Source organism: Cibotium barometz, chromosome 51 (genome assembly GCF_041138505.1).
Source record: "Cibotium barometz isolate CiBa-2024 chromosome 51, ASM4113850v1, whole genome shotgun sequence".
Taxonomy (NCBI): domain Eukaryota; kingdom Viridiplantae; phylum Streptophyta; class Polypodiopsida; order Cyatheales; family Cibotiaceae; genus Cibotium; species Cibotium barometz.
In genome coordinates this window covers 4,557,450-4,701,628 of record NC_141096.1, presented here as the reverse complement: position 1 = coordinate 4,701,628, position 144,179 = coordinate 4,557,450, and the positions used below count along the sequence as shown (strand labels likewise).

Below are 144,179 nucleotides of genomic sequence, written 5' to 3'. Positions count from 1 at the left end.
ATCCACATCCACATGCATACATCCACTATCACGTCCTCATTCATACATCCACATCCACATGCATACATCCACTATCACGTCCTCATTCATACATCCATATCCACATACATACATACATCCACATCCACATTCCCATTCACATCTATACATCCACATCTACATCCACATACATACATACATCCACATCCACATTCCACATCTATACATCTATACATCCACATCTACATCCATATACATACATACATCCACATCCACATTCCACATTCACATCTATACATCCACATCTACATCCACATTCACATATATCCACATCCACATTCCCATTCACATCTATACATACACATCTACATCCACATACATACATACATCCACATCCACGTTCCACATTCACATCTATACAACCACATCTACATCCACATTCACATACATCCACATCTACATTCACATTCACATCTATATCCACATCTATATTCCCATTCACATCTATACATCCACATCTACATCCACATACATACATACATCCATATCCACATTCCACATTCACTTCTATACAACCACGTCTACATCCACATTCACATCTATGCATATACATCTTCATGCATACATCCATTTTCACATGCATACATCCACACTCCCATCTCCACATCCACACATCCACATACATACATCCATTTTCACATTCCCATTCATATAACCCCATATGCCTTCATATCTAATCTTTTATATCACCTCCATTCTCACCCTATCACAACCCATATACATCTTATCTCATCTCATACACTTCTTATCTCATCCCATACACATCTTATCACATCTTAACTCATCTTATATGCATCTTATCATATCTTATCACTTCCCATATCTTTTATGCATACTTCTATGCATGAAATTCAATTATGCTAAAAGTAACACTTTTATAATAAAATAATCATCTCTTATGCATACCTCTATGCATGAAATTCAATTATGCTAAAAGTAACACTTTTATAATAAAATATTCATCTCTTATGCATACCTCTATGCATGAATTTTAATTATTGTAAAAGTAACACTTTTATAATAAAATATTCATCTCTTATGCATACCTCTATGCATGAAATTCAATTATGCTAAAAGTAACACTTTTGATATAAAGATTTATCCATTATGCATACTTCTATGCATGTAAATAAAAATGATAAAAGTAACACTTTTGATATAAAAATTTATCCATTATGCATACTTCTATGCATGTAAATAAAAATGATAAAAGTAACACTTTTGATATAAAAATTTATCCATTATGCATACTTCTATGCAAGTAAATAAAAATGATAAAAGTAACACTTTTGATATAAAAACTTATTCTTTATGCATAATATAAAAATTTAATTTCTCTATGATTATAATGAAATTCTTTCAATTAGTCTAGGATGATAGTTCCTAGAATATGGTAGGAAGTCCTCTTTTTATGCTTTGAATGAAATTATTTTATGCATAATTTTTATAAAAATTTTGCCATAGCTCCGCTGCTATGACTGATAAATCTCAATTTTTCTAAGGGATAAAGCTTATCATTAAGGAAATAATTAAAATGATCTCTAATTGGATCATTAATCCATAATGGATTGAATCATCAATATGCATAAACTAAAAGCATAGAAAAAAAAACCATTAATTTGGCCTCAAGCATAGCTTAATCTTGGATTAAGGAAAAGCTTTATGAAAAGCTTCTTTTGGATTGAGAATGGGTCATGAGTATGACCATTTCTTGAGTGAGAGAGAGAAATTACATAAAAACCATTAGAATTTAAACATAAATGAAAATTAACTTCAATAGCATTTATTAAATTATGTAACTCTTCACTACTATTCACCAATTAACTTCAATAGCATTTAAAAAACCATACCAATTAAGCTTCTCAAGCTTGAGAGGGGTTGAGAAGAGAGAAACATTGAGAAATTATAGAAAAGAGCAATATTCACTAATTACCTTACAAGTTGCTTGATTCTTTGTTCACGGTAGAGGCCCCCAACCAATCAATTGGTTAAGTATGTTGATGGAGCCACTAATGGGGATTGAAGAAAGAGGGAAGCTCCAAAAACTAGTGAATTATTAAATGAATTCACAGTTCTTGGCTTAGGTGGAGTAGAGTAACGATGCATAAACACTATATATTTTTCAACAAGGGGGAGGCTTCTATTTATAGGAAAAATTGAGCTCCTAACCAAACAAACTGATTCTAGAATTTTCCAATTCAGTTTGGTCAATTTTAGGTCAGTTAAGCTAATTTTTTGGAACTAGACTTGAATGAGGAGAGAGGAGAGATGAAATATCTCAATTTTTATGAGTTTAAAACTCATTCAAGCATGTGAAATATGCACCTCCTTTAAAGAACTCCCTTTCCTTACATATGTCATACTTTTAATATTGCTCATAATTTTTTACTAATAAACCTTGTACATTTTCAACTCTTCATCTTATGTGAAATATGCACCTCCTTTAAAGAACTCCCCTTCCTTACATATGTCATACTTTTAATATTGCTCATAATTTTTTACTAATAAACCTTGTACATTTTCAACTCTTCATCTTATGTGAAATATGCACCTCCTTTAAAGAACTCCCCTTCCTTACATATGTCATACTTTTAATATTGCTCATAATTTTTTACTAATAAACCTTGCACATTTTCAACTCTTTATCTTATGTGAAATATGCACCTCCTTTAAAGAACTCCCCTTCCTTACATATGTCATACTTTTAATATTGCTCATAATTTTTTTACTAATAAACCTTGTACATTTTCAACTCTTCATCTTATGTGAGCATTTACTCATTTTTGGGTATGTTCTTTTACAAATTGGATTTATCTCCTCCCTACACATGGATTGATGCTATTGGCCCATAGGAACCTTAATTGGACCATAATCCAAAAATTTCTGAAAATCTAGACCCTTAGACTAAGGTCCTTTATACACATTTCCAATTAATTCCAATTGCACATTGGAAAGTTCTTTTTGAATTTCTGTTTTAGGGGAACTTATTTTAATAAGATGAGATAATTTTCTATCCAAAAATATTAAAAATCTGAATATTCTCTCTCTAGAATATTTTCTCTCTCTAGGTTAAAACAGTTAGAAACAAGTCTTTTATATTTCTGAAGAGGGATTGATTATAGAAGAAGATACTAGACATCAAAAGGGGGTTTGGGGGAGGAATCTTACATTCTACCCTACTTAAAAAACGCGAGATGTCCTCATCTCGCAAACTGGGATAATTTCGCAAGATGCACGAATTATGAGACTTAGAGAAAAATTTAAATCAGGATTAACCACCAAGAAAAAGTCTCAAAGAGAGCAAGATTCAAGATAAGAACAAGATTTAAGCTTTATTCATTCTCAGAACTTATACAGTAAAGATAGAAGAACTCTTTACACTTCCATAAGCCCGTCCATCATATGATCACAAAAGCAGCACTCACAAGCTGCGCATGTATAAGGTAACTCATCTATGGGAATAATTCTATTGGTTATTGCTGCACCTATCTCAGTGGTATGAGGTGATCTAACAAAAGGGCCTCTGAGAGGCAAGCCAAAAACGGGGTAAAGGCATATCTTCTCATGAGGAAGAAAACACGCCAGTAAGAAGACTCGCTCAGAAAACCCAAGATGCCTCGATCTCATGACGCAGTAGTATCGGGGACCCAAACCCAAAGCTTCAATAACCATGGCCAAGCAGACATTATTACGAAAATGTTGCTGACCCCAGGGTGTTACCCTAGTTATGTCTTGATAGGTCCGCCATTTGGTCTGCGCTACAGAAGTTCCCAAGTGAGGGAAAAGTGAGCGCTCATACTGTTCTATAAAATCCTTCTTCACAGACTCACTTGCGTCTTGAAGGTGAGGAATCATTATGGATAAAACTAGTTCTTGTTGCCAAGCCATGAAGGAGATTAAGAAAGAGAGGAGATCGATGGAAGTAAGATTACTGCTGTGAGCGACAGGTAAAAAGTTACGACTTATATAAAGGAAGGAGTTAGCGTAACCTAGAAGCCAACGGTATCTTGTCACTGAAGTTTTATTGTCTTTCCTTGATTTGGGTTTGGCACATATTTCTATGAAATACATTAAGAACTTTGAGATGAGGAGGTAAAAGAAGCTTGTAGGCTAAGCCACCTACTTTCATTGAATTCAGATATAAGGCTCACCATATCTGGGGGATAAGTTCTTATACTCCCCAAGAGATAAAGAACTTCTTTTGGGCCGTACTCGAATGAAAACCAAAACCTTGGTATCCAAAACACCGATTTTCACTTCTGAACTCATTGTTCTAAATCCTTAAAACAGCGTGACTCCTGAGAAGTATTCTAGGAAAAGGGTCTTCCTTTTTTTTTAAACAGAATCTTTCTTTTATTTTAGAGAGGGACTAATTATAAGATCAAAAAGGGAGATTCTTACTCCTTTATACCTCGAAGGCTGGGGAGGAATCTTACATTAATCTTAATGTTTTCTTTAAGAAAATCTCTCTTTTTGAAAAGATTAGTCATTCTTATGGCTAAATCCTTGGTAGAAGGATGATTCTTATTCATAATCTCTTTATCTTAAGCCAAACTCTATGCTTGACAAGCTAGAGAAAGAGATTAGTTATTTTCATGATTTTTAATCTAGAAAAAAGAAAGATTAATTCTTTTAATCTTGTTTATGGTATGGAAAATCATCTAAATTCACCCTAAATTGAAAGGAGGCTATGCTAAAATTTTCAAAAATGAGGAATGATTATTTTAGTCTAATTTAGAGAATTAATCATAATTATGCTTATAATTATGATTATAATTATGCTATGTATGCATAAATCTAATTTTAGTTTAAAGAAGTTTCTATCATATTTTCATTACAAGTTTTCAATTCAATTTAGAAAATTGAACATTTCTAGTAATTACAGGCAGCGAAGCTTTGGTAAAATTTCCCAGAAAAGAGATAATTCTTATTTTTATGCATAATTTTAAATAATGCAAAAAGAGGAATTCCTATCATATTCTAGGCATAGATATTTTTATTCTAAAAGTGGAGTTTTGAGCATTATTCAATGGTCAAAAAAATAAAGAAGGTTATGCACAATTTTTATAAGATCATTCAATTTATGAGAATTATGGAAATGATTCATTTAGATAAATGGATTAGTGTTTATAATAAAGAGAAAATATGGGTATAATTGATTTTGTAAATCCCATAAATCTTTTATTCAAAAAGAAGAATATTGAGCGTAGTTTATTTTGAGAAATTTGAGAAAGAATGTGAAAATATTGAATGGATGTGAATGGATATAGGAATAATGTGAATGGATGTGAATGGATATAGGAATAATGTGAATGGATGTGAATGGATGTAAATGGATGTGATATGATTTGAATGGGTGTGGGAATAATGTGAATGGATGTGAATAGATGTAAGAATGATGTGAATGGATGTGATATGAAGTGAATGGATGAGAATGGATGTGAATGGATGTAGGAATGACATGAATGGATGTGAATGGATGTGAATGGATGTAGGAATGATGTGAATGGGTGTAGCAATGATGTGAATGGGTGTAGAAATGATGAGAATGGATGTGAATGGATGTAGAAATGATGTGGATGGATGTAGGAATGGATGTGAATAGATGTAGGAATGAAGTGACTAGATGTCAATGGATGTAGGAATGATGTGATTGGATGTGAATGATGTAGGAATGATGTGATTGGATGTGAGTTGATGTGGAAAGGATGTGATTGGATGTGAGTTGATATAGGAATGATGTGATTGGATGTGACTTAATGTAGAAAATGCAGGATAATGAGAAATGTGAGTTGATATAGGAATGATGTGATTGGATGTGAGTTGATATAGGAATCATGTGATTGGATGTGAGTTGATATAGGAATGATGTAATTGGATGTGACTTAATGTAGAAAATGCGGGATAATGAGAAATGCAGTGGAATAATGAGAATCTAATTTTAGTTTAAAAGAAGTTTCTATCATATTTTCATACAAGTTTTCAATTCAATTTAGAAAATTAAACATTTCCAATAATTGCAGTGAAGCTCTGGCAAAATTTTCCAAAAAAGAGATAATTTGTATTTTTATGCATAATTTTAAATAATGCAAAAAGAGGAATTCCTATCATATTCTAGGCATAGATATTTTTATGCTAACAGTGGAGTTTTGAGCATTATTCAATAGTCAGAAAAATAATTCTATGTTTAAATTCTATGAAGTAGGTGTGAATGAATGGATGGGTAGGTGTGAATGAATGGATGGATGGATGTAATGTGAATAGAGGTGAAGAGGTGTGAGGTGAATAGATGTGACGAGATGTGATGTGAATCACATAAATGTGAATGAATAGATGAGATGTGATGTAATGTGAATCAGGATGTAAATGAATGATATGGGATGTGAGTGGATGTATGTGAAAGAATGGATGTGAATGTATGTGAAAGAATGTGATGTGGATGTGTATGTGAAAGAATGTGATGTGATGTGACATGAATATATGTGGATGTGAAGTGATAGATATGAATGTATGAATAGATGTGGGTAGTCGTACATGTGAACGATTGGATGGATGTGTATGAATGAGATATGATGTGGATAGAAGTGATGTGATATAATGTGGATAGAATGTATGTGATGGGATGGTTATGAGAATGTATGTGGTGGGTATGAATGAACGAATGTGATGGATATGAATGAATGTGATGTGATGGGTATAAATGGATGTGATGTAAATGAATGTGATGGACGTGAATTGATGTGATGTGATGTGAATCGAGATGTGAATGAAGGAAATGTGATGTCATGTGAATCAGAATGTGAATGAATGAGATGTGATGTCATGTGAATCGGGATGTGAATGAATGAGATGTGATGTAAAATTGGATAGATGTGATATGTGATGTGAATGATTATGATGTGATGAGAATGGGAATACAGATGAAATAAATGAGGATTGCTATGGAACAATGTGGAATGACGAGAGTTTGCTATAGAAACTGTGTTTATGACCTGTTTTTAAAATGACTGTTTTATGTCAAGAATGCTGGGGACGCATTTTGACCGTCTTTTGAATGAGGTCGTGGAGACCGAATCTGAAAAAGTTGCAATAGATGACGGAGAGTCAATGGAGGACGTCTCGTGTAGCAAGGTCGGTCGAGGTCTTATCTAGCCTCGGTTTGATTAAAATGGTGAGCTTCCGGTATGGTGGTGGATGAGGGACCAAGGAAGTGGCCTATGAGTGAAGCGCTAGGTGACTTGCGAAGGATCCTAGAGGGTGTTGACCATACAGTGCTCGGGGGCTCTGGGCCACCAAAGATACCCACATGTGCGTTGTGGAAGATATTGGAACAAGGAATAAGAGTTGTTTTCTGAATTCGGGCATGGATCTGGTTGATTGACCTTGTTGGTCCTCAACGGATGAGTCCATGGTTCTTTTATATGGATCTGTTGGTTAATCTTGCTCATCTTCAATAGAGATTTCATTTTGTTATGTGAATATATTGCCGAGTACAATGAGCTAGGAACCATCGAAAAGGCCCCTGAGTGGACAGGTGGTGAGTGTTCTGGTTGCCAGTGATGCCATAGGTACACCGATGAAGGAATGTTTGGAAATAAGGATTCAACCGGAGATTTTGAGGATTATGATCAGTGACACTATGATTTCATTAGATGATTGTTTTAAAGATAGCTGAATCTGTGAAAAAGGCAATTTCATATTAGGTGTGTAAGTGGTGTGACTAGTTTTAAGTTTGCATGAATATCCGGCTAGGGGGCTTGGGAACTCTTTTCCCTAGTACCCATGACAAAACCTAACCAAATTCCTAATTGGATCCCATCACTACAGTGGCTGGGCGGTTGGCTAACCCATGGGTCTGGATGGGGTTAGGCTTGACTGATGGATCCCTAAATTGAGACTCAATTCTATTATGGTATGATAGATGAAGTAAATCCCAGACAAAAATTGTTATATGGAAAAGAATCAATGACTGTACCTCTTAATGAGGAAAAAAGCATTGGTCTCTATGATCCAAGTGCAGTCTTTCCCTTGATCTAACTATGGGACTTACAGGTTTGGTCAGATCAGTTCATTTAGTTAAGGCTTTTGACTACGTTAGAGAAAAATTATCCTTGAGGAATCGCCCGTGCTTTCCGGGCGAGGGAAGTTTTTCTGGGTTTGGTTTTGGAAGAACCGATGGATTAGTCTCTTGTCCAGATATCCGTGGGTGGGCGAGGCCCTGAGTGAGGGACCTTGTCCCGCACAAGAAGTGCTACTTCCGTCGCCAGCACCCTTGAATTTGTTGCGCAGTGGGGACAGGGATCTCTCAGTTGGTATCAGAGCAAAGTGGCTAATGTGGATCAACCGAGAAGCCACAAATGTCAAAATTTTATAAAGTAGCAGTAAAAGATTAAAATTTTGTGATAAAATTCATACAAATTGTTTTTCAGACTGAAATTCATAAATTGGTAATGGGGTCTTTAGATGGAAGTACTGCAATTATATGGAATCCCTGACTTGCTTTGAGGCCTAGACATGATGGTATTTACCTTATAATTCCAAGGACCGTGACTACCCGTACATATCGAGGGTATAACTGCAGCTCTTTACTGGCAGTATATATGAATAAATCTAAGACCTTGAAATTATAAGCATAAATGCTATCCAAATGATGAATTCAAATGTGGTTGATATGATTGTAAAATTCTGGTTAAGAACTGATGAGTTGATTTGGATTCTAATTGAAAAATGATGATTCCTGAATTTTGGTTGAAAAGCGATAAGCTCAGCAAAAACCACAATGAGGATGAATGGGATGAGTCCCTGTGATGATGTAACTGGAATGACGATAATGACTTTAGCAAATCACTATGAGATTAGTGGATTGTGCTGACAAATTGCTACTGTTAACACGACCCAGTGGATCAAGTTAAGGGATGACAAATTAAAAATCTGTATAATTAAAATCCCCATGGAGGAGATGGAAATTTTGGTCTAATGGACCATTATTGTGTTAAAGATATGAATGATATGTTCTGAATGAATTGTTATCTGATAATGAATTCTATATGAATATCTTTATCCCATGATTCTCTGAAGAGCTGGCCAATCTAAAGAATCCCAAAATCAATTGATCTAAAATCCGATTTGAATCATAAATAAAGGGACTTAACAAGCGATTTCGTATTGATAGGAGCATGGATCGAGGTCATAATGGTAGAAATGATAACCCCCAAATCGATGAGGAAGAGCTCGACTTGGATGTTCGTAAAACTCTTCATAGATTGCAGCCTATGAAAAGATGCAAGGGGGAAGAGAGCTTGAGCTCTTGCAAGCACACACACACACTCACAAAACCCTAATAGAGAACACACAAGGTGAGAGGCTGAAAATCTTCTTCTTCTCTACTCAACACTCAACCAATACATACACGGGTTCTCTATAGTGTGAACCCGACTAAATGAGCTGGCGCTATAACTATGCCAGTCTCTAGAATGGCTGTCACACAGCCTGTCATCCCACTGGCCGCATATCTCCCATGATCTCACCAACCATGCCAGTGGTGTAAGTGTGGGGCCTATCCCCCAGGCGGGTCATCAGTGGCCACCGCCTCACTAGACGAGCTCGATATCTCAACAGCCTACACCTTTCAAGGGTGAAGGGGAAAACTTGGGCGAGGCTGTAGAGAAGTGGATCGAAGTAATGGAAGAGTACTTCGATGTCACTGGGTATACAATGAGAAGAGGAAAATGGCTCTAGCAAGGTTGAAGATAGTAGAAACAACCAGAGTGGCATGGAAAAACCACTGCAAGACAAACCGTCTTTGTTTCGGAATACCCAGACATGGAATGATCTCAAAATTTACCTAAGGATGAGGTTCTGTCCTCTCGGCTTTTTGGAAACAAAGATGAACGAATTCTTCCAGGGGAGCAGAACTATTGAAATACATCACCAAGCGTTCGCTCTTCTCCTCAAATACGCGCCACCGCTAGATGAAGAATATGGCCAGGTTCATTCGGGGACTGAACGAACCTTTGAATGTCCTGGTGAAGAATGCCAAGCCAGTTTCCATGGCTGAAGTAGTGCGGATGGCGAAGGATTTTGCCAAGGCCTTTGATGTCAAAGTCCCGCTATCAAAGTCCCACCAAAGCTAGCACCATCACCTTTCAAAGGTTTTTAATTCCAGAAGGTGATTCCAACCTTCCACCGCCTAAAAGATATCAGGGTCAAGCCCAGGATATGGGAAGTTCCAAAATGGAAAAAATGTCCTTTTCCCAAAACTCAATCCCTTGGAATTCAACTTCAGAAGTTCTACCCTTGAAAAAGGGAGTGAAAATGCTATAACTGTCAAGGATTTGGACATCACAGTATGGATTGCCCAACTCCTTTTGGATCAAGGTTTTCGGGGCAGGGAAATGAGGAATCAAGATTCCAGACTCCAGCTCCTTCCTTCCAGAGTAATTAGAGTTCTTTTCGGAAAAATCAAGGAAATCCCAGAGGTAGACCCTCTAACCAACCCGTAGTCTCAATCCAAAGTAATGCAAGACCTCCGCCTCATAATAGGGGAAGTCAAAGAGAGATGTTCCCAAATCAGCCGTCCACTTCCAAGGCAGTAACACTGGAAGTGATTGAAGAAGAAGAAGAAGATGAAAGAGATCATACTCCACCTGCGAGATGAGGACATCTCGCATTTTTTAAGTGGGGTAGGATGTAAGATTCCTCCCCAGCCCCTCAAGATGTCCAGTTTCTCCCCGTGTAATCAATCCCCTTTTTAGAATAATAACAAATCTTGTTTCTATCTATTTTGGCTTGGATAGAGAAAATATCTAGAGGGAGGAAATTCAAAATTGAGATATTTTTTGATATAAAAATCCTCCTAGTGTCTAAAATGATTTCCCCTGAAACAAAAATTCAAAAAGAACTTTCCAATGTGAAATTGGAATTAATTAAAAATAGGTATAAAGGACCTCAGCCTAAGGGTCCAGATTTTTAGAAATTTTTAAATTATGCTCCAATTAAGGTTCCTATGGACCCATAAGATTAATCCAAATGTAGGGAGGACATAAATTGAAGAATAAAAGAAAATCCCCCAAAACTAAGTAAATGCTCACATAAGATGAAGAGTTGACTAAGGACAAGGTTTATTAGTTTTAAAAAAAGAGATATTTAGAAGCAATGATGCATTTTTGACACCTCAGTGTGGGGATCTCCCCTCATGAAGGAGGTGCCTATTTCACATGTGTGGAGGAGTTTTAAACTAAAAAATAATGAGATATTTTCATCTCTCCTGTTTCAACTAGATGCAAAAAGTAAGCTAAACTGACCCAAAAATGGTCAAAATTTGACCAAACTGATATGGAAAATTCTAGAATTAGTTTGCTTGGTTAGAGACTCACTTTTTCCTATAAATAGAAGCATCCCCCTTTGTAAAAGGTTAATAGTGTTTATGCACTGTTACTCTACTCCTATCCAGAGCCAATTACATTAAATTTTCTTGATAATTCAATTGTTTTTGGCTTAATCCTCTCCAAAGTAATTGGTGGCCACTCTTGCTTCAAACAAGAGTAGAACCCTCAATCCCTCAAGCCAAAGGAAAGCTTACAACTCCATGTAAGCTAAATTTTTCTTACTTTTTAATTTCAAATCTATGGTTTTCTTGATTTTCTTGTTTTATAGTTCATTAAAGCAAATTCTAATGCTATGCCTTGATGAAAAGGCCTCCCCCTTCTCTTCTTTACAATTCAGCCTTTCTTTATCCTATAATGTTTAACAAAAAGATTAATTAACCTTTTCTTATTGTTTACTCTCTTGGAAATTAAAAATTATGTAGATTAGAATCCTTTACATCTAATTGGGGTTAATTTAAATTGAAAATAGAATGTTAAAAATGAGAAATGGTCAGCCATACAAAGGAGGTTATGCCAAAATTTTCTAGAATTTTGTGGAAAAGAAAGTTCATTTTTATATTATTCCAAAAGAGTAATTCCCACCGTTTGTGCATTCTAAAAGAAGTATTCTAATTTACTCCATGTACATATTCACCTATGAATATGCATGGATATCACTGATATTAATTGTTAAAATTAATTTCTATGCATAGAAAGATGCATAATGGAAAATTTTTTAATATAAAAGTGTTATTTTTAGTGAATTTAATTTCTATGCATAATGGAAATTTTTATTCTAAAAGTGTTATTTTCATTGAATTTAATTTCTATGCATAGAAAGATGCATAATAGATATTTTTATTATAAAAGTGTTATTTTCATTAAAATTGGTTTTATGCATAGAAAGATGCATAAAGGATTTATTTTTATTTCAGAAGTGTTATTTTTATTAAAATTGGTTTTATGCATAGAAAGATGCATAAAGGATTTATTTTTATTTCAAAAGTGTTATTTTCATTAAAATTGGTTTTATGCATAGAAAGATGCATAAAGGATTTTTTTTTCAAAAGTATTATTTTTCTTAAATTTAAATTTATGCATAAATAGATGCATAAAAGGATTTTTATAAAAGTGTTATTCCCACTGAAGTTGATTTTTAGGCATAAATAGATGTGTAAAGAATATTTATATCAAAATTAGAATTCTCTTAAATTCTATGAAATAGGTGTGAATGGATGGATGGATGGATGTAATGTGAATAGAGGTGAAGAGATGTGAGGTGAGTAGATGTGATGTGAATCACATAAATGTGAATGAATAGATGAGATGTGATGTCATGTGAATCAAGATGTAAATGAATGATATGGGATGTGAGTGGATGTATGTGAAAGAATGGATGTGAATGTATGTGAAAGAATGTGATGTGGATGTGTATGCAAAAGAATGAGATGTGATGTGGATGTGTATGCGAAAGAATGTGATGTGATGTGGATGTGAAGTGATAGATATGAATGTATGAATAGATGTGGGTAGTCGTACAAGTGAACGATTGGATGGATGTGTATGAATGAGATGATGTGGATAGAAGTGATGTGATATAATGTGGATAGAATGTATGTGATGGGATGGTTATGAGAATGTATGTGGTGGGTATGAATGACCGAATGTGATGGATATGAATGAATGTGATGTGATGGGTATAAATGGATGTCATGTAAATGAATGTGATGGATGTGAATTGATGTGATGTGATGTGAATCGGGATGTGAATGAAGGAGATGTGATGTCATGTGAATCAAGATGTGAATGAATGAGATGTGATGTCATGTGAATCGGGATGTGAATGAACGAGATGTGATGTAAAATTGGATAGATGTGATATGTGATGTGAATGATTATGATGTGATGAGAATGGGAATACAGATGAAATAAATGAGGATTGCTATGGAACAATGTGGAATGACGAGAGTTCGCTATAGAAACTGTGTTTATGACCTGTTTTTAAAATGATTGTTTTTAAAATGACTGTTTTATGTCAAGAATAATGCTGGGGAAGCATTTTGACCGTCTTGTGAATGAGGTCGTGGAGACCTAATCTGAAAAAGTTACAATAGCTGATGGAGAGTCAATGGAGGATGTCTCGCGTAGCAAGGTCGGCCGAGGTCTTATCCAGCCTCGGTTCGATTAAAATGTGAGCTTCTGGTATGGTGGATGAGGGACCAAGGAAGCGGCCTATGAGTGAAGCGCTAGGTGACCTGCGAAGGATCCTAGAGGGTGCTAACCATACGGTGCTCGAGGGCTCTAGGCCACCGAAGATACCCACATGTGCATCGTGGAAGATATTGGAACAAGGAGTAAGAGTTGTTTTCTGAATTCAGGCATGGATCTGGTTGATTGACCTTGTTGGTCCTCAACGGATGAGTCCATGGTTCTTTTATATGGATCTGTTGGTTAATCTTTCTTATCTTCAACAGAGATTTCATTTTGTTATGTGAATATATTGCCGAGTACTATGAGCTAGGAACCATCGAAAAGGCCCCTGAGTGGACAGATGGTGAGTATTCTGGTTTGCCAGTGATGCCATAGGTACACCAATGAAGGAATATATTGCCGAGTACTATGAGCTAGGAACCATCGAAAAGGCCCCTGAGTGGACAGATGGTGAGTGTTCTGGTTTGCCAGTGATGCCATAGGTACACCAATGAAGGAATGTTTGGAAATAAGGATTCAACCGGAGATTTTGAGGATTATGATCAGTGACACTATGATTTCATTAGATGATTGTTTTAAAGATAGCTGAATCTGTGAAAAAGGCAATTTCATATTGGGTGTGTAAGTGGTGTGACTAGTTTTTAAGTTTGCATGAATATCCGACTAGGCTAGGGGGCTTGGGAACTCTTTTCCCTGGTACCCGGGACAAAACCTAACCAAATTCCTAATTGCATCCCATCACTACAGTGGTTGGGCGGTTGGCTAACCCATGGGACTGGATGGGGTTAGGCTGGACAGATGGATCCCTAAATTGAGACTCAATTCTGTTATGGTACGATAGATGAAGTAAATCTCGGACAAAAATTGAGACTCAGTTCTGTTATGGTACGATAGATGAAGTAAATCCCGGACAAAAATTGAGGAATACGGATATCCATGGACGAGGCCCCGAGTGAGGGACCCTGCCCTGCACAAGAAGTGCTACTTTTGCCCACTAGCACCCCTGAATTTGTTGCGCGGTAGGGACAAGGAACTCTCAGCTAGTATCAGAGCAAATTGGCTAATGTGGATCAAGTTGATTAAAGAAAATTCTAATGCTATGCCTTGATGAAAAGGCCTCCCCCTTCTCTTCTTTACAATTCAGCCTTTCTTTATCCTAGAATGTTTAACAAAAAGATTAATTAAACTTTTCTTATTGTTTACTCTCTTGGAAATTAAAAATTATGTAGATTAGAATCCTTTACATCTAATTGGGGTTAACTTAAATTGAAAATAGAATGTTAAAAATGAGAAATGGTCAGCCATACAAAGGAGGTTATGGCAAAGTTTTCTAGAATTTTGTGGAAAAGAAAGTTTATTTTTATACTATTCCAAAAGAGTAATTCCCACCGTTTGTGCATTCTAAAAGAAATATTCTAATTTACTCCATGTACATATTCACCTATGAATATGCACGGATATCACTGATATTAATTGTTAAAATTAATTTCTATGTATAGAAAGATGCATAATGGAAATTTTTATTATAAAAGTGTTGTTTTCATTGAATTTAATTTCTATGCATAGAAAGATACATAATGGAAATTTTTATTCTAAAAGTGTTGTTTTCATTGAATTTAATTTCTATGCATAGAAAGATGCATAATGGAAATTTTTATTATAAAAGTGTTATTTTCATTAAAATTGATTCTATGCATAAAATTGATTTTATGCATAGAAAGATGCATAAAGGATTTATTTTTATTTCAAAAGTGTTATTTTCATTAAAATTGCTTTTATGCATAGAAAGATCCATAAAGGATTTATTTCTATTTCAAAAGTGTTATTTTCATTAAAATTGATTTTATGAATAGAAAGATGCATAAAGGATTTATTTTTATTTCAAAAGTGTTATTTTCATTTAAATTGGTTTTATGCATAGAAAGATGCATAAAGGATTTATTTCTAAGTGTTATTTTTCTTAAATTTGCATAAATAGATGCATAAAAGGATTTTTATAAAAGTGTTATTCCCACTAAAGTTTATTTTTAGGCATAAATAGATGTGTCAAGAATCTTTATATCATAATTAAAATTCTCTTAAATTCTATGAAATAGATGTGAATGAATGGATGGATGGATATGATGTGAATAGAGGTGAAGAGATGTGAGGTGAATAGATGTGATGAGATGTGATGTGAATCACATAAATGTGAATGAATAGATGAGATGTGATGTCATGTCATGTGAATCAGGATGTAAATGAATGATATGGGATGTGAGTGGATGTATGTGAAAGAATGGATGTGAATGTATGTGAAAGAATGTGATGTGGATGTGTATGCAAAAGAATGTGATGTGATGATAAATAGACCCTCATTCTTTTGTATTCTCATCTGTGAACTAGACCATGCCAATATTACTCTAAAATAAGCATATTTTCTATTATCCTCTACAATTTGGAGAGATTGGAGCTTCTCTCTCTCTCTTCAACTTTCTTGGAGTCTTCTTCAACATACTAGACCAATTGATTGGTTGGGGGCCTCTCCTTAGACTAAAGAATCAAGAAAAATAAGAGGTAAAGTCTGACTTTATGATCTTTTTCTTAATCTCTAAATGTTTCTCACTTCTCAACCCCTCTCAAGCTTGAGAAGTATTCAATTGAATGGATCTTTAATGCAATTTAAGCTCTCTAATGAATTTTAGTGATTAAACACCTAAAGTTTCCATTTATGCTTAAATTAAAATGTTTTTTAAGCATATCTCTCTCTCCCCTGAAGAATTGTCATTCCTATGACCTATTCTATATTCAAAAGATGCTTCTCATGAAGCAATTCTCAAATCTAAAAGTAATTTCTATGCTTGTCAAATTAGGGGCCAAAGAAGTGGCTTTTTAATGCTTTTATGCTATTTAATTTATGAAAAACATAGGAGTCAAGTCCATAATTGGATATTTATCCAAATAATAGTTATTCTATCGTATGGTATTACTAAACTTTATACTTTCAAAATTATTAAAAATTATCAGTAATAGCAGCTGAGCTATGGTAAAAAAATTTAAAAAATTAACACATAAATCATTTTCATTCATAATATGAAAAGAGGACTTCCTACCATATTCTAGGATTAATCATCCTAGGTTAATTGAATAATTCTCATCATAACCATGAAAAATTTTGATTTTTATGTTTATACATAAATAGTTAATTAAGAAAAAGGAGAATTTCTAGTAATTTATTTTTATGATAAAAGAGAAATTCCCATGACAATAGAATTCCATGTATTCCAATGAGTAAAGAGAAAAATTTGGAATACTAAAATAATGGATATTTTATTAATTAGAGAAGAATTTTAGTTAAATTTATTTTTATGCATAGATAAATTTAAATGATGAAAGAGGAATTCCCACCATAATTGTAATTCAACCATTTAAATAAGAAAAATAGAATTTCTAGTGTAAAGGAATTAATGGAGATTTTTATCTAATTTTTAAGAGAAAATTTAGTTAAATTTATCTTTTTGCATTCAATCATTTGAATGAGAAGAGTGGAATTTCTAGCTTAATGGAATTAGTGGATATTTTTATGTAATTTTTAAGAAGAATTTTAGATATATTTAATTTATGGTAAAAGAGGAATTCCCATGATAATTGGATTGCACTCATTAAATGAGAAAAAGAGGGATTTTAAGTTTATTCAAAAAATAGGTATTGGTATTTAGTTAAAAGAGAAATTTTTATGATATTTAAGAAAAGATGGATTTGAATTAAATCTTAGTGTCAAAAGATGGATTTCCACCATAATTCTACCTAATGAATTAAGGTCAAGAAATTATGTGGCATAAGGAATATCTTTGGATATTTTAATTGAAAAAATCACTAAATTAATATTTACCCAAAACTAGATGTTCATCTGAAGGGAATCCTTGTTAAAACTAAATCGAATGAATTTGGTTAGACTACGAGAGGGACGAACAGTAACCCTACTTGTCCATCTCTCGATCTGAAACTTAGTGACCAATTCCAACTCCTAAATACAAAGAATAGTTTACCGGAACTAAACTAGTTTTTCCTTTGACCGAACTCACCACCGAACTCACCAAGAATCTAGTTGGACAAACAGACAAAATGATGGGTAGATTACTCTCATGAGAGATCAAGGATCCTCATTATGAAACCGGGAATTATGGAGAAAAGGGTTTTGTGAAACCAATCTCAAACTGGGAATTTTACTTGCATTGGAACCTCTTTTTTTCATTCAAAGGACTAATTTACACCAAAATGCTGGAGGAAGCATTTGGCATATGTTTTACTAAGAGGAGGTTCGTTGGAACAGTTGGCGGGGAGTCATCAAGGGACTTCGCTCGTGGCAAAGCCTATCGAGGTCTCTACCAGCCTCCATACGGTTAAAATGGTACGCTTCCCCGGTATGCTTCCGGTATGATGGGCGAGGACCGACGAAGCGGTCCCTGAGTGAAGTGCTAGGACACCTAAGGAGGATCCTAGAGGGTTCTGACCAAGCGATGCACGGGCTCGCGGTTGTTTGCTAGGACACCCATGCATATGTCGAGGAAGATTTCGGATGGACTAAAAGGAAGGAATTTTGGGAACCAAATTTTGATACTGGATCTCGTTGGTTGGCAAGCTAGTCTTCAACGGAGAGTCCAGAGGAGGACACATTTTGTAATACAATGTACTCAAAATTTTGGAAAAATGATGATCAGAAATATTATGATTTCTATTGAAGGATTGTTTTAAAGCTAGTCAAATCTGTTATAAATGGCAATTTCATATTGGTTGTGTACGTGGTATGCCTACCTTAATTTTTACATGAATTACCGGCTAGGGGGCCTGGGAACTCTTTTCCTTAGTACCTGGGCAAAAAAACACAACCAAATCTTTATAAAAAGGAATCCCACCAATACAGTGGTCGGGTGGTTGGCTAACCCATGGGCCGGATGGGGTTAGGTTGGATCGGAGGATTCTTGTGAAACAACTAGATATGATTAGTTACGTTAATTAAATTAAATCCTGTGAGAAGACCTTGTTCTGTGGGAGGGGATCAGCGGGGCGGCTGTGCCTCGTAAATGAGGAAAAAAGCGGTGATTCCATGGACCAAGTGCAAGTCTCTTCTTGATCTGACCATGTGACTTCAGGTTCAGTCAGATCAGTTTATCTAGTTAAGATTTTGGCTCGTTAGAGTAATTCCCCAAAAGATTTTTCCCTTCCAGGTGAGGGGAGTCTTTTCGGGTCTGGTTTCGGAGGAACCGACCAGGCTAGCCTTTCGTCCGGACATCCACGGGCAAGGCCCCAAGTGTGGATCCCCGCCCCGCGTGGGAGGCCGACGCCGCTTCTGCCGCCGCTGCCGGAGCCCCAGAGGGGGGATCTCACAGAGAGTAGACAAACAAGACCCATGCAAAAAAAGTTAAGGTTTTAAATGAGGAGCTAAATGCCAAGTCCTTGGATATGGAACAGATGTCCACTAGCCACAAATATAAAGTGGAATAGATGTCCAATATAAAGTGGAATAGATGTCCACTAGCCACAAATATAAAGTGGAATAGATCACTCAGCAACTCAAGGACAGCCAATTATTGGCAACAAAAAGGCTCAAGCGGATTGAAGAAGCTTAAGCTTTGGAAGCATCAGAAAAAGGACATAAGAAGCCGCCACAGGCAAATATAAGGAATTAGATGCGGATCGAATGGTTCATGAAATGGCCATCTCGTATCTTCTATTAGCCAAAGACTCAAGAATACAGGAATTGGAGTGCCAGCCAGCCATACGAGAAAGAGGTGAAAGACATGAGCCGCCGAACAAACTACAACTACTTCTTTAATGAGCCTCAAAGATAGGTTTGTTGCCAGCGACTCCTTGGGCCCCTCCTCAAACTCTCACTCTGTTTTTGTCTACACTAACACTTGCACTACTTCAGTATGAAATTAACTTGTTTGAAGACCTAAGACTAGGAGACTTAACACTAATTAAGTCTCCTACTCTGTTTTTGTCTACACTAACACTTGCACTACTTTAGTATGAAATTAACTTGTTTGAAGACCTAAGCCTAATTAAACAAAATACGGAAAGGGATATTGACCCGACTATTATCATGGGTGTTTTTTGGGGGGACTTAGTACTAATAGATCCTAGTGATATATTCTTCTACCCCCTTGCATTCAATTGTGTTAAACCTACGTAGTTAGTGTCGATTGTTGCAACAATCAGACATCTTGGACAATAGTGTCGACAAACTTGACTATTTGTACCAGATGATATCCATAATACACCGGCCAACTATGAGGTTGTAGCACAAAGTTATTAATGGATAATTAGCCATGGATGGTTAGAAATCTATAACATACACCAGCACTTAAATATAATTGAATCATCCCTTTATCACCCATATGGCATTCTAAAGCTTTATACATAAACACTTAGAAGCCATGATGATAACAATGATATATAATTTTGAAAAAATACATATTGAATATCCTAAAATAACTTCAAAAGATATCACAGAGCTTCAAGAATTTATGAAAATAAACAAGCCCACTCACCCACCCCCTAGTTCTATATAGGGCCAAGAGGAAACACAGAGTTCTTCCACTCTTACTACTTATCCTATGTTTTCTTCTATTGCTATCAAATTGTTACACCCTTATCTAGCTGTTAATCCTACTAACAAATCTGAAGCGAACTGCATCTTCCTTCTATACTTGTAGAATTTCCCAATAACACTCTCTCCCCCGAGGAGTTATCGGCACCCCACCCGTCTCCACCAAGGCCAATTCAAGAGGTACGTAAATTCAACCTAGAGATGACATTCAACCTTTATTGACGAACCTATTCTTGAGTCTTTATCCTGTGCATAGTATAAAGGTTTAATCAAAGCTAGTAGTCCATTGTTGAAGCCAAAGCTGATGTTCAAGGTGTTGATGCAAATCACACCATTTGAACCCACTAGATGCATAGTGCCAGAAGCTTACTCTGAAGTCACATCTACATAGCAAGAATATGTACCATATCCTCTCCGAGCACCCATGCTAGAATTGGAGGAGTTATTGCCAATGCCAAGAGAAGGAACTCTATGGGCTAATGTAGCAAAGCATACAAAGCTGGCAAACCCTCATTTAGCCGATCTGCTAGAAATCAGGATTGTGACATTTATGATCAGCGATTGTTATCGCCAGTGGAGAAAGGCACATCCGGTACATACAAGAGGGGGTTATACCACCATTGTCACATATGATGCAAATCTCAAAATTGAGAATTTTGGCATACAACTAGAGTAGCGGAAGGAGTACTTGACCATTCCCGAATATAGCCAACGGTACCAGTGTTCACTACCCACACAAACAGTAGATCCACTGTACATGCCAGTCAAGCGAAGGATGACACCACTAGAGTTCCAAGATTTAAAGCAGCAGGATTCTCATGTGTGCTACAATTTCCCATTATTTGTCCCAATAGATTTTTCAGATATACCACAACAAATATAGCAAATGCTAACCTAGATACATGCGTGGCGCCGTACTCCGGATCCAACTATCGTGGTTAATGTCAAATTCTTGAAGTTGATCATGGTGATGATTGACCAACCAAAAGAAAGGTATGATGGATTTGATGCATATCAACTCCTCTTTGACATGAACCAAGGACCAAGTGAACGAGGGATGATGTTGTACTACTATAGCCTCAGGTGTCTGCCAGGTTACATGCATGTAACATTTGAAGACATGGTTGACACTAGGTTTTGGACTTCCCACTCCGCATTCCAAAGAATCCTCAAAAAGCTTCATTCCCATAAAAACTTCTATCATCATGAGTTCGGAGGTCTTTAGACCTGGGTAATAGGTTGAGGACAGGACCTACATCAGGTAAGGGGAGATTTTGGATTAACAATTATGCTGCTCCATTTGAGCACATTAATAAGTGGCATGCAAAGGCACTATAAAAGTTGTAGAATTATGAGATGTTGGCCACCCAAGGCCTTAGTTAGTAAGTTTTGGGTGCCTAAGTGTAAATAAGGGCCAGTTGTATATAAGTCATTTTCTCATAATGAATGGACACAATTCCCTTTTGTGCTATGAGATCTCTTGCCTTGTCTTGTGAGAGAGAGAGAGAGAGTATAAGAACGTACTCTAGTGCATGTGACTTTTTTGTGTATTTATGTGTAGAAGAGTGAGAGAGAGAGAGAGTATAAGAACATACTCTAGTGCATGTGACTTTTCTGTGCATGTATGTGTAGAAGAGTGAGAGAGAAATTGCCTTGTGTGGTGGTGCAAGCAACTCTACGGTGACATCTTAGAGGTGGAGCTTGGAGGATTGGAGCTTTCATAAGCGAGTTTGGAGACCTCAAGGTACTTGAGCTTGGAAAATTGGTAAGTCCCCAATGATGGTTATTGTCTATTGCTTCATCCAATGGTGAATGTTAAAGTTCTCGCTTTGGAGGTGTGGTAGCCCATAACATTGGTTATGGCATTCGGATTGTGCAATGCGCTGGCAACATTTCAAGCTTTAATAAGCAAGATGCTTGGACCTTTCCTCTACAAATGGGTTCTTGTATTCTTTCATGATATCTTGATATATAGCAAAGGGGAGAAGGAGCACTTGATGCATGTAAGGGCTGCTTTAAGAGCCAACAATGTATATGCAAAGGAGAGCAAATGTGCCTTTATGGCACAAAAGGTTGAGTATCTTGGACACGTACATAAGGCATTATGGTGGACCCTAAGAAGGTTGAGTGTCTTGGACATGTACATAAGGCATTATGGTGGACCCTAAGAAGGTTGAGTGTGTTAAGAATTGGCCCACGTGAACAAATACCACTCAATTAAGGGGATTCTTGGGCTTGTCATCATCATTTTAATAGGAGGTTCATTAAGAGGTATGCTCATTGTGAGGTCCCTATCCCCACCGCGTAGCGAATTCAGGGGTTCTAGCAGCGGAAGTAGCACTTCTTGTGCGGGGCAGGGTCTCACACTCGGGGCCTCGCCCCACAGATATCCGAACAAGAGACTAATCCATCGGTTCTATCCGGAAAAAACTTCCCTTGCTCAGAAAGCACGGGCGATTCCTCCAGGATAACTTTTCTCTAACATAGCCAAGTAACCGTACATTAGTGGAGTACTTAATCAAATGGCAAGGGCTACCTAAGGAAGAAGCTTCTTGGAAACCCACCTTTACATTGGAAAGATTTGAAGGGTTGTTGGATGCATTTTTGAAGTCCAATGAGGATCATGAACAGTGAATTAACTTGTTGGAAATTACTATAAATTCACTATGGACAGCCCCATACCCTTGGGAATTGGATGCATAATGATTGGAACTATTCAAGGTTCTTATGCCATTATGGGAAACAAGTTATGGCTTACTTTGAGGGCTTATTAAGCAGTTTACAACCATATACATGTGATTTTGATATCCCATACATGGTGTGAGCATGAGCTTCAAGTTGATATGAGTCCATTAACATCAAATAGTCCATCCATCCATGAGAATTGTAATTGTACATATCAATGGTTTCGAGGGTGAAACCTTTTGTGGGTGGGTATGGTTTGTAACAAAGTGGAATGGTCTCATATGAATAATGGGCCAAAGGCCAATTAACCATGCCCATGGATAACACTTATGATAGTGTGAAAGGGGGGTCACGTATATAGGCCACATACACCATATTTTTGGTACCTTTTGATGATCAAGCATACACAAGTCTTTTGCTCTCTCTTATCTCTCTAAACCTAGGCTAATATTCCTAATCTAGGCTAATCCAAGGCTAATGAGGATATATCTAGGATAATCTAGTTGCCACTTTCTTTCATCTATTCCTCATGTGGATGTAAATTGACTTGAAATCTAGATACCATCAAGTTTGTATACATGCTTCTAATGTGTATAACACTACTTTCCACACACAAACAAGACTATAAATTTCTTGTAATGCCTTTCAGTCACACAAATGTTCCTGCTACATTTAATAGAATAATGAATCGCATATTCTTGAAATACCAACATGTGCATTTGTTTACTACTAATAAAAAAGGTAAAGGTGTAAGATTCCTCCCCCAGCCCTCATGATGTCCAGTATCTTCCCCTGTAATTCATTCCCCTCTTCAGAAATATAAAATATCTTGTTTCTACCTGTTTTTGTGAGATCCATGTTCCCACCGCGCAACGGGTTCGGATGCTGGTAGCGGAAGTAGCACATCTTGCGAGGGCAGGGTCCCACACTCAGGGCCTCGCCCACGGATATCCGGACAAGAAACTAATCCGTCGGTTTATCCAAAACCGAACCCGGAAAAACTTCCTTTACCCGGAAAGCACGGGTGATTCCTCCAGGATAACTTTTACTCTAACGTAGTCAAGACCATTTCCGATCAAGCTGATCCGACTGCATCTATAAAGATACTTGGTCAGATCAAGGAAGAAACTTGCACTTGGATCATTGGGATCAACGCTTTTTTCCCCATCAAGAGGCACAGCCGTTGATTCCTATCCATAGAATAGTTACTATCTGGGATCTACTTTATCTATCGTAGTAACAGAAATTGAGTCTCGGTTTACGGATCCATCAGTCCAGCCTAACCCCATCCGATCCCATGGGTTAGCCAACCGCCCAACCACTGTAGTGATGGGATCCAATTTGGAATTTGGTTAGGTTTTGTCTCGGGTACCAAGGAAAAGAGTTCCAAGGCCCCCTAGCCGGAAGTTCATGCAAACATAAAACTAGCCACACCACTTACACACCCAGTATGAAATTGCCTTTTTCTTAGCATCAACTAACTTTAAAACAATCCTTTAATGAAACCATAGTACCACTGATCACAATCTTCCAAATTATCCGGTTGATTCTTAATTTTCCATCATTCCTTCATCAGAGTATCTATGGCATCATTGGCAACTAGAACGCTTACCACCTGTCCACTCAGGGGCCTTTTCAATAGTTCCTAGCCCATAATACTCGGTAATATAATCACTTATAAAAATCAAGATGGACTCTCGTTGAAGATCAGCAAGATCAACCAACAGATCCATAAAAAGAGCCATGGACTCATCCATTGAAGACCAGCAAGGTCAATCAACCAGATCCATGCTCTGTTTCAGAAAACAACTCTTACTCCTTGTTCCAATATCTTCCTCGATGCACGCGTGGGTATCCTAGGCGACCCAGAGCCCGAGCACCGTATGGTCAGCACCCTCTAGGATCCTTCGCAGGTGACCTAGCGCTTCACTCATAGGCCGCTTCCTTGGTCCCTCATCCACTGTACCGGAAGCTCACCATTTTAATCGAACCGAGGCTGGTCAAGACCTCGGCCGACTTTGCTACGCGAGCAGGGATTTTATATTCACGTGATCACAAAATTTTTCTTGTTAATAACATGTGTGAACATGTTATTAACATGTTCACATGTTAACATGTTCACAAAAAAGCCGGTGGCAAGCGACCTGGTAACCGGGAAAAATCCCGCCGGGCTTTTGATATACCCCGACGGGCCCGCCGGGCTTCTGCTTTACCCGGCGGGTCCCGGCGGGGTCGTCACATATCCCGGCGGGGTACATTTTTCTATATATATGGGCCCGGGGGGCCCTTTGGGATTTCATTGCTGACAGCATACACAGGTAATAAAAACTTGTGTGTGTGTGTGTGTTTGTGTATGTGGGTGTGTTCGTGCGGGCAGCCGCCCACTGTCGCAATGCGCGGCAAGATGTGGGTGGTCCGCCACACGAGGGATGTGTGTGTGGGTGAGTTCGTGCGGGCAGCCGCCCATTGTCGCAATGCGCGGCAGGATTTGGGTGGCCCGCCACACGACTGGTGTGTGTGTGTAAGGCCATTCTTCGGAATGGTGCTTACCCTGGGGCACTTAGTCGGTAACGCGGCTAGTCTGTGTCCTATGGTAAGTATGGCACGCCGTAGCGGTACTAGTCGGTAACGCGGCAAGCATAGTATCGTTATGGCGATGTCACCTTCCCTTCCCTTCCCTTTGTCAAATGCGGACATATGGTCGGTAACGCGGCCAGTGTATGTTTGTATCCTATTGGTATTCCCATAGAATCGGGCGGCATTTTGTCGTTAACACGGCAAGTTGGTGTCGTCCGCTAGTGCATAAAATGTTTTTTGCATATTGCGGCATTTGATCGTTAACGCGATCGAAAAAGTGTCGTAAATTTGCTTGCGTATTTCGGCATATGATCGTTAACGCGATCGAATAAATGTCGTTAATTTGTTTGATTTGACTTGTATTGTTTTTATTGTGTTTGATCCATGCGATACTTGGTTGCTAACGCGGCATTAGTATTTCATGGATCAAAGTTTACATCATATTGTCTAACCATTTTATTTTATAATATCGTGATTCGTAACTCGAAAAATATGAATCTCTCTCTTCTTACCCCCCTCTCTCTCATGATACACTTCACAACTCTTTCTCTTTCTCTCTCATGATTCACTTCACAACACGATAGATGTGTAGATAATGATTTTTTTTCTTTCTCTTAAAATATACATAATTCTTAATAATTTCTTTTTTCTCCCTCTATTTACTTAAAAATTAAAACAATACATTATTTTTCTCTTTAGGAACTCCCAAAAACATTAAAAATGTGATTTAATGTTTCTTCTCTCTATCTGTCACAACTCTCTCTTCCTCTCCTCTCTCTCTCTCTCTCATGATACACTTCACAATTCTCTCTCTCTCTCGCAATGATACACTTCACAACTCTTTCTCTCTCTCTCTCATGATACACTTCACATCTCTCTCTATCACGATAGGTATGTAGATGAGGAGTGCTTTAGGATTACAAAACATTATTTTTCTCTCTTTAGGAACTCACAAAACTATAAAAAATATTATTTAATGTTTCCTCTCTCTATCTGTCACACCTCTCTCTCTTCCTCCCCCCCTCTCTCTCTCTCTCATTCGATAATGTATACACTTCGTAAGTAATAATGCGCTTGTTGCGGTTGTCTCACGTTCGATAATGTATTGCATGATGTTGAGTTCAGTAATGTTTGATATATTTTGTTTTTGTTTGATCATTGATAAGTAATGATACACTTATTGCTGTTTTCTCACGTTTGATGATGTATTGGATGATATTGAGTTCATTAAAATTATTTGATATTCCGTTTTTGTATGAACATTGACGATATTGATATACTTGTTGTTGTTCTCTCACGTCTGCTTGATGTTTATTTCAGTAATGTTTGATATTTTGTTTTTTTATGTTTAGTGTTATTTGCTAGATTTACGAAGACGATCAACATGCTTTCTCCCGAAGAGCGCAAAATTGTTCTGCGAGCAATTCGCGTTGAAGCGGTCATCACAGTATCACAATGTACTGATGATGTCGTCAAGAAGATCAACGAGTCTGAGATACTCATGCGAGATCTCATAGACCAAATATGGGAAAATGCACAGCGTCGGCTTCGAAGCGGAGGCAACGCTGAGCTGTTAGATAGACAGAAGATAGCAGATTTCAACCATCAGCACATAACACGAACCATTTTGGGGAGCATGCGAGTAGCGTGTAGTGATCTTCGAGATGCTGCCCCGCCTGAAGCCAACATGCAACGTCTACAGTTATGGGACGTTGTGTGGAGCGAGCAAAGGGCCAAGAGCAAGCGCATGAAGGCGTTGGATGCAGAGTCCCTCCCCAAGAGAGTGCGAATTGCCTAGGACGTCGCTGCAACGTCCAGTCAGGCAGATGCAAGTGGTACAGGTGTCATTAATCGTACCATCTACAATTCTATGTGCACACATCTTATTGGCATCCCGCACGAAGCTCTTCACGAAGGACGAACAATAGGCTCCGGTGTGTTTGGAACTGTAAAAGAGTATGCAATTAAAGGCATATCATTTTTACCGGAGCACATCACTTTTTGCGGAAAGCACTACAAAGGAGAAGGCAGCGCGAAGTTCGAGAGCTTCCAGGCAGAGCAGGGTATGCAAGTGCTACATCCATCGATTGTCCGATGCATTGCCTTTACAAAAGAGTCTCCTTGGATCACAATTTTCCCGTACTTTAATGGCGGCGCTCTTGGTGATACTCTACTGAAAGTTCCCTTCAGATTCAGTGAGTTCACCAGAGCCATTTTTCGTTTGGATCGAGGATGGAGACAACCACCGCCTGATAATATCCCTTTAGGTCATCTAGAACTTTCAAAAATAAAAGAGGTAGTAATAAACATGCCACATATTATGCATGCCCTGGTGGAAGGTGTAGCGGCAGCGCATATGGCAGGTATTGTACATACCGACCTACATCCTTTTAATGTAGTGTTGGATTATACAAAAGAGCTAAAGCCACGCATAGGTATTATCGATTGGGGATTGCTGCTGAGAGCGCCCAAAAAACGGGTGTCTCTCAATTTTGTTTATGAAGCAGACAAGAACCCCGAGAAGGTGGCACAGGCAGTCTCCCACGCAGACAGAGAGCGAAATAAACGGCCGTGGATAGCCCCAGAGCTTTATGATCCATTTTTGGCAGATGCATACACTCCTGCATCTGATGTTTTTGCCTTGGGATATTTATTACAAACTTTATATGACTTTTGGAAGAAAGTGCAAGAGTTGTGGATGGATAATAGTTCCCATGACAAAGTTACCATGGATACTATTATTCATAGAGTCAAAAATTGGATGTTTCTGCCTAATCGCGATGAGCGAAAATCAATTTTGCAAGTAGTTGACTTTTTTAGGTCACTAAATACTGACCCTACGAGGGCACAACGTCCTCTTGTAGAGCTATCGGTGGCATTCACCCCGACTTTGTAATGATACAGCATCAAGAGATGAAGTTTCAGGAATTTGAGAATTTGATGTGTCCAATGTTTCAAAATTTTGTTTCTCTTCAAAATTTGATGTGTCCAATGTTTCAAAATTTTGTTTCTCTCTTCATTGAGTCTTTGCAATATCTCTCTTCTCTTCTGGTGTTTAAGTTTATGTTTTCTCTTCAAAATTTGATGTGCGAGCATTGTTTGAAGTGTTTTTGGAGTCAAGTGGATATTTCTCATCGAGTCTTTGCAATACATATCTCCTCTCGTTGTGTTTGACTTCAAGATTTCGAGAGCAATGGTCAATTTATCTTACGTTGATCTTTACAGTTTATTAAAATCCTAAAGTCGTTTACGTTCATGCAGATATGGAGCAGGCGCAAGCGAACGAGCATCAGGAGTTAGCCAAGAAGGCATACGAGAGAATGAAGGCCCTTGCACATGGCCTGACAGCCCGCGAAGCTACAAGAACAGCGTGCAGATTATCAAAATGGACAAATCCAACATATGCCCAATGGAAAGACATAAACAAACGGGTAACCACAGAGATGATAAAGGCAATATGGCCATGTCCAGATGGCGAGATAAAGAAGGGAAGATGGAAGATTTCTCGTTGCACTCACGATGATATCAAAACTAATGCCGAGCGCATTTTCTTGGAGGTGTACGGCCGTCCTCTCCATAACGCCGACGCTCCACTGTATTTTGCTAAAATGCTATATGCTCACTTTATACTGGAAACTCCAGTGGACTTCGCCTCCAGAGAGGCCACTGTCAACACCCACGACATACGTGAAGAGACAGTTACATTCACAAGAGAAGAACTTGCCCTCATGGTGGAGGGCGCCGGACTGGAGTTAAACCAGGTCAAAGAAAGCTTAGGGGCACAGCTAGCAGAGAAGGAGAAAGAAGCTGACCGATTAACTCAAGCGTCAACTCCTCCCCCGGCCAATAGAGGAATTCAAGAGCAGCTAACAAAGATCAGCCAAGATGTGCAGAGCATCTCTTCACGTATTGCTCCTGTGCGCCAAGGAAACCACATCTCTCATTTTTTGATACATCCTGATCTTGTGGGAGTTTCTGCTGAGGCTACAAGTTCCTCCACGCGGCCAGTATATACTACCATGTGGACACTACTACCACTTAATATGTTTAGTGAGACAAATGCAAAATACTTCCACATGTGCATTGTGCAATGTCCCAATAAATCAAGGTATTTATACAGTGTTCGGCATGGCTAGCGAATATAAACCACCAGGACCTTTAGATGCAACTCCTAGTGCAATTCGCAATTTATTTCAAGATGAGAGCTAAGAAAAACAAATTCTACTTTTGTATTGATAATTTCTCCAAATATGATCATTTGTACAAGTACTTTTTATTAAATTAATGAAGTGACTTCTTCCTCTATGTCAGTATCTTGCTCCAAAATTCTTTCATCGTTTACTCTCTCGTCTGCTATATTAAGCTCATCTAATTCAATGTCTAAATTGTCTTCTATCTCAAGGGTGGTGCACAACGTACGTCCAACATCAAAGTTCTCGTCTACTACATCTTCACAATTGTACATCCATCTGGGCATATCTTCTTCATACTCTTCGCTTTCGATGTCTCGCAAGATCTTTTCATTGCAGTACATGTAAACAAGTTTATCTGCTCGATCTGCAAGAAGTCGATTGCGAATAGTACTATGAATATATTTATACATGCTCCAGTTTCTTTCTGAGCCTGAGTTTGAAGAGCACTGACTTAGAACCTTCATCGCAAGGTTGCGCAATAAAGCATAATGCTCACCACCATTCATCATCCACCACTTCCATGCAGGTTGCTCTTTAGCCATTTGTTGAACAAGGGAGTTGGAAAATAAACCCTCTTTCAACCGAAATGAGGTCATCTCCTTTATGCACTGTACACGATCATCATCATTATTATAGAAAGTGTTTACCACTTTATAAAAATCTTGCACCACCTCAACGTTGGACATCAAATCCATATTCCAATATTCAGGATCTAACATGTAAGCAGCACTGTGCAGTGGTGAATGCGCTCCAATCCATCTAGCATGAAAGTACTTCAACAGAACTTTTCTTTGTCTACTAGAGAATGGTACACGCCATTGCTTTTCCACCACTGAATGCTCTAATTTCTCAGGACACTCCAAACTCCGCTGGACAGTCCACCATTGCATCCATGCTTTTCCGAGATTAGGCGCTCTTTGATCAAGGCTTCGTACAGCATACATAACAGGCATCATTACATGGTATGCGTCCATCACACTGTTCCACCAACTTCTTCTCGTAAGCGCTGCCTTCAAGACTTTGATTTTCTCTTTCACTTTTTCAAGTTGAGTGTTCTCCCAGTCATGAAATGCCATGCATGTAAATGTTTCACAAACTGCATCTTTATTTCTAAGAAGAGACTCAAAAGTGTAAAAGTGAGTGCAAAACCTAGTCTCCGCTGGAAGCTTTAACATAACTGACATGCGAGGTCGAAACATATCCAAAACTCTCTGTCTCTTGAGCATGAATTTCACAAGCTGGCGAGCAGTGTCGACGATTGACGCAAACCATTTGGTATCATCAGATTTATACCAATCTTTTAATACAAGATTCAAACTATGAGTATTACAGCCTACCGAAAAAATATGTGGATATTGTCGCTGTAGGATTCTGGATGCATTTTTACAATTTTTTGCATTGTCCATGACGACTTGGACTACATTTTTGGCACCCACTTCCTCTATCACAGAGCTAATGACTTGAGCAATGTAAGCCCCAGTTTTGATTGAACCAGCTGAATCCACGGCACGGATGAAAGTCTCACCTCTAGGTGAAATAACCATTACATTAATTAATGGTTTTCTTTGCACATTAGACCATCCATCACTTACTATACTACATCCAGAAAGCTCTATATTGCTAAGAATTATTCTTTGTACACGTTCTTTTACCTGCGCATAACATTTCTCTAATAGATCATTTCGCATAGCATGGTACGTAGGCGGTGAAAACCCTGGTCCAAACTCACCAATTTTCTTCCATGCTCTCTTCCAATGCTCACTGTCCACCATCATCATAGCACTCCCAGAAAAGTAAATCGCTTCAGCAAGGACGAGTTGTGCATCATCGAGTCGACCTTGACGTAGGCTTTCTTGCAATGAAGTTTGACGCATGGGTATATTTCCTACGTCAAAGTTTTGCTTGCAAGAAGATGCACTGGGTAGATTACTTTCTGGTTGCATATTGCCGTTCGGGGTACAAGTAGGCGATGTAGCGGGAGTTTGATGATTAGAACAACAGTGTTCTTGCTGCCTTGATACATTAACGGTAGGAGTGTCATGTTTTCTTGAATCTTTCTTTTGAATTTCTTCTCTTATGCGTTTGGCCACTATAGGTGCAGAGGGGTGGGTACATGACTTTTTCTTCGGTCCGCCTAAAAAGTGTTCTCTTAGTCGAGGCGCCCCATCTGATTTTACTGCATGGCATAGCTTACACTCCCAATCTATGAATCGATCACCAACGTTAATTGCATATTGCCACTCTATCCCAGGTGCCTTTTTTTTCCTGCTATTTGAAATTTGGACTCTATTGGAGGTATCACTGGATCCAACATTGTCCTCCATCTCAACAAATAACCTATTCAACCAAGCATATAACAATGAATACACAAATGAAAAAACAACAAATCACTCACGTATAACAAAACATACATCTGCAGACAAAGTACTTCGAAACTATCTTGACAAATACAAAAGATCATCACATAACACAAAACTATTTCAAACTATCTTGCAAGGTCTTACTACAAAACTACTTCGAAACTATCATGCACATTGCACCCCCAATGAAGGATGCCTTTTGTACCCAATTAAGGATACTTTACACAATCAAAGATCTATGCTTGCCCAATACTCTAGTATAGGACAATAGACCTTCTCTAACATTCACAAAAAAAATCAAAGATCTATGCTTGCCCAATACTCTAGTATAGGACAATAGACCCTTGTCTACTCTAAACTATATCAAGTATCAAGAACCAATACAAGCCCCTAAGCAGGACTCTTGGCTCCATCAAACCATTCATAAAGCAGAATGAGGTAGATTACGTACGTGGCTCAAATGCAAAGCTGAATGACTCCAAATTTGTCCCTAAATCTCCGCAAGTATTAGCTACGAACCACACCCTGCCCCCAGTTCAAAGAACTAAGGACGAGTGGCCCAATAGCCTTAGGAGTGCCTACAAGGAAAGACGACAACCCCTAAAATAAGGACGTTCTTCCCAAGAGGACACTTCTAGCAACTCGAGAGCTCTACAAGTACTTTGAGGAGAGATATCACGCCCCCAAAACAAGGACTATCTTCCCAAAAGTTGTACGACGGGTGTCGGGCAGTGTTTATATACAGAATAATACCCCGCCGGTGTTTTTTGTTTTTCCCGGCGGGCCCGCCGGGCTTTTATCCTTTCCCGGCGGGCCCGCCGGGAAAACCTCATACCCCGGCGGGCCCGCCGGGAATGGTAGAAGCCCGGAGGTATTACTGGAATAGTGGGTTCCGGCAGGTCATTTCTCAGGTCATGTGAATATACAATGTGATCACAAGTTTTAATATGTTAACAATAGGTTTTGTTAACGTGATCACGAAATTGTGAAGACGTTAATGAAATCCCTGTACGCGAGACATCCTCCATTGACTCTCCGTCAGCAGTTGCAACTTTATCAGTTAGGTCTCCACGCGACCTTAATCACAAGACGGTCAAAATGCTTCCCCAGCATTCTTGACATAAAACAACCATTTACAAACAGCATTTACAAACAGTTTACAAATACAGTTTCTATATTGACTCTCATTTTTCCACATTATCCCTCATTAATCCGCATTACTTATTCCACATTCCATTTATATGTGTACTCATCCCATCACATCATTTTCCATCTCATCACTTCAGATTCCACATTCCATTTATATGTGTACTCATCCCATCACATCATTTTCCATCTCATCACTTCAGATTCCCTCACATCACATATCATATATTCACATCCATACATATATCCACATCCACATCCACATTCACATCCATACATCCACATCTACATCCATGCATCTATTTTCACATCCACATCTTCATGCACATTCATGCATCCTCATCCATACATCCACATCTTCATGCACGTTCATGTATACTCATCCATACATCCACATCTACATGCACATTTACATCCATACATCCACATCTATATGCGTACATTCACATCTACATGCATACATCCACATCCACATTCGTACATCCACATCTCCATGCATACATCCACATCCACATTCACATTCACATCCATACATCTACCTCTACATGCATACATCCACATCTACATCCATGCATCTACATCCACATCCTCATTCACATCCATACATCCACATTCACATTCACATCTACATGCATACATCCATACATACACATCCACATTTACATCCATGCATCCACATCCACATCCTCATTCACATCCATACATCCACATTCATGCATCCACATCTACATGCATACATCCATACATACCCATCCACATTCACATCCATATTCTCACCCTATCACAACCCATATACATCTTATCCCATCACATACACTTCTTACCTCATCCCATACACATCCTATCACTTCTTAACTCATCTTATCACATCCTAACTCATCTCATATGCATCTTATCACATCTTATCACTTCCCATATCTTTTATGCATACCTCTATGCATGAAATTCAATTATGCTAAAAGTAACACTTTTATAATAAAATAATCATCTTTTATGCATACCTCTATGCATGAAATTCAATTATGCTAAAAGTAACTCTTTTATAATAAAATATTCATCTCTTATGCATACCTCTATGCATGAAATTCAATTATGCTAAAAGTAACTCTTTTATAATAAAATATTCATCTCTTATGCATACCTCTATGCATGAAATTCAATTATGCTAAAAGTAACTCTTTTATAATAAAATATTCATCTCTTATGCATACCTCTATGCATGAAATTCAATTATGATAAAAGTCACACTTTTATAATAAAATAATCATCTTTTATGCATACCTCTATGCATGAAATTCAATTATGATAAAAGTCACACTTTTATAATAAAATAATCATCTTTTATGCATACCTCTATGCATGAAATTCAATTATGCTAAAAGTAACACTTTTATATTAAAATAATCATCTTTTATGTATACCTCTATGCATGAAATCTAATTATGATAAAAGTAACACTTTTATGTTAAAATAATAATCTTTTATGCATACCTCTATGCATGAAAATCAATTATGCATAATATAAAAATCAATTTCTCTAGGCTTGCAATGAATATCTTTCAATTAATCTAGAATGATAATTACTAGAATATGGTAGGAAGTCCTCTTTTCATGCTTTGAATGAAATTATTTTATGCGTAATTTTTATAAAAATTTTGCCATAGCTCCGCTGCTATGACTAATAAATCTCAATTTTTCTAAGGGATAAAGCTTATCATTAAGGAAATAATTAGAATGATCCCTAATTGGATCATTAATCCATAATGGATTGAATCATCAATATACATAAACTAAAAGCATAGAAAAAAACCATTAATTTGACCTCAAGTATAGATTAATCTTGGATTAAGGAAAAACTTTATGAAAAGCTTCATTTGGATTGAGAATGGGTCATGATGACCATTTCTTGAGTCTACCATTCATCAATTAACTTCAATAGCATTCAAAAACCATTCCAATTAAGCTTCTCAAGCTTGAGAGGGGTTGAGAAGAGAGAAACCTTGAGAAATTATAGAAAAGATCAAAATTCACCATTTACCTTACAAATTGCTTGATTCTTTGTTCACGGTAGAGGCCCCCAACCAATCAATTGGTTAAGTATGTTGATGGAGCCATCAATGGAGATTGAAGAAAGAGGGAAGCTCCAATTTCTTCAATTTGGAGAGAATTTTAGAGAATAGTAGAAACTAGCATTATTTCAGCATAACTCTAGTATAGTAAAATTCTTCTCCTTTTTTTCAAAGGACTCATGTTCTATTTATAGGAGAGGGAAGCTCTAACCAAAGCTAACTGAATTCTAGAATTTTCCAAATTCAGTTTGGTTAAATTTGGATTAGATTTGGACCTAGTTTGGTTACTTTTTGATTCGGTTTGGTTCCATTTTGATTTGGTTTGGTTCAAGAGAGAGGAGAGATAAAAATATCACATTATTTTTGAGTTTAAAACTCATTCAAGCATGTGAAATATGCACCTCCTTTAAAGAACTCCCCTTCCTTACATATGTGTCAAAATGGAATCATTATACCCAAAATATTTCATATTTTTAATATTGCTCATAGTTTTTTACTAATAAACCTTGTACATTTTCAACTCTTCATCTTGTGTGAGCATTTACTCATTTTTGGATACCCAAAATATCTCATATTTTTAATATTGCTCATAGTTTTTTACTAATAAACCTTGTACATTTTCAACTCTTCATCTTATGTGAGCATTTACTCATTTTTGGATACCCAAAATATCTCATATTTTTAATATTGCTCACCTTTCAACGTGCCATGAGATGGAGTCTTACCCTCCTTAGGTGTGTACGATGGGATTTTTGGGATGGATTCGCTCACACAAAATTGGGCTAATTTTCATTGTCCTAAATGGATCATTTCCTTCATGGATCTTCATGGGAACAAGGTGCATGGGATCGCAGAGATTGGAGCTCTCACCCTCTTACATCTTGTAAAGGTATCTAAGTTATTAAACGGAATTAGGTAAAGCAAGCAATTTATGTTGTTAAGCTCAATCCTATAAGCATAAAGTCAAATAAAGTCAGATAAAGCTCAATCCTATAAGCATAAAGTCAGATAAAAAGAAACTCAAATGATTGAGTATGCTAACACATTTCTCAAAGATTTGACTAACATGCCCTCAACTTGTGAGGTTGATTTATGAGATAGAGGTTGATCATGAGACAAAGTTGATCCCCGGAGCCCAACTAATTGTAAAAAAAAATTATAAGATGGTGCCCATTTCAAAAGTAATTAAGTGCAAATGACAAATAATTGAGACAACTTTTAGAGTAAGGTTGTGTTCTGCCCAATGTATCCTCTTAGGGTGCACTAGTTATTTACCAGAAGAAGAAGGATGTGACTCTCAAACTATGTATTGATTATTGAGAGTTGAATTAGATTACCTATAAGTGTTTATTGTCACATGAGCAAAGCAGTTTTTTCTCCATTCCTAGGTCTAACATTTCACAATGACACTCACTCTGACAAACCAACACAATTTCATCTTACTCCGAATTTCACTACAACTCTACACACGTCTCACACAACACTGTTGCACTTGCACCACTCTCAAAACACAGAATACAGAATGAAATGACTAGAAGAGATGAAGCACAAAATCTGTCAACTGTATTGTCATTACAGAATCCGCCATAGCTACACATAAAATCCACCAAGAACCATATTCGTGTACCACTAAACAAAACGGCTCCAACTATATAGACTTCCCACGACTCTCTACCTTCTAAGATCCCAAAGCTAACCAACTTCCAAAAATACTAAAAATCCATACATATAACTTAAAAAATAATCCGCCTAAGGTCTACCCCAAAAGCTCGGTGGCTTGAGCCAAAGGTTGACATCAGACCCACAATCCCTTGATCCGTAAACTAGACAAGCAAAGAATCTTGCAAAGATAAAACAAAATCAGTATAAATGCCATCAGAACATCCTCCTCTTTGAAATTTTGCATATCCGCTAACTTTCCATTTGAAACATAATGCTCTACTGATTTCTGACTAATCTGCTGCACTATTGACTTTTTGCTGATCTGACTTCCTATCCGTTCATTGAAATATTACTTTCTCCGCATTTTGAAAATCGAACCATACTCCCTTGTCAAGCTGAATGAAAGAAACTTGATTGGCAAATTAGACACTTCTGGAACACTTGAAAATTTCACCACATAATTCTGCCTTGAATCCGATCTAATCTTCCACACTTGTTGTGACATAGTCAGATTCGTAAAACTTGCTTCACATCCATCAAATATCTGCACTTGACATCCTCCAAGTTGAATGCTATCAAAACAACCTTTGTCAAATAAATCTGAACCCAAATCTGCCAAATAGTCAATTTGATCACCAACTTTCTTCACAATGAAAACATTTTTAAGATTAGATTGAACCTTTGATAGCAAAATCAGAGATTGAGACACTTCAAAACCAAAACTTTGACCCTCAACAACTTTTGCAACTTCCCATTGATGAATTTGACATTCCGCTTAAATCCTCCAACCATCAAAATCAGCCTCAATCAGCTCCTGTAGGTTTATTTGGCCATCTGCTATGAAAATGTGACACCAATATGCAAGAAACCTACTGAGATGTATACAAACCAAGTTTGCTCTGAAATCTAAAAATTCCATAAAAATCAGGAAAATAATCCTCATCTAAAACCTGTTTAGATGTGATCTGATCCACAAACCATAAAAACTGATCACTATGCATCCTATAATTCATTCTTCGTTGCCCAATCAGCAACTTCAAAGTATGCAACACATGAAAATCTGAATTCTGAATCCTCCTCCCTGCACTTCTTATAGTCTCTGATCTGAATCCTCCTTGACAGGAAGAAGTTTCTAAATACTTCCAAAACATGGGGTGGAATTTTTTGAACACCTGAACACTTGGCAGAATTTTTGTCGAATCATTTGGTAAAATCTTTTTCCGAAAATCCTCTTGAATCCGATTTAACACTTTTGCATGATCTAAGATTGGATTAGCAATCCTCAAACTATCCTCCACCTTTGAAATAGCATATTTCAGCTGTTTTGTCCTCTGCAAAACTAGGTACAAGTCTGCCTTGACAATCAAAAAATCCTCCAAGATCTGTTTTTTCTGTCTGAAATGATCTGACATTAGTTCTGAACTATACAAAGTGTCATCTACATATTTCACACCTTTGTGCAATTTTTTTGAACCTAATGGAATTTCCTCCTCAACATCCTTTGAAATTTGACTCTGAAACAGTGAAATCTGATTTGAAAACAGTGAATTTTGATCACATTACACCTTGTAATGCATTCTTTTAAACCCAACTTGCAACCACAAAATTGGAAACACATGAAAATCTGAATTTTGACAACCCGTCATCCACATCTGACAACCCATTCTGTAAGAATCCACTTCTATTGGCTCATCAGCTTTAAAACACACATCCTCTGACAAAAGTATGTTTGGGTTGACAACAACCTGCCCCACATCTCGTTCAGAATGCACATCCATCGAGCTAAAGCTTGAAATTGCATCATCTTGCATGTCAAACATCATATGTTGATCCTCCAAACTTGTCAAAACTGCTTTATACTCTTCAATGACTTGCTCTTAACAATCCCCCTGCTCAATCTGATTGATAAGACCTTTATCTGATTCAGCCCAATTCAGTCCAAAACAAAAAGCAATCCGCTTGTTCAAATTCTCTGCAATTGAAACATCTCCTTGTTGAATATCAACCTATGACATCAAAATATGTCCTTCAAAACATTCAAAATCAAAAGTCTGATTTTCGTGATCATCGGCAACATCAGACACAATGGTCTGACTTTTTGCTTGAATTCGCAAACCATCACAATAAGCATGTGTAAACTCCTGTAAGGTTTGTTCAGCACATTGAGTTTCTAAGTTCAAAATCTGTTTATGGGATTCATGTATCGATCCCGCAACATCTTCCAACTACAAATTCTCGTGTAGATATGTTTGACAGAAATTCCACAGTCACTGCATGAGCATACTCTAGTGGTAGATTAGGGGTATCTAAGGGCTCTTTGAGGCTCTCTTGGCCAAGCTCCTTTTGCACCTCCTTCTCCACCATCTTTGGTACTCCCACTTGATGACTTTCAAACTCCATGCCAATCCAAATGTCATCATCATCACTTGACTCCCCTTCAAACTCATCTGCATATGCATCTCTCAACTTCTCACATGCTTTTTGTAACTTCCCAATGCTTTTCCTACTGGAACATGACTTTCGCGTGTCTCCTTTGTGATCAGCTAACCATTCATATGCACTCTCCAAGACATCCTCAAAGTCATCTAACCTTCCCAATGCATTCTTCATTTCCTCCCAAGCTGATGCTGTATGCACTTTATGGATAATTTTATGAAACTTTGTGCATAGGTCAACCATACACCATTTCCTACATGCATCTCCCTTTGAGCACTCATCAATTGCACACGGACAATCCTCTACCTCATGCTTCCGACTCATGCAAACCTCACATTTTTTCTTCTTCTTCTTACCCCCCATGACACACTCACATAATTAAAATACAACAATCATATTTAGCCCTCAAGAAAGATGCACCACACCAATCCGAGACCCATTAAATTTGCTAAATGGAGAGCCACGGATGCTGTACCGGGATCCACAAAGTTCATTTAATTGGCTGCTTAAAATTGATTGAAATATTTTAAATTGATAATATTATGATTTCTCCTTGAAAAAATTGCCATAAAAAGTTACCTTCTATTTGCAAAGCAGATTCAGTCTCTGCAAATCAAATGTCATCTGTGATTCAGATATTGTTTTTGAATTTTGACTGCAGAACTGACTACTACAAATTCTGACTTCTGTCTGCAAATCAGATTTGTTGACCCCCTCTGACTCCAATTTCGTCACCTCATTCTTGATTCCAATCATCTTCTGCTTGCTGTGCAAACCTTGCCGCCTCATTGCCCACCTTGTGAAATACGAATGAAGAAATGGCTATGAATTCTCCAGCACGAACTACCATTTAGCATTTGACTTCCAAGAAAACATAACCACCTCTACAACCATCACTTCTACTGCTGCTCTGCATCTTCTTGGCACCCGTCCTTCTAACAGAAGAAAGTAAACTCGACCATGAACACCCATCATAAGCACCGTGATCGCCAGGGTTTATTGTTGCCTGAGCAAGGCAGTTTTTCTCCATTCCTAGGTCTGACATTTCACAATGACACTCACTCTGACAAACCAACACAGTTTCATCTTACTTCGAATTTCACTACAACTCTACACACATGTCTCACACAACACTGCTGCACTACTCTCAAAACACATAATACAGAATGAAAAGACTAGAAGAGATGAAGCACAAAATCTGTCAACTGTATTGTCATTACAAAATCCGCCATAGCTACACATAAAATCCACCAAGAACCATATTCATGTACCACTGAACAAAACGGCTCCAACTATATAGACTTCCCACAAGTCTCTACCTTCCAAGATCCCAAAGCTAACCAACTTCCAAAAATACCAAAAATCCATACATATAAGTTGAAAATAATCCGCCTAAGGTCTACCCCAAAAGGTCTATTCTAAATAGTGTGTTGAAATATACAAGTGAATAGGGTGTGTGCGGGAACAAGCCCTTGGCTAGAGGCTGTAAAAGAGAATCTGTAAATGTGAGAGAACCTGTGAAAAGGTGAGAAGAATCTACTGGGAGAGAATAAAGGGTAGCATGAGGAGATTTAGGAGGTGTGGAGATATTCTGGGAGAGGTGGAGAGAATCAAGCAAAAGAGGTGGAGTGAATCAAGGAGAAATCACTGGGATTAGATGCTTGGATGTAACTCTATAAATTGAGGCATTGGCCTAATGAGAAATTACTGGTTTTTGATTATCCATGCCTACATTAAGCTATTAGTTAATTACTTACTAATCACATCTTAATTATCATCTAATCACTTTGTTAAGAATGTTGATTCTAGCATTTGATCCACCATAGCTCATCACATTGCTGTAATTTTAACATGGTATCAGAGCCAAGCCTAGAATCCATCAATTTGTGAGCCCATAATCTTGCTAATCACTTGGCTAATTAGGATTAGTAGCTAATTAATATTTTTTCTCTTTTTCAAATACCCTTTGTACCCCCAGCTGGTGGAGGAGCTCTATCTCCTTACATACATCAAATTAGCCCAAATGCTTCTAGCCCAACATAGCTAACTCAGTGGTGCTTCAGTCCATCAAGACAGACTTACAAGCCGCCAACCCAAGCTGCAGAAAATCGTGAATTAGGAGACGTTGTTTTTCTAAGGTGAATTTGATATCTCTGCTGCTCCAAATCAAATGGGTCTAATTCCTCTTAGCCCCAGGGGTTTTCAACATGCTCTACAAGCTGGTGAAGTCATAATTTGATTTGATCAAGTCTGCAGAGCAGTGAGATCCAAGCTCTTCATCAAATCTACAGGTGACTTTGGTAAAACAGAGATTAAGCATTCAATGTTTGGTCAAATCTTGTGTTTCTTGGCTTAATCCTCTACTAGACTAATTGCTATTGATGGCCTTGAAAGGATTTGAGCTCATTTGAACTCTAAGGCCTCAGATCTAGGATCCCCGCATACTCTATTTTTTGCACACAAAATAGAGGATTAATTTGCTAATCAATGATGATTAATTAGTACTAATCACTATATTTTGGTACGATTGAGGGTTCAAATTAACCATTAGGTATTTGATACAGATCCCTATAACTTTATATTGTAATTCAGAGATGGTTTGATACTCCAACCATTCCGTACAAATTGGTTACCCTTGATTTAATGTAATTTCTGGTAAAATTATGCTGATAAATTTGTGGTAATCATCATTTTGGATTTAACCCTTGGTTAATGCCTGCAAATCACACTCAAATTCAAGATTATTCACAGCCAGAGTTGCATTTGGGAATGTGCATAAGAATGAATGCTATATGCATTATGTATTGGGCACATTACATCAGTGTAAAAATGGGATCAGACACTGCCCTTGTCCAGAATAAGGCAAGAGGTAAGACCTCCCACATAGATTTGGGTTTGCATTGCATAATGACACAAGATAAACATCAAAAGCCCAAAAGAACTGTTAACAAAATAATCAAACATGTTGCTCACATGGAGCAAGAAGAACTGACGGACAAGCTCATGGCCCCAGCCCATGAAAGAAGAAGAACATCTCTTTCCAAGAGGAGAATCCACACCAAGAAGAAAAGCTAAAGGAAGCATTGAAGGAAGACATGGACACGAGAAGAGAAGCTGCCACAACAAGAAGACTGAAAGAAGAGGAAGGCATGGACGCGTGAAGAGAAGCTGCCACGATAAGAAGACTGAAGACAAGAGAAGATGTGAGGCTCCAAGAAGTGAGGAGCCATGTGAAAATCTCACACACACAGAGAGAGAGAGAGAGAGAGAGAGAGAGAGAGAGAGAGAGAGAGAGAGAGAGAGAGAGAGAGAGAGAGAGACCCCACAACCCAATGTAACCTACCCCAACAGAGTAAAACCACCTCTGAGCCACCGATGATGTAGGCCATGTGGTAGATGTATGTGTGAGTACTTTAGTCAAGGTCGTGGGCACTTGTAGTAGCCTTGGACACATAGAGAGAGAGAGAGTGTCAAGGACTATGAGTTTAGGGACTTGAGGCACTGGTCGCGAACTATCAAGTAAGTTGGTATAGGGTCCAGGTGTGCTAGGAGTATTCACTTGAGGGGAGGTGTTGAAATATACAAGTGAATAGGGTGTGTGCGGGAACAAGCCCTTGGCTAGAGGCTATAAAAGAGAATCTATAAATGTGAGAGAACCTGTGAAAATTTGAGAAGAATCTATTGGGAGAGAATAAAGGGTAGCATGAGGAGATTTAGGAGGTGTGGAGATATTATGGGAGAGGTGGAGAGATCAAGCAAAAGAGGTGGAGTGAATCAAGGAGAAATCAGTGGGATTAGATGCTTGGATATAAACTCTATAAATTGAGGCATTGGCCTAATGAGAAATTGCTGGTTTTTGATTATCCATGCCTACATTAAGCTATTAGTTAATTACTCACTAATCTTAATTATCATCTGATCACTTTGTTAATGATGTTGATTCTAGCATTTGATCCACCATAGCTCATCACATTGCTGTAATTTTAACAAGGTGTTCCTCTAGAAGTAGTCCATCACACCATTCCAATTGTTGAGGGAGCCAGGCCGGTCAAACAACGAGCTTATCCGATGAACCCAAAATATTCCAAGATGGTCCGAGAAGATATCAATAGACTCACTGATGCCAGATTCATCTATGAAATCGAGCATACAGAATGGGTATCACCCATTGTGATAGTGCCCAAGAAGAACAGAAAATTCAGAGTGTGTAGACCTCAAAAAGGTCAATGCCACTACCATCAGGGATCACTATCCCTTCTTACCTTTGACAGAACATGCGCTAGAATGAGTAGCAGGAAAGGAGGCCTATAGCTTCCTCTTAACGGATTCTCTGGATACAATTAGGTGTTGATTGATTCCAAGGATCAGCACAAAATAGCCTTCACCACTGAGAATGGGGCACATATGCATACCGTGTTATGCCCTTCGGGCTGACCAATGCCCCCGGTGTACCAATGTCTACACGGCTTACAAGGAATATCTTTGGAAATTCCTAGGTCTTTATGGATGACCTTTGTGTCAACTCCTCCTGGAGGGTTCACCTTGACTGTTTGTGTAAAGTGTTAGAAAGGTGCAAGTTGTATCACATATTGTTGAGCCCACTTAAATGTCAATTTTGGGTTACACACAGTGATCTTGGGACACATTATCTCCAGGTAGGGAATCTCTATAGATGATAGTAAAGTGTGGCTCATCCTTGAGCTGCCCCACCCACCAACTTCAAGGGAGTCCATCGCTTCATGGGACACGTCAGCTACTATCCGTGATTCATTTTTATGTATGTTGATATCGCTCGACCTCTTTATGGACTCTTAGTCATCTTTAAGTGGACTAAAGAATGCCAACGGGCTTGCACAACACTCAAAAAATTCTTGCCAATTCTCAGGTCCCTCAATCGTCTCGGGACATTATCTTCCATGTCCACATTGACACCTCAGCATTTACTGTTGGGGGATGTGTGCTGGCCCACAACCGAGAAAACACAAGATGGATTTCCCCATCATCTTTGCGAGTTGCCAACTTAATGAAGCTAAGAGGAACTACTCCACAACCGAGAGAGAGAAGGATTAGCCATGGTCTACACCATCAAGAAGTTTCGCCATTATCTTAGCGACTAAGTTTGTTTTCTTTGTAGACCATCAAGATCTTATGTACCTGGAAAACAAACCCTGTATGACAGGAAGAATCACCAGGTGGCTGCTTATATTGCTTGAGTTTAACTTTAATATCATGGTAAGGAAAGGCTCTCAGCATGTTCTAGCAAACCACATGTCAAGAATCCCCAAGGTGAACTGCCGGTGTGGGAGTAGATGTTGATTTACCAGATACCCCTATTCCAATTATGCTTGATTCTTGAATGGGGCGAGGAGGTAGCACACTTCTTAGCCAACGGCTTACCAGTGGACCCCCCCCCTCCTCAACAAAGACCGTGCATGTCACACCTAATTGAATAGGCAGCCCCCTACCAACTCATTGCAGGCCAACTTTATAGGCAGGGGAAGGATAAATTCTACGACGTTGTGTCTGAGAAGATGAGTATGTCTTCCTTCTTGAACATGATCACTCTACCTATGCTGGGGGGCACTTTGCTCTGCAGATATCACTACTCGTAAGGTCCTCAGCTGAATTATGGTGGCCCACTCTAATGGCTGACGTAGAAGAATATATCAAGCGGTGTGACGAGTGTCAATGTGCAACAATTCCCTGCTTCAAGGACAGCATGTCCCTAAACCCAGTTGTGTCTTTGCAACCATTTAAGAAATGGGGCCTAGATTTCATTGGACCCATCAATCCAACAGCCAAATACACTCAAGCCTGATATATAATAGCTGCCACATTTAAGAAATGGGGCCTAGATTTCATTGGACCCATCAGTTCAGCAGCCAAATACACTCAAGCCTGATATATAATAGCTGCCACATTTAAGAAATGGGGCCTAGATTTTATTGGACCCATCAGTCCAGCAGCCAAATACACTCAAGCCTGATATATAATAGCTGCCACACATATTGCACTAAGTGGGTTGAAGCTTGGGCGACTCGTAAAGCTGATGCATGATCAACTACCAAATTCCTTTATGAGTCAGTCATCATGACACGCTTCGGTTGCCCCCTAGAGCTCATCAGTGAGACAATGGGACACATTTCATTAATGAGGTAAGCCAAATCCTCTTGCAAGAGTTCCTTATCACTCACAGAAAGTCCTCCCCCTATTACCCACAAGCGAATGGCCAAGCGGAAAGCACAAACAAAATCTTGTGTGCCATTCTAACTAAAACTATGGAGGCCAGCTACAATTGGGAAGAAAAGTTACCGGCAGCACTTTGGGCTTATAGAACATTCTAAAGGTAGCTACAAATGCCACCTCCTTCAGTTTAACTTATGATACTAAAGCAGTTATGCCTATGGAGTTCTTAGTCCCTAGTTTACACATCATAGTACAAGAGAAGATCACCAAAAATGTCTAAGGCTGTCACCTTTTTGAGCTTGAAAATCTCGATGAAACATGCCTTTTAGAAATATATAGCGTGATTGTTGAGAAGCTATGGTGCAAACAATGGTTCGACGAGATGACCAGCTTAAATAAAAACAAATGAATGAGGGTGGCATGGTCCTCTTATTCAGTACAAAGACACACAAAAAGAAGCTCAAGTTCAGAGGCTTAGGACCTTTCCTAGTCACTGAGATAACACCTGCAATGCGCATCGAGATACTTGATGGTGTAGAAATGGTAGGTTATTCCAATAGTAGCAAATTAAAACACTACTACGGCCCACTCATGGAAGCCACATTAAGAGCCACCCATGACAAGAACCAATGAAAAAAACACCACGAGGATATGAAACAAGCCGCCCAAAAAGAGGCCAAGACTAGGTAGGCCAAACTTTGCCAAAAACAAATCATGGTCAATATGGCCCAAGTGGTCGACCCTTGAAGAAGAAGAATGGGAGGTGAAACTTGCTCAGTTGTGGTTAGGAATGACCACCCTGACGAGCTTTGTCCAAAAATTAGCTCTTATCGATACAGGGGCTAGTTACAATTTGATGTCCCATGAAACATGGCATTCCCTTGGGGAACCTCCACTAAAAGAAACCCCTATCTTCATAGTTACAATAGTGGCATCGCAGCATGTTCATTGCTTAGGCACAGTCACACTTTTATTCCACATTGGAAATAATCCCTTGTAAGGGAAGTTCTATGTGATGCCTAGAGGAACCATGCATGAGGAAATACTCCTTGGAAGGGGTTGGATGGGACATAACAGGTGCAACATCGACTAGGATGCACGGATGACTACCTCTTACAGCTAGCCTCTGACCAAGTTATTGTCCTCATGAAACAGATGAAGAGCCCGTACACACTTCTCCCCCATTCCAAGAAGTTCCCCCTCCACCACCTACCATCATTCCGTCACCACACCCCCACAAATCCATTCCACTAAAAAAAGAGGTCGCCCGTCATTCCAACCACATCAATGCCTCTCACACCCTCCCTACCACCACGCTTGGCAACAACCCACTCTCACATTGCCACCTCACAAGCTACTGGCCCAACAATCCCCCAAACTAACCAAACTAACAAAACTACAATGGTGGGCATGCCATCTCCCCATTGGGTACCTAAAAATCTTCTCGCAGCACAAGGCTATTATGAGGGTGAATCTACATTGTGGATCGCCCGACGATCCAGCTCTTCCCCTCGTCCCCATAGGCACCCAGAGCTCCTTGTCCCCGCATCGACAACCAATTCGCCAGCCACAAGTCTACAGGAGGGTACATGATAGATGAATGCCTAAATGCTCTCCACGGCACCCCTATCCTTAATCATCCCAAGAGACATAGCATGACACGACTCTTCAACTCATGACTCTTGACATCTCCGGTAAAGGTTTAAAACCTAATAATAATTAATACTATCCTATAAGACCCTAGGTTTTACAGAGTGGAAGGTCGATGCCCTATGGATACGGCAACGGAGCTACCAGTCCTTTCCCTTCCCCCATAGAGCCCCTTCCAACTCATCGACCTTCATTACCGGAGCGTCTGACGCAACCTCCTCCAACACAATGTCTTTTTTGGATGAGCCCCTCTCCTGTCAAACCTACACCTATCTCCTGTCAAACCTACACCTATCTCCTTACCAAGCTCCCTATCGCAGCATCACCCTTGTCCCCCACTTCTACACCTATTTCCTCACCAAGCTCCCTATTGCCAGCATCACCCTTATCCCCCACTTCTACTTCGAAGGCCTCATATCCTTCAACCACCCCCACAACTTCTACAAGCTCCCTCCCCACCCTCTCCAAGCCATCTTGATTAGCTAGAGTCACCTCCTCCGCTTCGACTTCCCATATGACCTAGTTGATGTTATAGACCTATCTGTTCCAGAAGGCCTGTGCCGATGCCTTGCACTATTTACATGGTAGGGGATGGCACATGGTTAACGAAGCCTACCTCTCCCTCTGCACTGACTCCCTTCCCCCTTACTCCACTGCTTGCCTCCTCATCTTATACCACAAGTTTCATTAGTAAACAAAGTCATGGTAGCAGCCATCGGAATCTGCTAATTCGATGACTCCCACATCACCTTATTTATGGAATTCACCTCCAAGGAAGCGACTCCCCCTCCACCACCCGGTTCCTTTCCCCCCAAGTACCAGCACCCAACCACCACCACCCCCACTCCCATCTAGCACATCCACACTACCGCTCTTCCCTCCCCAAATGTCTTCTCCAATCATTCATTTTCCAACACCACCCCCTCACTACCCTCTTTGTCATTATTACAACTGGGAATGCATACTGCATTTCGTGGCATCCCGTCCACCTCAACCTAGCCCCCACCCCTCTTTGATGCAAACCTTGCCCATGGGAGCCTCCACATCGACCACCCCTTCACCCATGTTGATGTTGCTGACACAACATCCCTCCCACCCAAACCTTGAAGAGGGAGAGATTCGGCCGCCACCACTGTTGGAATTAGGGTTGCAGGAATGCACACACAACTTCAAGAAGATGAGGAAGCTTGAGCACAACACAGTAGTGTATTATGAGTGCCAAAAATGAAAGATAACAAGCCCTAGAAGATAATGGGCGTATATACAATGCACGGGGGAAAAAACCTCCTAGTGAGGGAAAAAGTGCCCCGGCGGTCCTAAGTGTGTTCACACACATCACTACTATAATATGGTAACAAATCCCCCCTGGAGTGATGCGGTGAACAAGAGCTAGCACTCATGTATAGGGAAGTGTCTAGCTATGTGGACGAATCCACAAAAGGGAGTAAGCCCAAAGCTTTGCGAAAAGCTTCGAACTTCTCACGAGGCAGAGCCTTTGTGAAAAGGTCTGCAAGGTTATCCTGTGTTGGCACATAAGCCAAACTGATCTCTCCTGCAGAGAGTCTCTCCCTGACATAATGGTAGTGCACCTCAATGTGCTTCGTACGAGCATGGAACACTGGGTTCCGCGCAACTGCCAATGCGCTCTGACTGTCAGTGAAGATGGTGGTGGCAGATGGCTGCCCAACACCCAAATCAGCCATAAGGCGTCTGAGCCACACACACTCAACCGTAGCTGTGAAAGCTGCCCTGTACTCAGCTTCACAACTAGAAGTGGCCACAGTAGGCTGCTTCTTGCTCAACCATGATATGCATGAGCTTCCAAGCATGAAGCAAAAACCACTCGTGGACACGCGTGTGTCATAACAACCAGCCCAGTCAGAATCTGAAAAAACATGTAAATCTGGCGGCAATGATCCCCCCTTGGGATAAAACAACCCAAGATGCCGAGTACCACTCAAATAGCGAAAGATACGCTTCACTGCCTGCCAATGCTTAATGCCTGGGCTATGCATAAATCTGCTCACCTGTGAGACTGCAAACTGAATGTCTGGCCTCGTAATGCATACATAAATGAGGCAACCAACAGCTGTCTGATAGAGTGTGACATCAAAGTGATCTCCAGCATCATGAAGACTCAACTTCAAACCTGTCTCCATTGGAGTAGCAATAGGCTTGCAGTCTTCAAGGCCAAATCTCCGCAACAATGTTTCAATATACTTTGTCTGACACAAAGCAATACCTCCATCACACTGCTTAAATTGTATCCCCAAATAATGATGCAAATGCCCCAAATCTGACATCTCAAAAGAGGCATTCAAATCAGCCTTAAAATCAGCAATATGACTCTCATTTGGTCCTGTGAGCAGCATGTCATCGACATAGAGAGCAATGATTAGATGTACACCATCCACACGTTTAACATACAAAGTGCTTTCTGTTGGACTATTCTGAAACCCATGTGCAGTCAAATATGCATGTATTTTTTCATACCAAGCTCGTGGAGCTTGCTTTAAACCATATAAAGCCTTTTTTAACCTGCACACTTTGTTTTCCTGCCCTCTTTGAACAAAACCACGAGGCTGCGATACATACACCTCCTCATGCAAATCTCCATTTAAGAACGCAGTCTTTATGTCCAGCTGATGTACATTCCAACCATTATGAGCTGCTAATGCACAGATGCTACGAACAGTGGTCATACGACATGTGGGAGCAAAAGTCTCATCAAAATCAATGCCCTTCTCTTGAGCATAACCTTTTGCAACAAGCCTAGCCTTATGGCGATCCACTGTGCCATCAGGCTTACGCTTCAATTTGTATACCCACTTAGTGCCAATGGCCTTCTTGCCAGGGGGCAAGTCACATAAAGACCATGTACTATTCTTCATAATAGCATCGTATTCTGCTTGCATAGCAGCCATCCAATTTTCTGAACTTTGTGCCTCATCAAATGAAACAGGCTCACTTTCATCGCACATACTAGAAACAGCCAATGCATAACAATCTGACGCATAAGAGGCACCATGAGAGCCAGAACGAGTGCGACTAGACAAAGGGGCATCCAACTTGCTGTCACGCAAAGTCTGCACCAGCCATCTAGGCATGTTCCTAGAGCCCTCAATTTCTTGTCTCTCATCCTCAAGTGCATCATGCACATCTGCATCAGATATAGGCTGATCTGTGCCATCATTTAAAACCTGCATAGGCTGAAAAACTGCCTCATGAGGTATTGCACTTGACTGTGCACCACTGAAAAGAGGCAACAATGTATCATAGACATCACGTGAGCTGATATCTGTCTCCTTAGTACATGAAACCAAGGGCTGAACTGCATCTTCCACAAATACAACATCACGGCTAACCAAAATGCGCTTTGTCTGTGGATGATACAAACGATAGCCTTTGCTCTCAGCACTATATCCAACAAAAATACATTTGACAGCTTTGTCATCCAATTTTCTGCGATGTTGCACAGGCACTAATGCATATGCCAGGCAACCAAAAACACGTAAATGGCCAACAGATGGCTTGCGGCTATGCCAAGCCTCATATGGAGTGACAACCTGTAATGCTTTGGTGGGACACCTGTTTAGTACATAAGTGGCACACATGACAGCCTCAAGCCAAAAACCATGTGGTAGACTTTGACTCTTAACCATACATCTTGCCATTTCCATGAGAGACCTGTTTTTTCTCTCAGCCACACCATTTTGCTGTGGTGTATACGGCACTGTACATTGGTGTTTTATCCCACGCTCAGCCAGAAATGCATTAAATTCTGAAGACATATACTCCCCCCCTCGATCTGAACGGAGGGTGCCCATCTTACTTTCTGACACATTTTCAGCCATAACCAAAAACTGTTTGAAGCACAAAAACACTTCGGACTTTGCCTTCAAAGGATATACCCATGCATGCCTGGTAAAATCATCAATGAAAGTCACGAAGTAAAGGTAGTTTCCAAATGATGGAGTTTGCATGGGACCACAAACATCACTGTGAACAAGCTGCAATCTGCGTTCAGCTCTCACTGATCCATCTTTGGGAAAGGAAGCACGCTGCATTTTACCCAATATGCAGCCCTCACAAACATGCTTGACAGGTGCCTCAAGCTTAGGCAAAGAAGACACCATTTCAGATTTCTGCAGGCGCAGCAAACTTGCAAAATTCAGATGACCAAAACGTGCATGCCACAGTTTTGCATTTGAAATAGCCTGCGTATCCATAATAGCACATGCTGAATCCTCTACACATTTGCCATCCATATTGAGCTTATACAGCCCTCGACATAGTGAACCAGATGCTACAATGATGTCACCACAAGAGAGATCATGAACAGTACATCTGTCATCCACAAATTTTACAACCAAACCTGTTTTGGCAAATGCGGAGACTGACAGCAGATTCTTTTTGATACCTGGCACATACAATGCATCAAAAAGTGTAAAGGTGTTGCAATTTGCAACATTCAGCACAATCTGTCCAACTCCTTTAACGGGATAAGAGGAGTTATTGGCACAAGTGACAGTATTCCCTGTGGGAGCAGACTCAAGGAAAGTGAATAAACTGCGCTGCGAGGTGATATGCTTAGTGGCACCACTGTCAAAGTACCATACATCTGAATCTACTGCAGACATACATGTGTCATGCAAAGATGGGTCATAACTGCACTGCGCATTGAATGCCCATTCTGTATCTTGAACAACATTAGCAGATTCATTGTTAGAAGGAGAGGCATCTGCAACAGCCATACCAGCCTCTTTCTTCTTAGCCTCTTTCGCAGCCAGCTTAGGACACGCTTTGATGACATGATCATTTCCCTTACAGTACTTGCAAAATGTCTTCTGTTTGTCACCCTTCTTCTCATCTTTGTCTTCCTTCTTTGGTTGCGCAGCATTTGCAGATTTCTGCTTACTAGAAGAAAAGCCAGCTTTACCTTTCCCGCTTCTCTGACTAGAAACGAAAGCTTGATCTGCGACACGCATAATATTCCTGTTTTGCCTTGACTGGTCTTCTTGCAGCAAAACAGAAACTAACTCCTCAAATGATAAGGCATTGGGATTGCCTTTCATCATCAAGCGAAGAGTGGAAGCAAAACCCTGATAAGAATCTGGTAGACCATTCAAAACAGTCTGCACAAGTGAACTGTCTGACAGGATTTCATCTGCAGAAATGAGCTGCTCTTTGAAATCCTTGATCTTTGTCAAAAAGCTATCCATAGAATCACCTTCGTTCATATGCTCACTCTCCAACTGTTTTCGGAGGTAAGCAACACGAGCCTCATTTCTTGCCTGATACAATGTGGCAAGTACATCCCAAGCATCCTTAGAAGTCCTGCAGGAGCGAATATGTGGGATAATGGTACGTTTGACAGACAGCGCAATCAAGGCATGAGCCTGCGCATCTCTACCATCCCAACGAATCTGCTCTGCTGAAAGTGGTGGTTCTCGAACAGCTGCTACAGCACTTGTGCCTGCACCATCATCAACAGTACCTGTTTCTGATGTGTTTGCAGCATTCCCAGCCACAATAGGACGTGCATCAATACCCTGCACAATGTTCCATAACCCCTTTGCTACCAATACATGTCGCATCATATATGCCCACAATGGATAGTTGGTGCCATCCAACTTATCCTCAGCAGCCAACATGCGGAATACATCATTGTTGTCAGCCATGGCCAATGACTGTACTACTAGATGTAAATGCTGTCTGTAAGAGGTAAACCTGTATAAAATCGACCTGTGCTATGTAGCACAGCCCAAAACAGACGAATGGGCACCTGTCCTGCAGATTTTAATCTTGACAGAAAATCTGCACAGTAGGACGATTTTGCCTGCGCAGTACTTGGAATGCAAAAACGGAGGGCGAAATGACTTCAGATCAAAATTCTGAAACGAACAAGCCCTACGGGCTTACCCACGGCATATACTAACCTGCAGACGCTCGTGAAACCTCGTCGCAATCGGAGGAGATGAAGCGGCAGGTGCCGGTGATGCTGCCCGGGAGGAGGAAGCCTGCTCTGATACCAATTGTTGGAATTAGGGTTGCAGGAATGCACACACAACTTCAAGAAGATGAGGAAGCTTGAGCACAACACAGTAGTGTATTATGAGTGCCAAAAATGAAAGATAACAAGCCCTAGAAGATAATGGGCGTATATACAATGCACGGGGGAAAAAACCTCCTAGTGAGGGAAAAAGTGCCCCGGCGGTCCTAAGTGTGTTCACACACATCACTACTATAATATGGTAACAACCACCACTAGAGTGCACGGAGTTCGAGCACGCGATCGCCATCCTTCTCGATCGCGAGACAACTCCAAGTAGCGCCCATCATCCACATAACAGACCACATGACATCAATGTCCTGCACCCATACCTTGAATCCAAGCATCAATAGTGGAAGGCAAGAACACTCACCCCAGGAGTGTGGAGGTTACGACCGGCCACCCACCCCGCTACTTGTCCCATCACGTTCAAACTCATGGGTGAGCAGCCAGCCTGAAGGCACCCTTTTCTTCTCAAACCATTCATCTGGGACATCTATTGCAACGCGCCTTGCGCACTCCACATCAGCCCAAACTACCTACCCATACAAAGATGGTGGGTGTGGAATGTATTCCACGAGGAGAAGAAGACAAACCCGAAGCTACAATTCAATTTTCCTTGGTTCGCTCCTCCGACTGTGCAGCAGCCTTGTACTAAAGACACAATGATCAAGTGTTTCAACAAGTTCATCGATCAAGTCCCAGACCTAGCCGTGATTGCACAATTAGATTTTTTCACTTGATCATCACATTGCTATAGTCATTTCGAGATTGGGACCATTACCATGAAGGTGCGCAGGGTTTGGCCTTCGACATCAATAAAGGCCCAACGCTCAAGCAGATTTTTGGCTATTATGAGAGCAGATCATGTGAATGCTGCCTAGCACCTGTAGACATTTGAAGATATGATAGAGATAACTTTCTGGACTAGCTATAGAGTCTTCCAGTAATCCCCCCTACTCCAACCTCACGCTGCGACTTCATCCGAACATACTCGATCTACTATAGATAGATCCGGCCAGCTCCGAGGATAGACTTGAATTCGGGAGGGGGTTATGTTAACCACTCTAGTTAACATTACCTTTAGCATGGCTACACTTATTGTAATTCATCTTTTGTAACCGCGCAAAGTGCTTAATGTAAAAGAGACATGGGATGACTGCGCTTACGGCTTGTGTAATGCCATAGTTGTGCATAGAGCTAGAAAGAATAGGAAGACTAGTTTTGGGCCCCCAATTGTAAATGGGTGGCCAGACATTGTAACTATGAGCTCTTGTATATAAGTCATTTTATGGAATATGAAAAGGGACAATCCCATTAGTCGCATTTGAGGTTTGCCTCTTCTCTCTCTCTCATTTGAGCTTGTGTATGTATTCTTGCTTGCATGCTTGATTGTTGGTGTGTGCTTGTAGGGATGGTGATGCTCTAACCTCTCTCCTTCTCTCCCCTCTCTTTGCTCTCTACCAAGTCCCTTTTGCATGCGTGTGGCATGAAGTGAAGGTTGAACTTTCCATAGCTCCCTCTTTCTTGTTCTCTACCTAGCCATTGAATCTCTTCTTGGGTGACACAAGAAGAGGTGGAGTGAGCCCCTAGTAGCTTCACATCAAGAAGTTAACCCTCATTAAGGTTGGCTAAGTACAACTCTCCGGACTCAACTGTTGCATGTGTCTCTCTTCTCTTCTCTCTCCTTCTTTGTGTGCAAGTTAGTATGTTAGGCTTAATATTAGTCTCTAAAGAAGAGTTTCTTTCAGCCGAGAGTTAAGAAGGATGTACTATAGCATGCTCATCAATGCTTGGTCTCCCAAAAGATCAAGGCCAAATTGATAAAAATGCTAGGAAAATTACATCCTTAGATATTTAACAAATGAAATGGGAGTGCATAAGCATGGATTTCATTATTGCATTACCTTTATTTAATTTAGGATATGGTTCCATCTGAGTCATGGTAGATTCCTTGATGAAGGTTGCTCATTTAATTCCAGTGAAAAAGACTTATACTAATCTTGATATTGCTAAAGTCTTTCTAGTCATGAAGGTCTCTCATTCAATTCCAGTGAAAAAGACATGCTGACCTTGATATAGCTAAAGTATTTATTTAATGTAAGATATGGTTCCATCTTAGTCATGGTAGATCGCTTGATAAAGGTTGCTCATTTAATTCCAGTGAAAAAGACTTATACTGATCTTGATATTACTAAAGTATTTCTAAAGGAAATATTCAAACTTCATGGATTGCCTAGAAGAATAGTTAATGATCAAGATGCTAAATTCACATCTCAATCTTGGATTGTATTCTTTGAAGTCGTGGGTACGTCTCTAGATCTTAGTATTTCCTATCACCTAAAAATTGATGGCTAGATAGAGATGGTAAACTAGGTGACCGGAGATATCCTTTAAGCATTCTGGATGGGAACCCAAAAGGTAGATGAATTATCTACATTTGGTTAATACATCTCATCATCGAAGCACAGGGATGATTCCATTTAAGGCACTTTACGAGTAAGATTGTGTAACACTATTGAATTGGTTTGATCTATAGACTATAAAGAAGGATATCAAAGCTACTCACAATAGACAAAAGCAGTTTGCCGTTAAACTACTAGAGAATTTAATGAAGGTGATGATATGGTCTTTCTTTGTGCATGACACAAGTGAAGTTTGTCTCCTTTTGGGAAAGTATAAGAAGCTATCACACCCAGATATTGTAGACTGTATGTGATTACACGAGGAGAGTTGGAGATCAAGCTTATAAACTTTTTCTCCCTTCATACTTAAAGATCCATAATGTCTTTTATATGAGTTCATTAAAGAAGTATGTTCCAAATCTGAGTCATATATTGGATAATGAGTAGGTTTCTTTTCTCAATGTCAAGTAGAACTAGAACAAGAAGTTATTTTGGATGTCAAAGTAAGGCCCCTTAAGAATAGGATTTTAAAGTAATATCTGATCATATAACACTTTGGGAAAATCTTGATACTTAGGGAATTTTGAAATTGGGATTAACATTCAATTTCAAATAATCTGAGAATTTAGAAACCACTATTTTGGATAGTATGGGAAATTTAATCAAGCTCTTTTACATAATATGGGACTTTAGAGATTGTTATTTTAGAATTCATGAGAATTTTGATCAACCTATTATTTTAGATAGTATGGAATTGCATAATTATTATTCCACATGTTATAAGAATTTTGATTTAGTAAATTCTTGTGTTATCTATTTTAAGTATTTTGAGAACCATCACTTCTAGTAGTAGTTGTAAAGATATCATGGTTTGGATTAGGAACATTGCTAGTTGTGGTTACTATCCTTATTATATAGATAATGTTGTGTAATAGGTGTGTTTATAAACATAATTTTTACCTAATCAATATTTAGTAACTTGATAAATTTCATGTACTGCTTGTGTTGAAAAACACCTTTTTGAAGAGCAGCAGCTTTGATGTGCGGAGTTATTTAAAATAACAGTTATAAATTTAATGAAATGAAAAACAAAATCTCAAAGTACAATAAAGATTCTTAATACTTGAACTAACTCATTTTCTTAAAGGATCAAAAGAACATAAAATATAAAATTGGCTAATTCATCACTGTATTTTCCCTTTTAGCTTTTAAACTTGCTTGAGCTTTCTCACACTCAATCGATGGGATCTTTAACTTTTTTTTGTACTTTTTGTCCCTTTGAGACCTATGCCCATAGAATGGAATCTTGAGATCCCAACACAATGGATCCTTCTTATTGTACATCCAATACTTATTCCAATAATCTATTTATACTTTTCCATCTATAGCAATTACAAATAAGATCCTAATATTATAGTCCTACCTCTCCATAATGTTTTGAAAGCCTATTTATAATAGCATGCAATTTTGCCACTTTAACCAAATTGGATAAATATCATGTGTTGATGGGTGGACGAACGAGCACAAAATCTCCCTTCTTTAGATCTACCATTGGAGAAAAGGCCTCATTTGGCTTACCTCTTTGAGGACCACAATAATGTCCATCTAATGCCTCCAATCCTAGGAATTCATAATCATTCCCAACTACATTAGTTCCATTATCCTCATCTCTTGGAAAAAATCAATGTCATATTGTGTATTCATCGTACTATTTATTGTATTCAAGTGAACAAGCCTTTTCTCCCAATACTCGATCACTAAAGATATATATAGATGGAGTGATGATGTTGGTCCTTGTTGTTGTGCCCAATAATTCTAGTGGTTTAAGTAATATTTGATCCCATATATTACCTGTGGTGCAAACAATCTTTTATCTATGAAAACATAGGAACTAACTTTGTTACACTGGTTAGAGGCATTATTTTACCTTGACTCAATGCCACCTTTAATTGCCCAACCAATCGAAGCTTCTGGGTTGTGCAAAGATTCTCTCTGAGAACCTACTACATAGTATCAATATGCTCATGTGTGTGCCAAGCCCATCAAGAACACTAATTCTATGAATTTGAATGTGCCCCTTGCCATTAGCAATGATAGGTATGCAAACAAAATCCTATTTTTATTTTCAAATGCACGATTGTTAAGCTGCAAAATTAATGTCTCTAGTAAATTCTCAAAAGAAGATGCACCCAAGGTATTCTATTTATGAATCTAGACCACTTAGCAAGGACACTGCATTATTCTATTGTAGCCCTTGTCCATGTTATTATGCAGATCTAGAGCCTTTGTTGACATTAGATTCTTTAGGAGGTTGCATCCCAAATCACGCTGTAAGATTCCTCTCTTCGGCTTTTGAGGTGTGCAGGTGTAAGAACTCCCCTTCTGATCTTATAATTATTCCCCTCTCTGAAATAAAAGAAAGATCCTGTTTTGACCTATAGAGAGAAAATGTCTAGAGGGAGGTAATCTAAAATTGAGAAATTTTTTGATATAAAAATCCTCCTAGTGTCTAAAATGGTTTCCCCTGAAACAGAAATTCAAAAAGAACTTTCCAATGTGCAATTGGAATTAATTAAAAATAGGTATAAAGGACCTTAGCCTAAGGTATAAAGGACCTTAGCCTAAGGGTCTAGATTTTCAGAAATTTTTAAATTATGCTCTAATTAAGATTCCTCTATGGACCAATAAGATTAATCCAAATGTAGGGAGGAGATAAATTGAAGAATAAAAAAAATCCCCTAAAAAATGAGTAAATGCTCACATAAGATGAAGAGTTGACTAAGGACAAGGTTTATTAGTTAAAAAAGAAGGGATATTTAGAGGAAATGATGCATTTTTGACACCTCAATGTGGGGATCTCCCCTCATGAAGGAGGCGCCTATTTCACATGTGTGGAGGAGTTTTAAACTCATAAATAATGAGATATTTTCATCTCTCCTCTCTCCTGTTTCAACTAGATCCAAAAAGTAAGCTAAACTGACCCAAAAATGGTCAAAAATTGACCAAACTGATCTGGAAAATTCTAGAATCATTTTGCTTGGTTAGAGGCTTATTTTTTCCTATAAATAGAAGCCTCCCCCTTTGTAAAAGGTTAATAGTGTTTATGCATTATTACTCTATTCATTCCCAGAACCAAATACATTGAATTCACTTGATAATTCAATTGTTTTTTACTAAATCCTCTCCAAAAGAATTGGTGGCCACTCTTGATCCAAACAAGAGTAGAACCCTCAATCCCTCAAGCCAAAGGAAAGCTCACAAAACTCCATGTAAGCTAAAAATTCTACTTTTTAATTTCTAATCTATGGTTTTCTAAATTCTTTGCTTTTTTTTAGTGGATTAAAGTGAATCTTGATGTTATGCCTTGATGAAAAGGCCACCCCCTTCTCTTCCTTAAGAATTCAGCCCTTCTTTATCCTAAAATGAGTAACAAATAAATTGATTTAAACTTTTCTTATTGTTTACTCTTTAGAAAGTGAAAATTGAGTAGATTAGAGTACTTTACTTCAAATTGGGATTACTTTAAATTGATACTAGAGTGTAAAAATTGAGAAATTGTCAACCATACAAAGGAGGTTATGGTGAAATTTTCTTAAATTTTGTGAAAAATAAAGTTTATCTTTATTTTATTCTAAAAGAGTAATTTCCACCGTTTGTGCATTCTAAAAGAAATATTTTTATTTACTCCATGTACATATTCACCTATGAATATTCATGGATATCATTGATATTAATTATTAAAATTAATTTCTATGCATAGAAAGATGCATATTGGAAATCTTTTTGATATAAAAGTGTTGTTTTCATTGAATTTAAATTCTATACATAGAAAGATGCATATTGGAAATTTTTTTATTATAAAAGTGTTATTTTCATTGATTTTAATTCTTATTCATAGAAAGATGCATAACGGAAATTTTTATTATAAAAGTGTTGTTTTCATTGAATTTAATTTCTATGCATAGAAAGATGCATAACGAAAATTTTTATTATAAAAGTGTTATTTTCATTGAATTTAATTTCTATGCATAGAAAGATGCATAATGGAAATTTTTATTATAAAAGTATTGTTTTCATTAAAATGATTTTATGCATAGAAAGATGCATAAAAGATTTTTTTTATTTCGAAAGTGTTATTTTCAATAAAATTGATTTTATGCATAGAAAGATGCATAAAAAGATTTATTTTATTTCAAAAGTGTTATTCTCATTAAAATTGATTTTATGCATAGAAAGATGCATAAAAGATTTATTTTTATTTTAAAAGTGTTATTCTCATTAAAATTGATTTTATGCATAGAAAGATGCATAAATGATTTATTTTTCTTTCAAAAGTGTTATTCTCATTAATATTGATTTTATGCATAGAAAGATGCATAAAGAATTTATTTTTCTTTCAAAAGTGTTATATTCATTAAAATTGATTTTATGCATAGAAAGATACATAAAGGATTTATTTTTATTTCAAAAGTGTTATTTTCATTAAAATTGATTTTATGCATAGAAAGATGCGTAAAGGATTTATTTTTATTTCAAAAGTGTTATTTTCATTAAAATTGATTTTATGCCTAGAATAGATGCACAAAAGGATTTCTATAAAAGTGTTATTCCCACTAAAGTTGATTTTTATGCATAAATAGATGCGTAAAGAATCTTTATATCAAAATTAGAATTCTCTTAAATTCTATGTTTAAATTCTATGAAGTAGATGTGAATGGATAGATGGATGTGATGTGATGTGATGTGAATTTAAACACAGAATTCTCTTAAATTCGATGTTTTTTGTATGAAATAGATATGAATGGATGGATGGATGTGATGTGAATCGAGGTGATGAGATGTGAGGTGAATAGATGTGATGAGATGTGAATGGATGGAGGGATGTGATGTGAATAGAGGTGATGAGATGTGAGGTGAATAGATGTGATGAGATGTGAATATCAGATAGATGTGAATGGATGGATGGATGTGATGTGAATAGAGGTGATGAGATGTGAGGTGAATAGATGTGATGAGATGTGATGTGAATCAGATAGATGTGAATGGATGGATGGATGTGATGCGAATAGAGGTGAATAGATGTTGTGATGTGAATCAGATAGATGTGAATGGATGGATGGATGTGATGTGAATAGAGGTGATGAGATGTGAGGTGAATAGATGTGAATGGATGGATGGATGTGGTGTGAATAGAGGTGATGAGATGTGAGGTGAATAGATATGATGTGAATCAGATAGATGTGAATAGAGGTGGTGTGAATAGATATGATGTGAATCAGATAGATGTGAATAGAGGTGGTGTGAATAGATGTGGTGTGAATAGAGGTGATGAGATGTGAGGTGAATAGATGTGATGTGAATCAGATAGATGTGAATGGATGGATGGATGTGATGTGAATAGAGGTGATGAGATGTGAGGTGAATAGATGTGATGAGATATGATGTGAATCAGATAGATGTGAATGAATGGATGAGATGTGATGTCATGTGAATCAGATGTAAATGGATGATATGGGATATGAGTGGATGTTATGTGATGAATATGGATGAGAATGTATAAGTGAAGAATGGATGTGAATGTATATGTCAAATAATGGACGTGGGTGTATGTGAAAGAATGTGATGTGATGTAAAGAGATGTGATGTGTCATAAATATATGTGGATGTGAATGTGATGTGATGTAAAGAGATGTGATGTGTCATAAATATATGTGGATGTGAATGTGATGGATATGAAGGAATGTGAATGTGATGGATATGAATGAATGTGATATGATGGGATGTGAATCGGGATAGATGTGAATGAATGAGATGTGAGGTAAAATGAATGAGATGTGATGTGAGTGAATGTGATGTGGTCTGAATGGATGAGATGTGAATGAATGTGATGTGATTGAGATGAGGATATGGGTAGATGCGAGTGGATGAGATCTGATGCGAATAAATGAGAAAAGATGTGATGAAATGGAAAATGATGTGATGAGAATGGGAATGAACATGAAATAAATGAGGATTGATGATGGAACAATGTGGAAAGACCAGAGTTTGTTATAGAAACTGTATTTATGTCATGTTTTTAAATGACTGTTTTATGTCAAGAATGCTGGGGAAGCATTTTGACCGTCTTGTGAATGAGGTTGTGGAGACCTAGTCTGATAAAGTTGCAACAGCTGACGGAGAGTCAATGGAGGACGTCTTGCGTAGCAAGGTCGGCTGAGGTCTTGACCAACCTCAGTTCAATTAAAATGGTGAGCTTCCGGTACGGTGGATGAGGGACCAAGGAAGCGGCCTATGAGTGAAGCGCTAGGTCACCTGTGCGAAGGACCCTCGAGGGTGCTGACCATACGATGCTCGGGCTCTGGGTCACCGCCGATGATACCCACGCGTGCATCGAGGAAGATATTGGAACAAGGAGTAAGAGTTGTTTTCTGAATTCAGGCATGGATCTGGTTGATTGACCTTGCTGGTCCTCAATGGATGAGTCCATGGCTCTTTTATATGGATCTGTTGGTTGATCTTTTGCAACGGAGATTCTATTTTGATATGTGAATATATTGCCAGTTACTATGAGCTAGGAACTATCGAAAAGGCCCCTTGAGTGGACAGGTGGTGAGCGTTCTGGTTGCCAATGATGCCATAGGTACACCGATGAAGAAATGATTGGAATTAAGGATTCAACCGGAGATTTTAAGGATTATGATCAGTGACTCAATTATTTCATTAAATGATTGTTTTAAAGACAGCTGATTCTGTGAAAAAGGCAATTTTGTATTGGGTGTGTAAGTGGTGTGACTAATTTTAAGTTTGCATAAATACTCGGCTAGGGGGCCTTGGAACTCTTTTCCCTGGTACCCGGGACAAAACCTTACCAAATTCTTAATTGGATCCCATCACTACAATGGTTGGGGCGGTTGGCTAACCCACGAGATTGGATGGGGTTAGGCTGGACTAATGGATCCCTAAATTGAGACTCAATTCTGTTATCGTATGATAGATGAAGTAAATCCCAGACAAAAATTGTTCTATGGAAAAGAATCAACTGCTGTGCCTCTCAATGAGGAAAAAAGCGTTTGTCTCTATAATCCAAGTGTAATCTTTTTCCCTTGATTTGACTATGGGACTTACGGGTTCGGTCAGATCAGTTCAGTTAAAGGCTTTTGACTACGTTAGAGAAAAATTATCCTGGCGAAATCGCCCGTGCTTTCCGGGAAAGGGAAGCTTTTTCGGGTTTGGTTTTGGAAGAACCAATGGATTAGTCTCTTGTCCGGATATCCGTGAGTGAGGCCCCGAGTGAGGGACCCTGCCCCGTGCAAGAAGTGCTACTTCTGCTGCTAGCATCCCTGAATTCATTGCGCGGTGGGGACAGGGATCCTACAGCTCGTATCAGAGCAAATTGGCTAATGTGGATCAACCGAGAAGCCAAAAATGTCAAAAATTTATGAAGTAGCAGTAAAAGGTTGTAATTGTGTGATAAAATTCATACAAATTATTATTCAGAATAAAATTCATAAATTGGTAATTGGGTCTTCAGATGGAAGTACCGCAATTGCATGGAATCCCTGACTTGCTTGAGACCTAGACATGATGGTATTTACCTTATAGTTCCAAGGACCGTGACTACCCATATATACCGAGGGTATAACTGCAGCTCTTTACTGGCAGTATATACGAGTAAATCTAAGACTTGAAATTATAAGCATAAATGCTATCCACATGATGAATTCGAATGTGGTTGATATGATTTTTAAATTCTGGTTGAAAACTGATGAGTTGATTTGGATTCTGATTGAAAAATAATGATTCCTGAATTTTGGTTGAAATGTAATAAACTGAGCAAAACCACAATGAGGATGAATGGGACGAGTCCCTGTGATGATGTTCATAACTAGAATGACGTTAATGACTTCAGTAAATCACTATGAGATTAGTATATTATGCTGACAGATTGCTGCTGTTAACACTTGACCCAGTGGATCAAGTTAAGGGATGTCAAATTAAAAATCTGTATAATTAAAAATTCCCATGGAGAACTGTTCAAATAGAAATTTCGGTCTAATGGACCATTATTGTGATAAGGATTTGAATGTTATGATCTGAGTAAATTGTTATCTGATGATAAGTTCTATATAAGGGATCGTTATCCCAAGATTCTGTTGGGTTCACCAGACTATAAGGAACCCCAGAATCAATTGGATCTTAAGAGAAAGAGTTCTCCTCTAATTTTGCGAGATGAGGACATCACGCGTTTTTTAAGTGGGGTAAGATGTAAGATTTCTCCCTCTGGCTTTTGAGGTGTGCAGGTGTAAGAACCTCCCCTTCTGATCTTATAATTATTCCCCTCTCTGAAATAAAAGAAAGATCTTGTTTTATCCTGTTTTGACCTATAGAGAGAAAATGTCTAGAGGGAGGTAATTCAAAATTGAGTTATTTTTGGAAATAAAAATCCTCCTAGTGTCTAAAATGGTTTCCCCTGAAACAGAAATTCAAAAAGAACTTTCCAGTGTGCAATTGGAATTAATTAAAAATATGTATAAGGGACCTTAGACTAAGGGTCCAGATTTTCAGAAATTTTTGAATTTTGCTCCAATTAAGGTTCCTATGGACCAATAAGATTAATCCAAATGTAGGGAGGAGATAAATTGAAGAATTAAAAAAAATCTCCCAAAAATGAGTAAATGCTCGCATAAGATGAAGAGTTGACTAAGGACAAGGTTTATTAGTTAAAAAAGAAGAGATATTTAGAGGAAATGATGCATTTTTGACATGTGTGAAGGAGTTTTAAACTCATAAATAATGAGATATTTTCATCTCTCCTATTTCAACTAGATCCAAAAAGTAAGCTAAACTGACCCAAAAAATGGTTAAAAATTGACCAAACTGATATGAAAAATTCTAGAATCAGTTTGCTTGGTTAGAGGCTCATTTTTTCCTATAAATAAAAGCCTCCCCCCTTTGTAAAAGGTTTATAGTGTTTATGCATTGTTACTCTATTTATTCCCAGACCCAAATACACTGAATTCACTTGATAATTCAATTGTTTTTTACTAAATCCTCCACAAAAGAATTGGTGGCCACTCTTGATCCAAAAAAGAGTAGAACCCTCAATCCCTCAAGCCAAAGGAAAGCTCACAAAACTCCATGTAAGCTAAAAATTCTACTTTTTAATTTCTAACCTATGGTTTTCTGAATTCTTTGCTTTTTTTTGTGGATTACAGTGAATCTTGATGTTATGCCTCGATGAAAAGGCCACCCCCTTCTCTTCCTTAAGAATTCAACCCTTCTTTATCCTAAAATGAGTAACAAATAAATTGATTTAAACTTTTCTTATTGTTTACTCTTTAGAAAGTGAAAATTGAGTAGATTAGAGTACTTTACTTCAAATTGAGATTAATTTTAAATTGATATTAGAGCGTAAAAATTGAGAAATGGTCAGCCATACAAGGGAGGTTATGGTATAATTTTCTTAAATTTTATGGAAAATAAAGTTTATCTTTATGTTATTCTAAAAGAGTAATTCCCACCATTTGTGCATTCTAAAAGAAATATTTTTATTTACTCCATTTACATATTCACCTATGAATATGCATGGATATCATTGATATTAATTATTGAAATTAATTTCTATGCATAGAAAGATGCATATTGGAAATCTTTTTTATATAAAAGTGTTGTTTTCATTGAATTTAAATTCTATGCATAGAAAGATGCATATTAGAAATTTTTTTATTATAAAAGTGTTATTTTCATTGATTTTAATTTCTATGCATAGAAAGATGCATAACGGAAATTTTTATTATAAAAGTGTTGTTTTCATTGAGTTTAATTTCTATGCATAGAAAGATGCATAATGGAAATTTTTATTATAAAAGTATTGTTTTCATTAAAATTGATTTTATGCATAGAAAGATGCATAAAAGATTTATTTTTATTTCAAAAGTGCTATTTCATTAAAATTGATTTTATGCATAGAAAGATACATAAAAGATTTATTTTATTTCAAAAGTATTATTCTCATTAAAATTGATTTATGCATAGAACGATGCATAAATGATTTATTTTTATTTCAAAAGTGTTATTCTCATTAAAATTGATTTTATGCATAGAAAGATGCATAAAGGATTTATTTTTATTTCAAAAGTGTACTTCTCATTAAAATTGATTTTATGCATAGAAAGATGCATAAAGGATTTATTTTATTTCAAAAGTGTTATTCTCATTAAACATGATTTTGTGCATAGAAAGGTGCATAAAGTATTTATTTTTATTTCAAAAGTGTTATATTCATTAAAATTGATTTTTTATGCATAGAAAGATGCATAAAGGATTTATTTTTATTTCAAAAGTGTTATTTTCATTAAAATTGATTTTATGCATAGAAAGATGCATAAAGGATTTATTTTATTTCAAAAGTGTTATTTTCAATAAAATTGATTTTATGCAGCATAGAAAGATGCATAAAGGATTTATTTTATTTCAAAAGTGTTATTTTCATTAAAATTGATTTTCTGCATAGAAAGATGCATAAAGGATTTATTTTTTATTTCAAAAGTGTTGTTTACATTAAATTTTATTTTATGCATAAAAAGATGCATAAAGGGTTTATTTTTTATTTCAAAAGTGTTATTTTCATTAAAATTAATGGATCTATGAATGTTAATGGAAGAAGGTGATGACTTGGTGGAGCGTCTATTTGAATGAACTTGGCAAAGAATACATGACATTCAAGACCTCTATTACTGTAAGAGAGAATGTTCCCAACTTTTGGGATTTGGTGTCTATGTTAATCATAGAAGAGAAGTCTTTGGGAGGAATCTTTCTCCCAAATCAATAAGACTTTAGGACAAACCTTCAACTCAAATTTAGGTAGAGGTTGTGGTCAAGGCCAAGGTGGTGGCTATTTCGGAAGTCTGATTCGCACAGCAGCAACACACATGTGGAAGAGATCAGTCTCAAGGCAAGGGGAGCAAGAGAAGTCAGGACAATCACCAAAGATAGCAATCGAGATCAGGTTCAAAGTATTGCTTTTACTGTGGTAAACCAGGTCACTTTATAGCAAAATATCGCCAAGAAGCAGAGTGATAAAAAAATGGCAGGTTATAACAAAACAATTATACATCTTCAAGCAAGCAGGTTAATGATAGATGTGAGCATTTGTTTGTTATGCAACAAATGTTAAATTTAGTGAATGACTGTAGATGTATCCACCACAAATTTAGTGAATGACTGTAGATGTATCCACCACAAATGGTGTTAATGTATGGTATATAGACTCGGGAGCCTCTAAACACATGACCAGTCATAGTGAGTGGTTTAGAGATAGAATCTAAGATCCCTCTTACCTGTATAAAAAGAAATTATTAAATAAAGGATTTTTTGCTTTTAAAACTGACAACATTGTGTTTTAAAGAGATATAAATGTGAAATAAATTGAGTGGACATATGGGAAATTGTCTAAGTTGAGTAAAAACCTTTGAAAAATTAACACTTACATAGGAGCATTAATTTTGACCTAAAGATCTAAGATTCACATGCGATGAAAAAATTAAAGAAGGTCAAATAGTAATTCTAGTGCATATGTGCACCCATGTGCACAAATGCACCATGTGTCTGTGTGCAAACTGCATTACCATGAGGATACTTAAAGATGGGTCAAATGGTTTAGGAAAATTAAAAGAACAATGTCAACCTAAAAATGAATTTATTATCCAAGTACATTGCTTAGAAAAATTAAATTATGATCCATATAGGTGTCTAGTAAGCCTATGTGCACATAATAATACATGACGAAGCACCTTGTTATTAATGATTAATAAAAATAATCTTGTATTTGAAATCAAAAGTTGGGTTTTACCCTAGGGCTAGTAGCATGGACAAGAATGTCATAGCACTTATAAAAAATAAATTAAAATTGGCTTAGCTTTCGTCGTGCACCCTTGGATAAATAAATAAATTAGATTATGGTTTAAACAAAAATAGTGGAAAAACCATGGGTTTAAGCAATATAAGTGGAATTGGCCAAGTGATATGTGAAATGTGGTAAGTGGTCTTACACACATCGTTTTTCTTGAGTGGTAAGTGGAAGTGGGTTGATGGTTTGGAGAGCTAGTGGTTTGCTAGAGCTGGGCTCACTTGCCTTAGTTAGACTTGAGTTACGAGTTCATTTTAAAAGAAGGCACCTTATGTTTAGAAATGTGGTGCCATTGAGCATAGGAGTTGGTAGGGAGTGAGTTGAGTAAGCCAAAGAAGACATTGTCCAACAAGAAGCCACATGAACAAAGCTGAATCATCCCACATGAGCCAGCAAAGTTGAATCATCCCACATGAGCCAGCAAAGCCAATGTTGTACTCACCCATATAAAAGGGGACCATTTTCAAACAATGAACATATCACTTGCACTTATCTCAAGTCTCTTTATGTATCCACGCTAATTCATCTTGGTGTCTAATTGTACTTGAGTGCATCTCATTTAGCACACACACTTACACACCATGAGTAAGCTTAGGCTTCATCCACCACAGTCTCGCCTTCATCACCATAGCCATGAGGTGCCATGCTCAAAATCTTTCCATGGTATAAGAGAGCCTCCTCTTTCCCCTTGAGCTTCTCCATAGCATTCCATTGCTTACCCACATCACTTCCATTTCACTAATCTTAGATTATTAGTGCTAATCAAGTTTATTAAGCTCACTAATCCCATTCTTATCCTTCTTTTCCTCTTGTGGCCCAAATTTGCAGAGGCTTCTTCTCCTCACTCAAGCCATCATTTGTCTTTCCCTTCTAGGAGGTTATTCCTCAATCCAAGGCATAGCTCTACAGCCAAGGAGGCCTCCAAATTCATCATATATGCACCGGTTTTTGCTTTGTATGCCACTGGCTCCTGTTAGCTTAGGAAATAACCCTCCACATTAATCTTATAACCTTAGATTAGGGATAGTTTAGGAATAGGATTCCAACAGTCATATGTGTCATTCTAATTCTCAAAGCCGACAACTATATACTCGCTCACAAGTGCTCGTTGTAATTATCTCATGAATGGATGAATGGATAATCAAGAAGGAGAAGAGATTTGAGTCTAATTTTTGTTTTCTCATTGTCTGTGCAATGTCATCTTCATCTTACAGTATGTATTAATCAACTATTTATTGTTTAATTCTACCATAGTGTTTACTGTTAAATCTTTAATTACTATGTTTCATCCGCCGATACTTTTAGTTATCCTGCATACGATTCTGTGCCCATGCTCTGGTTTTATCATCTAAGCATTATGTATGTGCTACATAGATTTGGCATGGGTGGATTCTCTACCCTCGCCAATTAAGTGGTGGATCATTCATTGTTTGTTAAGCCCTCCCTCTGTTCGCCTTTGTTCTCATTTAGACCAGAATTATGATACACGAAACAACCTATAGGCCTTTGTTAATTCCGATTGGGTAGGCGATTATGATACACGATAGTCTACATCTGTTTTTTTCTTGGCAATTCGTACATATCATGGCTAAGCAAGAAACAACCAATTATGGCGACATCATCTTATGAAGCTAAATACTGAGCAACACTCACTACTATGACAATTGAATGTGTATGGTTCAGAAGATAGCTGGAGGATCTTTGTATTCCTTTAGATATCCCTACTCTCATCCACACTGACAATCAAAGCGCAATGGGAGTTGTAAAGAATCATGTCTTTCATGCCAGGACCAAGCACATTGAAGTGTGTTACCAATATGTCACACAGAGAGGCTCCATGAAGGAGAATCAGTGTGATCTATTGCACCACACATGACAATGTGGGAGATCTTTTCACTAAAGCCTTATCATGTAAAAAGTTTGAAGCCTTCCGCAAAGCTTTGGGCCTCTTCCCTTTCAAAGAAGATTCCTCTACAATCTCTATAAACCTCACATTTGTACCACAAGGGGTTTGTTACATATTTGGTTGTGAGGTCATGCACTTATGCCATGGGTACTTATTTCCCATTTCCCCATCTCCATCCAAGTGCGAATAGGCACCTTAGGGTTAGCTAGTACATAAGCAACCTCATCCTCAGTTAAGGGTTGCTATTCATTTTGTACTTCATTATACCTTGAGCTCTTGCTCCTAGTGAACTAGTCTTCTTGAGACTCTCTCTCCCCCTTGTGTTCTCTTTGATCTGTGAACATTGAGTGAGTGAGTGAGTGTTTGCAGGTTTCATCAAAGCTAATAGACTTTATACTCGGCAAAGAACAAGCATGTCATTTCCGTACACAGAGGAGCCCATGTGGAGATTGTCTCATCTTATATTTACGTCCTTGGAGTGACTTTCACAAGGCCGATATTTTTTCATGAGACCACGCCTCACGAGAGGATACAAAGCTCGAGCCTGCTAGGAGAGTGTGCTTACATGCCCACTTCCAGGAGCCTGGCACCAAGTGTTGGCTTTTTTACACTTTGGTGCACCATGTAGTGATGTATGGTATCCCTTCCTAAGAAGCATATCTAGGAGAGGAGGATCGGAGGAGGGTAGAGAGACTACATGCAAGTGATGATCGCTCATGATCCGAAGAGTTAGTCGCATGAGATTATCATGTCTTAAGTTTGGAGTATCCCCCTTGATCACAGATACACTTTTTTAGACCATCACCTACATACATCATGTGCACACAGTAGATGCAAACTGCCTCCATGGTTGGCCCTTTGTAGCTTACACAAGAGGGAAGCAATTAGTGGTACTTACGGGCATCCACTTTGGTTTTACCAACATGGTCTTCACATGGATTGCATGTCCCCCCCTTTCCATATAATCTTGACTCACTATTCTTGGATCTCTTTTGTTTTTCCGACATGGCCTTGACATGGATTACATGTCCCCCTTTCAGTATAATCTTGACTCAATGTTCTTGGATTTCTCCAAACAAGAAATCAACCACCTTATCTGCATGGACATGATAAGGCTCCACACAAGCCACAGAGATATAGCCCCACCCAAGCTCCCATATAAAACTCCAATTCTACATAGGAGCACTTCTTGTGAGTTATGATCACGGATTCATTATGTGCCCTAGATACCTTTATCGGCACGTGTCGCATGCCCAGCTCAACTACACGTATCATCACACTGTCTATGGGTTGTGTCCGGAAGAGGCCGTCCTTTGGGAGAGGGATGGATATGATAGGTATGCCACAACCAAGGAAGTGTGGAGAGAGAGGAGCACTATTTGTTTAGATGCCCACCTAATTATGATATTCACGGGAGCTCCACATTCTTTTCTGAGACGGACTGGACCTCTCACAGGTAATGCAATATGTGGATACGCAATGTTTAGATATGTATCTAGAACTCTGTCATCATCGAGAATCCTTACACACCCAGGGGGTGGCATCCACTAAGATGCTTCTCATACCTCCATTACATATTTTTTTGGACGGCCTCAATTTGCAACAAACAAGACCACTCAAACCCCACTTGGACAAAGTGATCATACATTCTAATATGCTAGAACGTGGGGTCCTCTGGCCCCACGCACCCCCAAAGCCACTAGAGAGAGCTCGATCCCTTTTAAGAGCCAAGCTTCCATGCATCAAATGTAGATCTCTGGAACATATTCCAGAGCCATTGACTATAGGAGGTGGACTTCATCATAGCTCTAAGATGTCCCATGGACAAAGATGGTACTATATTGGATGAGGCCAGTTGGAATGATTACATTGTACATGCAAACTCACATAGTTGGAATGATTAAAGTCGTACATGCAAGCTCACTTAGTACGTGCGTCTTATTCTTTCGGTTCTTTGGGTAGCTTGTTTTCTTTTCATGTTTTTTGGGTGTACCATTACCCACAAATCACATGAGACTCTTTGGGTCTTTCATAGACATCAGAAAAATAAATCTCCCTCTCAAAACCACAAAAGGTTGACTTCATCACAGCTCTACGCTCTGTTATGGAGGAGGATGGCACGATTATTGGTTGAGGCATGCATCCCTTCCACCCCATTGTACATACTAGCACCTCATGTCAGCTACATAGCTACCAGGACTACTTTGACACGCGATCATAGCATAGGTAGCTAATATCTCATGGAGCTATTGTATTACTCTTTGTACTCATAGACCCCTGAAGTCTTTGGGGATGTTATTATAAACAATCTCTCTCTCTCTCTCTCTCTCTCTCTCTCTCTCTCTCAGTTCTCGGGATGTGGCAGACACTCCAGAGGATTGGGAGAGACCATGAATGGGACACCACACGTCCCTGAAACCCAAACCCACCAGCACCTCACATGCATGGAGTTATCTCGGATCAAGCATATACCCTTCACTAAGCCAAACATCCCCGTCCTTTGAGACTTGGGCCTTCTTGCCAGTTTTAGGTTCAAGAGCTCCTCCAACACCACAAAACCGCTTTGCCCCATGTAGTGGACATTGCCCCCATATATACCATCATAGATGAGACTGACGCAAGATGAGCACCGTTGATCATGCAACCTCATTGTACATGTATGGCTCATGTGATATGCAGGTCTAGTTTTTCTTTGGCACCTTTTTTTATCTCCATGTTTATGATCTTCAATTTTACACATGGAACCTTTGTAACACTTTTTGGTCTTAGAGACCCATTGGGTCTTGCCCTAATATAATCAATCTCTCTCTCTCCCTCTCTCTCTCTCTCTCTCTCTCTCCACCATGATATCCTTCCACCACATAGTGATCTCCCATCATAGAGGGGAGATGCTATGGCTACTTTGCTTTCTATTCAAGATGAGGATAGTACCATTGCAAGACTGCACACTGTCATCATGCAACGTCACCTATATACTTCAGCTTGCACTAATAAAATCAATGTTTCTTTCGCTCTCTCCACACCATATACCCTTCCACGACATGTTGAGCCCCTATCACAGACAGAGGGGAGATGCTATGGCTATTTTGTGTTCTATTCAATGCGAGGATAGTACCGTTACATGACTACACACTATCATCATGTAGCATCGCATGTATACTTTAGCTTATGTAGCTAGTTTTGTACATCTTTTTCCTTTTCCATAGTTCAGTATTCATCATGGCTGCCTTTTACTACCTTTTTGGCCCCATAGACCCTTTGGCTTTTTTTAAGATGTACTTGTCTCTCTCCCTCTCTCTTGTAACATAGGTTGATCTCATAGATCAATTATGTCTTTTGTACATGCTAATAAAATCTCTCTTACATATATATATATATATATATATATATATATATATATATATAGCTTGACCAATTTTTCAATCTACTGATAAATAAATATAGTAATCAAAAAGTGTGGCCACGATTAATGAGTTGCTTCATTGTAAATCCTTCGATATTCTTCCTAGTTATTCCCATCTTTACAATGCACATGTTTGCTAAGGATTTTGCATATCACATCAGTATGCACATCAGTATGCACGACATCCAAAATCAAAAGGATTCCGCACGAAGGACAAGGTGGACCTTTCCTACATGTATACAGACGAGTGCACAGGAGGACACTACATACAAAGAGGAACAAGTTTCTTGGTGCCTTGCTTTGAATTATAACTACTGCGGGCACACACACAGTTTTGCTATGAAACAACCAACTTGGAGAATGACACCCATAACCACCTAGCACAGACAGGGTTGCAAACTTGGAGACAAATGTATGCACGTTTTTTCTCACTTCATCATATAGAATGAAGATTAAGACGATGAAAATTGTTGATCATACCTCCAGAATGATAAGAATCCAAGAGCGAAGGAGTGTTGTACAAGGCCCCACACAATGTGATCCTATGATAGCAAAACTTTCTGCAGAAACTGCATTTGCCCTCTCACTAGATACAAGTCACAAGAAAGTTAGATAAACTTCATTCCAGCAATTCTTACATGCCTTGACACCAGGTATTGTATCAGAGCATACATTATTCCCAACAAAGACAAGGCGCGAACCGCAGATATATCTGTAATGACAACAGGTGGGAAGTTTAGTGGAGTGAGAAGCAAAAGCCACATATCGGGCTGCTTCACATTGTCCCACATAAAGCGGTTGAACATCAACTGGTTTGGTATTGTGATAAGCAGTAGCAAGGCATTTTTCAACACAAAGAAGAGACCTGGACCTCCACTTTCAAGGCCCCAAGAAGCATTTTGCTGGCTATACCAAACCTCATCCCAAAGCTTGTATGCTGCCACACCTACCAAGTAGAAGGAGATCACAACAGTCAGTGGGAAATAGCGTTGTCGGTCCCCAAATCCTGTAAGAAAACTCGAATCCTGATTAAGCAGCAGTAAGATCGGAGCTAGAAAGAAAATGGCCCTGTTCGAACCACCTGTCAACCTAGCATTCAATATAAGGCAAAGAGCAAAGCAAAGGCAAGCTGCTACATTCCCAACAGCTGGCATCCACGACCCTTCTGCAGCGAGCTTTTTGACTGTAAAGGATGCTGCGAGTGATGGACGCCTTTGAAGAAGCCGGTACTTGGGAACAAAGCCAGAACTCAAGCCCGGCTGCACCCAGCTTCTTCCTTTCTCCATTACCTTCTCTTTCAGCAAGGAGGCCAGCTCAAACTTGATCTGCAAGGCAATAAGCATAAATATGCTAGCGTAGAGACCTAACAATGAAGCTCTTGAACCTTCTACCGCCAAAAGCGCCACAAATTTCTCGTCGTCATTCTCCCCCATGCTAAGCCTTGACTGCCCCTCTACAAAGTACAAGACAGGCAGTAAAGCCACCAATAATGCAAATATCCAAGGCATGTATCTCGGGCTAGATGTAGAGGGAAGGTGTGTAAACACAAGGAAAACTGTGGAGCATAATGTGGCCCCCACAACCAATGCGTGCAAGATAGGAGCTTGCATGAAGTATTGAGTGCATATGTAGATGCCAAGAGAGAGACCAACTCCTATGGCGTAAAAGAGTCGGAGCTCCACAATGTACTGCACAGGTATAGCCGAGGTGAATGCAGCCAGCGATGTCACGATTGTGAACAATAAAAGCCATGAAGGCCACCCAGACTTCTGTGCACTAGCACCATAGATTGTCATATCATCAAGTAAATGTCCAGGCATATGAGACGAATCCCACCAGAATGTCCAAGCCTGAGGAATTGGAGGTTGCAAGAAGATAAGGCAGGTGCCCAGTGCAGCCACCAATACAAGGGCTCTTTTGACAGCCTGCAAGACATCCAAATCTTTTACAGTTCAGTCTTCAAATCAGCCAGGACCTCTCATTTTTCCCACACAACGAGTTCTCTCTTCCTATTAATCGATCTAATAGCATCACCAAACTTACCTGTACATGCGAAAAGTGGTATGTTACAATGGGCATATTTGCAATGGCACAAGCAAATATGATAGATCCAAGAATGAGGTCATCTGAAGGGGGGCGCCCCATCCACCATTGCAAAGTTTCAAAAAGTGTATACCTGCAAAACCAAACTGATATACACACTGCTGCAGCATGTGCAAAAGCTTGCCATGGTTTCATTCTAGAACCTCCTTTTGCCTTGTCCCTGCACACATAGATGCCCAAATACCATCAGATAATCACGAATACACCTCAAAGACAGCAATGTCAACTAGTGCTAGTAAACAAAGAAAGCACAATGAACCATGCTTGGTATAGAAAAAGCAAGAAACCTTTCACAAGACTACATACTTGTATAGGAGAACTGGTGGAGAAACTGCCAACAACAGGACAGCACTTGCCCACAGAACACTCTGCGTTGACAGGAAAAGCACCGAAAGCTTGGCACAATAGAGGCACGTCAAAACCCAGCTTGTCAATGAGTTGATGCGATTCTCTGCTGACAGACGGCGCACTAAAAGCAAGCCAACTGCCGTTGTCAACATAACCATATAGCTTGGATAAACCACATCATCATAACCCACCAAGTAGTTGCTAGAATAGTTATGCAGCCTGTTCTCCAATTGGCAGACTAGTATTGCATGAGCTATGAGACCAGCATCTGCTAGCAAATGGATCTTTGGAGGCAGAAGGACCAGCCCAGGAACAGCTAAGGCCAGCACTGCACTGCCAATAAGGAGCTTGCAAATACTCTTCAGCATCACACCACCTACCCATACATTCAGAAACCAGAAATTATGCACCACAAACCATGCCACAGGCACACTGGCCGTGCCAGCAAAGATGAAGTATGAAGAAAGGTTCTTCTTCATACAAAAGTGTGATATATAGAAGGCTGACACAAGTGGAGCTGGTAAAATCTGCACATAGGGGAAAAAAAGCCGTTGATGAGAAATGGCAAACACAAACTTCTTTAATGATTCTAGCCACTTAAAAACCCTGACTTGACTTCTCAAGAGGAAGAAATACTCCTACCTTGACACACATGATTGTAGTATCATAGCCACTCAAGACCTAACAAAATATTGTGATGTAACATGCAGCGGAATTATACGTAGATGTAGAATCATGTCACACAAAGTCTCACACCACCCTCTTTATCCTGAGTTTGGTGAGTCTTTAGCAATCCACTTTATCACATCACACTTTAAGAGATGAGAGAGAGAGATAGAGCTTTGTATACCTTATTGGGTCCCAAATTACCCACTGAAGGGCCCCCTCCTATTACTTTGAAGAGAATGACTGACTTTGGACTGTAGATAGACCAAACGCAAGACCTTCGGAAGACCAAGAGTTGAGCTGAACTTTACACGGCTGTAGAAGCACCAATGATGTCCAATCCTCAAGGCTAACGCACTCTTCCAAGGGGCTATAGGAAGGCTGCAAACTGTGACTGAGAGATGGGCTGAATTGGGACTGTTCTAGGCTGTGAATATACAAGATGAATGCATAAATATGCTGTGTTTACCTTCACCCGGGAGAATGCGTATGCTGAAATCTGCTGTAGGCTGAGAAATGCAAGGGCTGAAGCACTTCTTCCTTGGGCTGATTGTTGATGATGCGTTTTATGCTGATGCATGCTTCTATGCTCCAAGCAATGGCTGAATGCTGAATCAATAATGCTTGAATGCTGAGATGATGGAATGAGATGCAATCGATGCTATTTATATGAGCATGTGGCTGGTCGGCTGGCTACAGAGCTGACCAACTGTAGCATTAAATGCTACACGACTTGCTCAAGTGATAAATGCTGAATATTAATGATAATAATGCTGAATAAATGCCAATAAATATGCTGAATAATGTTCTAAGGCTTCTGCAATGGTTTACATGCACATGGGGATGAATGCTATGCAAATGCATGCCATGATCTTATGCAAACCCTAAGGCTTCTACTGACTCTACATGCATGAATGATTCTCTTCAAGTGGGTTAAGGGACCTGATTGACTGACCGACACTCTAAGGCTGAGGAATGACCTACATAGTATCCTGGACTGAGGCTTACAATGGGGCCACAGCATATGACATTTTCATATCCTTAAGGATCCTACTGCTGAACAATGATGCATTGATGATGAGCCATCTTGTCACCATGCACTACAATGCAGAGTGCATGTGGCATGTGAGGGCAAAGAGGAGTGAACTACTTAAGGACTCACACGTGTGAAAAAGCAACCACAAAAGCTTTCCTACCAGTTGGCAACAGTAACAAAAGAAAAATTATGTGGATGGTGTCTCTGATCCATGAACATGTGTGGATGACCACAATGATTACATGATGGAAACACTTACGTTGGATATTCCTTCACGGCACCAAGGGGTTTTATAACAGTGCCTATCATACCAGATACACAGAACCACTGACATCATTCCAGAGGGAGACTCACAACACGGATTGGCACTATTTCATGTGCAGGACAATGCACACTTGACCTTGGACGTATGTGCAGGACAATGCACATCTGACCTCGAACGACTGGAGTGGTACCAACGCTAACTCGTCCCGCACTGGGCTCACATGGGACCAGTTTTCCACCCCAAGTCCTACACCTTCTGTACAGATATGTCTACGTGGCATCCAAGTGCGGGGTGCACGTGACATCCCCTTCAGCTTAACTTGACGGAAGCTGCATAGCCTCCAAACAATCTATCAATAACACCGGATAGTCGTCGAAAAACTCTTTGTCAAGCCATACCGCTTCGTGGGTCCCTCGGCCCTGAAACTTTGTGAGGAACTGTCTTTGTCTTCGGCCTGAGCCATGCTTGAAGCGGTGCAAAAGGATCTGTTCTGCAACCATAACTTCAGCTTCATCAATGATATCTGGTTCCGCCTCATCTTTCACTTCTGAAGGGATCGGACCTGCATATGGTTTTAACCAACTGACGTGGAACACATCTTTGCATAGTCCAACTCGGAGGTAGCTTCAACTTCATTGAAACCTCATTAATCTTTCTCTGGATGGGAAAAGGTCCGAAGCTCCGGAATGACAACTTTGGGCATCGCTTGCCCACCTGTTTCAACCTTTTGCTTCATCATCCGAAGATAAACCCATTCACCTTCCGAAAACTTCATATCCCTTCGGTCTTTGTTAGCCTGTCGAGTGTAGGCCTCCTGCACTTTAGCCAACCTGTCTTTTACTGACTCCAAAATCTCTTGGTAAGACTCTGTCAATCTATTCGCTTCACGTACTGAAGACGAGGTTATGGTCAATAGCGACTCGAATGGTCTTCCAAATGCTGCCTCATGTGGAGTCCTGCCAATAGCTGAAGAAAAAGAATCATTCAAAACACCTTTAACTAAAGGCAAATAAGACTCCCACTTACCTTGCTAATCATGGACATAACACTTCAGCACATCAAAGGCCAACTGGTTGTAGATTTCTGTTTGGTCGTCCATCTGTGGGTGAAATGCACCGGAAAAATTCAATTTAGTCCCGAAGTTATCAAACAATGCCCTCCAAAAATGACTGGTAAACTTGGCATCTCGGTCTGACACTATGGTCCTAGGAATCCCGCCAATCGGGTACCAATGCCGAATGAAGAACTGGGCAACATCTTCGACGATCACATTGGCCCTGCATGAAATAAACATAACAAATTTGCTAAATCTATCAACTATAGTTAAGCACTAAGTATTACGCTTACCCGGACTGGGAGACAGATTCGTGACAAAATCCATCAAAATATCTTGGAAAGGTCCCTCACGAATTGGCGAGGGCTGTAACAACCCTATCTTCTTCCCATGAGGAGCTTTCACCTTTTGACAAATATGAAAACACATCTCGCCTCATCTTTGGCCAATAATATTGCCGTTCCAACTTCTCCAAAGTCGAATTCATGCCCCATGACCACTAGTAATGGCATCATGGGCGTCATGGAGAAGAGCTGCCCTGACAACTTCATGAGTCATGACACACAGTCGGCCTTTGTAGAAAAGCCAACCATCGCGTATCAAAAAGTGGCATGGTCCTGTGGCATCCAATGCCTGTTACCACTGTGTACCGAATTCCTCAGAATCCGCAGACGTGTGCTTCATGTCGTCTAGTCCCGTACCAACAAGGTCGAGTCTAGTGGTCTAAATCAAAGTCACTTGTCCCTTCCTGCTCAAAGCATCAACCACTGGATTGGCCTTTCCTGGAAGGTACTCAATCATATCACCAAATTGCTAAAATATCTGGCTCCAACAGTGCTATCGGTCACTCCACTGTGCACTTGGCATTGTTTGAATCCAGCGTAATGCCTGATGGTCAATGCGAACCTCAAAGTCACGGCCATAAAGAAAATGTTTCCAATGTTTCAAGGCCTATATAACTGCGAGGAGTTCACGATCGTAGACTAATTCTTTTATGCGGGCAATAACTTGCGAGACATGTAAGCTACTGGATGACCATTCTGTTGTAATACACCTCCAATTGCGATATTACTCGCATCGGTGATCACCTGAAATGGCCCGTCCCACGAGGCAAGTGCTAAACAAGGCGCTTCTGATAAAGCCATCTTGAGGTTCTTGAATGCCTCCAACGCTCGTGGAGTCATTCGAATCCGTTGCCTTCTTGTCTTGACACTCTTTAGCAGATCAGTGAGATCCATCGAGAGGTCAGAAAACTTGTCTATGTGGGTGGAGTATGCCTGGCATATACCCACAAAGGATCTAATGTCATACGCAATCTGAGGTACTTCCCAATTGACAATCTCGGCCACCTTGGCCGGATCAAGTCGAATGCCTTCTGCACTAATTATATATCCAAGGTAATGAACCTCGAACAAATAAAATTCCGAGTTCTTCTCATTGACGTAGAGCTCGTTGCTTTCCAGCAACTTTAGGACTTTCTCCACATCAATGTCATGCTGCTCAACCGTAGCTGAAAATACTAGAAAGTCGTCCAGAAATATGAACACACACTTTCCAATTCATTCCCGGAACACACGCATCATCATGAGGTTGAATGTGGCTAGGGCCATAGTTGCATTCCGTACTGGTACAGAAAGATTAAGTCCATACAGTACGGATCCGTACATTCCGTACGTCGTACAGAACAGGTCAACTTGTACTTTTTTTTATTGAATCTGGTTCGCATCGCCTAGGGTTCCGTACCCTTTTTTTTTCCGAGAAAAGATCCTTTCATTAGTTATATAAAAACGCCCGTAGGGCTACAAAAGATCGCTCCTGCTCCTAAGAAAGATAGAGCAGCGAATACATCATGGCAGCCCGGGAGACTCTCCCTAGGTGCTGCAAAATACAAGCATCAGTATAAAGAACTGAGCGGCTAAATCATACAATAGGGGGGGGGAAGAGCCAAACAGGTGGCCTGTAGTGCCAACGGGGGGATCCCGTGTGTAAGGTGTAGAAAGGGCCACAGCGCCAAGTGGTGTGAAAGGCCTGGCGCCGTAAGATCGCCTCATCCGAGTCTCCCCGGATGCGGTCGTACTGTCCTCGCAGGGTGTGGATCAACTCCTGCCAAATCCCCCGTACAATCTCTGCTGGTGGCTCCAATCTCCCCTCAAAGGCCGTAAAGCACCGGGCCCTCCAGGTGAACCAGATGGTGAGGCTGCTGAGGAGCTCCCATCATAAATCCCTCTCCTGTGTCCAGCTGGCGGACGAGAAATCCGGTGCCGGAACCAGGCGAGGCTGGCCCCTAATAAATCTGATGGCCTGACTGCCCTGCTCCATCTCATAGCCCATAGCAGGCCCTGACGAAGTCGACCAAGCAGCGGCTCCCCACGTAAACATACCCTCTGGAGAGAGGGGGGGCCAGAATACGCAGCATCCACAGCCAAATCTGCTGTGCCTGAGGGCAGTCCCAAAGGCAATGTCTCTGTGTCTCCATAGGGTGGCCGCATCGGATGCAGGCCGCCGGAAGACCGCTGTAAACAAGCCAAGTGCCAACTGCTGAGCCCCTGTGGGGCGACCAGCCACTGAAAAGCCGAGATCCTGCGGGCCTGCCGACTAGCCCAGAGCCGAGCCCAGAAATCCTCCAGGAACTCCTGTGAGAGTCCCTGTAGTCGCCAATGCCCCGCTGCCGCTGGAGAAACCGTCCTCCTCGCCGTCAAAATATGCCGTCCCAGCCGAACAGTATACTGGAAAAAGGTGATCTCTGTGGCCTCAAGGGATGCATAAGGATCATGCCACTCGTACTCCCCGGGGTCCCACTGTAGCCGGGCCAAGGGGCGCGCTGCATATGCCCATATGCGCCAATCCGGGAGCACATCAGCAGGGTCGGGGTCAATATGCCACTTCCGAGAAGCGGCGGCCACTACCCGAATCCTCTGAAAGGTGCACTCTGCAACCAAAGGCGACTCCATCTCCACTCTCTGGAGTCTGCCCTCATCCTGAATCTCATAGTAGAGACATCTGCCATCCTCAGTGCTAGCTCTGACAGCAATCAGGATCTCCAACTGTGTAAAGGCTCCCATCCACCGTGGGGCCACTGGCTCTAGAGGCGTGAACCACTCCTCTGTGAGTGCCTCCTGTATATCATCCCTCATAATCAACCCCCCTCTGAAGTGACTCAGCCTCTCCACCTGGATCTCCTCTGGTAGACTGCAGAAAGCCTGCCAATCTCCAAAACTACGAGCTGGGCCTGCCGCTAAAGGTCCCCAGGCTAGACGAGGCCGAGAACCCAGCATATGACCCTGCTCCGTGCGAACCGCTGGGCTCCAGATGAGCGGCTGCCTGGCCCGCTCCTCAACACAAGGAGGAGGCCGCTGAGAGAGCCCCGGTCTCAGCAGCTCCCAAGCTCTCAGGATACTCAAAGCAAATCTGTCCTCCCATCCTCTACTGAGGCCTGTCCTCCTCATCTCTATGAAGATCCAGCGAATCTCTGGTGCCCAAGTACCCCCTGCTAGGGGCGCCCGAGCCTGCAGTCGCTGCAAGAGGAGCTCTTTCCAAGGCTCAGCGCCTGGAAGCAACCCCCGAACAATAAGCTTCCCCAATAAGGCTCTACTCTGATCGACTGGATCTGTAATGCCCAAACCGCCCTGAGCCAGCGGAAGTGTAATAACTGCCCATGCAACCTTTGCCCGAGCTGGCTGACCGTCCCTCCCAGACCACAGAAAGTTCCTGATCAGCCTCTGTACCTGGCTGATGCAAGAGCTCGAGAAAATCCAGCAAGACGTAATGTACCACATGGTCGCTAATAGCACCTGATTTGCCACCACCACCCTCCCAGCCAAGGATAGTCGAGCTGTACTCCAATACAATAGCTTCTTCCGAATGCTCAGAAGAAGCGGGGCAATCTGCTGCTCAGGTGACAAATCTAGGCCAATCTGGCATCCCAAATACCGCACTGCTGTGCCTGGAGGAATCCATCTAAAACCGGGGTCCGGGCTCCATGCCGGAGTGGGAGCACTACTGATCCAAAAGGCCACTGTCTTGCGCCAATTGATCAATGCTCCCGAAGCTGCACTAAAAACCTGGAGCGACTGCTCAGCCCGAATAAGATTGGCCTCATGGCCATGCAAAAATGAGCCCGTGTCGTCTGCAAACTCAGCATCAAGCAGGTCCTCCCCCCGGACTGGGAGCTGCAGTCCTCTCAAACCAACCTCTTCTGCCGTCAAATACATACTCATAGCCTCCGCAAAGAAGAGAAAAAGGAAAGGGGCAAGAGGACACCCCTGACGGACTGATCTGGTCAGCTCAAAACTCGGCCCCCGTCCTCCTGCAATCAGCACCTGGCTGCGAGCTGTGGAATACAGAGCTGCCACCCCTCTGATCCATCCTGGCTCAAAGCCCAGGCGAAGCATAGTGCCCTCTAAGAAACCCCAATCAACTCTATCGTATGCCTTCTCAAAATCGAGAAGCATCACGACCAAGTCCTCGCCAAGAAATCTAGCTCGGGCCGTCGCCTCCCAGAAAGTAAAGATGTTGTCAAGGATACTGCGCTCCTTGACAAATCCTGTCTGAGTAGCATGAATCAACTCCCCCAGGAAGGGCTGGATCCTCAAACTCAAGGCCTTTGCCAAGACCTTGTAGATAGTATTGAGGATCGTAATAGGCCTCCAATGCCGAATGTCATCTGATACTCCCTCCCCCTTGGGGATAAGATAGATCAAGCCCTCTGAAAAGCTCTGCGGCATCACCCCAGTGTCCAAAACATGCTGAAAGCCCCTGCGGAGGCCTGGCCCCAAAAGGTCCCAATAGCGCATAAAAAAGGCCGGCGTCAGTCCGTCCTCCCCTGGGCAACTATGTCGCGGCAGGACCCTCAAGGCCTCGGCAAGCTCAATCGCTGACAGAGGCGCACCTAGAACTGTACGCATATGGTCTGTGACCCTCCTCTGCACATGGGCCCACACAGTCTGTCTGCAAACATCTCGATCCTCAGAGGCTGGCTCCGCTAAAAGCAGGTCACTATAAAATGCAGTAGCAATGGCTCTGATCTCCCCGAGCTCAGTAGCTACCGATCCATCCGGTCTACCAAGCTGGCGGACTCCTGCTCGCGCATGACAGGGTCCAGTGATCTCAAAAAACTCTCCAGTCACTCTATCACCAAGCTGCGTCCACTGAGAGGCCTGACGACGATAGTAAAACTCATGTCTCTGCTCCTCTACCTCTCTAACCTCCTGGCGTGCCTGGCTCAGCTGGGACGCCACCCACTCACATGCAGGCTGCTGCTCCTGAAGGCGCTGTAGCGAAGCAAGGCTGCGTCTCAACCGTTGCTCCCGCTCGCGAATCTCTCCCAGTCGTGTCAAAGCTGCAGCGTGTAGAAAAGAGCTAAGATCAATGAGTCCCTGGGCACACTGGCCCGCTGCATCCTGGTCAGAGCACTGACTATCATGCCAGATCCTCTCAATGTCCTCAGCGAGACTGGGATCTGTAAGTACCCTCTCTGGGATCCTCAACTGCAAGCTGGGCTCCCGTGTCCCCTCCTCCAATGTCAATATAACTGGCGCATGATCTGAAAATGAGGTGCCAGCGAGAATGCCGACGGAGCCCCCTCGCTCCCCTAACCAGTCGCCAACATAAAAGCGATCAATCCGTGATAGATTAGTCCCTCCCTGCCGGCGATCCGACCGAGAGAAACTAAGACTGTCCTGAGACCGGGAGAAAGCCCCATGCTACCATGCATCAGTGATCCTCAGTGACATGCAAAACCGGTCCCAAGCTGCAAGCTCCGTGCCGTGCACTGTAACATGACTGCCTCCCACCCTATCTGCCGGGTCCTCAAGCATGTTGAAGTCTCCCCCAACACACCAATGTGCGGCCTCTGGCAATGCATCTGTAACCTGAGTCCAGAACTCTGCTCTGGCACTAGCATGATTGGGCGCATAGATGTTGAGCACACCCAATAGCTCATCATGCATCCTCAGAATGACATACTGTGCTCTACCAGGCACAATGATCCCTCGATCCACAATGGCCTGCCGCCATACATCTGCAATAACCATGCATACTCCTCCCTGTCCACCCAAAGGACCAAACCCTGCAGACCAAAAAGTGTCCCATCTACCAGGCATCACCGAACCATATCTCCGGATCCTGCTCTCACCCAAATGGTGCTCCTGCATCATCAAAATGTCAATACTGCCACCAACCAGGCATCTCTGAAGCTCCTGCCTCAAGCAACCTCGATAGCGTATAAAGTGTGCTCCGCCAAGGCCCTGTACATTCCATGAGATGATCCTCATGGATGCCCTACTGAGGTGGATGCTGTCTCAGCCGTACGGCGGGCCTTCGCAAGCGGCTTGGATGGAGAGTAGTCCCCATCCGAACGGCTGAGAATCTGCCCACCCGGTGTACTGCAAGAATCCCGGATCAGGCGCCAGTGGCTGTGGCCCATGGCGACTGCCTCCTGCTCTGACAGAACAACCTCGTGTATACTCACATATCCAGGGTCGCGTGCCAAGTCTGCCACTATGCGCACGACCAAATGCCGAATCCCTGAGGTATCCACACTCCCGGGATCCAAGAAAAAATGAGCCAACTCCCAAAGTCGGCCTATCACATCTGTTACCTCCAGATCGCTCATGTGATGAGAAAACTCAACTGCCTGAGTCTTCAAAGTGCTGAGAGCGAGCTCTAGAGTCCACTCCCGGTCACAAGGTCCACATAGAGGGAACGAGAAGGCCACCGCTGAGTCTAGTGCCTCCTCCCCGCGGGCCGGAGGTATCACTACATGAACTCGAATGGGTGCTGGCTCATGGGGGCCCTCTGCTCCAAAAAGCCGTGTGAAGGTATAATCAAAAGCCTCCGAGCGCTGTCTAATGCCAAGGCGACTCAACCGACTGCGGATAGATGAAATCCGTGAGGCCCTAATCGGCATAGGTCTCCTCTGTGATGCTCGAGCGAGGTCAGTGCTCAGCGCTCTCCGGACTGCAGGTGAGCGCCAGGGAACTGCCAGGGCCTCCCGGGAAGGTGAGGCGGGCGGAGGGGGAGGAGGGGGAGGCGAGGGAGGTGGAGAGGGAGCCGCTGCCGAAATCGGAGCGGGAACGGGAGGAGGCGTGGAGGAAGCGAGGCGGTGGAAGGGGACGGGGGTGGGGGGGGTGAAGGAGGGGGAGCTGGCATCTCCTGGTCCTCAGTCGCTGCAGGGGTCTCCTCCTGAAGGGGAGCGAAGCTGTTCCTCACGGGAACCCAGTGAGGCTGAGACTGTGGCTGCTGCTGCAGCGGTCTCTGGGCGTGCTGCTGTGGCTGTCTCCCTCGGCGGCGCCCCTGTCCAGGCTGCCACTCCGAGGTCTCTGTGGCCTGAGCAGGTGTCCCGGAGGCAGCCTGCCGAGCCGAATCTGTGGGCGGGCCATCAGTAGCCTGCTGCTGTGGTGAGGGTCGAGGTCTCCTGCGAGGGCAGGCCTTGGCCAGATGACCGACCTGCCTGCAAATGAAGTACTGGTTCGGGAGCCCCGAGAACTCCACTCTCTGATCTATCCACCCCCCCCCTATCCTAGGTAGCTGAATGACCTTAGGAAGGGAGGAGATGTCAGACACCAACACTCTGACCGAAGGTAGCCCAGCTGCTATGGCCACCACTGAAGCTGCTGAGGGGCCCGTCTCTAGTACCGAGCCCACCAATGCTCCGAGCCTGGAGAGGAGCGGAAGATACTCCCGGCGGAGACCAGGGAAACAAACTGTAACATGGAAGAGGCGCTCTCCCTGCTCCGCCGCTGCTGGGTCAAATCCATGCTGCCAAGGTCTGAAGAAAGCCCGAGCACCCCTGATGTCCAGGGGACTCATGGCAAGGACCTTGGCAACGCTCTGGGCGGCCTCAAACTCGATCTGATAATGTCCCCGGCCCAGAAGCTGTACATCCAAGATCTTGCCCACATCTGCAAGAAGGCGGGCCTGAAGAAGATCCCTGATCTCCCCTCTGCTGGGGCGAGTGCCGACTATACGGCAGATGGTGGAATGAGCCTGGAGGCGTTCCACCTCTGCGGTGAGGCTCGCTTCCTCTTCCGGCGAAAGAGAAAGCCTGATGGGGGTGACCTCAAGGGCGGGCGAGGGGGCTGCGGATGAGTCCCTCTGAGGCGGGGCGGGAGGAGCCTCCATCAGAGTCTGAAGCTGCGGCGAAGGCGAGGCGAAGGCGGGAACCTGCTGGAACCGAACTGCACACAGAGAGGCGGGAAACGGAGCGAAGAAGAAAAAACAAAACCCCAAGGGGGGGCGGAAGCAAGAAGGAGGGGGGGTGGGAGAAGGCGAAGGAGAAAAAAAAGAAAAAAAACCCTAAAAAGGGGGAAGGCGGGGGCTGTGCGCAAGAGGGAAGGGAGGAAGCGAGCAGGCGGAAGGGGGGGGATGAGGCGCAACAGAGGGGAGGGGGCGCGAAGACAAGGGGGAGGCGCAAGGAGAGGAAGCGAGGCGGAACAGAAAAAAGGGGGGGGGGGGCGCAGCAGCGGAAGCAGGCGGGGGGGGGGGGGGGGGGGGGGGGGGCTAAAAAAACCGACGGCGGGCAATGCAGGGAAGGCGGAGGGGGGAAGTAGCGATGGGAAGGCGGGGGGGCGAGCAGGCAGGGGGGGGCGACAGGCGCTATGCAGAACCGCGAGCAGGGAGAGGGGAGGCGGGAGCTTCAGCGAGCATGTGGTTCCGTACCCTTTTGTTTTAACCTCTCGTGTTTTGGGCCGCCCATACCTGCACCGCCCATCGCGTTTCCGTACCTGTGTCGTGACCCGCGTGACCTGTGCACCCATCCGTCTGCTTCTGCACAACTTCAAGGTGCCTGCCCTCTCTCTCTCTCTCTCTCTCTCTCTCACACACACAGGAGGGGGTTACACTTCAACGTGCCGTGGACCTCCGAGCCAGACAGAGACCGAGAGCACCAGGCCACCAAACTCCCCGACTACATCAGAGGGAGATCACAGAGGTACGGGCTCGACATCAACACCATATCCAGGAGCGGCTAGCTCACTTACACTTACACCCGGAGATCATGCTCCGAGGTATTTTTGCCTCGCCATCGCCTATGTATCACATATTACACCCCCATTATGGTACTAGTTGGAACTAGACAGATCTGCATTGCATTCTTGTATACCCTGCGCATATAGGTTGCATACTCAGCCTCTAGCAGTAGTGCTCCATCCATCACACCCCCCCACTAGCTCAGTACTTTCATAGTTTATTTCATGTTCATTTTGTCCTTTTTTTCCTGGACATCCAAAAGACATTGACAATTGTACATTGATTTGTCTCATAGATCTAGTTCGGCCTCTAGTAGACGTTAATACAGCTCTCTCTCTCTCTCTCTCTCTCTCTCTCTCTCTCTCTCTCTCTCTCTTTGAGAGAGAGAGAGAGAGAGAGAGAGAGAGAGATGTATACATATATATGCATACATATCTTTCTTTCAGAGAGCTACGCCACCACCCCCACCACCACCACAATAGGGGGTCACACTTCAGCACGCAGAGGATCTCCGAGCTCGACGGAGACAGAGAGCACCATGCTACCAGACCCCCAGACTTCATCAGAGAGAGATCACTCAGATCCAGTCTCGCCACCAGCTTTATGTCCAAGAGAGGCTCACACATTTTCGATCAGATCTAGGGAGGATCCTAAAGGAGGTCTTTGCCCCTCCCCCACTGATGTACACCATCCTACATCCCCAGTATAGTACTGGATGGAGCTAGCTAGATTTGCATGGCATGATTGTATACCCGATGCATACAGTATTGCACATTGAGCCCCTAGTGATATAGCTCCATCCATCCCTCGTCAGTTTTGATGGTCCACTCTCCCATCGATCCTTAGCTTTTCAGCTTTGTACCTTGTAACTTTTTATATTATCTGGATACCCAAAGGACATTGAAAGTTGTATATTGTTTTGTCTCATAGGCCGACTTCGGCCTCTAGTAGACGTTAATAAAGCTTTCTTTCTTCTTTCTTTCTCTCTCTCCTCTCTCTTTCTCTCTCTCCTCTCTCTCTACTTACTACTTTGAATTTAGTACCTGATTGGGCAGCCTTCTATGCAACGCAACATTAATTCCTCCTTGCACTCCATGTCATGGATCAAGGAGAGGCAACGTAGGGCTGAGATTGAGATAGAGCGCACTCTCATTGAGTGTAATATCTCTTTCAATGTGCTACGCATTAACCAATGGAAGAGGATGATTGCCGCTGTTGCAACTGTAGGCAATGTGGATGGGTGGACAGGTTTAGTGTACAATAAGATGAGGACCACCATGTTGGAGAAAGAGAAGGAGAGGATTGAGACTTCTCTCCAACCTATCAAAGAAGGTTGGAAGAAGTTTGGTTGCACCATCATTTCAGATGGTTGGAGTGACACAAGGCGGCACCACATAATAAATATCTTGGTATCTTCATGTCTTGGCACCTACTTTTTGCGTGCAGTTGATGCAGGCAAGGTAGGGGAGCGGATCACAACTGATTTTATCTACCACCACATTCGTCAAGCTATTGTGGAGGTGGGGGTAGAGAATGTGGTGCAAGTGGTAACAGACAATGCCTCTAACTGCAAGAGGATGGGTGAGCTAACTGAGGAAGAGTTTCCAAGCATTGTGTGGACTCCTTGTCCTGCACACTCCTTGGATCTTCTTATGGAGGATATATTGGGAGCTTGAGTTGGGTGAAGCCCATCATCGAGGATGCTACACGCATAGCTTCTTTCTTTAGAAAGAAGCACGATATCATACGACCCTCCAAGACCAGATTCGCTTATATGTATTTGGTCTTGGAGCGTTTGTATGATGTTCGAGATGCTCTTCGCCGATCAGTGGTTGATGCACCTTGGAGGCCAATGCATAATGCAAATCATGAAGCCACAAGGACCATCCAAAGAAAAGTGCTAGATGAGGAGTTTTGGACAGAAGCACATAGCATCACCATAGTATTGAAACCCCTCTTCATCCTCTTGCGTGTCACAGATATAGAGGGGTCTACCATGGGAATACTCTATCATCTTTTCCACAAGATGAAGAGAGAGCTTGCAGCATGCACAGTCGTCTCCAGAGCCAGGTGAGTACTAAATATTGAATTGTAAATTGCAATGTCTATTTAATATTTAGTATTTATAAATTACTCTTCGAAGTTCGTAGTATGTACTTATGGTTGTTGACATTCACAAGGTGGATGAGATTATGCGCCTTGTAGAGAGGAGATGGGATTGGATGCATCGTCCAATTCATGGTATGGCAGCACTATTGCATCCTCTCTACAAGAGTGCAAATATTTTCATGGACACGGTGCTTCTATCCATGAGAGATCAATACATGAGCCATGTACTGAACGATGAGCAGCAGGTACACATTGATCGAGAGATGATAGGATACTCCAATAACCTTGGAGAATTCTATAGTCGCGGTGTTTCTATGCTGCCAGAGGCGTGTAAGATGCCTCTTGATTGGTGGGAGACACATGGATACCATCAGCCTCAACTAAAAGCCCTTGCACTTCAGCTATTATCCCAGGTAATAATACAAAATAGTAAATACATATTGATTATTGATAAATTATTCGGCTTTGGAGTCTCTAAGAACCCACGCTTTAAGATTTGTTATAACTAAGACTCGAATCTTCATGGATTTAAGGATTGTTCCTCTGGAACCTGTGAGAGGAACTGGAGTTCTTATTCTCTTATTCACACAAAGATCCGAAACCGCTTGAGCACAGCTCAACTAGAGAGGTTGGTGTTTTGCAGAGCCAACCTTCGACTAATTTGGAATCTTCGAAAGATGGATAGACCAAAACAGGTACGTGATTTACGACATACTGAATCCTAATGCACTTCAAAGTTCATAGTAAGCTTAAAGTGATTAGTCACTAATAACTACTAGTGAATACATGCTCCATAGGTTGATGTTGAGGAGTTCGAGCGTCGCAGCCAACAACATGCCGAGGAGAGCGACATAGTGCGTGATGAGCAAGAGGAGATATATAGACATCTTCACAGAGAGCTCAAGACCATTGATAGACGAGTCACTCGAGCTCTCACTGTCACCATTTGGCCACCCAAATGGTTCACTCTTGCTTTCACACTATGTACATATTGGATTGGTGTCCATGGCTTATGGAATATGCCTATGCAGGTGATTGACACGTGTCATGCTGTATAGTTGGATATGATATTCCGCTGGGACTTGATGTTATCATGCCCGGAATATCTGGAGGACTTGGCTTTCCGCTGGGACTTGTGCCTTTGTGTACATGCCCGGAAACGCCTGGAGGACTTGGCTTTCCGCTGGGACTTGTGCCTTTGTGTACATGCCCGGAAACGCCTGGAGGATTGGCTTTCCACTGGGTCTGGTATCGCATATACTTGCCTGGAAACGCCTGGTCTTATATGGTTTCATGAACGGGAATTGCTCATGCCAATGCTGCATTGCATAGCATCTTTATGTGCTTGCCTGCAAATGAAATTGCATGCTGTTTTCATGCCTGCATGACCTATGTGTAGTTCCGGGCTAGGGGACGCCCGCCCGTGAACCGTGCGTGTGAAACTGTCTGCTGACATGGTTGTGTGGCATGTGAACAGGTGGTAAGTATTACCCAATCTAGGCTCAAATAGCCCTTAGGACTTAGCCAATATTTATAAGTGAGTGCGTTCCCATTTCATTAAAGTTTGGGCGCCCAAAAGTCACTTATAAATTATGACCGCTTCCAAGTTCACACTCACTGAAGTCCCGAGGCGGACAAGACTCAATGTCCAGGACCTGATCCTCCCTTTTTACTCATAAATGGGCATCTCCCCATGTCCCTTCACCTGATTGGACCCCAATTCACTTACTTATTAAGAGAAATTCGTGTTTTCTCTTCATGAGGATTTTTGGAGACTGAAAACTCTGTTTTTCCACCATTTCTCTCCATTTCCAAGCTCTCCATAGCCATACCCAACTTGCTAGGGTGTTTTCCAAGCCTCCAAGAGTGTTTCCAAGTGCTAATCACTCTCCTACTCACTCCCAATGACTGAAATTCAGCAAAACAGCTCTCATTTTTTGCTGTAATTTCTGGTCTTTTTGCTGAAAACCCTAATTTCAGCCTTCCTTTCTCAAGTTGAACCATAGGGGAAGCTTTCCCAAGGTTCCCTTCATCCTCTTGAAGACTTTTGTCGCGAAAGATTGCGGCAAATCGAAGATATCAACACTTCTAAAGCTTCCAACGCGAAGGCTTCCGCTTGCAACAACTTCTATGAAGACTGGTAAGCTAATTGGACAATGTATTGTCATTACTTACTCAGTAGAAGGGCAGGACTCCTTGTTTAGCCGCCCTGTGTAGTATTTCTCTTGTCCTATGTGCTCTTGTAGATGTTGCTACCTTGCTTGGTAGAACATAGAGCCAATGGTAGAGAATATGGGCACTGAAGTCGGGCCGGGCATCAAGGCAGCTCCTTGGTGATCTACATCGACATACCATTGTTTTCTAAATGCTGAATTTCATATGCATTGGCATGGAGGATTTGGCAATGAATGCCCGTGAAGCTATGTATTGAATTTCTCCAATAGTAATACAATTTACTCAAGGGAGGGGTCGGCCGTTCCGGCTCATTGTGTGCCTCTTGTCAATTCAGCAATTTACTTCTTGTATTTGAGCAAGTGTCCTTCAAATCTTAGTGTATTTAAGTGTATTGATTAGCATTGTGTTCAACCAAGTTACATTGGTATCAGAGCATACGGTTCTCTTTCACTTCTATCGTGAGAGACGATCACCGTGAACACTAGCTATCTCTACACTTAGAACATTATGGACAGCCATACAATGAATGTTGGAGATGCTAATACAAGTGGCAGGGACAATGAAATGCATGCCTCCAATGCTTTACAGGATGAGCAAACTCATGTGGTGCACAATAGGGAACATGAATATGTGGGACAGCCGTCTCCTGGCAAAGAGAAGATGCAAGAAGAAGAGTCCATAGTCTTGAGAGCTGAACTTACTCGTATGCAGGCTCTTCTCCATGCACAACAAGAAGAATTGAATCTCTATCGCCGCGAGGATCCATTGGTACATGATCGTTTGAAGGCCAAGAAAGCTGAATCTTATATGGATCATGCAATGGCAATGATTGCTCAAGAGTTGCACATGCAACCGAGGGATGCAGCACGTGCATACTTGGCTCGTACCGAGGATGCCTATGCAGAAAAGGCAACCATCCCACATGTCTTGGAATCCCCACAAGTGCCCGAACAAGAAGTTATGTCTAAGAGGATGAACCTCCATGCGATGGGAGAGGAACAATCAGTGACTTCACGCCATGCAGGAATATCTCATGTAGCCCGTGAAGGATACAATGTTTATGGCAGTGGTCAAAATGTATGTCAAATGCCATTGCCGGCTGAAAATGTACATGCACAACACATGCATCATGGGCTGCAATTTTCTGTTGGTGCAGGTATTCCGCGTATCTCTCATGCCACTCATGCCTTCGAGTGTGCTCGTGAGGGAGAAGCTATGGCTGAAAATGTATCAATGCATGTTGAGCGGCCAGCCATGCCTCATGCTTACAGGGCACATGTATCTATGCCTTATGCATCACCTTTTGGTCCAAAAATGATGCCAGTCACAGGAGTTGTCCCAATGGACAAACATGGGGGAAAACATGTTGAGATGCACACACATGCATCAAAGTCTCGTGACTTCAAAGCCGGAGACAAATCTGTGAAGTTTGACACATATCATGGAGAGTATGATGCATCAAAGGCACTTGCTTTTATTGCCCAGTTTGATATTGCTTTCAGTGATGAGGATTTCACTCAGAAATCCATGATCCGGCATGTAAGCATGTTCATGAAAGGCACTGCTGCCCATTGGTGGCTCACGGAGAAGCTCTCACCGAATCCCGTTAGATCATGGGAAAAGTTCAAGGAGAGGTTTTATGCTCAATTCTTGCCTCCCAATGCATTGAATGAGATAACAATGAAGTGGGATTGGGTAAAGCAAAATGAGGGGGAATCGGTAAATGCATATGTACAAAAGTTTTGGAAAGTGCTCTTGGAGGTGTCTCCATTTATGCATGTCACCGAGGCGGAAAGGAAGAGAAGGTTTCAATCGGGATTGCAACCCGTGTACAAAGCGGGATTACAAATGTATCCTGGTCATACCTTACACCAATTAATCGCAGCCGCCACCGCCACCGAGCAATTGGAACTCAAATTGAGTCGATCCAATAAGGCTAAACCCTCATTTCAAGGCAAAGAGAGGGCTGTCCAAAACCTGCAAAATGATGGACAGCCACCTAAAAGGGACCAAAACCAAGCCAAATCAGGTCCAAAAGCTGAAAATAAGTTTGCTAACAAGCGCCCTTATAAGCCGGCAAACTTTGGTCTTAGTGCTGAGAAGAAGGAGCAATATATGCGTGAAGGCAAATGCTTTACTTGTGGCAGCACTGAGCACATGGCAAGAGCATGCCCAAATAAGAAGAACAAAGCTGAAAATGCTAATGTACCGAAGCCTAATGTGCATATGGTTCCGGATGTGCAGGGCAACACTTCACATGATAGCAAAGATAGGGTTGTATGTAAAGCTTGGGGACAGCTCAAAGATCAACCTGCTTTGTTCATGTTTGATGATTGTGCATCGGAGAATTTCATATCCACTCAGATGGCAGCTGCTTTGGGTATTGAAGTGGAGGACATGGGTCCTCAAATTGAAGCAGGGGCTGCCTTTGTTGGTAGAGAAGTGCAGGTCATGCCTATTTTTGGCAAGTTGCGCATACACATTCAAGGCTATGTGGATCATGAGGATTTTCTTGTGGCGCCTTTGAATGGCTGTGATGTATTGCTTGGAAAGCCTTGGCATACACGTATTGATCCGTGCAAGGCTTACAAGACTAACAGGATCACCTTCATGCATAAAGGCCGAGAACATGTAATTGATGCTGGTGAAGAGGGTGATACCATTCCCCTTGTATCTCATGTACAAATTAAGAAAGTAATGAAAAAGAGTGTTTTTGCGTACTTGATTTTTGTACGAGATCCTATTGAGAAAACTAATGTACATGTAAACACTCTTTGTAATGATAGGCTGAAATTTTTGCAAGAGCACAATGATTGTTTTGCTGATGAGTTACCAAATGAGTTACCACCTGTACGACCGGAAGATCATCGCATTGATCTTGTACCGGGTAGCTCACCACCTAATAGGCCAGCCTATCGTGTAAGTGCATCCCAAAAAGAGGAGATCATGAAGCAAGTGAATGAGCTTCTTGAGAAGGGTTTGGTTCAGCCAAGCTCTTCTCCATATTGTTCACCCGTCCTCTTGGTTCAAAAGAAGGATGGATCCTTTCGTATGTGTGTGGATTATAGAGCTTTGAATAAGCTTACCATCAAGAATCGGTTTCCGATTCCACGCATAGACGACATCCTTGACAAGTTGGATGGATCGGCATGCTTTAGCCGAATTGATCTCAAGAGTGGATATCATCAAGTGCGTGTAGTGCCTCAGGATGTACACAAAACTACTTTCAGGACAGCATTTGGGCTTTATGAGTATCTTGTTATGCCTTTTGGTCTTACAAATGCCCCGGCTACATTCAATAGAATGATGGATCGCATATTCCATGGATACAGGAAATTTACAGGTGTCTTCTTTGATGACATCCTAGTCTTCTCGAAGACCGAACAAGAGCATAAAGCTCATTTGGCTATTGTTTTTGAAGAGCTCCATAAGCATAAACTCTTCATAAATGCAAAGAAGAGTGAGTTTTTCTTGTCAGAGATACATTATCTTGGGCATATTGTGTCCAAAGATGGAGTGCGGATGGATCCTGCAAAGATTGATGCAATTCGGAATTGGCCCGAATTGAGTTCAGTGCATGAGATCCGCAGTTTTCTTGGATTATGCTCTTACTACCGCAGGTTCATTCGGCACTTTGCATGGATTGCTTCTCCTTTGCATGATTTGACAAAGAAGAAGGCCGTGTTCAAATGGACTAATGTAGAGAGAGATGCATTCCTCGCATTGAAAGATGCAACTACTCATGGTCCAGTGTTGATCGTTCCGGATTTGCAAAAGCCTTTTTGTGTGGAATGTGATGCATCTGGAAATTGCATAGGGGCTGTCCTTAATCAAGAGGGACATGCCGTGGCTTATGAGAGTCGTAGATTGCATGATGCAGAGCTATCTCTTGGCATTTATGAGAAAGAGCTCTTGGCTGTAATTCATGCACTTACTATATGGAAACATTACCTTCTTGGGGCTGATTTCACTGTGAAGACAGATCACCAGAGTTTGAGATATTTTCTTACTCAAACTAAATTGTCAGAGAAGCATATGAGGATGGCCAATTTCCTCTCTATGTTTCATTTTCAGATCTTGCACACCCCGGGAAAGAAGAATGTAGTGGCCGATGCATTGTCACGAAAGCCGTATGTAGCAGCTATCTCGGTTGCCTCTCATGGGGACTTGTCTACCATGCGTGATTTGTATCATACGGATGCTGATTTTGCCACTATTTGGGCTGATTTGATGGCTGGTCATGCACATGCCTCATATGTGATCAAAGAGGGTTATCTCATGAAAGATAATTGCCTATGTGTAGTGTCTGACATGAGGCAAAAGGTTTTGGATGAGTGCCATGCTCCTCCATATGCTGGTCATAGAGGCATAATGCCTACTACGCACATGATTGAGCGGTATTTCTTTTGGCCAGGTATGCGGAAGGACATAGAGGCACATGTACGTGCATGTATCACCTGTCAAAAGGTCAAATTTGACAGGCAAAAGGCACCAGGTTTGCTTCAGCCATTGCCTATTCCCACGCAGCCATGGGAAAGTATTACAATGGATTTCATTATGGACTTGCCACGTACCCAACAGGGTAATGATGCAATTTGGACAATTGTGGACAGGTTTAGCAAGCAAGCTCATTTCTTGCCGGTCAAAAAGACCATCAAAGCTGAGCATATGGTTAAAATATATCTTGCACAAGTGTTCAAACATCATGGAATGCCGAAGTCCATTGTGGGGGATAGAGATCCCAGGACTACAAGTCTCTTTTGGCGGGCCTTATTTGATAATATGGGCACCAAATTGGACTTCTCATCAGCTTATCACCCTCAAACGGATGGGCAAAGTGAGGCTGCAAATTCAGCCGTGTTGGATCTCTTGAAATGTTATGTGGCGGATCAGAAGTCTTCTTGGGAGAAGTACTTACCGCTTGTGGAATTTGCATACAACAACACGGTGCATGCATCTACGGGAAAGGCCCCGTTTGAGATTGTTTATGGTAAGGTGGTTTTGCCACCCATCCTTCGCACAAAGGATGAGATATTTGCAGCTGATGAGTATGTAAGAGACTTGGATATTGCTTTTGCTCAAGTGCGGACAGCCATTGCAAGGTCACAAGACAAGCATAAAAAGGCTGCCGACAAGCATAGAAGGCAATTGGATGTTAAAGAGAATGATTGGGTATTGCTGAAATTTGAGAAAGCAAGACTTGCAAAGAGGCCTGGCAAAGAGGGTGCATATCCTAAGCTTGCAACCAGGTACTATGGACCTTTTCGAGTGATCGAGAAGATCAATGAAGTGGCTTTCAGATTGGCATTACCTAGTCATTGGCACATACACAATGCTTTTCATGTGAGTCTCCTTCGCAAGTATGTAGGGCCGGAGCCCAGTGAAATGGTCATTGAGGATCCACCAGAAGTGGATGAGCTTGAAGAGATCTTGCAGCCAGAGCAGATTGTGTATCACAAGGAACGCAAGCTTGCTGCAGGCAAAGTTGTGAGGCGTTACCTTGTGAAGTTTAAGAACTATCTTCCCATTGATGCTAAATGGGTAGATGAAGAGTTCTTCAAAGATTGCCCGCATGTGCTTCAGACATATTTGGATGCATTTCAGTTGCGGACAACTGTTTAGAAGCGGGGGGAAATGTCACCATTTGGCCACCCAAATGGTTCACTCTTGCTTTCACACTATGTACATATTGGATTGGTGTCCATGGCTTATGGAATATGCCTATGCAGGTGATTGACACGTGTCATGCTGTATAGTTGGATATGATATTCCGCTGGGACTTGATGTTATCATGCCCGGAATATCTGGAGGACTTGGCTTTCCGCTGGGACTTGTGCCTTTGTGTACATGCCCGGAAACGCCTGGAGGACTTGGCTTTCCGCTGGGACTTGTGCCTTTGTGTACATGCCCGGAAACGCCTGGAGGATTGGCTTTCCACTGGGTCTGGTATCGCATATACTTGCCTGGAAACGCCTGGTCTTATATGGTTTCATGAACGGGAATTGCTCATGCCAATGCTGCATTGCATAGCATCTTTATGTGCTTGCCTGCAAATGAAATTGCATGCTGTTTTCATGCCTGCATGACCTATGTGTAGTTCCGGGCTAGGGGACGCCCGCCCGTGAACCGTGCGTGTGAAACTGTCTGCTGACATGGTTGTGTGGCATGTGAACAGGTGGTAAGTATTACCCAATCTAGGCTCAAATAGCCCTTAGGACTTAGCCAATATTTATAAGTGAGTGCGTTCCCATTTCATTAAAGTTTGGGCGCCCAAAAGTCACTTATAAATTATGACCGCTTCCAAGTTCACACTCACTGAAGTCCCGAGGCGGACAAGACTCAATGTCCAGGACCTGATCCTCCCTTTTTACTCATAAATGGGCATCTCCCCATGTCCCTTCACCTGATTGGACCCCAATTCACTTACTTATTAAGAGAAATTCGTGTTTTCTCTTCATGAGGATTTTTGGAGGCTGAAAACTCTGTTTTTCCACCATTTCTCTCCATTTCCAAGCTCTCCATAGCCATACCCAACTTGCTAGGGTGTTTTCCAAGCCTCCAAGAGTGTTTCCAAGTGCTAATCACTCTCCTACTCACTCCCAATGACTGAAATTCAGCAAAACAGCTCTCATTTTTGCTGTAATTTCTGGTCTTTTTGCTGAAAACCCTAATTTCAGCCTTCCTTTCTCAAGTTGAACCATAGGGGAAGCTTTCCCAAGGTTCCCTTCATCCTCTTGAAGACTTTTGTCGCGAAAGATTGCGGCAAATCGAAGATATCAACACTTCTAAAGCTTCCAACGCGAAGGCTTCCGCTTGCAACAACTTCTATGAAGACTGGTAAGCTAATTGGACAATGTATTGTCATTACTTACTCAGTAGAAGGGCAGGACTCCTTGTTTAGCCGCCCTGTGTAGTATTTCTCTTGTCCTATGTGCTCTTGTAGATGTTGCTACCTTGCTTGGTAGAACATAGAGCCAATGGTAGAGAATATGGGCACTGAAGTCGGGCCGGGCATCAAGGCAGCTCCTTGGTGATCTACATCGACATACCATTGTTTTCTAAATGCTGAATTTCATATGCATTGGCATGGAGGATTTGGCAATGAATGCCCGTGAAGCTATGTATTGAATTTCTCCAATAGTAATACAATTTACTCAAGGGAGGGGTCGGCCGTTCCGGCTCATTGTGTGCCTCTTGTCAATTCAGCAATTTACTTCTTGTATTTGAGCAAGTGTCCTTCAAATCTTAGTGTATTTAAGTGTATTGATTAGCATTGTGTTCAACCAAGTTACACTCACTACTAGCTCCCTTACTTCTTCAGCTCAGCAGAGTCATCCTTCCACCTCTAGAGGCACTAGGGTGTATACTCGTGGTGCATATGCCAAAGGGAGAGCCGCCAGAGCGATCAGTAGAGGTGGTCCAGAGCACGAGATGCAGACTCTTCCAAAGGAGATACTTGGGACCTCTACCATTGTTGAGGAGATACCTGGTGATGTGGGGGAGCGGGAGCCACTATATGATTCTGATGGAAATCTCCTCACAGATAGAGACTAATCATCATCCTCATCTTCAGGCTTGGATGATGATGAGTGAGGGCCGGCCATATGGCTATTGGCGTTTGATTTATATAGTATACATGTTTGCATTTCAATTGTTTTTTGTGCATCTTTGTGTACCAATGTTGCTAAATTATGAATGATTTATAATGTGTTTTTTTTTTAAAGTGAACGTACTTAAAGTACTCATCTCGATGCGTACTTTGCGTACTCGTACGCATACCGTACCGTACCGCACCGCACCGTACCTAAAGTACTCAACCACTATGGCTAGGACGTTCGTCAAGCCAAAAGGCATGACCACAAATTCATAGTAGGCTCGTTCCGTACGGAAGGCTGTCTTGGGAATGTCCCCCTCCACAATCCTCACCTGGTGGTACCCACTCTTTAAATCGAGTTTCAAGAACACCTTAGCCCCATTCAGCCTCTCAAGAATATAATCTATTCAAGGCATCAGGAATCTACTCTTGATAGTCAGCTTATTGAGTGCACGATAATCGACACACAAACGAGTAGACCCATCTTTTTTCTTGACAAACAGGATCGGTGCTACAAATGGTGACACGCTGGGGCGGATGAAGCCAGATTGCAACAGTTCTTGGAGTTGGTGGTCCAACTCTAATTCCATTGCCTTGAAAAGGCGATATGGAAATTTGCTCGGGAGTTCCGAGCCTGGGAGGAGATCGATCTTGTGGTCCTCCGGTCTGGACGAGGGGGAGCTGGGGAGGGAGATTGTCCCAAAGAAAAATCTTCTTGAACTTTTCATGGAGAGCCAAATACTTCTTGGAAGCACTGGCCACCGTCTGGGCAGTCTGGATGTATATCATCGCACAATGTGCGCCTTTCCTAATTGCTCGTTTAGCTTGCAAGTGGCTTATGAGCGGAAAGTTCGAAATTCCTGGCTCACACTTAATGGTCACTGGGGCGTTTGACACATTCTAACTAATTTGGAAAGTGTGCTTGTCCCACTTGACATCAAGAAGGAACTTGTGAAACCACTGAATGCCCAATATTATGTATGCTCCTACAAGAGGGGCAACCATAAAATCACGAACAAACTCTATGCCCTGAATAACTAATTCAGCGCCTAGAGCTTCATACTTGACGCTCGTTGTCATGCCTGTGCTAAAACCCTCAGCTTGCTTGTCCACCGAAGTCAGGACGAAACGAGCATGCCAGTCAGCCTGTTCCGTAACCACGTCCTCCGTGCTGCCGCTGTCAAACAAGACGACGACTCTCTGGCCACCTATGTAACCAAAGGTCTTGAGTAATTCGTTGCGCTCGTACTCTTGGTCATGGACGCCCTTCTGCTTATCTTCGAGCTCCCGGCTAATAATTGCTCCAACTGAAGCACTAGGATTTGAAGAACTAGGGGCAGTCCCACTGGGGTCTGTGTGGGAGCTGGGTTCACCACAGAAGCTGTGGAGGCCGAGGTGGCGGTCTTTGGAGCGGTAGCCTTCTTAGGATACTCACGAGATGTGTGTCCTTTTGTATGACAAAAGAAACACCTACCCTCCTTGTACTGAGCAATCTCCTTAGCACTCAACTTGCCACCAGTCTTGCTTGCCTCTGCTTTCTGGTCTGGACTAAGTTTAGACGCATTGGTCGAGTTCTTGGAGCCAGAGGCTCCCGTGCTCTGTCCTGCGAAAGACCCCGTCTAGTTCTAGCATTTTCCCCCCGAGGCAATAGCCTTGGGAGTAGCCGGCTAAGAAGTCTTGGGCTTGCCACCATTGTACTTCATTTCAGCACCTGAGCAATCTCCTTAGCACTCAACTTGTCACCAGTCTTGCTTGCCTCTGCTTTCTGGTCTGGACTAAGTTTAGACGCATTGGTCGAGCTCTTGGAGCCAGAGGCTCCCGTGCTCTGTCCTAGGGAAGACCCCATCTAGCTCTGGCCTTTTTCCCCCGAGGCAGTAGCCTTGGGAGTAGCCGGCTGGGAAGTCTTGGGCTTGCCACCATTGTACTTCATTTCAGCACTCTACGCAAGCGAGAGTACGTCTTCGAAGGTGGCTAGCCTAAACATACGCACCTCCCACTGGATTTGCGTGTCAAGGCCATACAGAAATTGCCCTTTCTTGTCTGTATCAGATAAGCCTAATTGCAAACATAAGCTCGAAATTCTAATGGCAAACTGAAGGACTGGTTACGCGTTCTAAAGCGCTCCCCTGAACTCGTCTTCGAGTTGCTCAAGGTAATGGGGCGGTAGAAACCGCTGCTTAAGTTCGTGGACAAACTCATCCCAAACATAAGCTACCATACCTAATCGGGTGTGGGCATGGGCCCACTGGGTCCACCAAGGAATGGCCTCACCCTCCAGTACCAACTGGCTAAGATCGCTCTGTCAGTATCATTCTTTCTAACTACGGCAAAGTAAGCTTCAAATTGATGCAACCATGAATAAAGAGTTGTGGGGTGGAGTTTACCATTATACTTACTAAAATTCATTTTCTCGGGAAAATGATTCGAGAAAGCCGCTGGTGTCAGTCTTGCATCCAAAGCCGCAAGGTATCGCTCATGTTCCACACGTCGCATGGCTTTGTCTTCACGTTGATGGATTTCCAATGCACGCATTTGCAACTCAACCATTGAACTCGACTGCGGTCGTGACCCTTCGAGAGGGTCCCTGTGTAGAGGATCTGGAATCTGGGATACGAAAGGAGAGGGAGGGGGAGACGGAAAGCGCAGAAATGGAGAACGGGTGTGCTCTTTCAAAGCCAGTATCTGTGCCTTCTGCTCTTCCAACTTGGTACTCTGGTCTGCAATTGCTTGCATCCTCTGTTGGAACATCTCTTTAACACTCATGCCTGATGCCCTACCTGGGCTGCCTAGTGCACTTTGGTCCCAAGGTTCTTGGTCTCTCTCGTCGTCGAAGCTCGTGTAACTCGCGGCGCCCGCTGGACTAGGGCCTTTGACACACTTGTTGATACCATCAATGCATATTAAAACATTTAAACATGGCCACAGCCTTAACACATATCCATCATCACTTTGCATAAAACATAAAAGTTGGACAAAACATCCACAAATGCTGAAAATGGAGCTTGCACATGTGACACCGCATAGAGGCCGGAATGGGCCGAACCCCCCCCCCACCCCCCCCTCCCCTTGGAGTATTTTGTTACTCAAGGAGAAAATATCATGTACAAGCTTTGAGGGCCTTACTCTCCCCATGGGAGATGCCGGATTATCCATATACAAATGCCATAACACAGCCCAACACGAGGCAACCAAACCGGAACACAGGCTGCTGTAGAAATGCCGAGCCAACAATATAAGCCATATACCTCTGCGTGGGTCTTCATGCAATAGAGCTGGTACAGCAAGTACAACTCTCCATTCAGCTGGTACAATAAGTACAATGGCTGGGACAGCAGGTGCAGTGGCTGGTACAGCAGGTATAATGGCTAGTACAGTAGGTACAGTAAGTACAAGAGCTGGTACAGCTAGTACAATGGCTGGTACAATTGGTAGCGGCTGGTACAGCAAATACAGCAAGTACAATGTCACGTGCACACCAGTCAGGTGTACAGTGACATAGCATCATTTTAGCATCATTAGCATCATCAGGAGTTATCAGGCATTTAATCATGATTTATTCAGGCATATATGAGGGTGTTTTATCACCAAAATCAGCATGACATCATTTATGACCAGCCGACTGGCATTTATGGCATTTATGGCCAGTCGTGGACATTCAGCAGCTAGCCGACTGCATTAATGCTGGCCGACCTGCTTCAGTACTTGCATATATAAAGCAACGCATCATCTCAGTTCAGTTATCTAGCTCATCATGCGTTTTCAGCCTCTTATCTCAGCATATAGGTTAGCGCATATCAGTTCAGAAGCATTCAGCCCAGTGTTCTCCAACACATCTCCTCCAGGAAGCTTTGGGAGCAGCATATCCAGCCAACGCATCAGCATTCAGCAACCAGTCCATCATATTCAGCATATAGTCCATCATCTTCAGCAAACCCATCCATCTCCTCAGCGTTTCCTTCCCAGGTAACAGGAGTACATCTGCGTTTCAGCATCCCATCAGCATAGCATCTGTTCCAAAGCATCCCTTCAGCGTTTCCTTCCCAGGAGACAAGGGAAAGATAGTGGACAGCAGTTCATATAGCATATCAGCATATTCAGCAGTATAGATCCATTTGGATCTCATTGTAACCGCATTCATCATCTAATATAGCTGCATTGCATTGACACATATTTGTCTATCTCTTAAACATCATTAAGTGCAGTTTAGTTAGACTAAGGTTGTGATTACTACGGTCTAAGTATCAAATGTGACATGTGGAGGTCTTAGACCATAGTAATCACAACTTTAGTCTAACTAAACTGCACTTAATGATGTTTAAGAGATAGACAAATATGTGTCAATGCAATGCAGCTATATTAGATGATGAATGCGGTTACAATGAGATCCAAATGGATCTATACTGCTGAATATGCTGATATGCTATATGAACTGCTGTCCACTATCTTTCCCTTGTCTCCTGGGAAGGAAACGCTGAAGGGATGCTTTGGAACGGATGCTATGCTGATGGGATGCTGAAACGCAGATGTACTCCTGTTACCTGGGAAGGAAACGCTGAGGAGATGGATGCGTTTGCTGAAGATGATGGACTGTATGCTGAATATGATGGACTGGTTGCTGAATGCTGATGCGTTGGCTGGATATGCTGCTCCCAAAGCTTCCTGGAGGAGATGCGTTGGAGAACACTGGGCTGAATGCTTCTGAACTGATATGCGCTGACCTATATGCTGAGATAAGAGGCTGAAAACGCATGATGAGCCAGATAACTGAACTGAGATGATGCGTTGCTTTATATATGCAAGTACTGAAGCAGGTCGGCCAGCTGCTGAATGTCCACGACTGGCCATAAATGCCATAAATGCCAGTCGGCTGGTCATAAATGATGTCATGCTGATTTTGGTGATAAAACACCCTCATATATGCCTGAATAAATCATGATTAAATGCCTGATAACTCCTGATGATGCTAATGATGCTAAAATGATGCCATGTCACTGTACACCTGACTGGTGTGCACGTGACATTCCCCGCTGCTAAACTGTTGCTGGGTGGTATACCTGGCAACCTTCGACTCCTCTGTGATCCTTCTCCTCCGAACCACTGCCCCCTTCTGTCTTCTGCTGCCGGGACTGAGGCCGTCTGCAGGAGTGAAATCCTTTGAGCCAAGACTCTATGTACTGCGGGAACTGAATGGCAAATACCTGAGTCACCCCTGACCTGCCTTTGGAAATCTTTCACCTACCATCTCCGTCATACCTGAAGCTCTGAACCTCCTGAGGCGATGTTGGAGCAAACTTCCGTCTTCTGTGGAAGAGAAACCCCCTGCTGCTACCAGTTGAAGCCCATAACTTATGTCCTCCTTTGATGATGGATGTCATTCTTCCCCAGAGAGTTCATGGGCAACATGTATGCCTTGCAGATGCAAGTCTGACTGCTAAGATGACTACTATGCAAGCCATGTGCAACCCTATATGCTGTGCAAGAATGCAGATGGATGGGTTACTGATGCATACCTAAGGGAAAATCCCTAAGGGTGGCCTGCAAGATTTTGAGAACTGGGTTTAACTGTGCGGAAGCGATAAAAATGATGTCTGACTGAATAACTGATGAACTGAACATGCTCTAAGGCTGGTTACCCTGTAACGCTCTGATACCAATGTGACATGTGGAGGTCTTAGACCGTAGTAATCACAACCTTAGTCTAACTAAACTGCACTTAATGATGTTTAAGAGATAGACAAATATGTGTCAATGCAATGCAGCTATATTAGATGATGAATGCGGTTACAATGAGATCCAAATGGATCTATACTGCTGAATATGCTGATATGCTATATGAACTGCTGTCCACTATCTTTCCCTTGTCTCCTGGGAAGGAAACGCTGAAGGGATGCTTTGGAACAGATGCTATGCTGATGGGATGCTGAAACGCAGATGTACTCCTGTTACCTGGGAAGGAAACGCTGAGGAGATGGATGCGTTTGCTGAAGATGATGGACTGTATGCTGAATATGATGGACTGGTTGCTGAATGCTGATGCGTTGGCTGGATATGCTGCTCCCAAAGCTTCCTGGAGGAGATGCGTTGGAGAACACTGGACTGAATGCTTCTGAACTGATATGCGCTAACCTATATGCTGAGATAAGAGGCTGAAAACGCATGATGAGCTAGATAACTGAACTGAGATGATGCGTTGCTTTATATATGCAAGTACTGAAGCAGGTCGGCCAGCATTAATGCAGTCGGCCAGCTGCTGAATGTCCACGACTGGCCATAAATGCCATAAATGCCAGTCGGCTGGTCATAAATGATGTCATGCTGATTTTGGTGATAAAACACCCTCATATATACCTGAATAAATCATGATTAAATGACTGATAACTCCTGATGATGCTAATGATGCTAAAATGATGCCATGTCACTGTACACCTGACTAGTGTGCACGTGACATACAAGGGCTGGTACAGCAAGTACAATGGCTAGAAATCATAATAAATGATTAAATACCCTTGCCTTCGGTATTTCTTCGCGATGGAAGCCTCCAAAACAGTCCCCAACAGTCGGTATACTTCATGGGCAGCCTTCAAGAGAGAGAGAGAGAGAGAGAGAGAGAGAGAGAGAGAGAGAAAGAAAGAAAGATATATTAACGTCTGCGAAAGGCCAAAGTGGCCTATGAGACCAAAACATAGTACACAACTGATGGTGTCTCATCAAAAGTAAGACAAAAAGGACTAAAAAAGTCCTAAAACCAGTCCTAAACAGCTATGAAAGGAAAATACTCCTACTGAGGTACAACAAAAGTGTATAATATCTACAACTAGCATAAGACTGGTGTAATCTGCTCATCTCAGTATCTCTCATGGGGTGTTGTAAGATAGAGAAACTAAAGTGGCGGGGCAGTCGTCTCTTGTGGCGGGTGATGATGGCTCTAATCCACCGGTGATGAAGCGGCCGTGGACAAAGTCCTGGTAGCGTGGGCGTCTCGCTTGACAAAGTGCTATGGCTCTGTCAAGGGTGACTCCTCCTGAAGGACGTCTATTGGAAGTCTAGCTTGCCGAGGGGGTAGTGGAGGTCCTAGTCGTACCTGCCGGGGTGGTCTTGGCCCTGAAAAAATCTGTCATGGCTCACTGGCGGGGTGGGTCCTGGTGTGCTGTCCTGGCTCGTAGGAGAGCCTCTCAATGGCGTCTAAGCTCCAATAAGAAAATCCCCAAACACCTCTGATCCTCAAACTCCATCACATGTCGTAATGGTCCAAAACCTTCTTGAAGAGACACCGGTATCTCCCTCGTATCTCATAGTACACAGTACATCGGCATATGTAGCGCTCCTCTGACTCCACTTCCTGGTGACATAGTTGACAAATGCGGTCTTCTGGCTTCATCCCCTCGTATCTACCAATCTCTACCCTCAGCTAATGTGATGAAGTCCGGATCTGTCCAATGGCATTGCGAATGCCATGTGAGCGATGGGTGTCCATGTATGTAGACCGTGTCACAAAGCCATATGGGGAAAGATGTAGAAAATGGTCCCAATAGTGGGCCATCTTCGTGCCTAGTGGTAGGGGGGGCTGGACCATGTCCTTTCTGCATCTAACCTCACGATGTCCATCCTGAACACCCTATTCTGCTCAGAGCGACTAAGGTCCAAGCAGGGGCAGTCTAGGCTATAATCAAACGGAGGGAGTGCATCAATCATCACGCCATGTAATCTCAGCCAGGTACACATCTGGGCATACCAACATCGTGTATCGTCGTCTGCTGCTAACTACCTGGAAGAGATAAGTGCTAGGTGTGGGTATCTCTGTCTGGGGAGCTCCCATATCCTCTGCAAAAATGTCACTGACTGGAACAGGGCTTCGATAACCACTGGTGTGGCTCATATCTCTGCTCTGACAATCTCATGAGGTACCGATGGTTTGCTCCGAATCATGCGTGCGATCATAGTCACCAATGGTTTCTCTAGTACCTACCATCCATCATAGAAATCTCTCTCTGGTTCGACCTGGTCGACAAGCGGCTCCCTCCTCGTGTGGTAGAGGCTAGGTCCCCATATGGGTGAGCCATATAAGAGTGTAGGTGTGACCAATGTGTCAAACAACCAGAGTTTGGTGTGCGGCTCCTGAAACTGAATGTAGGCACATTGTCTCTCTAGTGCCCCTAGGGCTGCATATCCACGTGCCAATCTAGCCTCTGCTGCCTGCCTCATAGAGAACTGTGGTCCGCTGAATGTGACTCCTAGGTACACATATGATCTGGTGTACTCCACTGATTCACCTCTACAAGTGAACAGATGGTCGGATCTAGTCACCAAGGCCTGTGCAGTATTGAAGACCATAATCTTAGTCTTCCCAAGGTTCACTGTGAGGTCCTTATCTGCACAAAACAACTGCAAAGCATCCAAAATGCTGTTGCAAACCCTCAGAGAGAGAGTAGCCAGCCTGTAATGGTAGTAGAGGCTAGTGTGCAACAAGAGAGCCTCCTCCAAATGAAGAGAGAGGACTCCAATTTATAGATTTGGGCCTCCCATGAGCTAAAATGGCAAGAGAAGGCTATAACGACAAGTGGAGAGCCACACAAAAGCTGAAGTGACAAGTGTGAGGCCACTTGTCTCACTTTGATCTACTTTCTAACAAGTGTCAGGCCACTTGTCTCACTTTGGTCCACTTTCTTGCCACATGTCCCAATCTAAGAGATGGGCCCTTCCATAAACTTTATCTCTAAAAATATCCCAACGGGTAGACTTTCTGTCATTGGCACTTTGCCAACTCTTGGTATCTACTCAATTCCAGATGTAATGACGCGAGCATAATTTCCACCGGAGTATGGCCAAAAATAGCAACTCTCCTAAATTTTATGAGTGTGGTCCTTTGTATTCCAGGATAATCCCCCATTCCCAAAGCTTGTACTTTCCAAATATTTAGACATCCTGGAGTCCACCAGACCCCTTTCATACTGGAAAATGTCCAGGCTGGTGACATCCTCCCCAGCTTCTTAAAAATTATCCGCAACTTTAAGCTTCAAGCCATATATTCAAGATATAATCATGTCCCATCAAGTGGGCGAGACGAGACAGTCTCAAAAATCCAATATAACTCAAGAATCCATATTCCAAAGAAATGGGTGAGACTAAATAAGTCTCCATAATACCAATATCAAAATCATGTCCCAAAATAAATAGGCAAGAATTCTATGGAAGATATGCTAGCCACAGGCACAATAATCATGTTTTAAAATAAATAAGCAAGAGAAGGCTATAATGACAAGTGGAGAGCCACACAAAAGCTGAAGTGACAAGTGTGAGACCACTTGTCTCACTTTGATCCACTTTCTAACAAGTGTCAAGCCACTTGTCTCACTTTGGTCCACTTTCTTGCCACATGTCCCAATCTAAGAGATGGGTCCTTCCATAAACTTTATCTCTAAAAATATCCCAACTGGTAGACATTCTGTCATTGGCACTTTGCCAATTCTTGGTATCTGCTCAATTCTAGATGTAATGACGCGGGCATATTTTCCATCGGAGTCAAACCAAAAATAGCAACTCTCCTAAATTTTAGGAGTGTGGTCCTTTGCCTAATGACCCCCCTTTGAAGTGTAGGAGTCTCGCCAAACACCACATCACGGCCCACAACAACTTTGCCGGCTTGCTGATCATAAAGCCGATATGCCTTGGACACAATGCTGTATCCGAGAAAAGTCGTGCACTGAGACTTCGAGTCCAACTTGAAGCGATGCTCCTTAGGCACATATACATACGCCGAACAACCAAATACACGAAAATGAACAACAGAGGGCTTCTCACCATGGAAAGCCTCATATGGAGTTGTATTTGGACGCGCAGCAATAGGAGACCTGTTCTAAATGTAGACAGCAGTGGAAGCCGCCTTAGCCCAGAAACGTCGAGGTAATGAAGAATGCTCAAGCATAGCACGGGCCATCTCCATAATGGTCTTATTCTTCCTCTCTGCAATTCCATTCTCTGATGGAGTATATGTTGTAGTAAGGTGTCTCCGAATGCCATGAGTCCTACAATATTGCTGAAACTCCTGGGATGTAAACTCACCCCCTCTGTCAATTCTGAGAGCCTTGACCGAGTAACGGTCTCTTTTTCCACCTTAACTCTCCAATCACAAAAGTGCTGAAAAGCCTCATCCTTAGACTTCAGAAAGAAGACCCAAGTATATCTAGAGAAGGCATCCACCATCACGAGCATTTACAACACCTTACTCAAAGACGCGGTACTCATAGGACCCAATAAGTCTGCATGAACAAGAGTAAGTGATGTCGAAGATCTGTGTGTCGCCTTCTTCGGAAAGGCGGCTCGATGTTGCTTCCCTTGTGAACAAGAGGAACAAACAGAAGATGGAGCCTTGATGGTCGGTAAACCCTCAACCAACCTATCCTTTGAAGCTCGTTGTAGAAGCTGATAGCTCAAATGGCCAAACCGAGCATGCCAAAGAGCAGAAGAAGAACCAAAAGAAAGCAGAGCGGTCAACTTGTACAGACTACTATCTTGGACTCCCTAAGCCAAGATGCTACCAGTCTCCTTGTCACAAATGGTAATCTCATAACAAGAGAAGATCACCTCCGCACCCTAAGCTATAAGAGCACTCACTGACAAAAGGTTAAATGCCAAATCTGGAATGTACAGAACGTTAGAGAAGTACCTGTTGTCCTCGGAGAAGCGGAAGATGGGGATGGTACCATGTCCATGCACTGGCACGGAAGAAGAATCACCCAAAGTTATCTCGCCTGTCCTAGCAGTGAAGCCCTCGAACCAATCTTGATGGGGTGTCATGTGAGCAATAGCACCGCTATCCACAATCCACGATCGTGACTGAGAAGTTACAAGAGCAAGAACACGACGAGTACCTGCTAATAGAAGAATACCATCATCCTTCTTGGTCTAAGACACCGCTGTAGAGGAAGAGTTCTTTGCTTCTTCATCCCGCTTCTTCTTGTGACATTGGGGCAATTTATGACCCTTCTTGCCACAATAATGACACTCAATGTCCTTGTTTTTAGAAGATCTGCTTTTGTCTTTATCCTTGTCGTTATCCTTGGAGTTCTTGTCAAAACCCCCTTTCCCTTTCTTCTGTTGATTCTTCCCTTTATCTCGTGCAGCCAAAGCTCTATCAGAACCACCAGAGGTGCCAGTCCGCTCCTCAAAGCGAGACTCAATCTGCATAATGGAGGGAAGAACTTCCTCCCAAGTAACTGGAACAGGACGAGGAGAAGAAACAAGAGACTCAAAATAAGCATCAAACCTCTCTGGAAGCTTGGAGAGAAGCCGAATAGCCATATCCTCTATAGAGATATCCTTGCCACAAACAGCAAGCTCATCCCAAAGATCTTTCATCTTCGAGATGAAAGCAGATAAAGATGGAAAGGCAGAAACTAACAAGTTCATAAGCTGCTTTTCCAACGCCAAAATCCGAACCGAAGACTTAATCTCGTAGAAATCTACAAATGCCTTCCAAACTTCATGTGCAACATCTGCTGTACGCACATGAGAGAGAACAGAATCTTGACAATTCAACATCAGAAAGGAGAAAACACGACGATCATTCGCTCGCCAAATATCAATATGTGCCTGAGTCACACCACCAGAAGCAAGGGTGGGAAGGGTGGCATTGGCAGGTGTAACAAGCCAATCCCAGAGATCCACGCCACGCAAGGCTAATCATCCAACTTTGCAGACTCAGAGAACATATGAAGTGTAGTCGGGGCAGCCATCACAAAAGCTTGGGCTCAATCTCAGAAATATGCACAATCTCGGAAGGAGTGTCCACCACAGGTACCAAGGTTGCCACCAAAGCCAGAACCACCACAAGACCCCCTCTGCAAAAGGAAAGTCCACTGGAGAGGAAAACGCAACCAAAGAGAGGCTGCAGTCCTGAAAAAACAGGCCGCCTAGTTCCAAAAACAGGCCGCCTAGTTCCAAACTTCAAGTAGGAAGAAAACGCTGATGAGAAAATACCTTCAGACTGTAAGCGATGAAGCCAAAGTGAAGGGAAAGCAATCAGCAGCAACTGTCCAGAAAACGCAGCATCCACAGGGCTGCAAATCTGAGAAAAACACAAAGGTGAAGGGACTCTAGATAGGGCACAATCTAGGGCAGCAGAGGGAATCACTAAACCGGGAGCGATGATACCATGAATGAGTGCACAGAGCAGAAGCAAATAAGCACTAGAGTGCGCTAAGCACAGAGTGCAAGAGAGAAAGAGATATGGAGCAACTATGCTGAATATACTGAAGTGATACAGTCCCTGTAGCATTATATGGTAGTGATGTGTGTGAACACACTTAGGACCGCCGGGGCACTTTTTCCCTCACTAGGAGGTTTTTCCCCCGTGCGTATGTACACCCTCTTATCTACTCATTTTGGGGTGTGTACTTATCGTTCGTATCTGGCACACATTTGTTCATTCTAATCTAGTGAGTTTGTGTGCTCTCAAGCTTCTCTATCTTGTGTGTGTGCATTGTTGCAACCCTAACCCTAATTCCAACAATTGGTATCAGAGCTAGCTTCCTTGACACTTGATCTAGTAGTCTACCTCCCTCCTCATCACCCTATTTTTCTGAGATACCCTCTTAGGAGAAGAAGGTGTATACTGTAGTGTGCTGTATACAAAGTATACTACATTTTCGGGGTCTGCGACACAATTCGGGCGCGTTTCGGGCACCGCAAGGTTTCTGTGGAAGTTCTGGAGAGGCGTCATTTTGGATTGATTCTGCTCGATTTTGGGTGCTTGGACTGTATAGCGGCAAAGTTTGATGTGCAGCAGCATCCACAATGTCTTCAACAACATCGACATCATGCTTTTGCTAGTAACAATCTATTCTCTACTTTGTGTTAATTTTCATACACTTTACAGGTGATACAGTCAATTGGCAGCCATCCAAGCTTGCATTCAGTGAATACTGAGTACTTGCAATGTGTTGAAAGATTTTGCACTTGGTAGAAAGTCATGGCTGGCAGTAGTGATGTATTCAACATGTTGTCTGCTGAGGACAAACTTGATGGGACTAACTATCCATTGTGGTCCTATATAATGAGGCATGTATTGGTTGCTAAAGGCCTTTGGAATGTGGTCAGTGGTAGTGAAACTCGTCCTATTTCACAATTACTAGAGCAACTAGGTGTAGCAGGTACATCTCAAGTAGAATCTGATACAAATGTGGCTCCTCCACATGCACCACCAGTACCCCCCACAGTGGCTCAAACGAGATGGGATGGAAGAGATGCACAGGCACATGCATTGCTTGCACTCTCTGAAGCGAAGCATTATTCCTCATATTCGGTCATGTAAGACTTCAAAACAGGCATGGGATGCACTTGCTGCATTATACCAGGTACGCAATGAAGCACATGTTGCATATCTACGCAAACAGTTGGAGTCTGAGCACATGAATGAGAGAGACTCAATGGACAGCTTCTTGACCAAGATCAAAGATTTTAAGGAGCAGCTTGCTAGTGTGGATGAGATATATCCTGATAGTACATTGGTGCCCACAGTTCTCAATGCATTGCCGGATTCTTATGAGAGTTTTGCCTCTACCCTTGACTCATGATGATGAAGGGAAATCCAAATGCCCTTATTTGATGAGCTGGTTTCAGTACTCTTGCAAGAAGAGCAGTGTCACCATTAGGCCACCCAATTAGTCCACCCGTGCTTTCTTATCATGTATGTACATTGGACTGGTGTCCATGGCAATTGTATATGCCGGGGATTGATGCCACTCATGTGATACTTTGGACTTGGCTTTCCGTTGGGACTTGTGTCCCCGTGTACATGCCCGGAAATGCTTGGTGGATTGGTGTTCCATTGGGTCTGGTACCTCGTGTACTTGCCTGGAGCACGTCTATTTTGTTATAGTCTCATGAACGGGGATTGTCCATACCAATGCTGCATTGCATAGCATCTTTATGTGCTTGCTTGCAATTGAAATTGCATGCTGTTTTCATGCTTGCTTAACCAATGTATAGTTCCGAGTAAGGGAACGTCCGCCCGCGAACCGTGCGTGTGAAACTGTCTGCTGACATGGTTATGTGGCAAGTGACAGGTGGTAAGTATTGGTCATAAACTTGGCCTTAGGAGTTAGCACTAATTTATAAGTGAGTGCGTACACACTTCATTAAGTTTTGGGCGACCAAAACTCACTTATGAATTATGACCAGCCCGGTGTTTACACACTGGTGTCCCGAGATGGACATAACCCAATGTCCACCGCCCAGACCTTATACCCTTTGTACAAAGGAAGTAACCAGCCATGTGTCCACTCTAGCTTGCTCCACAAAGCACCTGCCTGCCACCTACACTGGACAACTCACCACCGCTCTCCTCCTCCTCTCTCTAGAAATTGGCGCCTCCTTCATGAGGACTGTTGGGCTGCATTTTCTGCACATTCTCCTTCCCAACTCCATTTCCAAGCTTGCTAAGGTGATTTTCAAGCTTCCAAGAGTGTTTCCGGATGCTAATCACTCTCCTACACACTCCCAATGATTGAAATTCAGCAAAACAGCTCTCTTTATTGCTGTAATTTCTGGTCTTTTTGCTGAAAACCCTAATTTCAGTCCTCCTTTCTCAAGTTGAGCCATAGGGGAAGCTTTCCCAAGGTTACCTTCATCCTCTTGAAGACTTTTGTCGCGAAGAATTGCGACAAATCGAAGATCTCTTTACTCCAAGGACTTCCGTCGCGAAGACTTCCGCTGTCATCGACTCTACTTGCAATTGGTAAGCTTTAATGCTTAAATATGGAAGCATGTAGCAGGAGGGAGGAACCGGATTACAAGGTGACATACCCTGCGTAGTGTTCTCTTGTCCTACGTACTCTCTTGCAGATTGTTGCTACCATTTGTTGGTGGAACAATAGAGAGCAGATGCTAGGGAACATGGGCACTTGAGAGGGTAGTGTGGATTGCAAGTCTACAACGACAACCACTTGTTTGCAATAATGTATTCATATGCATTGGTTTGGAAATCTAGTCAGAAATGCCCATGACACTATGTACTTGATTCTCCCAAGATCAATATACTTTATTTGAGGGAGGGGTCGGCCGTTCCGGCTCATTGTGTGTCTCTTGTCGATTCAGCAATTTACTTATTGTATTTAAGCAAGTGTCCATCAAATCTTAGTGTATTTAAGTGTATTGATTAGCATTGTGTTCAACCAAGTTACATTGGTGTCAGAGCATACGGTTCTCTTTCACTTCTATCGTGAGAGACGATCACCGTGAACACTAGCTAACTCTACACTTAGAACATTATGGACAGCCATACAATGAATGTTGGAGATGCTAAAACAAGAGGCAGGGACAATGAAATGCATGCCTCCAATGCTTTACAAGATGAGCAAACTCATGTGGTGCACATTAGGGAACATGAATATGTGGGACAGTCGTCCCGTGGCAAAGAGAAGATGCAGGAAGAAGAGTCCATAGTCTTGAGGGCTGAACCTACTCGTATGCAGGCTCTTCTCCATGCACAACAAGAAGAATTGAATCTCTACCGCCGCGAGGATCCATTGGTACATGACTGTTTGAAGGCCAAGAAAGCTAAATCTTATATGGATCATGCAATGGCAATGATTGCTCAAGAGTTACACATGCAACCGAGGGATGCAGCACGTGCATACTTGGCTCGTACCGAGGATGCCATGTAGAAAAGGCAACCATCCCACATGTCTTGGAATCCCCACAGGTGCCCGAACAAGAATTATGTCTAAGAGGATGAATCTCCATGCTATGGGAGAGAAACAATCAGTGACTTCACGCCATGCAGGAATACCTTATGTAGCCCGTAAACGATACAATGTTTATGGCAGTGGTCAAAATGTATGTCAAATGCCATTGCCGGCTGAAAATGTGCATGCACAACACATGCAACATGGACTGCAATTTTCTGTTGGTGCAGGTATTCCGCATATTTCTCATGCCACTCATCCCTTCGAGTGTGTTCGTGAGGGAGAAGCTATGGCTGAAAATGTATCAATGCATGTTGAGGGGCCAGCCATGCCTCATGCTTACAGGGCACATGTATCTATGCCTTATGCATCACCTTTTGGTCCAAAAAATGATGCCAATCACAGGGGCTGTCCCAATGGACAAACATGGGGGAAAACATGTTGAGATGCAGACACATGCATCAAAGTCTCGTGACTTCAAAGCTGGAGACAAATCTGTGAAGTTTGACACATATCATGGGGAATATGATGCATCAAAGGCACTTGCTTTTATTGCCCAGTTTGATATTGCTTTTAGTGATGAGGATTTCACTCAGAAATCCATGATCCGGCATGTAAGCATGTTTATGAAAGGCACTGCTGCCGATTGGTGGCTCACGGAGAAGCTCTCACCGAATCCTGTTAGATCATGGAAAGAGTTCAAGGAGAGGTTCTATGCTCAATTCTTGCCTCTCCCAATGCATTGAATGAGATAACAATGAAGTGGGATTGGGTGAAGCAAAATGATAGGGAATCGGTAAATGCATATGTACAAAAGTTTTGGAAAGTGCTTTTGGAGGTGTCTCCATTTATGCATGTCACCGAGGCGGAAAGGAAGAGAAGATTTCAATCCGGATTGCAACCCGTGTACAAAGCGGGACTACAAATGTATCTTGGTCATACCTTACACCAACTAATTGCAGCCGCCGCCGTCGTGCAATTGGAACTCAAATTGAGTCGATCCAATAAGGCTAAACCCTCATTTCAAGGCAAAGAGAGAGCTATCCAAAACATGCAAAATGATGGACAGCCACCTAAAAAAGACCAAAACCAAGATAAACATGGTCCAAAGGCTGAAAATAACACTACCAAGAAGCATCCCTTCAAACTAAGAGACTATGGTCTCACTTTGGAGCAGAAAAAGCAATATATGAGCGAGGGAAAATGCTTTACTTGTGGTAGCACCGTGCATATTGCAAAGGCATGCCCAAACAAGAAGAAGCGTGATAATGCAAATGCATCAAAGCCTAATGTGCATATGGTTCCGGATGTGTAGGGCAACACTTCACATGACAGCAAAGACAGGGTTGTATGTAAAGCTTGGGGACAGCTCAAGGATCAGCCCGCTTTGTTCATGTTTGATGATTGTGCATCTGAAAATTTCATATCCACACATATGGCAGCTGCTTTGGGTATTGAAGTGGAGGACATGGGTCCTCAAATTGAAGCAAGGGCTGCCTTTGTTGGTAGAGAAGTGCAGGTCATGCCTATTTTTGGCGGATCATGAGGATTTTCTTGTGGCGCCTTTGAATGGCTGTAATGTATTGCTTGGAAAGCCTTGGCATACACGTATTGATCCGTGCAAGGCTTACAAGACCAACAGGATCACCTTCATGCATAAAGGCCGAGAGCATGTAATTAATGCTGGTGAAGAGGGTGATACCATTCCCCTTGTATCTCATGTACAAATTAAGAAAGTAATGAAAAAGAGTGTTTTTGCATACTTGATTCTTGTACGAGATCATGTTGAGGAAAATAATGTACATGTAAACACTCTTAGTAATGATAGGCTGAAATTTTTGCAAGAGCACAATGATTGTTTTGCTGATGAGTTGCCACCCGTACGACCGAAAGATGATCGCATTGATCTTGTGCCGGGTAGCTCACCACCTAATAGGCCAGCCTATCGTGTAAGTGCATCCCAAAAAGAGGAGATCATGAAGCAAGTCAATGAGCTTCTTGAGAAGGGTTTAGTTCAGCCAAGCTCTTCCCCATATTGTTCACCTGTCCTCTTGGTTCAAAGGAAGGATGGATCCTTTCGTATGTGTGGATTATAGAGCTTTGAATAAGCTTTGCATCAAGAATCGGTTTCCGATTCCACATATAGACGACATCCTTGACAAGTTGGATGGATCGGCATGCTTTAGCCGAATTGATCTCAAGAGTGGGTATCATCAAGTGCGTGTAGTGCCTGAGGATGTACACAAAACTGCTTTCAGGACAGCATTTGGGCTTTATGAGTATCTTGTTATGCCTTTTGGTCTTACAAATGCCCCGCATTCAATAGAATGATGGATCGCATATTCCGTGGATACAGGAAATTTACAAGTGTCTTCTTTGATGACATCCTAGTCTTCTCGAAGACCGAAGAAGAGCATAGAGCTCATTTGGCCATTGTTTTTGAAGAACTCCGTAAGCATAAACTCTTCATAAATGCAAAGAAGAGTGAGTTCTTCTTGTCAGAGATACATTATCTTGGGCATATTGTGTCCAAAGATGGAGTGCGGATGGATCCTGCAAAGATTGATGCAATTCTGAATTGCCCCGAATTGAGTTCGGTACATGAGATCCGTAGTTTTCTTGGATTATGCTCTTACTTCCGCAGTATCATTCGGCACTTTGCATGGATTGCTTCTTCTTTGCATGATTTGACAAAGAAGAAGGCCGTGTTCAAATGGACTAATGTAGAGAGGGATGCATTCCTCAAATTGAAAGATGCAACTACTCATGGTCGAGTGTTGATCATTCCGGATTTGCAAAAGCCTTGTTGTGTGGAATGTGATGCATCTGGAAATTGCACAGGAGTTGTCCTTAATCAAGAGGAACCGTAGATTGCATGATGCAGAGCTACCTCTTGGCATTTATGAGAAAGAGCTCTTGGCTGTAATTCATGCACTTACTATATGGAAACATTACCTTCTTGGGGCTGATTTTACTGTGAAGACAGATCACCAGAGTTTGAGGTATTTTCTTACCCAAACTAAGTTGTCAAAGAAGCATATGAGGATGGCCAATTTCCTCTTTATGTTTCATTTTCAGATCTTGCACACCCCGGGAAAGAAGAATGTAGTGGCCGATGCATTGTCACGAAAGCCGTATGTAGCAACTATCTCGGTTGCCTCTCATGGGGACTTGTCTACCATGCATGATTTGTATCATACGGATGCTGATTTTGCCACTATTTGGGTTGATTTGATGGCTAGTCATGCACATGCCTCATATGTGATCAAAGAGGAGGCATTATGCCTCTATGACCAGCATATGGAGGAGCATGGCACTCATCCAAAACCTTTTGCCTCATGTCAGACACCACACATAGGCAATTATCTTTCATGAGATAACACTACGCACATGATTGAGCATTATTTCTTTTGGCCAGGTATGCGGAAGGACATAGAGACACATGTACGTGCATGTATCACCTGTCAAAAGGTGAAATTTGATAGGCAAAAGGCTCCAAGTTTGCTTCAGCCATTGCCTATTCCCACGCAGCCATGGGAAAGTATTACAATGGATTTCATAATGGACTTGCCACAGACCCAACAGGGTAATGATGCAATTTGGACAATTGCGGACAGGTTTAGCAAGCAAGCTCATTTCTTGCCGGTCAAAAAGACCATCAAAGCTGAGCATATGGTTAAAATATATCTTGCACAAGTGTTCAAACATCATGGAATGCCGAAGTCCATTGTGGGGGATAGAGATCCCAGGACTACAAGTCTCTTTTGGCGGGCCTTATTTGATAATATGGGCACCAAATTGGACTTCTCATCAGCTTATCACCCTCAAACGGATGGGCAAAGTGAGGCTGCAAATTCAGCCGTGTTGGATCTCTTGAAATGTTATGTCGCGGATCAGAAGTCTTCTTGGGAGAAGTACTTACCGCTTGTGGAATTTGCATACAACAACACGGTGCATGCATCTACGGGAAAGGCCCCGTTTGAGATTGTTTATGGTAAGGTGGTTTTGCCACCCATCCTTCGCACAAAGGATGAGATATTTGCAGCTGATGAGTATGTAAGAGACTTGGATATTGCTTTTGCTCAGGTGCGGACAGCTATTGCAAGGTCACAAGACAAGCATAAAAAGGCTGCCGACAAGCATAGAAGGCAATTGGATGTTAAAGAAAATGATTGGGTATTGCTGAAATTTGAGAAAGCAAGACTTGCAAAGAGGCCTGGCAAAGAGGGTGCATATCCTAAGCTTGCAACCAGGTACTATGGACCTTTTCGAATGATCGAGAAGATCAATGAAGTGGCTTTCAGATTGGCATTACCTAGTCATTGGCACATACACAATGCTTTTCATGTGAGTCTCCTTCGCAAGTATGTAGGAGCCGAGTGCGACAGTCATAGAGGATCCACCAAAAGTGGATAAGCTTGAGGAGATCTTGCAGCCAGAGCAGATTGTGTATCACAAGGAACGCAAGCTTACTGCAGGCAAAGTTGTCAGGTGTTACCTTGTGAAGTTTAAGAACTATCTTCCCATTGATGCTAAATGGGTAGATGAAGAGTGTTGGGTGTTGGACTCACACACTCACACACACAAACCTGCACATTAGGGTTAGGTGCAGGGTAGAGAAGCTCACACACAGAAATGAGAGAGAGAGAGAGAGAGAGAGAGCCAAAAGTGTGATATCCACAAAATGCAAGTCAACCCTTGCATGTGTGCCACATCCATATAATATAGAACTACAAAATATTATATGTGTCCTTTCACACTTGATGTCCAAGGGGAAAAACCACATGGGAAAAAGTGCCCTTGGTTAAGCCCTGTTCACACATAGCACTAGTGTGAACCTGTACAAGAAAGCAGATCACTCTCTGTATGAGAGTAAGCCCAAAGCTTTGCGGAAAGCTTCAAACTTTTCTCGAGGTAAAGCCTTTGTGAATAGATCTGCAACATTATCCTGTGTAGGGCAATAAGATAAACTGATCTCCCCTGCATGTAGCCTCTCTCTGACATAGTGATAATGAATCTCTATGTGCTTGGTACGTGCATGAAATACTGGATTTCGTGCCACGGCCATAGCACTCTGGCTATCAGTGAGAATGGTGGTGGGTGTCTGCTGACACTCACGAAGATCAACCAATAGTCTCCTCAACCATACACAATCTACTGTAGCTGTAAAGACTGCCCTGTACTCAGCCTCACAAGTAGATGTAGCAACAGTGGGTTGCTTTTTACTCAACCAAGATATGCATGAACTGCCAAGAAAAAAACAATTCCCACTGGTGGATTGCCTGGTATCATAATCACCAGCCCAATCTGAATCACTGTATGCATAAAGCTGCAAGCTGCCCCCCCTGGGATAGAACAAACCAAGATCCAGGGTACCCTTAAGATATCGAAAAATGCGTTTGACTGCTTGCCAATGCTTTGTGCCTGGGCTGTGCATGAATTTGCTCAACAAAGACACCCCAAAAGATATGTCTGGCCTCGTGTTACACAAGTAAATGAGGCATCCCACTGCCTGGATATAAAGGCCGGCCTCAAAAGGCTCTCCAATATCATGCATAGTAAGCCGTACACCTGATTCTACTGGAGTAGAAATGGGCTTACATTCATCCATGTGAAACCTTTTTAGCAAACTTTTTATGTACTTAGTTTGCTGCATAACAATGCCATCATCTGTATGCATAAACTGTATGCCGAGATAGTAGTGTAAAGGTCCCAAATCTGACATATCAAATTCAGCTTTCAAATCAGCTTTGAAATCTGAAATTTGTGCTTACCTGTAATGAGCATGTCATCTACATACAAGATGACTATGAGAATATCGGCATTGGTTTTCTTCACATATAATGTGCTTTCAGCTGGACTATTCTCATAACCTTGGCTGGTTAGATGAGCATGTATCTTATCATACCAAGCTCTTGGAGCTTGTTTTAACCCATACAATGCTTTGTGCAACCTGCATACTTTATGTTCCTCACCAAGAACTACAAAACCAATGGGCTGATTTACATATACTTCCTCCTGTAAATCCCCATTTAAGAATGCAGTTTTGATATCCAATTGATGCACTTTCCATCCTTTATGGACAACCAATGCAATCACAGATCTTATTGTGGTCATTCTCGAAGTAGGAGCAAAAGTCTCTTCATAATCTATTCCCTTTTTCTGGGAGTAGCCTTTAGCCACAAGTCTTGCTTTGTACCTGTCAATAGTACCATCAGACTTTCGTTTGACTTTGTACACCCACTTTGTGCCAATTACATGCTTGCCTTTAGGCAATTCCACAAGATCCCATGTATTATTCTTCATGATAGAAGAAATTTCAGCTTGCATAGCTTGCAACCAATGCTCATTCTCATGTGCTTCTTCATAAGAAGAAGGCTCTTCTGAATCAAAGAGACCACCCATTGCGAATGCAGACTCCCCACGATGTACATTCAAAGCATGGCTGGAACTAGCCCTTGTTCTACCTGTGAGTGGAGCTGCAAGTTTGCTTTCTTGCAAAGTTTTCAGCAACCATCTTGGCACTGACTTGGCTGTGTCTATGGCTGTTTGCTCTTCCCTGACAAGATCTTCCACTTCTTCCACAGAAGGAGGCTGAATGGCTGACTGTTCCACATGTTCTACATGTGGATTTTCTTGTGTGGGGGCTGGCTGATCTGAATCCCCCCTAATTGCAATGGGTAAAAGTCCATCAAACATGTCCTGTAAGCCTGTATCATTGCTTTTATACAAGCTGACCATGGGCTGTTCTGAATTTTCAGCAAATACCACATCTCTACTTACAAAAATCCTTCGTGTAGTTGGATTATAAAGACGGTATCCTTTGCTTTCATTGCTGTAGCCCACAAAAATGCATTTAATTGCTTTGTCATCAAGCTTTGTTCGGAGTTGTTCTGGCACATGTGCATATGCCAAACACCCAAATGTACGCATATAATCCACTGTTGGCTTTCGGCTATACCAAGCCTCAAATGGTGTTATGGTTTTCAAAGCTTTTGTTGGACACCTGTTCAACACATGAGTTGCACACATTATAGCTTCCATCCAAAATTTGTGAGGCAACTTTTGTGCTTTCACCATGCATCTGGCCATCTCCATGAGAGATCTATTTTTCCTTTCAGCTACACCATTCTGCTGCGGTGTATAAGGCACAGTACATTGGTGTTTGATGCCCCTTTGAAGCATATAATCCTTGAATGCATTTGACATGTATTCTCCACCTCTATCTGAGCGGAGTGTTTGGACTTTACATGCACACATATTTTCAGCCATTGCTACAAAGTGTCAAAAGCATGTAAACACATCTTCTTTTGCTTTCAAAGGGTAAGCCCAAGCAAACCTGGAGTAGTCATCAATGAATGTGACAAAGTAAAGATGCCCCCCTATGGATGGTGTCCGCATTGGACCACATACATCACTATGTATGAGCTGTAATTTATTTTCAGCTCTAACAGCTCCATCTTTGGGAATGGTTTGCGTTGCATTTTTCCCAAAATACACCCCTCACATACATGTCTTGGTGGAGACTCAAGAGGCGGCATATTATCAACCATATGATGCTTCTGCAAAAGCATCAAACTCTGAAAATTTACATGCCCAAAACGAGCATGCCATAGCTCTGCATCATGCATAGCAGGAGTGTGGGCAGCCACTGTATTTGCATCATAAGTGCGCTTGTCATAGCTGTCCAGCTTATACAAGCCTTTGTATCGTGTTCCAGAAGTGACTATTTGATGGGTCTTTTACCAAACACTTCCCGTCCTCAAATTCAACCTTGAAACCTTGGTCGTTTATGGTTGAGACGGAGAGCAGATTTTTCTTTATCCCTGGAACATACAATACATTTTTCATACATATATTGGCACCATTGGCTGCAATAAGTATGACATTACCAATTCCCTTTACTGGATATGTGGTATGATCTGCACATGATACAGTGCGGCCATTTGAAGCATAAACCAAGTGCTGAAATACATCTTTGCATGAAGTGATGTGGCTCGAAGCACCACTATCAAAATACCATGATGCATTCTGTCTGTCAGATGCAATGCAAGACATATCAGTGACTGAAGCACTTGGTGTGTCACTAGTGCATGTGACCAAAAAAGTGTACTCTTCCTGGATTACATTAGCTGATTGCTGTGCTTTGTCATCCGAAGAGTCTGCTACTGCATTGCCTGCTTCTTTCTTTTTCTCTTTTGCAATCCTTTTCCTACATTCACTGATGTAGTGTCCAGGCTTATGGCAGTAGTGACATTTGCCCTTCTTTTTGGGCTTGTTTGCATCCCCTTTGTCAGACTTTTCACCACTAGAAGAGGGCTGTCCATGACCAGCCTTGCTAGACTGTTGTCCCCCATGCTTAAAGCTCTTTGCTTTACCCTTATCCTTGGCTGTAAATGCCTTTTCTCCACTACGGTTGCTCGATATGTTTGCTCTTGTTTGCTCTTCCTGCACGAGTAAACCCACGAGCTCTTCAAAAGTGACGGGATCACCACCTCCTCTCATCGAGAGGTTGAGAGAGGTGTGAAAGCCCAAGTAGGAAGGCGGTAAAGAATGAAGAGTGTTGGTGACCATTTGTCTGTCTGGGATAACCTCATCAATGTTGAGCAATTGTTCCTGCAAATCTTTCACTTTGGTGAGATGATTTGTCACATGACAATACCATAATCCACTCTATAGACTCATCCCACTTATACAGTCACTTATAAGTTCTAAATAGCTGTAACTTAAGGGATTTTTAACTTTATGAGCCTTAGCAATTATAATTAGCTTGCTTACTAATCTTTTGCAACACGTAACCAACAGATTAGCCAATCTAACCTTCATGTTAGCCTCAAGTACGTAACATACTTTCCCTCTTCAATAGCCTCGAAAATTGCTACTAGCAACCAAACTCCCACGTAGAGTTAATCTTTGCCTTATCTTTCCAGAATACAATAATCGTATACAAGCTTAAATCTAAGCTTCTATTCCTTAAACGTGAAGGAGATAGCACAGGCGGAAGCATAAACAATCAACATATGAGAGAGTGCAAAGTAGAATGAGAGAGTTGGACAAGATCACCTTTTATAACAGCAATAAAACTTTACAATGGCAATGGCCAGCAACTGGATGTTGAACTATGTGCAAGGGAATTGGATGAAGGAGTGAATAATGGGAAAAGTGCATGAGTGAGCTGGCCGACTGCCTCTAGGGCTGGCCGACTGCTCACAAGACAAATAAATAGGAGAAATACAATAAAATGCCAGATAAATGGTAAAAGCCCCAAAACACTGAGATGCACAATTCTAACACCCCCTCTGCAGCTCATAGTGTGCAAGAGTCGGAAGAAGATAAGTTGATGAAGATGCAACCATGGACCCTCCAGCACCGCGACTACTAGAATCACCTCAGAGAGAGCACCCATCAACCTATTTCCTCGAAACAAGATGCCACCACGAACAACAAGGAACTTTGCTTTGCCACAAATTCCTACACAAGTGTGCAGTGAACTCCAAAAAATAGATGATGAGCTGCTGGACATACCACGCCCATAATCCCCAACAGTGGACGGAACACATCACGTCCCAAAAGCCTCGAACAATGAACTTGGAACAAGTCTAGTTCATCATCTCTGCTGTACCAAAGATAACCATGTCCTGCCAAATGTCTAATGCTTGGAACTCCGAATCACGGTCCCCATGCACCAGTACATGGAGCTGTAATCAACCCCCTCTCCCGCCCACAAGCCTCTTCTGGCTAGAAGCACATGGGGAAAAACTGCATGTGTACTAGAGAAGCACACCATCTGGAGTCTCCTCAGCCGCGGAAACACGACACCTTCAACTTACCCTGTGAGATGAGAACGGACACTCCTCATCCAAAAGTAGGGAGAAATCACATCATAGTCCGGAGGAAGCTTGGTGAGGATAAGAGCAGCTGTTGGAATTAGGGTTGCAGGAAAGCACACAAAGCTTAGAGAAGAAGAAGCAAGAATGCACACAACACACAGTTTATTAGATTGTGTCAATGTACAAAGATAAGTTAGCCCTAGAATGATGGGCGTATATACAAGCCGGGGGGAAAAACCTCCTAAAGAGGGAAAAAGTGCCCCGGCGGTCCTAAGTGTGTTCACACACATCACTGCCTATATATATGGCAACAAATCTCCCCTGGGAGTGATGGTGTGAACGAGAGCTGGCACTCATGTATAGAAAAGTGCCATGCCCGAAGTAGATCAGTCCACAAAGGGGAGCAAGCCCAACGCTTTGCGAAAAGCTTCAAACTTCTCACGAGGAAGCGCCTTTGTGAAAAGATCGGGGAGGTTGTCATGTGTTGGTACATATGCCAAGCTGATCTCTCCTGCTGAGAGTCTCTCCCTAACATAGTGATAATGCACCTCAATGTGCTTTGTGCGAGCATGAAAAACTGGGTTTCTCGCAACTGCCAATGCGCTCTGACTGTCAGTGTAGATAGAGGTAGCAGACTCCTGTCCAACACCCAAGTCAGTCATAAGCCGTCTGGGCCACACACACTCAACCATAGCTGTGAAAGCTGCCCTGTACTCAGCTTCACGACTAGAAGTGGCCATAGTAGGTTGCTTCTTGCTCAACCAAGATATGCATGAGCTACCGAGCATGAAACAAAAACCACTTGTGGACACTCTTGTGTCATAGCAACCACCCCAATCTGAGTCCGAAAAAGCATGTAAATCTGGCGGCAACGATCCCCCCTTAGGATAAAACAACCCAAGATGTATAGTGCCACTCAAGTAGCGAAAGATGCATTTAACTGCCTTCCAATGCTGAGACCCTGGGCTATGCATAAACCTGCTCACCTGTGAGACTGCAAACTGAATGTCTGGCCTCGTAATGCATACATAAATGAGGCAACCAACAGCTGTCTGATAGAGTGTGACATCAAAGTGATCTCCAGCATCATGAAGACTCAACTTCAAACCTGTCTCCATTGGAGTAGCACTAGGCTTGCAGTCTTCAAGGCCAAATCTCCGCAACAATGTCTCAATATACTTTATCTGACGCAAAGCAATACCTCCATCACATTGCTTAAATTGTATCCCCAAATAATGATGCAAATGCCCCAAATCTGACATCTCAAAAGAGGCATTCAAATCAGCCTTAAAATCAGCAATATGACTGTCATTTGGTCCTGTGAGCAGCATGTCATCGACATAGAGAGCAATGATTAGATGTAAATCATCCACACGTTTAACATACAAAGTGCTTTCTGTTGGACTATTCTGAAAACCATGTGCAGTCATATGCATGTATCTTTTCATACCAAGCTCGTAGAGCTTGCTTTAAACCATACAAAGCCTTTTTCAACCTGCACACTTTGTTTTCCTGCCCTCTTTGAACACAACCATGAGGTTGCGATACATACACCTCCTCATGCAAATCTCCATTCAAGAACGCAGTCTTTATATCCAACTGATGTACATTCCAACCATTATGAGCTACCAATGCACAAATGCTACGAATGGTAGTCATACGACAAGTGGGAGCAAAGGTCTCATCAAAATCAATGCCCTTTTCTTGAGCATAACCCTTTGCAACAAGTCTAGCCTTATAGCGAGCAACACTGCCATCTGGCTTTCGTTTCAACTTAAAAACCCACTTACATCCAATGACCTTTTTACCAATAGGCAAATCACACAAAGACCATATACCATTCTTCATTATAGCATCATATTCACTTTGCATTGCAGCCAACCAATTTTCTGATTTTTGTGCCTCATCAAATGAAAGAGGTTCTTCCTCTTCACACATACTAGACACAGCCAAAGCATAACAATCTGATGCATAAGAGGCATGCTGAAAACCTGAACGAGTACGACTAGAAATAGGTGCATCAATTTTACTATCACGCAAGGTTTGCACCAGCCATTTAGGCATACCTCTAGCCTGCTCATTTTCAGCCCTATCCTCATAAATTACATCTTGTAAATCTGCATCAGAAATAGGCTGATCTATGATGTCGTTTGAAATCTGCATAGACTGAATATTTGCCTCATTAGGACTTACATTTGAATTCCCACCTGTAAACAGAGACAACAACGTATCAAATACATCCCGTGAGCTCACACCTGTCTCTTTGGTACATGATAACAAAGGCTGCACAGCATCTTCCACAAAAACATCTCGACTAATCAAGATACGCTTTGACTGTGGATGATACAATCTGTAACCCTTGCTCTCAGCACTGTAACCAACAAAAATGCATTTGACAGCCTTATCATCCAATTTTCTACGTTGTTGCACAGGCACTAAAGCATAGGCCAAGCAACCAAAGACACGCAAGTGACCAATAGAAGGCTTCCTGCCATGCCAAGCTTCGTATGGAGTAACAGACTGTTAAGTACATATGCAGCACACATGACAGCCTCAAGCCAAAACGCATGTGGCAAAGGTTGGCTCTTGACCATACATCGTGCCATCTCCATAAGTGACCTGTTTTTCCTCTCAGCAACACCATTTTGCTGAGGGGTATACGGCACTGTACATTGGTGTTTTATCCCACGACTAGCCAAAAATGCATCAAACTCTTTAGACATGTACTCCCCCCCCTCGATCAGAACGGAGGATGCCCACATTACAATTGGATACATTTTCAATCATAAGCAAAAACTGTTTGAAGCACAAAAACACTTCGGGCTTTGCCTTCAGTGGATATACCCATGCATGCCTTGAGTAATCATCAATGAAAGTCACGAAGTACAAGTGTTTACCAAATGACGGAGTTTGCATAGGCCCACATGCATCACTATGTACAAGTTGCAATTTGCAAGTGGCCCGCACAGAACCATCCTTTGGAAACGCAGAACGCTGCATTTTGCCCAAAATACAGCCTTCACAAACATGTTTTAATGGTGCCTCAAGAGGGGGCAATGAAGCAACCATATCAAATTTCTGCAAATGCAGCAAACTAGCAAAGTTCAGATGACCAAAACGAGCATGCCATAGTTTTGCATCTGAAACTGCCTTTCCATCAGAAACTGCATTTGCTGAATCTTCCACACACTTGTCATAAGAATTGAGCTTATACAGCCCACGAAACAAGGTGCCAGATGCAATAATCGTATCACCAGAAGTCAAATCATGAACAGTACATCTGTCATCCACAAATTTGACTACAAGTCCAAGTCTAGCAAGCGCAGAGACAGACAATAGATTCTTCTTTATCCCTGGCACATACAAAGCATCTGAAAGTGTGAAAGCGCTGCCATTTGCAGCAGTAAGCATAATTTTACCAACGCCCTTCACTGGGTAAGAAGCATTATTGGCACATGTGACAGTATTCCCATTAGAGACAGCCTCAAGACAAGTGAACATATCACGATGCGAGGTAATGTGCTTTGTAGCACCACTGTCAAAATACCATACATCAGAGTCAACAGAAACTGCCAAACATGCATCATGTACAGATGGGTCATACTGGCAAACATGCATCATGTACAGATGGGTCATACTCGCAATACACGCTAAACGCCCATTCTGTATCCTGCACAACATTTGTAGAATCTGCATTTGTAGAAGCATCCGCTATTGTGGCTGCATTTGACTCTTTCTTTGCCTCTTTAGCCTTTAGCTTAGGACAATTCTTAATGACATAATCAGTTGCCTTACAAAGCACCTGATTTTTTTCTTGCCTTTATCAAGAGCCTTCTCAGACCTATTGTTGCTACCTGTGGAAGAAAGAAAGAAAGAAAGAAAGATTTTATTAACGTCTTCCAAAAGACCGAACTCGGCCTTGAGACAAATCGGTGTACCTGTATGGGGTATCCTCTGTCATCCCAACAAAATGAAAAAGTACTGAACTAAAAAGCTGAATCTGGGTGTGCAATAAGTACAATGAGTGGGAGAGGGGATGGAGTATACAATCATGATATGCAACCTAGCTAGCTCCATCCTGTACCATACTGGGGGTATAAAATGATATACATCAATGAAGGGGGTGTCCATAGCTCCCTGAAGAACATGCCTGGATGTGCTCTGAAGGAGAAGAAGTTGCAAACCTACTAATAGGAAAAGAAACAGTGAAAGGGGCTGTCTTATCACTTCTTCTCTGCTGGGTAGCAACAAATACCTGATCAACTGCACGTTGCCTAGCCCTGTTTTGCCTGGACTGCGCTTCTTGCAAGAGCTTGTTGACTAAAGTATCATACTTGACAACATCAGGTCTGTCCTCAGTAACAAGTCTCCACGTGGAAGTAAAAGTCTGATATGACTCAGGTAAAGCATCAAGAACAGTCTGCACAAGAGAATGATCAGGAATAATCTCACCTGCAAAAATCAACTGTTCCTTGAGATCTTTAATCTCAGCAAGAAAAACATTCATGTCATCATCTTCTGCTGGATAAATGTAATCTCAACTCCTTAGTCCAATTTAATGTGTGGTTGTTAGGCTAGTGGTCAGTGGTTGGTGTGTAAAGCCTACAAATGGTTGGTGCATATGGTTCATGCAACTCATGCAACTAAAAATAGGGTAGAGGAGTCTCTAAATAAGGTACAAGTCGTGATCAAGTCATTATGTAAGTTTGGTTCATGTCTAATCATAATTAGTGTCTTCTTGTGTTAATCTCAAAGCAATTTTCTGCATATACCAGTTTTTGTCTCTCATATTCATGATGTTTTGTACAAGCTTTGATCCACCTTGAGTATGTTTTGATCAATCTTCTTAGTTGAATTATCATATCCAACATTTGGTATCAGAGTATGATCCAATTAGGTTTAGTTTATTAGCAAAAACCCTAATTTTTCTCTTAATCACCATAGCCAATTTTTCTCTGTTTGAACCACATGCTGTAGATTGCCTTCATGCTTGCACCTGAGGTGATGATACCTTAAAATTTTGCTATAGGCCTCTTGCTTTGCTCCCACGCTTGCCCTAAAACGGAGATCGTAGACCAATTTGATCCCAGCTTCGCGAATTCGTCATCGCCATCAACGCAGCCCGTTTTCTGCTAATCGCATGCATTCGCCCGTTTTCTGCTAATCGCATGCATTCGTCGTCGTCTCTACGAATTAGCCTAATTCCTTTTAGGTGATTCAAGGCTATCATATGAGGATTCAGCATACCAAATCTTGAAGCATTTGGTCCACTGGAGCTGCTGTACGGAGCTGTTTTCCAGTCGCCTGTTTTCTGCCTCTTTTGCTCAAACAACATGGTGATTCTTATTTTGATCTATATTAATGATATTTTTATTATTTGGGCTTAAATCATCTATATGAGCAAGTTATCAACATCAAGCATCATATTTCATCATCATGAGCTCCAAATTCCCCGACAAATTCAACGGAACGGGGTTTCATACCTGGCAAATCAAGGTAAAGGGCTACCTCATGAAGAAAAATCTGTGGAGTACGGTCAAGCCACTTTCTAATGATGAAGCAGGTATTTCTGCTGCAGTTACAAGAGCTACAGCCTACAACGGCTGCACTTCAAGCAAAAGATGAGCAAGCACTTGGTATTATCATTACTGCTTTAGAAGATGATTTCCAAGATCAGTTTGAAGATGCAACTCTTTAATATAACCATGGAGAGTAATGAAAATTTAACAGCTGTGATTAACAGGTGTGATTAACAGGTTGAAGAGCTTAATGATACAATTGGTTTATGTTAAGTCTCCTGTTCCTGAAGAAGATGCTATTGCTATATTGCTTAAAAGTTTACCTTCAAACTTTAGGCAAATTGTGACGGTACTTAAAGAGAAGGAGCCAATCCCTTCCTTGGAAAGTATCATAAATTCTTTGCAGGAAGAAGATAAGAAGATTACAAAGGATGTGATAGATCCTTATGCATATGCTATTACTTCGACATCGGCAAAGAAGAAGTGTACTATTTGTGGTCATACAAATCATCTTACTAAGAATTGTTTCTCCAAACATCCTTGTGAGTATTGTGGAAAGACGAATCATCCATCCTCAAAGTGCTACCAAAAAGATCAAAAGATAGCAAAGGCACATGTGGTTGAAGAAGTCAACCAACAAGAAGAAACAAATCTTTGTTCTAGTCTTAGTATAAAAGATGTAGATGATGAGTATGCTTTTTAAATTATGTCATGTATGTGGTTGAGTCAAGACTTATGTTGTTCCAACTTGACAAGTTGTAGAGGAGAGTACACCACCCTATGTTGTTGTTAAGGGGGGACTCTTACTCATTGTGTCAAGGAGGTATGTTAGTCTTGTTCATGTTCTTGTAAGAAGTTGGTCTTAAGGGGGGATTGTTGGATAAATGTAATCCCAACTCCTTAGTCCAATTTAATGTGTGGTTGTTAGGCTAGTGGTCAGTGGTTGGTGTGTAAAGCCTACAAATGGTTGGTGCATATGGTTCATGCAACTCATGCAACTAAAAATAGGGTAGAGGAGTCTCGAAATAAGGTACAAGTCGTGATCAAGTCATTATGTAAGTTTGGTTCATGTCTAATCATAATTAGTGTCTTCTTGTGTTAATCTCAAAGCAATTTTCTGCATATACCAGTTTTTGTCTCTCATATTCATGATGTTTTGTACAAGCTTTGATCCACCTTGAGTATGTTTTGATCAATCTTCTTAGTTGAATTATCATATCCAACATCTTCCTGCATAATCTCGATTCTCTCTCTTTACGCACGTAAGAGATTTTTGCCTCCTTACGACTTGCATACAAACCAACTAGAATATCCCAAGCCTGTTTTGCTGTTTTAGCTGAATGAATATGTGGAGTGATGTTACATTTGACAGAAAGTGCAATCAAGGCATGAGCCTACGCATCTTTACCATCCCAACGAGCTTGTTCGCAGTGGGTAAAACAGCAGCAACAGTAGAGCTGCTAGAACCTGCAACATCCTCAATAGATCCTACATCCACAGAACCTGGACGTACATCCATACCCTGCACAATGTTCCACACTCCTTTTGCAACCAAAACATGCTGCATCATGTATGCCCAAAGTGGGTAGTTGCTGTCTCCATCCAATTTGTCATCAGCAAACAACATGCGAAATACATCATTGCTGTTATCAGCCATGGCCACTGACTGAAACTGATGCAAAAGTACCTGTAATGAAGCAAAGACTGAACAGAAAACAACTCGTGCTATGTAGCACGGTCCACAATAGAATACGTATGCCTGTTTTGCAGAAAACTGCACTGTCGAAATTTCTCAATCAGAGAACGTGAGTCGGAGGGTGCTAGCGGCGTAGCCTTGGGAGCCGATGCCTGCTCTGATACCAATTGTTGGAATTAGGGTTGCAAGAAAGCACACAAAGCTTGGAGAAGAAGAAGCAAGAATGCACACAACACAGTTTATTAGATTGTGTCAATGTACAAAGATAAGTTAGCCCTAGAATGATGGGCGTATATACAAGCAGGGGGAAAAAACCTCCTAAAGAGGGAAAAAGTGCCCCGGCGGTCCTAAGTGTGTTCACACACATCACTGCCTATATATATGGCAACAGCAGCCAGCTGAGAAGAGGACAAAGCAACATCCATAGCCAGTAATTGGTCATGGATAACCTTGTCCTTCATGAGAAAAGACTGCATGGAATTGCCTTCAGGAAATAACAAACCGTAGAGCTTCCCGTGCAAGGTAACTGCCCTCATCGATAAATCTCGTGTAAAGAGATCCTCCAACTTTGACCATACCTGATGAGCACTGGAGAGAGTTTGCACTACCAGTGAGACTTCCTTGGTGATGGTCCGCACAAGCATAGAATGCGCCTTCGAGTCCCGATTCTCCCAATCTTGTAATTCCACAGTAAATTCATCCTCCTGATCCTGAGTCCACCTCCTAGAGTTTTGTGGACACTCCAGCTTCCTTTCAGTGCCCTAAACAATGTCCCACAAACCCTTGTGGATGAACCAAACCCGCATCTGAAGCTTCCAATGAGCGTAGTTGGGTCCTTTAAACTTGTCATCTTTGTTCGTGGAGGAGGGAGTCATATCCACAACAGCAAAGAAAAAATCTCAGCTCTCAAACACTTGTCTCAAGTGCTTTCAAACCAAGCGAGGCACAAGGAACAATCAGCCCCCTCTCAAACCGTAGAAAGAAAGAGGCGGGACAGCAACAAAACAGTCTACACCGGGAACCTCCTACGGGAGGGCAAGGACTCGTGGAGGAAGAAGACAATGTAGGGCCACTTGTCTGGTGTCAGGCGAAAATCTGAAAGGTGTTTTGGGCTTGTGTATATATGGGATGCATGGCATGTGAAGAGCTTTGCCCTGGAATGCCTTGGCAGATGTACAGGGTGGATGGTTTTGCTATGGGCTTGTGCAGGTTTGTCCGGAGTGTGGTCCGCTGGAGGTGGTATCAGCCGCTCGGTTGCTTGTTTGTGTACGCGTCCAAATATAATGAGTGGGCACTCGTAGGTGGTATTTGAAGGTGTGTGGAAGCATGGGGCCAACGTTGCCTTGAAGATGGTGTGAAAAGCATTGGGGTGGCTATCTTTTAGGCTTTTTATAAAAATAATAAATATCAACGTAGCTAGCTAGAAGAAGTCCACTTGGCCGTTTATTTCAATTGCCAGCGCAACTGCCAGCACGTGAAAGAAAATGCTAGAAAGTTGGCGAACTGGGGAAAGCGAAGAAGAGTGAAGTCGGGCCTGGTGGAAAAGTTGCCGCCTTGTGGAGCCGAGGGCTTCCCTTGTGAAGAGCAGCCGCTGTAGAGAGGGGAGCCGCCTAGATGGGTTAGCTGCCTGCAGGTGCTGAAGCCAGGTGGGCGACGGGCTGGTAAGGAGGGCGCCGGATCCAAGGTTCCTGGTGTTGAGCTGCGGTGGGGCTGGTAGCACATCGTCGAGGAAGAAGCTGGATGTGACCAGAAGCTGATGCGCAGGGACGTCAACGAGGTGAGGTCGCCGATGGTTAGCGACCAGAGAGCAGTGGAAGGGAGCTGCAGTGAAGAGGACAGCGTGGCTGTGATTGCTGAGGACAAGCTTGACGTGGAGGGTCTTGGCACAGAGGCTGGCGACGACTGTGAGCCGCCACGGACAGGTGGGGGAGCCGCCTAGAAGGCTGGCTGTGGGTATGGTTTTAGGCTGGCGGGTGACCAACATGTGAGAGGGGGCCGCCTGGAAGAGAAGGACAGAGGTGTTGCTGCTTGGCTGGTGGGGCCGGTAGCACTGCAGAGAAGCTGCCTGTGGCAGAGGAAGTGCTCGTTGTTGTGAGGTTGGTAGAGGATCAGCACAGAGAGAGAGAGAGAGGTGTTGGAGTAGCTGCTTCTGGTGACAGGCTGGCTGCAGATATGTTTTGGGTAGCCGGCGGTGACTGACGCAAGCGAAGGCAAGAGAGGTAACCGTTTCAGAGAGTGCTGGCGACACACACAGAAGTGATGGGCTGCAGAGAGAGTTGAGGGTTGCTGGTGGGGCGCCCTCTGAAGAGAGAGAGTGGACGGGTTCTTTCTGGTGTGGTTGGCGCAGCCACGGACGCTACGGGTGGCAGGTCATTTCATGTATGGTTGCCGTCAGGAGAGAGAGTGCATTTGCAGAGAAGTGTTGATGGGTCATGTGGTTGAAGAGGCTTGGTCGTCAGACGCAAGGTGGTAATTCCAGAGGCAGTGTGGCCGTGGTTGAATTCCCTTGGCAGTAAATCCAAGCCTGAGTGTTTATATGGTTGCGTGAGTGAGGCTTCTGTGTCGGGAGAAGCTTGTATGATGTGTTTACTGGGAATATAATTGCTGGGTGTTTACTTTGTCTATGGTGCCCCTGTTTTGTGCCGTCTTTTTGGTGTGGGTGGTGTGGTGAACCGTGAGAGAAGTGTTCCAGTCGGTGGCTGGTGGTCCCCCCGTTCGTGTTGGCGTTTCCAAGGCTGTTGGAGTGGACAGCTATAGAGGCAGGTGATTCCGTGTCCGGAATTTCCGACACTGGCAGCACCAAGTGCAAAGAACTCACCAAAAACAGATGCCGGTGCAGAAAACACAGCCACAACTCCACCTTATACCTTTGTAGAAGAAAATGCAGCCACCAAAACTGGCCTGCAGCAAACAGCCGGCTGGCTGGACCTGAAAATGCAACACTGTTGGGGAAACGCAGCCACTGTTGTCACAGATCTGTAGCCGGGAGAGACGTGGAGAAAAACACACAGCAAAAAGGAGGGAAAGGTGGGCAAATTTGCAGAGTTTGGAGCAGCCTGGACCTAAGCTTATGATACCATGAAGGAGATAGCACATGCAGAAGCATAAACAGTAAACATATGAGAGAGTGCAAAGTAGAATGAGAGAGTCGGACAAGATCACCTTTTATAAAGGCAGTAAAGCTTTACAATGGCAATGGCCAGCAAACTGGATGTTGAACTATGTGCAAGGGAATTGGATGAAGGAGTGAATAATGGGGAACTCCTTATATAGTGCATGAGTGAGCTGGCTGACTGCCTCTAGGGCTGGCTGACTGCTCATAGGAAAAATACAATAAAATGCTAGATAAATGGTAAAAGCCTCAGAACACTGAGATGCACAATTCTAACAGAACGTCCCGTGTGAGCTCCAACTCATGTGGAACAAAAGACGAAATCCTCAAACACAACAAGTTCTCGAGATGAAATCCTCAATTCCGAAACTTTCCTTGAGTCAACAATGTTGGAAGATTAGATGAAGTTGAATTCTCAAAGTCGGCCCTAGTTAAATTACCTATTCACATCAGGAGTTGGTAAAATCATAGTGCCTACGAGATATCGTAACATACTTCCATGTTCACAAAGTGAAAGAATTAACAAAAACCACACGTTCTAAAACTACCAGTAACTAGTGCACCCCAAGTGGCACCGGCAATTTTTTATGCACAGGTTTACTGCCAAATTTTGAAAAGAAACTGCACAAAGAAAGGGAGTGGTTACCCCAAAAAAAGGGTGAGTTTGTCTCTGCACACATATCAAAGTTTTTTAAAGCATTGTATTCTCAGCCCACATTATGGTCTCTGTCCCTAGACAATGCGTGAAGGTCTAATATCCTTGGCCTTAGTTGCTCCCTCTTAAGTCTTTGGATTTGCTATTGCCCCTATGGCTGGGCTTGGTTCCCTCGTTTGGCTTTTTAAAGTATCTAGCAGCAACAAGCAACCAGTACATATACACAAAATCCTTTACCTGTAGTTACCGACTGTAAGAAGATTTGCAGTTACTGCTACAAGGAAAAAGATACAAACCCCTTTGTAAAGCATACACAATGAATATAGTTTAGAAAAGGAGATAACACAATGTATCCAAAGATGTAGAAAAGGACGCAACCAGAAAAGGGAATAAAACAGTAACTTACCTTTAGAGGAAGTCCAACAACTAAAGATGCAGAAAGTGATGCCAACATCATTGCCCCTGTTAGAAGAACCGAGCTGAATGCGTCACTAATCAAGCCCATTCCATAAGCACCCATTGCTAGTGCACCTCCTAAGAGAGCTATAGATACAAAGAGGTAGCTCCATGGTGCTGGAGTATGGATATACTGGCCAAATGAGAAGAAAATAATTCTGATCTCCAGGCACACAATGATAACAAAGAGTGCTATAGCTCCATTCACCAGACGAACTTGATGGAACTGCTTTGGGTCCTTTGCAAGCCACCAAAGACCTCCCCTTGTTGAAGCATAGAGCTGAAAGAGCAACGGCACGAAGAAAAGCAAGAGTACCTCACAGATTGCATTGACAGAGTATAATACATGAGCATGGTGGATGCCAATATAGAACAGAAGAGGTAGAAACAGCAATGTGAGGGTATGGAATGCCCCATCGAGCGGTCCAAGGATCAGAGCTTCATCCACAATCTGCCCTCCATAGTTCTTCTCTGGCTTATTCTTAAAAGATGACTGCAGAGGCAAGGCAAAGAGCCAGTACATTTCAAAAAGGATCATCATGAGGTAGAAAGGCGAGTTGGCAATCCCCACTGCCACTATGATGCCCCATGTTTGTATGGCAGACCCCACAAAGGGGATGCAGGCGAACAAGAGGTGTTCGAGAGCAAACACCATGGACGGATTTTCGAGCTGCAACCATCTAAACTGCAAAGAGGCCCATATGCCAATGAGGAAATTCGCCTCGAATGAAAGGAGAAGGGCAAGGGAGTACAAAGGCAGTGAGACCATAGAAGAGAAGCTGGTTCCTGCAAAGACGAGAGCCAGCTGGGATGCGAAGATGGAGCCCCAGATGCCGAAAAACGCTCCATGTTTGATGTGGAGGGCATCCAGGATGTAAGAGACCATAAGGCCCACTGTGAGGGCTCCAAGAACAGGCTTACCCCCCATTCCCAGCAGCAGAATTGCACATGGTGTCAGGGCAATGCCTACCCTTATGTTGTACTGAAAGCTGCCTGCAGAAAAACGGGAATCCCCAGACCTCAGGCGGCTTGATTGCCCAATTCCGTTATAGGTAGTGCGTGATGGAGATTTCATTGTCTGCATCACAGGGGTCATCATTGCTGACCCCCTAGTTCTGAACGCGGCATCCATCATAGGTCTGAATTTATGTGCCCAAGAAGCCAAAAAGAAAAAAAGCTTCTTTCTGAGCAAAGGGAAAAGCTTTGATTCACAATTCAACTTTGCCCTTGAGCTCGATCTCGCACTTCGAACTCACAATTGGGCGCTTCGCATGGTGTCTCTGAGAAAGAAAAGACAAAACTCTCTCTCTCTCCCCCCTTACTCCTTACTTGGATTTAACCACCATGATTTCTGCGCCGCCGACTGTGAGTGCTCATCTTACAAGTTGAACTCGCCTTGCCCTGCCTCCTGTGAGCTTGCATCCTTGTAATGACTACGAACAAAAACTAGTTGCAGCCGAAGGAACGGGCGGCCGCCCTCTAAGGAGCGCGTGTGAAAGTAAGAGTATCCACCCCAAAAAAAAATAGTGGATAAAAAATCTTTGAGCACGTAGTCCAATAACAGACATTTTACTTTTTTTATTTTTTTCGGTGCTCTTTCTCTCTCACTAAAGGCATGTTTTTGCGTTGGAAATTTCAAATTTCAAATCACCAAACAATAATGAGAGCACCTTATTTGCGGACATAGTGCTTTGTTTTGCCCTCTCATAAACACCCAATCCCATACATAAAAGCTCATTATGTTTGAGATTTAAAAAGAAAATTTTTATCTAATTAGCTCAATCAAATTGTTTAGAAGTGCCTCTACCATGGCTTTGAGGGCAATACATGAACAAAATTTTATAATAGTTGGCCCCATCTCATTGGGGTAGAGGGCCCTTCACTTACCACCTTACCCCCTTATTGTGGATAATTGACTTGGAGATAAAGAAAACGATTATCTAGTTGATCAAATATTTTTAGGAAAGTGCCCAAATCAAGCTACCTAGATGATGGATAGATTTCAGATCAAGGTGATGTTAAGAGTTAGCCCCATTTGAATGTTAACTTGCAAGGGTAAAGGGCTAGAACACAAATTCCATCCTACCTCTATTTTTTTGTAGCAATGTTATTTAATGAAAAAGATGATAAGGAGATTCTAATTAGCTAAAGTCTTCAAATTTAAAGGCCTTTTAGTGTGTGTTCCCCCCCTTAGTTGTGTCATTGAATTGGAAGTGCAATGGATGGTTTTACATAAGATCATGTCTTGGCAAGATGTCAATCTAAGATAATCAAGCATATATTCTTGCCCTTCCTATCTTGCATCAATTCTTTTGTATTTGTTTTAATTTCTTCTTTCATAATCCACACCATTTCTCATTTTTTCTTTGTAGTGATGTAATGTTGCCCATTGGAGATGACTCCATAGATCATCGCTCATCACCACTCCACTTATAGATAGATACATAGAGGAATAAGAAAGAGAGGGAGGAGGGAGGAGGGAGATGGGGGTTCCATATGGGAAGTATACCTACCAAGGACTAGTCATTGCTCACTATCTAGACGTACAAGCCCTCAACTTGACACGATCTACTAATGTGCTACATGACCACCTTGCATCACATATCCTCTACCACCAAACTACCTTACATTACATAACCTCTACCCTACTACCTTGCTTTGCATAACCTCTACTTGACTACCTTGCCCATGTCTAGCCTCTCAAATTAGCCTCTCTCATACTCACACCACACCGCTCTAACACATTATAACAATAGAAGACGAGAGACAAGCAACAAGATATTCATTCGACCATGAGTTTGTAAAATGCATAGACCATCTTCCTCATAGCTCAAAGAGGAGATATATACCACACAATATGCCACTCCCCTCTCTAGGGGCAGAGTGACTCTCGTTTTCAATATATGCACCTCCCTCCATATATGTTACAATCCTCTAGGTAACACCTCCCTAACACCAAAGGACCTCAATATCCACACCCATCATGATATCTATTATAAGAAAGATCTTCTGATCTAGAGTCCATCAGGGAAAGGAATATCTCCCCTCACCTTGGAAAAGGGAGGGGAAGATAGCACTCAAGAGAGATCTACACTCACCTTGTGAAAGGGAGGGAGATGTGCGAGCACTAGGTATCACTTAGCTCACAGTGGCCATGCACATCATGAGTACACAGGTACATCAGTGGAGTCATGGGTAGGAGGGTGATGGGTTGGTGTAGTTGGAGAGCACAGTTGTACTAGAGAGAATGGATAAGGCAACAGTTCTAGGCTGTGTCCATGGAGAGTCGATGAAAATGGGGTGAATGGGGTTGACAGAGATGAGGGATGACAAAGTGAGGGGGACCTAGCTAGCCATTTGTAGGTTTCCCACCACTACTCCATCCATTGTCCCAAGTGAATGCTAGACAAGAATAAAAGCATACTCTTATGGGTGAGCCTATCCCTTGAGCAAAGCCTCCTGTAAGATAACTCACATGCATGGACAAGTAGCAAGTCCTCTAGCACTAGGCAAAGAATCCGACAAGATAGCCTAAGCAATAAAAAAGAATAGTACATATGGAGAATACTAGGAAACCAAGGCCAGAGCTCGCCATCACATAAAAACAAGAAGTACAACTAAAATAACGAGCCATGTAAGCTGGCCTCACTCGCCACCTTACATGCTCCTCAAGAAGAGAATAAATTAAACTCCAAGAACCATGTGTGTGATCAGAGGAGACATCCCCCCACCATGGCCTACAACATTGGTGGTGGGGACAAGGGGGGGCAATGGAATGTTGCCACTGAGTGAGGCGATGAGATCATCCTCTGCCCACTAAAGCATGTTGTCAAAGGGTGGTGAGCTCGTGCTCATGTTGGCGATGAAGCTCTCTCTCATGATGGCCATGCACCTTGACCAACTCTTTTTCCATGGGTGCGACAAAGCTTCCGCATCTCTATGTCATGCGCGTGTGCTTTAATAAATAGGACAATTCAGAAGCAGTCTTATCAGCATATCTATACTTGGTGCACAAGCTCATGGAATGAAGTATTCTATTCTAAGCATACCTATATATGGTGCGTCTTGCTCTTGTGCTTTTAATAAATAGGACAATTCAGAAGCAGTCTTATCAGCATATCTATACTTGGTGCACAAGCTCATGGAATGAAGTATTCTATTCTAAGCATACCTATATATGGTGCGTCTTGCTATACACATGATGTGTGGCTAAGTCAATGTTGTGACCGAAGACCGCATTTCTTTTTTCCAAGACATAAATGTGGTGTCGAAGTGTTTTGCTTTGCAATCACTCAAATAATCTTTCAAGGACATTACTCCCTTTGATTCTCCTTCCCGGTGAAGCTCCGCAATATTGGCTTCTCTTCTTTCATTTTGCACTTCATATCAAGTAATGTGGTTATTAAGTGATGCCAATACACATGCTTGTTGAAGAACGCACGAAATGCAAGTTCTCCACATTGTACATGCGTAGTCTTCATGGCATTCTCTCCTTTAGCAATTATTTGAATCAACTTGCTCTTTCTACACAAATAGAGCAACCATGCTTTACACTCTCAGACATTATTTGAACTAACTTGCTCTTTTCACATAGTAGACTATACTTACTCATTTGGAGGCACTCTAGAGCAGGCTATGAGTTGCAACTTCTCTATTATAAATTGTTGTTGCTTCTCATGCCAATCCTGGTGCTTAAATACAACATCAAAGAAATCCTTTCCATTTGCAGGATTTGTGATGGCTGTGAATGCGTAACCCTTTTTGTGAAAATCAGCTCTATTTCCTTCAAGTAATTCTGGCACACTTCCTCCTCATCTTTTGTGGGTTCCCCTTCCTTAGTCAATCCTTTTTGTTTTTGTTTAAATCATCTTCTTGAAGTCATCCTATATTTATAAATCAAGATGGAAAATTTTAAGAAAATTGGAGCTAAAGAAGTAACATCTTTGACATAAATATTAGAGATATGCACAAATATTATCTAAAAAACAAATTGGGATAATAGTGCCATTGGGACACTGAATCAACTTGGTTTGCCCACTTTTTTATTATTGCAAGCAACTATTGTGGTCGCCCACTTTCGTTCATCCTCTATTAGTTTCTGTAGTAGAGTATTTGGATTTGCAAGACCGAAAAGTTGCATAAGAAAAATATCATGGCCTGGTGTGTGTGGAACATGCACACAAGTCACCTTGATGAAAAAAAAACAATTAATAGCTTTAGAACGAATACTTACAATTAACATGTTCTTGCCTTATAAATGTGTGACCCTTTTTCCTTTTTTAGGCAAAAACAGGACACTCTTTAACTTTTGTTTACCCTCATGCTGTAGTACACCCGATCAATTGACTGGAAAGGGCTTCTCAACTTCCCCGTGTGCTTTGATCCTCCTCAGATCTGATTTTCAAGTTGGTATCAGAGCCTCCTAAGGAGAATTAGCAATGCTTTTGTGGTTTATAAGACTAAAGCAATGATTCAAAGAGTAATTAAAGTTGATGTAGGTGCTGGTCCAAGGAAGGTGTAGATGTGTGTTGCAAAAAAGGAGCTAACTTCATTAGTCCAAGAAGGAGATCAAGGACATGAGCTTGGAGATAAAGAATTCAATAATGTGCTAGAAGAGCTCAGCCCGCTAGTTGAGAACAAGTGGTGAGTTAAATTAGAGAAGCATTTGTTAAGGCCATATGTACAAAGTGATTAAAATTTTCTTTCTTGTAAGTTTCAAAGGTCAGTGGCTCATGCATGTCAAGGACTACCTGTCTGATCATTTGGCTATGATGACTTGCTACGTTTGAAGAGGGATTACAATTATGACTTCTTCCATGGAAGTCGATTTCCAGGTCAAGGCAATGAAGCTGAATGTTGCTTTGTATTCAAGATGTCTACTTAAGAACCACCCTCAGGTGTCGAACTCATCAATAGAATGAGGCGTTTAAGGAATGGTGATCTAAGAAGATATTGGATCCAATTTGACTACACTAAACGCATCATGGATTGGGTAACAATGGCTTGTCACGTTTATGATCCAAGGTAGTAAAATGGCTTGTCGCTCTAGTAATAATGGCTTTTGAAAAAAATTAGTTCTTTGTTATTTCTTCTTTTAGCATATTGAATTTTAGTTGTAGCCTGTAACTTCTAACTATTGCAACTTGCGGGATAAAAGAGGAGGACAAGACTTCCCAAGCATGGTTTTGGGAGTGCATAAATAATGTCATAGTGACATATGGACTTGAAAAGGCAAACTTCTTTGATTTCTTGGTAGATGAAGCCCAATCAAATTGGAATGCCATTAAATAAGTCTATAATGAAGGAAAAGAAATGAAATGTTGGGAACGCTCATGTTTATTTCATTGGGCACACAAAGCCTAAATATGATCCAAGGTAGTAACAAATGGCTTGTTGCACTAGTAATTTGGCTTTTGAAAAAAAGTAGTTCTTTGTTATTACCTCTTTTAGCATATTGACTTTTAGCTGCAGCCTGTAAGAGATTCTAACTATTGCAACTTGCAAGATGAAAGAGGATGACAAGACTTCCCAAGTATTGTTTTGGGAGTGCATAAATAATGTCATGGTTACAGATGGATTTGAAAAGGCAAACTTCTTTGGTTCATGGCAAATGAAGCCTAAGCAAATTGGAATGCCATTAGAGAAGTCTACAATGAAGGACAAGAAATGAAAGGTCGGGAACACTCATTTTTATTTGATTGGGCACAAAGCCTAAATATACATACTGCAAAGTATGTTATAAAGACCTCCCAAGGCGTGCATAAGAGCATGTGTATGAGAAGTGGCGGATTGAGTCAACAAAAAAGATTGCACTAGCTCAAGGGCGACTTATTCGACAATGGCGGCATAGTGGAAATGTAAGAGATTTAGATATACCTGCCATGGACCTTTGGCTGAGTTGGTGAGAAGTGCACATTACACATTGGAGCAATGTAATGATTTCGGTATGTATAAGAACCATTGTCTTAAAAATTAGTGTCTTTAATGGTGTTTCTAATATGTCTAACTATTGCATAGGTGGTGATTAATCATGTATACCATGAACAATCTTGTTAGAGTCTAAACATGGTTAGCCGGGGAGGTTTCAAACAAAAAATAACACTCTACAATGCATGTGTATCAGACATGGCTAATGCTTTATTACAGAGTGCAAAGCAAAATTCATACCTGATGGGCAAGCATATCGGAGTAGGTCTGAGTCTTAAAAAGCTCATTGAGAGGAAAAATGTGCATACTCCAAGCCCAACACAAGTTGTACGGACATTAAAGAGTACCCCTGCAGGTACATCCATGTACTAGGTCCTGGCTCCTTTGGAAGGTGATCAAGAATCAACCCAACACAAGAGACGACAATGTAATGTAATTGATGTGGATGATGATGCTAGTCGTAGACCTAAGTATAATATGCATGTGAGAGATAGGAAGTCTATTGGACGTCTCGCAGGAAAATACAATTCATGGATGAAGATGTGGACACAAGAAATGAATTGAGTAACAAAATCATAATGGAAGCACCCATACACGACATTTTAGGAAATTAGGAGAACTCCAATGGGGAGTAGAGTAAAGTGTTTGGGTTTCATAGGTAGTAGTAAGTGTGGTTACATGATTGTAGGATGTGCAAAAGGAGTACCATCATTTTTTTCAACAAGGTCCCATGCTGTTGTTGGGAAGACTAGTCAAATGATGTGGTTTTGAAATAATGACATCATGTATACATGGGCTATGGATAAGAATATTGACCATCCCCCACACAATATGCCTACTATATGTCCAGTGGTGGCTAAAGGCACAAATCTAACAGTTGAGGAGGTCAATGCATTGGTGATTGCAGGCTATAACTTAGTGCCTAGAGAAGAGAAACATATTCAGAAATGATATGTCACGAGATGGCCATCGCATAAGATATAGAACATGCATTTTAGAAGAAGCTGTAAAAAGGATCAAGGAAGCATTAGATATTAATGCACAAGTTACACAAGTGCAGGTGTTTCAATCTTCTAAACATGAGGCTTTCACCATTGAGACGTTTGGAAAAGGTTCTCATGTGGGAAGTTATGATGTG

At 41.9% G+C, this 144,179-nt stretch overlaps 1 protein-coding gene across 1 annotated transcript; it reads right to left on the bottom strand.

Moving 5' to 3' along the window:
* Positions 1-73,259: 73,259 nt before the first annotated feature.
* NEF1 (no exine formation 1) lies at positions 73,260-137,584 on the bottom strand. The gene is made up of 4 exons (XM_086788016.1): positions 136,065-137,584; positions 75,256-75,824; positions 74,890-75,109; positions 73,260-74,771 (listed from the first exon to the last, which is right to left on the bottom strand). The coding sequence occupies exons 1-4, from the start codon at positions 137,247-137,249 to the stop codon at positions 73,455-73,457; spliced, it is 3,291 nt and encodes a 1,096-aa protein (XP_086644142.1). The 5' UTR covers positions 137,250-137,584; the 3' UTR covers positions 73,260-73,454.
* Between the last annotated feature and the right edge of the window lie 6,595 nt (positions 137,585-144,179).

Bases quoted from the DNA above. Each gene is read 5' to 3' on its own strand.
- NEF1 (XM_086788016.1), bottom strand. From the start codon at position 137,249: ATGATGGATGCCGCGTTCAGAACTAGGGGGTCAGCAATGATGACCCCT. The intron at 75,110-75,255 runs GTATGTAGTCTT...CTATGTGTGCAG, and splicing joins CCACCAGTTCTCCTATACAA to GGACAAGGCAAAAGGAGGTT. The intron at 74,772-74,889 runs GTAAGTTTGGTG...GATGTCTTGCAG, and splicing joins ACCACTTTTCGCATGTACAG to GCTGTCAAAAGAGCCCTTGT.